Source organism: Limanda limanda, chromosome 1, assembly GCF_963576545.1.
Source record: "Limanda limanda chromosome 1, fLimLim1.1, whole genome shotgun sequence".
In the NCBI taxonomy this organism is placed as follows: domain Eukaryota; kingdom Metazoa; phylum Chordata; class Actinopteri; order Pleuronectiformes; family Pleuronectidae; genus Limanda; species Limanda limanda.
The window spans coordinates 30,056,606-30,198,262 of NC_083636.1; the positions used below are offsets into that span (position 1 = coordinate 30,056,606).

At 42.7% G+C, this 141,657-nt stretch overlaps 9 protein-coding genes across 14 annotated transcripts; 2 read left to right on the forward strand and 7 right to left on the reverse strand.

Annotated features, from left to right (window-relative positions):
• Positions 1-1,136: 1,136 nt before the first annotated feature.
• LOC133003891 (lipoxygenase homology domain-containing protein 1-like) lies at positions 1,137-25,558 on the forward strand. The gene is made up of 43 exons (XM_061073754.1): positions 1,137-1,608; positions 1,738-1,866; positions 4,511-4,625; positions 6,431-6,511; positions 7,499-7,683; positions 8,369-8,467; positions 8,752-8,900; positions 8,986-9,109; positions 9,230-9,480; positions 9,555-9,690; positions 9,879-10,039; positions 10,161-10,247; positions 10,489-10,624; positions 10,736-10,890; positions 10,980-11,140; positions 11,803-11,879; positions 11,981-12,177; positions 12,275-12,467; positions 12,608-12,768; positions 12,853-13,014; positions 13,132-13,186; positions 13,296-13,447; positions 13,658-13,791; positions 14,118-14,266; positions 14,413-14,517; positions 14,597-14,722; positions 14,808-14,975; positions 15,074-15,255; positions 15,382-15,498; positions 16,312-16,474; positions 16,756-16,910; positions 17,032-17,241; positions 17,669-17,795; positions 17,929-18,137; positions 18,264-18,449; positions 19,263-19,390; positions 19,490-19,607; positions 20,981-21,158; positions 23,386-23,571; positions 23,734-23,904; positions 24,359-24,497; positions 24,657-24,812; positions 25,078-25,558. Exons 1-43 carry the CDS (start codon positions 1,137-1,139, stop codon positions 25,556-25,558), a joined length of 7,026 nt encoding a protein of 2,341 aa, XP_060929737.1.
• Positions 25,559-29,781: 4,223 nt separating this feature from the next.
• Positions 29,782-41,459, reverse strand: ark2ca (arkadia (RNF111) C-terminal like ring finger ubiquitin ligase 2Ca). Its single transcript, XM_061075728.1, has 8 exons — positions 41,354-41,459; positions 33,496-33,796; positions 33,284-33,409; positions 33,021-33,150; positions 32,289-32,393; positions 31,615-31,710; positions 31,413-31,513; positions 29,782-30,414 (listed from the first exon to the last, which is right to left on the reverse strand). Exons 1-8 carry the CDS (start codon positions 41,412-41,414, stop codon positions 30,297-30,299), a joined length of 1,038 nt encoding a protein of 345 aa, XP_060931711.1. The 5' UTR covers positions 41,415-41,459; the 3' UTR covers positions 29,782-30,296.
• Positions 41,460-44,730: 3,271 nt separating this feature from the next.
• ark2n (arkadia (rnf111) N-terminal like PKA signaling regulator 2n) lies at positions 44,731-54,981 on the reverse strand. Of its 4 annotated transcripts, none has more exons than XM_061071360.1 (5): positions 54,791-54,981; positions 52,863-53,765; positions 48,160-48,330; positions 47,625-47,733; positions 44,731-47,366 (listed from the first exon to the last, which is right to left on the reverse strand). In XM_061071360.1, exons 2-5 carry the CDS (start codon positions 53,698-53,700, stop codon positions 47,177-47,179), a joined length of 1,308 nt encoding a protein of 435 aa, XP_060927343.1. In that variant the 5' UTR covers positions 53,701-53,765; positions 54,791-54,981; the 3' UTR covers positions 44,731-47,176. The 4 variants fall into 4 exon arrangements, with proteins under 4 accessions (XP_060927343.1, XP_060927335.1, XP_060927361.1 ...); XM_061071352.1 differs by having other exon boundaries at positions 52,863-53,768; XM_061071378.1 differs by lacking the exon at positions 48,160-48,330 and having other exon boundaries at positions 52,863-53,768.
• Positions 54,982-55,931: 950 nt separating this feature from the next.
• On the forward strand, positions 55,932-60,609 carry atp5fa1 (ATP synthase F1 subunit alpha). The gene is made up of 11 exons (XM_061081525.1): positions 55,932-56,053; positions 57,254-57,329; positions 57,474-57,643; positions 57,833-58,006; positions 58,377-58,543; positions 59,029-59,329; positions 59,420-59,644; positions 59,722-59,829; positions 59,915-60,059; positions 60,154-60,304; positions 60,381-60,609. Exons 1-11 carry the CDS (start codon positions 55,994-55,996, stop codon positions 60,457-60,459), a joined length of 1,656 nt encoding a protein of 551 aa, XP_060937508.1. The 5' UTR covers positions 55,932-55,993; the 3' UTR covers positions 60,460-60,609.
• Positions 60,610-61,701: 1,092 nt separating this feature from the next.
• hwa (huluwa) lies at positions 61,702-63,805 on the reverse strand. The gene is made up of 3 exons (XM_061081089.1): positions 63,209-63,805; positions 62,093-62,291; positions 61,702-61,868 (listed from the first exon to the last, which is right to left on the reverse strand). The coding sequence occupies exons 1-3, from the start codon at positions 63,803-63,805 to the stop codon at positions 61,702-61,704; spliced, it is 963 nt and encodes a 320-aa protein (XP_060937072.1).
• A 1,589-nt stretch (positions 63,806-65,394) lies between these two features.
• Positions 65,395-68,413, reverse strand: zgc:122979 (uncharacterized protein LOC641576 homolog). 3 transcript variants are annotated; one of them, XM_061078155.1, is made up of 4 exons: positions 68,309-68,413; positions 67,426-67,684; positions 66,573-67,111; positions 65,395-65,628 (listed from the first exon to the last, which is right to left on the reverse strand). In XM_061078155.1, the coding sequence occupies exons 1-4, from the start codon at positions 68,411-68,413 to the stop codon at positions 65,395-65,397; spliced, it is 1,137 nt and encodes a 378-aa protein (XP_060934138.1). The 3 variants fall into 3 exon arrangements, with proteins under 3 accessions (XP_060934138.1, XP_060934146.1, XP_060934131.1); XM_061078163.1 differs by having other exon boundaries at positions 67,426-67,666; positions 68,306-68,413; XM_061078148.1 differs by having other exon boundaries at positions 68,306-68,413.
• Positions 68,414-74,919: 6,506 nt separating this feature from the next.
• LOC133003984 (urea transporter 2-like) lies at positions 74,920-78,325 on the reverse strand. The gene is made up of 8 exons (XM_061073871.1): positions 78,274-78,325; positions 77,189-77,378; positions 76,884-77,012; positions 76,191-76,350; positions 75,783-75,954; positions 75,434-75,568; positions 75,302-75,351; positions 74,920-75,192 (listed from the first exon to the last, which is right to left on the reverse strand). Exons 1-8 carry the CDS (start codon positions 78,323-78,325, stop codon positions 74,920-74,922), a joined length of 1,161 nt encoding a protein of 386 aa, XP_060929854.1.
• Positions 78,326-81,258: 2,933 nt separating this feature from the next.
• On the reverse strand, positions 81,259-97,921 carry thbs4b (thrombospondin 4b). The gene is made up of 22 exons (XM_061073234.1): positions 97,843-97,921; positions 93,473-93,670; positions 92,712-92,962; positions 92,505-92,607; positions 92,282-92,364; positions 92,121-92,172; positions 91,840-91,991; positions 90,839-90,976; positions 89,153-89,230; positions 88,909-89,061; positions 88,692-88,796; positions 88,496-88,603; positions 87,793-87,952; positions 86,427-86,545; positions 85,993-86,045; positions 85,592-85,785; positions 84,202-84,380; positions 83,371-83,419; positions 83,061-83,257; positions 82,752-82,924; positions 82,026-82,165; positions 81,259-81,317 (listed from the first exon to the last, which is right to left on the reverse strand). The coding sequence occupies exons 1-22, from the start codon at positions 97,919-97,921 to the stop codon at positions 81,259-81,261; spliced, it is 2,823 nt and encodes a 940-aa protein (XP_060929217.1).
• An 8,839-nt stretch (positions 97,922-106,760) lies between these two features.
• Positions 106,761-113,697, reverse strand: zgc:73226 (uncharacterized protein LOC402792 homolog). The gene is made up of 6 exons (XM_061081448.1): positions 113,655-113,697; positions 110,438-110,588; positions 110,220-110,301; positions 109,310-109,383; positions 108,485-108,631; positions 106,761-106,809 (listed from the first exon to the last, which is right to left on the reverse strand). The coding sequence occupies exons 1-6, from the start codon at positions 113,695-113,697 to the stop codon at positions 106,761-106,763; spliced, it is 546 nt and encodes a 181-aa protein (XP_060937431.1).
• Between the last annotated feature and the right edge of the window lie 27,960 nt (positions 113,698-141,657).

Genomic DNA, 141,657 nt, shown 5'->3' on the forward strand with positions numbered 1-141,657 from the left:
GCCAGGTGCAGATGTGTACAACTGTGAACTAGAAAAGGCCAGAGGAGTACAGAGCATATTTGTATACAGGTTTTTATGGAAAACACAGACTTGCCAAAGACAGAATTCACACAAGAATTTAAAAAAGAAATGATGTTGATGAAATGTATTAAATATAATTTTACACACTGATGATTCTCACATTTAAATCTACAGTGTGAAGGGAAAATCCTTGATCATGGTGAATACCTGAAATTTGAAGAAAAAGGTATTAACATGTTGTATTTTATTTACTTAATGCTTAGTAAGTACAATAACAAGTTGTGGTTTTATGGATTATACAAACAAATTAGGTTTTGATGTAGATTTGCCTTTATATGCCTTTGTGCTTAGAAATCCGATTACAGATATAATAGTGGTATCAATCATCTCATCTTAACTTTGAAAAGAAAGCTAATAAACGTATTTCCTAAAATATGAACCTATTACCTTCACTGATATCTAATAAAGAAAACAAATCAAACATGTATATATCTTCTCTTTCAGGACTTGTAATAGAGACGTTTTTTTTGGTTAATAAGACTCAGAAGAAGAGTTGTAGTAACTGGGAGTTTGTGTGTGTGTGTGTGTGTGTGTGTGTGTGTGTGTGTGTGTGTGTGTGTGTGTGTGTGTGTGTGTGTGCGTGTGCGTGTGCGTGTGCGTGTGTGTGTGTCTCTCTGTCTGTCTGTCTGTCTGTCTTCCTCTATGTACGTGTGACTGCAGGTCAAAGCGAGACGTCCCGGGCCCGTAAAGCGATCCTGACACCATGAATAATGGAGCGTGCCGTGGCAGAGAGGATAAGTTCTCTAAGCAAGGCTCCTTTTTCACAGGGCTTTCTCCCATGGGTCACGTGCATGCTGAGGTGACAGTCATTTTTCATGAGTTGTGTGTGTTGGTTGTATGGCCATTTACTGCCCAGGCTGGAGACGTCCATGCAGCCATCCGTCCATTTGCGTGTCCTGAGTTGGTTTACCTACCACCGCTAACACCCAGGCTGCTCTGAACCCCACGATCCCAGAGGCGCCCCACAGCCGAGGATCAAATGAATTGTCTTACAACATTAGAAACTCAAGGCAGCACTTACGAAACTAATAGCCAGGGAAGTGGATGAATTAAAGATGCCATCGAAACAGAAACAATCCACAGCTTCAGAAGAAACTGAAGAAGTCGATGACGAAGTGGAGGAGACAGAGCCAAAGTTAAAGGAGAGGAGCAAAGCAGTGACCCGTGGGAACTCCACAAAAGGAGAGAAGAGTCGGAGGAAACACAAGAGCGCAGAGAGCTCTGAGACTCAGGAGGCCTCAGAGAAAGTGACGAGAAAAGAGGGTGAACACGTAAAGGAGAAAAAGAGGAAAAAGAAAGCAAAGGATGACTCTGAGGATGGTGCTGTGATTGAAAATGAGGATGAAGACGATGAGCAGAACAATAATGACCTCACGAGCAATTCCAAAAAGGAGAAATCAGAGAAGCTCAAAGAGGATGTGACTGAGGGGGTCAAGGAAGAAAAGAAGAAAAAGAAAAAGAAACCCTCTGCTGAAAATCCACAGGGAGACGAGGAGATGGGCTCCAAGGATAAAAAGTCCAAAGACGGCAAGAAGAAAAAGAAATCTCACAACAAGGATGACGAGGAGCCCTTGATTGAGGAGCAGGAAGAAGAGGAGGACTCCAAGAAGAAGAAAAAGAAGAAGGCAAAGAAAGGATCTGCTGACAGCGATGAAGATAAAAAGAAAAAGGGGAAAAAGTCAAAAAATAAACAGGTGGACTATGCAGTGATCTACCAGAACGAGCTGCTGAACTACCACACGGACTCATCGGATGGATACGAGGATGAGTACTACAAAAAGAAAGGTCAGTATTTGGCACTGCAGCACCAACATGGGAAACCGCACATGCTGCTCTTCAGGTGAGTCTAAGATGTAAGAACCTGCTGGAGGGAATCCACTGGTCAAACACTGACTACAGATTTCCTCTTGTTCCCCGCGGCTCTGAACAGGGCTCACAATGGAATCCCTCTGTGATTGTTCTTGGGTGAACGCTCAGTTATGTTCCACATGATTGGTACTAAATAGAGGCTCTGGGGCAGACAGGTGCTGGGTGCCATCCCAGTCGCAGGAGCTGGGAGCGACACCGGGGCCAGAGGCAGGGCTGGCAGCCAAAAGAGTTTTCTTTAAGCCGATGAAAGGTTCGCGAATAGGAGGCACAAGATTGCTTTGTGCTTTTGTTTAGCGGGGGGAATGAAACAAGCCTATTTTTTTGTGACACAAATGTAAATACAGGACACATTTCTTTAGATTACTACGTATTTATTTCTTAAACTATTCTCAGAAGCTCAGATACAATAACCTGAAGAAGCATCTCGCCATTGTGATGGCTGGTAAAATCTAAATAGTTTTTCTGTAACAAGTGTATCTCAGCCTTTCATGGTACAATGATAAGTCTTCGATAAGAAGAACAGGTCAGCTCATAATGCAATAAGAGAGATGAAACTCTGTGAATGAATTAATCTGACTATATGAATCATGATCTCACACCAATGGCTTATTAATACCTTTTATTGACCTGTTTCTTTTTGCCGTTATTAGGACCAGTAAGAGGCCAAGTAGGTCTTTTAAATAATTAATTTTGATTTATCTCTCTAACTATTCCTACCCAGGTAAACAATATTTCAAATTGTCTGAAACTTTTTTCAATGCTTTTAATTTCACACTGTATTCAAGTTATATAATAACAAAAGATGTTGCACAATCAAGAGAGAGAGAGAGGAGTCATATATACAATAAGGCACCCGGACTATATTACCACTGTATAGGCAACAGTATTGAGTCACAGGTAATAGCCACACTCTGACTAATCCCCTGATGAAGATTTAATGTTGAAACTGTCACTCAAACAAAGGCAGATGCTCAGGTGTGTCAAATTCCAATAATACAAAGAGTCTTTATTATCAGTAGTATTATTCATGGCAACACGATCAAAAACAAGACTTGCAAGTGGAAGGAGATGCATGTTTGGAAGAGAGTAAATATGACCAAGCAAATTGGACCTGAGGGACCTGAGAGTCAAGCCCCTGTGCTTCCAAATAAAGCCATTGTAAACTGCTGAATAAAAGCTTCCATAAATGAAAGCTAGTAGAGTTTGAGCTCTTGTTCGCCATACAGATTACATGAGGAGCAGAACCTAAGCGTTTTTGTTTAGCCGTCTTTAATTCTCTGACACTCCACAGAGTTTATCATGGCTCAGTTGTACCAGGCCACGGCCTGTCTGATTGTATCAGGTGTATCTCTTTCTCCTTAATCTGCTCTTAATAGCCCTGCTCACTGTTAATTAGGTATCAACGTCTCTTTCTTATCGACTCTGGTCAAATGGCTCTTCAGGGCTTTTCCTCCTCTCATGGATATTTTAAGGTTATCTGCTTGTTTTCTTTTCTCTGTGCTTAGCCTTCCTGAGCATTTGTCTTTACCTGACTTTGTTCTCTACTCTCTGTTCTTGGATGGTGTTTGGCCGAATCTACAATTATTCTATGAATTATTATTATTCAGTCCACCATGATTTTTTTTAACATTCACCCAAAATAATGGATACCCGACATAGAACCACCTTGACCAGGCTTTACAAAATGTCTACGACCATACATACTGCACAAAATATATAATTATTTTCCATTAGGTCTGTTAGTAGAATCTTTTTCAATATCTTTAAGGCCACATGCTACACAATAACAAAATATGCTGCATAACCAAGAGAGAGAGAGAGAGAGAGAGAGAGAGAGAGAGAGAGAGAGAGGAGTTCATATACACAGTAAGGCAGCCGGACTATAGAATTACCACTGTATACTGTTACTCAAACAGGGGGCAGATGCTCAGGTGTGTCAAATTCCAATAATCTAAAGAGACATTATTATCATTAGTTTCCTGGAAACAAAATCACTTATGCAAGAGGAAGGAGATGCATGTTTGGAAGAGAGCAAATATGAACAGGCATATGGGACCTGAGGGACCTGAGAGCAAAGCCCCTGTGCTTCCAAATAAAGCTAGTGTAAACTGTTTCAGTAGGACCCAACTTTATTAAGATCCATTCAATAGTAGTTAAAATGCCAAATAGCCAGTGCCCTCTCTTAGATATAAACACCTTCAAACTGAGGCAGCTGTTTTACAAAGTGCTGAGCTGTCTTACTTTTTACCTTCTCATCAACTCGGTGGCTTGGTCGGACGATGAGACACTTTTGTGAAATGTGAGAGAGGCTTAGCTGATGAATCACACCAGACATGGATTCGCTGCAGATTCGCCGCATTGAATTCCCTGGCAACCGTGTATGGAAAGAAACATAATGCTCCCTAATGTTTATAGATTATTGGACACTGTGTGATGTGACTTTGGGCTTGTGACTTTTGTTTTTTAGCTTTTAATCCCCTGTCGTTTATTCAAAAACTGGACAATAACGCAAAAGTTGAATTCTCCCTCATCTTTCTAATCTCCATCTCCTCTTTTTCAGTGTATGAGGTGGTCACAGTCACTGGTGATGTAAAAGGAGCGGGGACTGACGCCAATGTGTTTGTTACCCTTTTTGGAGAATTTGGCGTCACGCCCAAGGTTCACCTGGCAAGCAAGTGAGTTATTCAAAGGGGTTTATGTTGATGTCACATAATTATAGTTTACTTTGGTACATTCTGTAAATTGTCTTTAAGATTCTAAACCAGGTCTCAGTGAGTCACTCTGCTTGGATTTGTTTGCACAGACTCTGGCTTATTGTGTAAGACTGTTAACCTTGAGTCAGAGGGAGTTCATAACTGATATACAAAATAAGTTTAGCTAGTTTGTAACCTTTCAATGTCTACTGTTAACTTTTAACCTTTTCTATTCTTCTCTGATCCTTCAGCACAGAAAAGAGGTATTTTTGAATCCGTCTGCTAAAGGATGATCATGATTCTGTCCTTGTGTTGAGTTGTATTGTGCATGTGACACTGTATGAGGGAGCATTCCTGTTTAACATTGACCTGATGTCTGTGAAGCCAAAACCTTTTCCACCGGGAAACTAGGAACACTCTGATATCAGAGAAGCAGAGCGTGTTTACAACAACAAGTTTTGTTGTGATGCAGGAATCTCTCCTCTATACAGTCAAATAAAATGTCGGACACAGAATATCTGGAGTAAGGAGGAACTATGTGACATGGCCGGTCTTCTTTTTCATTTGAGATGCAAATGAAAGAAGACCACGATGTCATTTCTGTGGATGATCAAATGACTCTCAGGGGGCCTTATCAGCATCAGGCTCTTTATCTCTTCACACATTGATTGACAGATAGGGTTACCTGTGCAGGCTGTGCAGCCTATAGGATATACCAACTTATTGTGAGCCACTCTGGACCGTGCCACACACACCTTGTGGCGGTCTCATTCATCTGTTTCAGACGGCACCAACATGCCATGCATTCAGTATCTCCATGCTGTGCAACTGCAGTGTTGCTCAGCTGATGATATACCCTGCATGGATGTTGATTGAGTCACTTTGGTCATATTATAAACATATTGTATAGTAAGGAGTTTCGCCTTACTCCGGTATATATATTAGGCCCTGCCTGTATTGTGTAATGATGGATTAAAACATTATAACATGATACAGGTAAGGGAGGGTTGCTATGATCGAACGATCAAGGCCGACTAAACTTGCAACTCTTTGGAAATTCACTGTGATTATTATTCCTATAAATTGCATGAATTCCAAAGTTTGCATTGGGTTGGTTTTTGTCAATACCAGTGTCTCTCCATCATTCTCCCACAGGTGTGACAGAACAAGGTCATGTATTCATGTGTGCTGTACAGTATTTCATTCTTGGCAGTTGATTTATAGCATACGACACCGTGCACCTTAATTATTCGAGCCTTGGCATTGTGCACAGGTTGAATATTGCAGGGAGAGGGAAGCAGATGGAGGTGTGGGTCAGACAAAGTGAGGCTTTCTTTGTTAATGAAAAAGAGGGTGTCTGATTCACTGCGGTTGGCAGAGGGGCTGCGCTGGGTGTATAGGCCCAGTTTCTTCTCTTTGAGGGGTATAAATGTACATGTGGAAAAGAAGGAGGGAGCGATGAAGGGGCAGAGCCTGAAAAGGTCTCAGATTATACCACTGCCATGAGACCACCAGCGTATACCTTAATCTGGATCAGTCAGGAGATGTAATTTAACTTTCTATTCACCTGTCTGGCGGAGCTGTATCTCTTTACCCACTTTCTTGCAATTAAATAGAGTCTCTCTCTCTCTCTCTCTCTCTCTCTCTCTCTCTCTCTCTCTCTCTCTCTCTCTCTCTCTCTCTCTCTCATACACACACACTCACTCACACACACACACAAACTTTCTCTCAGATAACTTGTTGTGTTTACCAGCTTCTGACATTTTCATCATTTCTTCATTCTGCAGAAGCAGAACTGCATTTGAAAAGAACAAGACTGACGTTTTCCGCGTAAAAACACACAACGTGGGGCCTCTGAAGAAGCTGAGGTAAAATCCACCATGCTGAAAGTGACCTGACATTTATAAACCAACATGTGTTATACAATGGTGTTTGGTGTCGCAGATATATAATCTTCTTCTAAGTCCACAGAATGCACAGCTACAGTTGACTGACACATCACAGTTGAGGCTTCACAGTTAGGATAACAGCGGCTTACAGACCAGATCCCACAGGGACATTTCTCACTTATTTTACAGCTCTGCCATCGGCCATCAAAGGATTTCATCCAGCTTTAGAGGGTTAAGCCCCATCTGTTGTTGGGAGTCAATAATTTCTTACTCCAGAGGAGGCTTAGTTACTATGGCTCAAGTCATTTTTACCCATGAAAGTGCAACTTTTTGTATTGTTATACAATTTTTAACAGAACAAGCACAACAATTTAGCCACATTGCTCATCATGGATATTTAGCTCTGGAAATAGCTAGTAAGTGGACCTGTTCTTAGTTTTCTAAAACATAATTTTTCCAAGGTCAAAAATGACCTTTTCTGCTTGTTGTAAACATTGTCATGTGCTGTGATTTCATGTTATACTTTATCCAATATGGACTCAACCACTCAAATTCTATTCAACTTGATTTGAAAAGCAGACACTTGGGCTTTGCCTTCCCCAAATGCATTCCAGATTAATAACCTAGAAATTAATTGGACAGGACAGACGTTTCTACTTTTTTAAAACTGTAGTGGATGATTCTTAAACAACTCTACCAGAAGTTCTTGAGTTTGTTGGAGCCTTTAGAAATGTACACATGATCAGGCACATAATCTTGAATTGGGTTTATTATTTTTCATGACATTATAGTCATTGAGGCCTTATGACATTTTCGATATGTCTGAAACAGTCTCTGTTTATTTATGACTGCAGAAATACACTGAACACACTGAAAAACAAAGGCACTGGTGAATCCGATGTGATAGTGTCTCCATACCTGTACAGTGAGTTCACATCACACCATGACTGTTAATTGTTTCTCTAGGATCGAGCACGACAATACAGGGATGAACGGCAGCTGGTTCTTGGACAGGGTGGTGGTGACCGACATGAACCGGCCCCATCTGCGCTTCTATTTCGCCTGCAACAACTGGCTGAGTCGGGAGGAGGCCGACAACCTGTTTGTCAGGGACCTGCTGGGCAGCCTCAACCCCATGGACGTTCCTAAATGTAGGTCACTCTGAGGCAAAATACAAAGGCTCAGGGAGGTCGAAACTAATTAACAATTGATGGAAATTACAAATACCCCAAGAGAAACTAATTGGTTTGAAAATAGCACCAGAAAGACTGCAATATATACTATTAATTAATGTGTTGAAAATAAAAGAGTATAAAAGATAGATATTTAAAAAAGTGTCCACTAGAAATTATGCTTGATAATATCAGTACAATGTGCCTCACCAGTTATATAGTTAAAGTCGCCCGGTGGGCTTACACACCTTCCTACTGTTTCAGGTTGTAATTGAATTCCATCAGAGTGCAGCCCATGTGTCCTCTGTTGCAATGTGAGCTAACATGCAGTCAGTCAAGCAGAGCGTCAGGAACCTGAGACTCAGATAAACACAGGAGACAGTGTGAGGGAGTGGTCGGAGCAATATGGACACATACACGCAAACACACATGCAGACGCACACAATGTTATGAATATTTAACCAAGAAATCATCTCAGTGTGGATTGGCATAGAACCCGCCTCATGACAATAAATTAGTCTAATTATACTTATTAATTTTACATAATGCTATTAATGCAGAACTTGTGTAGATATTTGTTAAGAACCTGATCATTCGCATTTTCTACACTTTTAGCATTTCAGTTTGACAAATTACTGTTTTCTGTGTTGTATTCCATCTGCAGTGAATAAATACATAGTGAGTGTGTTCACTCCTGATATAAAGGGAAGTGGAACGGATGCTGATGTCTTCCTGAATATTTTTGGAGAGATCGGTGACACAGGTAGACCTTCACATTATTTTTTCATTGATTAATTGATTACCACATAATGAAAATATGCTTATCACAATATCTCTAAACCACAAGGTGATATCTTGAATTTGCTTATCATGTCTGATATAGGGACAGCAAATAGATTAAATACAAAATTATATTAACAGAGAAAAGTGGTCAGTCCTCACATTTGAGAGGCTGAAAAGAATTTTATGTTTGGTGATATCATGCCTTGAACAATCAAATAAATAAACATCCTCATTGGGATTCCTAAACTTTGTTTATTTTGAAAGGAGAGAGACGGCTGGACAGTGACAAAGACAACTTTGAACGCGGCTCAGAGGACAAGTTCACGATAGAGGCTCCAAACCTGGGAAAGCTGAGGAAAATCACCATCGGACACAACAACAGAGGTTCTTCTGCTGGATGGTTTCTAGATAAGGCATGAACAACCTGCACATGCATACATATTTGTTGTGTACACATGCAATACATAGAAAACATGATAGCGCTTAATGCCTCTGCAGGTGGTAATCGACGACATGGGGAATAAAGAAGTGTATGAGTTCCCTGTAAATCGCTGGTTCGCCTTAGATGAAGGTGATGGCAAAATACAGAAAGATGTGTTGGTTGGATCAATGCAACCAATGGGTGAGAACATCACAAATCATTTTTCAGTATATCTAATATATAGATGTGGACAATAGCCATATATCATTTATGAATTCAAGAAAATTCGATTTTTTTTGTGCCTTTTCTTACATCGTATAGGAATCGTGTATAATGTACAAGTGATGACTGGAAATGTGAGGGGTGCAGGCACCAACTCTAAGATCCACATGGTTATGCACGGCTCCAAGGGCTCAAAGAACAGTGGCAAAATCTTCCTGGAGGGGGGGGCTTTCGAGCGCGGCCTCATCGACATTTTCAACGTGGAGATTTGTGAACTAATCAGCCCGCTCAGCAGGGTCTCCATTGGGCACGACAACGGGGCTGTTGGTGCCGGGTGGTACTGTGAAAAGGTACCTGACATATTTCATCGGTTACACATTTGCAAAGTGCTTTACACTCACCGAGTATCCATTTTTCCCCACAGGTTGTCATATACTGTCCTTTCACCGGTATAGAGCAGACATTTGCGTGCGGGATGTGGTTGGACGAGGACGAGGGGGACGGACTGATTGAAAGGGAGCTGTATGAGATGGTCTCTCTCAGGCAGAAGAAACAGAAGAGTAGGTCTCCTCATTCTACTCACAGATATCTACTCAGAAAACAAAACGTAAATCACACATTTTCTATTTTCAGAACAACATTTAAAGTTACATTTTCCCGATTGATGTTTGGTATTGAAAATGAACGTGTTCCAATTAGGAGTCTTTCGAATTTTTTGATATATAATGTCAAATTAAATCTTCCCCAGAGTTCCCATGGTCCCTTTGGATTTGGACCTCAGATGTGAAAGGGGCAGGGACAGATGCTCAGGTGTTTCTGCAGATCTACGGAGAGAAGGGAAAGTCCGATGAGATCAAACTGGAAAACAAATCGGACAGTTTTGAGCAGGCCCAGCTTGATAAGTTCATTGTAAGCCCTGGCTCCATCTGCTGAGCACATCGCAGTTCTTTTTCACACTGTGAGGCTTTCCACTGACATGTTTTATTTCATGTGTCGCCTGTTGTTACACTGTCTTTTAAAATGTCTGTAGGTCGAAATGCCAGACACAGGACGGCTGCTGAAATTGCGCATCTGGCACGAAAAGAGACATCCATTTTCTGGCTGGCATTTAGCAAAGGTGAGATCCATTACTCTGTCAGCTTGAGCTGTCAGTGTAAGCTGTTAAAACTGTTGTACGCTGTAACTTCTAAGCACTGAGTCAGACACTGGATTAGAGTTTATTTTCCCCCTGAAATGAGATTTATGTGCAAATCAGGATGTAATGGAAGTGGCTTCCAGACAAGTGCAGTCCATTAAAAACATTTTCTGATAAAGACCTACTACAGTATTATGATCCTTGACGCTGTTTTTTTTTCCAGATCACTTTGCTTAAGACTCTGACGATGGAAAAATATTCTTTTGAGTGTGGCCGCTGGTTGGACGTCAACGAAGACGACAATGAGATCGTCAGAGAGCTTCCGGCCACAGGAGCTCTCATCAACGAGCCTCTGCCCTGTGAGAGACGCACACTTACAAATGTTTCCAGATCATCCTAAATAATCACAACCTCCATGTACGTACAGTAGGTGCTTATTATGATGTGATTGCGCTCTTGTTTACCTCCAGTGATTAAATATCGCGTCACCATCTGCACTGGCAACGTCGGCGGCAGCGGCACAGATGCCAGCGTCTTCCTCAATATTATCGGGGACCAGGGTGACACAGGGGAGCGGCTCATGATTATGAGTAAAAACAATGTCAACAAATTTGAAAAGGGAAACGTGAGTGTGTTATTAATTAGACGATGAACACAGAAGATGCGTGGATATAATTTGCATTTTGAATCTGTTTTCTCCCTGACTCCTCTCAGCACGACGAGTTCCTCATTGAGTCGGTGATCTTGGGTCGAGTGCACAGGGTGCGTGTGGGACATGATGGCCGAGGAGGAGGCTGTGGTTGGTTCCTTGATAAAGTCATGGTTAGGGAGGAGGGCCAGCCGGAGACTATGGCCATTGTATTCCCTTGTTTCAGGCAAGGCAACAATACTTTTCACATGAATTAAAGAAATGTTTCAACATTTTGAGATTCTCAGCAGGAATGGCAGAATGGTTATTTTCCAAAATATCCAAAATATTAAATAAATATTCATACTGTTGTGACTGTAACAGTAACTGTTTCATATGTATTACAATTACATATAATTTTTATGTTGAATTTCTCTCAATGTTTAAGTCAACCACCAACAAACCAACCAAAATTGTCTCTCAGAGCCTCTGAGAATTGGCCATGTTTATGTTTCCTAGTTCTCCGGTGGTGTGCGTTTACGTCGTTAGGCAGCTGATGGATGAGTTTGACCTAACAAATGGACACTAAATGCATGTGGCTGGACAGCTCTCTCCTTTAGTAACTGGAGCCAGACCACAAGGCTGAGGTGCAGTGTTACTTCTGGAAAGAGACTCTTCCCGTTTGTTTGTCCTGTTTAAAGAGACAGAGTCTGAAAACAATGTAAAGCACACATATATTCTGACATTTAATCTCTATTCTGCAAGAGTAAAAGTTATAATTAATACCTAACATTATATTCTTCATATATTTCGAGTTTTAGGGAAGTTTCAAAGGCAGTTTGTTCTCATCCTGTGTTTGCTGTTACTTTTATATATATGTTTGTCTGTTTTCTTTGTGTTTCCCTTCAGGTGGTTGGACCGTAATGAGGATGATGGACAAATTGTCCGTGAATTAGTTCCAGATGGAGATGGCCTGCGTCTCTTCAGTGAGTGTTAAAAGAGAGGTTAAGTAAAAAAAAAAAAAAGGTCAGCATTCGATTAATGCTTTGATACATTTCATCCATGCCCCCAATTTCTCCTTCATCAGATGTCAGCTACCATATTGCAATCAAGACAGGAAATGTGAATGGAGCCAGCTCTGACTCCAGGGTGTTTGTGAAGCTTTACGGGGAGAAGGGGGACACTAACAAGATGACACTGGCGGTTTCTGACAATGACCTCAGGAACTACTTTGAGACAGGGCGCACTGACATCTTCACCATTGAAACCTTTGACATTGGACAGGCAAGTTCTTCTGACACAAATGGATGTGATTCAGACATTTATTTTCTGTTTCCTTATTCTGTTATATTCTTTTTGTTCATGTCCTCTCTCCTCACAGATCAACCGGCTCCTGATCGGTCACACCAACGAGGGCCTGCGGGCCGGATGGTTCCTGGACAGCGTGCAGATCTCAGTGCAAGTTCACGGGAAGCAGTACATGTTCCCGAGCGACCGCTGGCTGTGCAAAGATGAGGCTGATGGGAAAGTGGAGGTTGAGATCTATCCCAGCGAGATCCTGGAGATCGAACAATGTAAATAACAGGAACTTAAAACATAATATGCAGTCAGAATTCATCATTTTAATCAATAACAGTGATTATGAGTTGAAGCATATTGCTCTTCTCTACATAGTCTTTCTACTGGTCATAATATTTTACCCCCCCATTGACAGTGATCAACTATGAAGTGACAGTGGTCACAGGGGACGTGCGTGCAGGTGGCACCAACGCCAATGTTTTCTGTCAGATCTATGGAGATGAGGGAAAAACTGAAGTCCTCACTCTCAAGAGCCGCTCAAACAACTTTGAACGTAACACTACTGAAATCTTTAAGGTCTGTGTTGCACCTATGTGGCATCATGTCAATGTCTCATGGAGATTTAAGGTCCTGGTTTGATCACCGTCTCATCCAACCCAGATTGAGGCTCATGATGTTGGCAAGATCTACAAGATTCGCATCTACCACGATGGGAAAGGTATCGGCGATGGTTGGTTCCTGGAGAAGGTGGACATAAAGCAGCTGACGATGGCTATGGTGCAGGTTGAGGTGAAGAAGGAGGAGCCCAAGAAAGACAAGAAGAAGGACAAGAAAAAGAAGAAGAAAGAAGAGGAGGAGGAGGTGGAGATGGTTGAGCAGCTGCAGGAAGTAGTGGACACATTTTCTTTCCCCTGTGGCCGCTGGCTGGCCAGGGATGAGGAGGATGGAGAGATTGTGGTTGAGCTGCTAACAGAGGACAATGAAGACCTGGAGAGTGAGTAGAGCATGAATGTGATGTGTTGACCCACTGGTAGCAGTTTACAGCAGATATGTATTGTTTTGAATGAGATTGTTGTTGCTTTGATTAATGCTTTTCCTCTCAGTGAACTCATATGACGTTCACGTGTTCACTGGGGCCATGTTTGGGGCGGGGACTGATTCCAACGTTTACATCAACATCTACGGAGAGACTGGTGACACTGGGGAGCGACGGCTCAGGAAGTCCAACAACCTGAACAAATTCGAGAAAGACCAGGTAAGACCAAACAACTTCTGTCATGTTCACTCAGAAAGCCTCAAGCATTGAACACAAAGCTATCATCAATCCAAGCTGATCCAAAAAATATTGGATCTCTGGAGCCTTGCAGGTTAAATAAAGATCAAATAATTAAACAATGAGGTTCTCTTGCACCGCTATCCTAAGACCTTTGACCCTTTGTCCTTGTTTTCTGCATGTGTGACGCAGGAGGACTATTTTGACATCTCAGCGGTCGACCTGGGAGTCCTGAAGAAGCTGAGAATCCGGCACGACAACAGCCAGGCCAGCGCCGGCTGGTTTCTGGATAGAGTGGAAATTGTAGACAACAAAGATGACACCACGTATGTCATGATGATTTTAAGAGCGCAGCACTGCACCATCACTTTACAGCGTCTTCAACATGTAGCAGACATAACCTTTGCACATAAAATATCTTAGAGCGCCACTGTTAGGTGTAAAATGGTACAACATACTGTGTCGGTAGTAAATATTCTGGATAAAGAACAACTTCTCCGATTAAGTTTAAGTTTTTCTCAGTTTAAAGTTCTTTCAGTTTGGGTATTTTTGGACACAGGAACATTTAACAGTCTTCAGTTGGGGCCCTGGTTGTGGTTTAATCACTATGTATACTGGGCACTTATAATAAATTAGAAATTCTGTGTTTTAGGTACTTTTTTCCTTGTAAGCGTTGGCTGGCTACCGATGAAGATGATGGACAGCTCGCCCGGGAGCTCGTTCCTGTGGACGAGGCCTTCATGAGGAAGGGCGATGATGATGAGGAAGACTCTGAAGCCACACTCGGTCTGGAACAGAAAGGTCAGGGCAACACTCTAGCACAGAGAATCTGACCTCTGGAAAGGGGGGGGGGGGGCTTTTTTAATTGAAATGAATAAGGATGGTAATCAACACAGTTGATCAATGATTGTTCAATGACTCATCATTCTTATTTTCTTTTATGACAGCCATGTCAACCACATACACAATACGAATAAAAACTGGTGACAAGAAATACGCTGGAACAGACGCAAATGTCTTCATGATCCTGTACGGCAACAAGGACGACACAGGTAATACTTTATGCTATGATAGTAAATCATATCTGTGTACTTAAATAACTAAAATACTTTGTGATTGGATAATCCACAGGGATAATAAACCTAAAGGCATCAAAGACCCATAAGAATAAATTTGAACGGGGTATGATTGATGAGTTCACCGTGGAAGCCGTGGACATCGGACAGCTGAAGAAGCTGCGTATAGGACACGACAACCGTGGTACAGTAGGACCGACTCTCTGCCTGTGCAGTGAAACATGAGCACAAAATGATGAATATACTAACTCGTGTCACGGTTTAAGGAGGAGGATCAGCAGGTTGGTTCCTTGACTGGGTGGAGATCGACGCCCCGTCTCTGGGACAGAAACTACGGTTCCCCTGTGGTCGTTGGCTTGATAAAGGGGAGGATGACGGTGCCATTATCAGGGACCTCTTCCCCAATAACCTTCAGACAGAGCTTTACACACCTTGTAAATCACAGAAGTCTATATCACAATTTTAAATATTTAAAAAATGTGTGATTTGATGCACATAATGGGTTATGATATTACTTTCTTTTTTTTTGTAGTTGTTCCTTATGAGATCAAAACCTCCACGAGTGACGTGTTTGGAGCTGGCACAGATGCAGACGTCTTCATCGTCCTCTACGGGAGAAATGCAGTGTGCACACAGCAGAAGTGTCTCTGTGTCAACAAGAGGGAGAGGAGGATGTACTTTGAGAGAGGAGCCGAGGAAATGTTTATTGTAGAGGTATCAGTACATATTTTCATGAGCAAGTTGAATCGGTGCACTCCAAGGTCATAAGTGCAGGTTTTATATTTACTCTCGTAAATTCCACACTGAATACTTCAGTAGTGTTTTCTGGTATTTGTGCAGCTAGAAGACGTGGGGGACGTAATGGAGAAGATTCGTATCGGTCATGACAACCGTGGGGTTAACCCAGGCTGGCACCTGGACCGGGTGGAGATCAGACGTCTGCTCAGAAAGGGAAAGGTACCGTCCACAGAGCAGGGAGCACTCAGCGCTTTTACTTTACGGAAAAGAACCATACTGCAAAATAGAAATGCTCTATTGCATTAATAGTTCTGTAAAATTGAAGTATGTGAACATTCAGAAATTTTGCCTCAGAGATCTTATACTATTATTTAACATATGGTATCATTTAACACTAATATAATAATACATATTGTATTCACTGAGACATTAATGTGTAAACAGTTTTTTGCATTTTTGGAGTAAATCAAGGTGGAGCGAATGTTAATAACTTTATATACTTTTGATAATGCACCTTTTTAAAGATCTTATTAAATCTTAAACCTTAAAGCAACCAACGCTGTGAAATTTAATTTAGAGAAGAATACATCATATTTGCCTATGGACTGTTGTGAATTTTAGGAATAAATTAGCTCTAAATACAAATGAAAAAAGTACAAGTACCTTAAAATTGCACCTATATATACAAATGTATATAAAGATCAGTTTATCCCAAAAGCTCCAGGCCCTGATTTGTCTCAATACTTGCAACCTAACTCAAAATGAACATTAAGTATTTGATGTGAATGATTTATATTTGTCTTTGTCAGCATCTTCCTCTTTACATCTGTTGGTAACAGGCTCTACTTTTGGTCAGTAGGTGGAGATGTTCTCCTCACAGATAGATGAGGATAATCCAGCACTCATACTCTCATACACTCACCAAGGCCTCAGTTAAAAACACGACACTGTTCACAGATTTCCCTCTTAGCCACAAACACACAAATGAAATTGGTAGTTGAGTTTTAAGCCTGTCGCTCTGTTTGACTTTAGGGTTCAGAGACTACCATCTTCCCATGTGAGCGCTGGCTCGCCAAGTCGGAGGATGATGGAGAGACGGTGAGAGAGCTGGTGCCCTCTGACATCATTACTGAGAAGCTTTCACGAGACGGGAGCCTGAAAGTCACTGAAGTCGAGGTGGAAGAACCTCTAGAGAGTATGTGAACAAGCTGGCATGCCGGAAAACAATCATATTCAACTTGATTTATTCATAACAAATATACAATGATGTGTTTTTCTGTTGTCCCATCTCAACCTTTCCAGTTAGAAAAACTAAAGACAAACTTCCTTTCAGGTCCTGTCTATCCTGAAATGAGTTTCTTTCATGACGATGGCATAAAACATCAATGGGAAACAACTTTCTTTCTGGTTTACTTTCGAAAGTTTCCTCAAACGTTTCCCCTGTGTTCTTGTCTCGGCTCATTGTTTCCACTACAGCTCACACATACAACGTGTCAGTGATGACAGGCGATGTGTACGGAGCCGGCACCGACGCCGACGTCTTCCTCACAATTTACGGGGACCTGGGCGACACCGGGGAGAGGAAGCTCAGCAAGTCTGAGACAAACAGCAACAAGTTTGAGCGAGGATGTGTAAGAAAGACCCACAACCTCTCTGTATTACTTATAACATTTAAATAATTCTATCAAACTCCTTAGCTACAAACAACTTAATGATGTGCATGCTATTCCACCGACTGTTTCCCCTCCTCAGGTGGATAAGTTTACTATTGAGGCAGTTGACCTTGGACAGGTTTTCAAGATAAAAATTCGCCACGACAACAGCATGATGAGCGCTGACTGGTACTTGGACCAGGTGGAGATTGTTGACGTGGACTCGGAGGAGGTCTTCCTCTTCCTGTGTGAGCGATGGCTGTCTCGGAAGAGGGAGGACAGACGCATCAAGAGAGTCTTCTACGTCAAGGTAACATGAATGAAATGAAATGACTGCATGTAGGAGGTGCCTTTATAAACACATATATATGTAGAAATGGTAAAGAAGATATTAAAACGTAATACTAGAATGCAAAATGAGAAGAGGAAGGTCATGTATATTACATTTATTACCTCAACCAAGGAAGTTAGGTTTTCGTCTGTGTTCGATTGTGAGTTAGCAGGATTACTCCAAAACTAGCCGATGGATTACCATGAAACTTAGTGGCAGGATATGGTATGGGTCAGGGAAAAAGCTTTCCAATTTTACAACTCAAACTAAGCATAACAATCTACATTAAGCTTATTTTATAAGTTTATATCTATACATTTATATATATGTGCTTGTGTGTGTATATGTATATGTGTGTGTTTTTGCATTTGTCTGTATCATTTTTTGTGTGTTATGTATCTTTTAGGGTTTTGAAGGAGTAAGAGAGAGCATCAACAGTAAGAAGAAGAACTCTGCTCTGACAGTGAAGAGTGTCGACAGTAACATGAACAAAAAGAACAAGAAGAAGAAGGAGGAGGAGATTGAGCTCCCAAGTAAGAAAGATCCAGAATCTACAGCTTTGCATGTCTGCTTCATCTGTTCTGTAAAATGCCTGTTATTAATAATCAGGCACAGACATCTTTACATAATTTCCTGATCTCGTGAATGTGTCTATTTCCTGTGCAGTCATACCGTACCACATCACCATCTGTACGGGACTGGAGCGGGATGCCAGCACCACCAGCCGGGCTTATGTGATCATCGTCGGGGCCAATCACGCCCAGACAGAGAGGTTGTGGCTGGACCTGGCAGATGGGAGGAAGGGCTTTGAGGCCGGCTCTCTGGAGAACCTTGAGTCCCACGGTTTAGACGTGGGCGAGATCAAAAAGGTTGAGGTGAGGAGGGGGGTTCGCTAGAGGAGATTCACTGAAGATCATGTGTCCACACACTCAAACAAACACTAAGACACAGCAAAATGCACCCATGTTGCTCGACGTGATTGTTTCTCTTCCTCCCTGCAGCTCGGCCATGATGGGGCCACTCCGGAGAGCTGCTGGCTGGTGGATGAGCTGGCCGTTGCCGTACCAACCAAAGGGGTCAAATACATCTTTGCTTGCAAGTGCTGGCTGGCCAAAGATAGGGGGGATGGGTTGACTGCTAGAATATTCAACGTGTTGGATGCAGAGGCCATTTCCATCTCCCAGAAGGTATGTAAGCATAAACTGAACTCAGTTCCTGTCTCTATTGAAACCTCTGGGACAATTTACATGAATCCAAGTGATGTACTAACATTCAACTTCCATCCAAAGTCTCACCCCTTTGAAACATGTAACGTAGCATTGTAAATCAATAATTTTGAATTTGGTGATATTATTCAAATAGGATTAAGATCGAGGCAATGTACCTCATCTTTCTGACTGTTAAGATTAAATAATTACTTGTATTACCTGCCTGTATCTAAATATATTTTGTATTTTACTCAAAATGATGTTTCATAATATTATTGATATGTAAGGTGACTAATGTATTGAGGGTCAAGTTAACGATCATGATTTTTTTAGATCTGTAGGAAAGAAGTTATTCTAATGAAAATTAAAATTTCCCTATAGCTTACCTTTGTGTCTTATATTGATAAATCTGTTAATGGAATTCTATCATATTTCATATAAGACAGTCACCACATCACAATCTTATTGGTTTTCACCTTTGGCTATTTATAAATGATCCCTCTCCACATTGATGGATTACTAAATGGGCCTTATAACTACAAACAGATAAAAAAATAGCAATGAAGAGATGTGTCATTGTTACAGTAAAAGAAAATGTTTCTATATATTGTCCATTATTATTTTATGTATGTTTGTTGCCATCAACAGTATAATTCCTTAAATACAAACAGATTTTTATATGAGTATTCATCCCCCGCAAAATAAATCTTTCACTCTCTGGTGTTCCAAAGGTAATATTGCTTGTGGGAGACGGATGTTTGAGAAAATAACGTTTTTACATTGTCACATCAGATTATTTATGAGGTGACGGTGGTGACGGGGGACGTGCAGAACGCAGGGTCCGACACACAGATCTTCATGTCTGTGTTTGGGGCCAACGGGAGCACCGAGGAGATGCTGCTACAGAAGCACGAGGACAGGTGACCAAAAACTGGACTTCATCAGAAACAATATCAATGAAAAGACAATATTCTTTTATCAAGGATGATCAACTGTGTAATGTCTGTGCTGTGCAACAGGTTTGAGCGTGGTCAGGACGACACTTTCAACATGGAGATCGAAGACATTGCCCCGCTGAAGAAGATGAGGCTTCGTATCGATGGCTCCGGCAGTCGACCTGACTGGTTCGTGGACAAGGTCAGCTCACCTGAACCAACCTGCTACAGAGGCAGACAGACATATATGTGTTCAGGAGATGTTTACATGATATAAAGTGTCAAGTATTACAGCAAACTGATCTCTTCTATAAAACATAAAACATGGAGCATAAAGGGCTCAACAGTAACTTCCTCCAGATCCCTGGTTGAAATCATTCGCAGGTTTTGTGTTTGTGTCCTGACGCTGTAGTTCACAGGATCATTTTAGTTATGTCACACCGGCAAATACACATCTCTCCATGCCTGCAGGAGAATGGTCAATAATTCAACCACCCACAAAGACACAGTGACACACACAGACATACACTGCAGGGCCCAGTGTTCCTGGAGTGATCATATTGACTCATTCTATTTTTTTTACCATGCTGTTGTTGCTGGCATCACAGACACCCACACGTCTACAATACACACAAACAGACTTGGTAAAGAGCACTGTGCTTTCAGGAGAGGGGAGATTTTAGTGTGAAATGATGTGTGATAGCGCAAATATCACAATTTGTTTATGTGTAGTCCTGAAATATCCAAAACGGTGTCCCCTATGAGCTTCCCGGTGCATCACCTGCTCACCTCCAAATTCAGTCCGATGTCCCAAGTGAACCGCTCTGATGAAACAGAGCATATTTCCTATGCAAATGTCCTCTCTGGTAAAGGCAGGATGCCTGCAGAGCTGCAGAGCAGTCAGGAACAATACCTAGCCCTGTCTGTCCGTGCCTGGGACTCAGCGGCTGCGAACATCTCCTTGACTTGACCCTGGGCAGAGCCATGTGTGTCCAGCATCACAAGCAGATGTGCTGTCTTTATGGATTTCTGGGTCTGTGTATTGAAATTGACACAACAGTGCACCAGGCGAACTGCCAGCATACTAATCTGCCCAAATAAGTATGCAGTGCAGAGTAGCAGTGCCTGAGCCCAGTCTATATTAATGAACGCTTCCCAGAATAAGTGGTGACACATCTTAAGAGAAACAAGGATTTGTGTGCATGTCAAAATGTGACACTAACACTTTTTAATATACTCAGAGGAGATTGTTTATTTTGCCATACAAGTGATTTTGACCAGTTGTCACTTGGACTCAAAGAAGAACTGATAAGATTTCTGTGGTCAAAGGTCAAATACCTCACATTGTTGTTAATGCAATATGTCTGGAATAGGGACGGAAACTGCACTGCAGAGGCAATAATCTAATCTTTGCAATACAATATAGTTACAAACTAATATTGTTAAACCTATTAGTTGACCTTCGATGCCACACTTGCTACGAGATTTAGTTTGACCAACATCAATGACAGGATTCTGACTGATATTTAAAATAAGTGTAATATTATATTTACACAACTGTCTCTGTTCATTCAGGTGATCATGCGTAACCTGACCACAGAGGAGGTGTCTGTGTTCACATATGAGGATTGGCTGTCCAGGACACATGGGCCAAAGAGGACGATGATCTGCGAGATGGGCGCTGTGGTGGACGAGGAGATGATGGTGGAGCTCACCACCTACATCATCCAGGTCAAGACCAGTGACGTTGCAGGTAATATGTTGTTGGCTGCTGGTTTACAAACAGAGATGTCCCATCGAAAACACATTTTCACGTCTGTTCCAAACAAACTGTGAGTGAACAAAAGTGCAGTAGCAAAGAAAACAAAAGATGCCAGCTCTAAGAAAAATACAGACACAATCTATTCATCCTTCCGTCTCTGGGTCAGTGTCAGGTACAGGGATGTGGAGAACAGGAGTTCTTTCTCATCAGTATCATCCTCCAGCTCTTCCTGGGGGATCCTCAATGACCTCAACAGCAACATGTCATCTGTGTTTAGTTTCCTGGCTGCACCTTTCCTTCACCTCCGAGCTGTTTGTTTTTGAATCACTTTCAAAGGGATGTACCTGAGGGCATCCTGCAGGTGCTCATCTCTCCAATGTGAACTATGTACCTATGTAACAACAAATAAGGTCCACTCTGTAGAGAGGCTGTAATATCATTATTTCACTCTCCACGTTAGACGGTTATTACATATTGATGCTCATCCTCTCTCGACTTGTCCTCGTGCAGAGGCTTGTGTTTCCCATGAGGAGAGAGAGTGGAATCATTTCTGTTTGAGTCCAACATGGTAAAGGAAGAGCTCCTCTTCAGAGACCTTCCATGCAGCTTTGCTCCCTCTGTTCCTCCTACAGGATTTTCTATAGCTCAGTCGAGCTGCTGATCAACACGATGGCAAGACGAGAAGTCTGAGCCGACTTCAAAGGGGCCGCTCTCTGGAGGCTGAGATGGAGCTCTGCACCACTGCTCAGACTCTGTGAAGAATAATGAGCCAGGCTGACAGACACACATACACATCAGACAGGCAGACATGCATTACATAGGTGGAGCTGTGCAAACGCTAATGGCCTCCTCAGGGATCTTTAAGGAGTGATCTATCTGTATGTGTAGGGTTGTAGTCAACCAAAGAAAATGTTAAGCGATTCAAATTGTACCTGCCCTTGTGTTAGTGGTGAAGAAAACAAATCTGATCGTTATGTCAGCCACTTGTACTCTCTCTGTGTTAGTGTAATTAACCGCTATCAGGGGTATTCACTTAAAACAAGCCTACTTTTCTGTTTTTTCAGCACGCAGCAGTTTCGGTCTTTTCGCTGACTCACTTCTGACTGTCCATTCTCTCTTCTCTTGTCTGTTCACGGTGTGTTGGATTGGCGGAGTGGCATCTCAGGAGATGATTTAAAATGCATGCAATTGCTTTTAAAGGTACCTGGGCCACTAAACCAGTCAAAATGTGACAATCCTCATACAGGTCTAGTTCTGGAAAGGCTGGCATCTGGGTCTGGATCTGAGCTGCGGTCAACCTATCAGTGATCTCTGCTCTAAATGAAATGTTAACAAACATGAAACTATTATTTGCAGAATATTAAACAATTTTAACCTTATTATTAAACCAAGCAAAATTACATTCTATGTTCACAATCGAAGCCTCAAGATAATCACAAAGTTCATGGAGCATATTGCGCAGACAGGTAAGGTCACTTTCTTTAGATGATTTAGCATGTTGGTTGCTAAAATGATGTGCAAACTTCTGTTTGGAAAGTTCACGCATGACTTATTGGTCTGATTTAACACAGCCACACCTATGAGAACTTGGTCGATGAAATAGCATTGTCCAGTTAAATGGAAAACTGCAGCCAGAGTGGTGTGAAGAGCCACTGAATGTCAAGTATGTAAGGTTGTTAAAGTATTGGCTTTATATCATGGTGCACAGACACCAGGACTCAGAAAAGATTTTGCAAAATGAGTTGTAATGAAATAATTTAACACAGAGGGATCATACATGTGCTCTCTGAGTCCAGTTCTCTCCACTCCTTATTTTTCTTGTCACATTGTGTGGTTGATTGTTAGCTTATTAGTTTCCTTGGGGCTTATCAGAATTTCAACAAAAATCTGAGAAAGCTGAGATGCCCTGTGGTTCAAGACGATCTGCAACAAGAAGCAGGCTTTTGTCAATTTATTATCACCTCACTATAATCACAGAGCAGAGGTCGAGTCCATTCAATGAGGTTTCTATTTTCATCAATCTAAAGTACTCAGTCATACAAAGAATAGAAGTAGGTACTTATTTGATGATTGTGCTAATGTAGAGATTTGGAAACTGTAATTATAGACTAGAATCTAAGGCACAGTTAAGCTCATCCTTCCAGTCACATTGTCAAAACAATAGGACAGAATTTCAGAGTATTTTTTCTAAGTGGACAACTCTCATCTGTCTTTTCAGGAGCGGGCACTGATGCAAAAGTGTGGGTCATAATTTTTGGAGAGAACGGAGACACGGGGACGCTGGCGCTGAAAGAATGCAGCAAGTCCAACAAGTTCGAGCGCAAACAGATGGACACGTTTTGCTTCTCAGAAATCCTCAGCCTGGGAGAGCTCTCCAAAGTGCGGGTGTGGCACGACAACGCAGGTCAGCAACTTAAACAAAATCACCCCCCCAGTCCACAAATGTCTGATTGTCGTCTGTTTTGAAGCGCGGAGGAGTGACACAGCTTTTAACTGATTCCTGCATTGCTCTTGGTTTACCTTGGTAATAACGACATATTTTGTGTGCTGGTGTCACTTCACCCAGGTCCGGCTCCAGGATGGCATTTGGAGTACATCGATGTGAAGGATGAGATCATGGACAAAACCTTTCGTTTCCCTTGTGACCGCTGGCTCGCCAAGAACGACGACGATGGACAGATAATGAGAGAACTGGCTTGTGCTAACAACGACTACTTAGACCTCAATGAGAAGACCAGTAAGGATAGTGCCTGCAATAACACATTATATTATATAGCTATTAAACTAATTTGTCAGAAATACAACAGAGAAGCAAGTGGTCTATCAGTTTACGGAGCAGCCAAACAATCACAGTGTTGTAGTCAAGTAGTTGCACAAACGTAAAGCAGCTCTGATTCAATGTAAAGAGAGAGAGAGAGCTGTGAGCAAAGAGGCAAACATGAATGAGACAAAATTACACACTGCATCGTTTCCAGTGATTGAAACTCACTAATAATGGAAATTAATACATTAAATGGCAAACAAATTGGCGCTGATTTCATGAAAATCAAATAGATTGTAACTTAAAATAGTGTTCATATAGCCTTAATCCTGTTTATTTCTGTGCATCTTAATGTAACTTTATATTTTGTGTGGAAATGATACCATGTCTGAAACAATTGACTGTAACTGTGTTCATGTTTTCTCTAAAGAATATGAAATTGTTGTAACGACTGGAGACACAGCTGAGGCTGAAACCAAAGAAAATGCCTGGATCATTCTCGAGGGGAGGAAGGGTCGATCCAAAGAGATGGTCATGGAGAACTCGTCAAAGAAGAAGAGGTTCTTGCGGTAAGTTCTTGCTGCAAGAGGAACTCAGTGAGCTGTAACTGTTGCATGAAATTACTCAGAGCGGCACTTTCTCTCCCTGCAATTGTCCCACCTATGCAAATCCAATGTAAGACACCAGATGCTCATTGAACCAACCTGCTCATGTTCTTCACTTTTTAGGGGAAATGTCGACAGATTTGAGTTTTCGTCCAAGAACCTCGGTGATATCGCAGGAATCTGCCTGGGCCACTCACCCAAGGACGGAAAGAAAGTAAAGGGGGAATTTCACTGGCATGCGATGGCTGTCGTCGTCACTGAAAGAGAACTGGGAAACAAGTAAGACATCTAAGCATCCACTGTCTTCATTTATACCAAAGTCATACATTTTACCTCCAACAGGGAGGTTATATTTCCCCCCCTGTGTGAATAAGGTATATTGAGAGGACTAATGTCTCCAAGTGTGTAAAATTTAGAGCAGCTTGATTAGGACTGTTGGGCCTTGGTGCAGGTATGTGCTCTACTGAGTGCAATTCAAGTTATTACTTATACAGTTTGGTGGTATCAGATAATATTCTATTTCTTTCTATCTCCTCACCTTCAGGTACATCTTCAATTGCAAAGCCCTCATCCCTCTCTCGGCAAAAAGGGATGATTTCTTGACCTTTGAGTGCTCAAAGACAATGGAGAGCTTCGCCAGTAAAGCTCGAAGCCTGGTCCCAGTCAAGTACGAGATCATCGTCATTACAGGTGACGAGAAAGGAGCAGGTACAGATGCCAACGTTTTCATCACCGTCTACGGCTCCAATGGAGATTCAGGCTGCCGGCAGCTGAGGCAGAAGTTTCGCAATCTTTTCGAACGAGGGCAAACGGATCGTTTCCTGTTGGAAATGTTGGACATGGGAGAGCTGCAGAAAGTGCGGGTGGTGCACGACAACTCTGGTTTGAGCCCCGGCTGGCAGCTGGACCGCGTGGAGGTCACCAACACGGCCAACGGTGTCACCACCATCTTCCTCTGTGGGAAGTGGCTGGACACGAAGAGGGCCGATGGGAAAATCACTAGAGTGATCTACCCGAAATATTAAAACAATTTATCATTTGCAAAAGCTCCCACAACAGAGAGAGCGACACTCATGTTTAAATTTAAGGACTTATAGAGATTTTTCTCTGGAAAGTTTTATATCTCAGGAAGTGAGACAGATTTTTAAGTCCACACTTTTTTATGGTCAGATGTTTAATACATGGAAATATAGCCTTTGGTCAGAAAAGTGAATGTGCCATTCTTTAGAAATCCAGGGATGGTTTGCTTAGCTGCGTTGTCATAATATAGATATTTTATAACTCTTTTGTAATAATAACATGTGTCCACATTCTTTTAACAGTGTAAATGCAAATCCGTCCTGGGCCACATGTGAAGGACTCAGCTGACGTCCTCTGAGCAACTGCAGTTTCACTACTAATCCAATGTATATTTTCCCCTCTCGTTGATTTGTTTGTTTCCACCGCCACAATATGAACCACATAATGAGCAACACTTTCCTTGAATTGGTCAAATCTTTCTTCACAGCTGCAGGAGTCATTCAGATTCTCCTGACTCGTCTCTCTCGCTCGCTCGTACGGATACACACACACACACACACAAACACACACAGTGACATCGGACACATCTGTAAACTCAAACTGGCCCAAAACAGTATTGTTTGGTCTTAACTAACACAAATGACGTACTATTTAATTTGCATATAGATCTAAATCAGATGTGTTAAAACAGATGTGTAAAAACGTACTTCGAAAGATGTATAAATTGATGCCCGTTTACAATAGTAATGTAAAAGTCATAAATTTTGCATTCAGCTTTTTTCTCACCAATCAATCAGCAGCCTCTTTGGTATCAAAGGCTCCCATTACATCCACATCTTAGGGGGAAGTTGAGACAATTACAAAAGAGTCGAAAACAAGTCCATTTTATCCAATTTATTACAAAAAGAGCACATACAAAAGGATAATATACAAGCCATGAAATTAAATTCAAATAAAAAAAACTGAACAGTTTGGGTTTAGCAATGCAACTTTTGAAATCATCACCGTTATTATTATTATTAGTAATAATAAATAAAGTACAAAATTCCACCAAATGTGAATCTAACATTTACCCATAATATGCTCATCCATTTCTTCATTAACACACTCATCACCATTAATGCGCTATTGCTTTAATATTAATGATAAATAGTTCTATTTTCAGATAAAATATCCTATATTGAAAAACATTGCGCAGTCACAGCTAAACAGCAGATTTTCATACGAGGATGGCGGCAGCCCTTTCACTGGCACTTTTTGGGATTTTTCTCTTCAGTTTTGTTTTTCAGATTCAAGCAGCAACAAAATTAATAGTTTTTTTTTCTGTTATATTCTTTGTATATATTTTCACCATATACTATTAAACCATTGAGACTATATTGAAACCTGAGAAAACATGCATTTTTAGAAAAAGGTTGTGCTTTAAAATCCTTGCCTTCCTTTTTAGACTGGGAAAGGAAACAGAGGATAGATCCAGAGAGGAGGGATGGACGGTGAAATCAAAAAAAAGAAATGGAGAGAATAGGAGATGGGAGATAGGGAGAAGGGTGAAATGAAGGAACGAAAGATGAGTGGAGTATTTGTAAAGCCCACAGTGAAAGATGCCTCTTTAAAACTATTTCCCCGCAGCTATTTTGGACATTTTGACTGGAAGTTTTTGAGGAAAATGGCTTTTGTAGACACCTGTCAAATGTTGTCGTAGCTCCTTCGTGACCCATTCTTTCAATTAACCGGGCGACCAATAAGGCATGGTGGCTTCGTGGATTGATTGTTAATGGTTTCAGTCATATGGAAATATCTCCTAACACTTAGAGCGAGGCACTTGTTATGCGTAAGTCTACAAACTAGTCTGGAAAAAACGAACTGAAGAGAAACACCAGAGAAATTCAAATGAAAAGAGATCGACACAAAAGAGTTAAAGCGAAGGAACATGCTTCACAGATGATCATCATTAAGACCCATAGTGCATTGTGAGAAGCAGAGCATTAAAATGAAAATTGAAAAAAAAAAAAAAAAAGCCAGAGTTCTTAGTGATAATTTGAAATTATCTCAACTACCTTTTTGCCAGTGAGAGGGTTCCCATATTTAAACAAGCGAGTGCAAAAGAAAAGAAAAGAGAAGTCACAAACTAAAACCAATTCACTTCATTGCAGTTTGTCCACTACATCACAGCATGGGGGATCTGAGAAATTGCATTGAATGGAATGTAACCAAGATCCACAGCACCACATGAGAGAGAGAACGAGAGAGCGAGAGAGAGTGAGAGTGAGAGTGAGAGTGAGAGTGAGAGTGAGAGTGAGAGTGAGAGTGAGAGTGAGAGTGAGAGTGAGAGAGAGAGAGAGAGAGAGAGAGAGAGAGAGAGAGAGAGAGAGCGGGCTCAGTAGCTCAGCCTTGGACAGTAAACATCGCGCAGCCAGCTTGTGGAGGTCAAACAGCAGGTGAATCGTTTTTTTGTTGTTTTCGTTTCAGTGTTCCAAAAAGTACAACTGCATGCAAAGCATTCCTATTCAAAACAATGCAAAAATGAGGTAATTGTTTTTTTTTCATAGCATTTTTTGTGTTATTTCTAAATAAATAAATTATGATCGCCCCCCCCAGAAAAAAAACTATACAAAATTAAATACATACCCACAATATCTACAGTTAGTAATAAATTATGATTGTTAAATACTTAAGGCATCTCAACTGACAACACCCTGTGTAAACTATGAAAACTTCATCACGGATGACTCCACTACAGGAGGAGGCAGTGTCGACACTGGCAGTGCACAAGACAGGGAGAAGTGGATCCTGTTTTGATTGGTCCTTGGCCTGAAAGAGACTCTGGGCCAAGACTCTTATTCTTAATTATCACAGTGCGTAGGACGGCGAGGGTCCTAAAAGCAGCAATTAACACGCAGGGACCTGTGAACCGAAGTGAAAGCAGGCGAGACTGGATCGAACAGCCTGAATGTTCCCCTGCTGCCGTGTCGTCTCATGTCTCTGTGCACTGTGAGAGGGAGGCTGCCTCCGTCACACCACGTTCTACATGTTCTAGCAATACAGCATTTAAACCAGCATAGCAACCACGAGGGGAGGTCTGTCACACAAATACACGAGATCAATACACAAGCTCTTCTCTCTGCTGAAAACACTGCATGAATCTATACCTAAATATGAACCAAATGCAATACCAAGTAAAAAGAACTACTTGTCACCGTAACTACTGTCACATGTGCTTGTTCTTTAGGCCAAAAGGTTTCACATCAAAAGAGGACCCCGATGTTTTGCCGCCCAAAAGGGGGACGAGATGCACGCACGCTACAAGTCAGGGGATCTGACGCCGTGCCTGTTTTTTTTTGTTTCTTCGTTAGTGTCGAGAAGTAATCGCTAAGTCATGCACAGCCGTCTCTGCACCTTTGTTAAAATGGAGTAACACTTGCAAAGCTCACAGCCCGACTCCACGATGAAACATGCACTTTTCAGCTCACGACGTTCTGCCACTGGCCCGGCGCCAAGATGAAGGTGCAGGTACAAAGGCGGCTAAATCTTCCTCCCACCTCTCTCTGCAGTGCACGATACTTTCTTTTATTCATCCCCCTGTTTGTTTTTTTGGGCTCCGTGTTGTATAAGCACTCCAGTGGCCATTAACCTACAGTGAGTCTACCTGTTGCCTGAAACCCTTAAACTCACACACTCACATTTTTCCAACACCCACACTTTTAGTTTGCCACATCCACACACTCACAGCAGGGCCGAGCACAGACGTGTGGTCAGGTTGAAGCTACACTGTGAAAACAAAAAAATTATTTTGGTAAAATACTCTACCTATTTTTTCTTTTTTTTTTAAATGTTAAAAACACACACAACGACTCAAGTCACCGGGCTGGGTTTTATGCGGCAGTGACAGAGAGACCTACTCACACGACACCATCTCACATGACACCAACCCAAGGTAAATGTACAACTGTATTGCAAAAATGTCAAAGCTGCATGATAGAAGTAAAACCCTCAGCTAGTCTGGCGCTCGCCCACCAGGAGGGCGTCTGTGCACCAGATATCACTTGTTGGTTACTGCTACTCTACTACGACCACAAATGATCTTTAGGTAAACATGGCATCAGAGCATTTAGTTTCTGGTAAGCTTTCTTGTGTGGCAGAATATTCATGTTGAAGTGTGTGTGAAAAGAGAGAAATATATACATATATATATATATAAATGTGTGTGTATTATACATATATATGCATATGTATAATACACTCTCTCATAATACATGTATGAGAGAGGGAGAAAGTAGCCAGCTCACTGTGGGGTTATGATTCCACTCTCGGGACATTCAGTCATGGCTTTAAGGACATGCTACACAGCCCGGGGCTACCTACAGTACAACACTACCACAGCAACAACACCCAACTGACAAGCAGCAAGCTACAAGTAAACCCTGTGTACATGACTGTGTGTGTGTGTGTGAGTGTGAGTGTGAGTGTGTGTGTGTTTGCATGTCTTTTGCTTCCAGAAGGATGTGCTTCTATATAAAAGAGACTCTGTCGCGGCCTCTCGTGCAGTTAGTTATCCTGGCTTGGCTCAGTAAAGCATGAGTCAGAAGGGAGGGTGGTGATGTCACATGACGTCTGGAGACATTTGGCAAAGCACCCGACAGTTGGGTGTGGTGGGGGATGGGGTGGAAGAAAGCGTGGAACCACACAACGGTGATTGACAAGTGTGTGGAGGGGTGGGTGTGTGCGTGCGTGGGTTGAATCTCATCAGCTGTCAGGGCTCAGCTGTGTTTCGATGTCAACGCGGCAGATTGGACACTTCCTGCTGGTGGCCAGCCATTGGTCCACGCAGCCCTGGTGGAAGAGGTGCATGCAGGGCAGTCTCCTGCAGGACGGAGAAGAGAAAGACACAGGGTCAACGTTGATTCACAGGGACAAGCATGAGTCTCACCGGTGCAGACAACTGTGTGCTTCTGCAACAGAACTTCTGAAACCTGCAGGGAGTTAATTTAGTTCCTTCAGGCATGCAGAGAGGACTTCTGTCCGGCCTGAGTCCCACACGCCTCGAGGACAGCTGAGACTCCGTATGTTGTAAACCGACTCTCTCCTCGTCCCACAGCACTTTTCACTATCCCCTAAATTCACTCACCCCAGCTCGGGTTTAACTGCCTGTGAAAATCCATGTGCTCAAGTCAGTGCTTGTAAAAAAGGGCCATCATTTGGAGGTGACTTATGCTACATTCATACCACTGCGATTACGTATGAAAACTGTTTATTTGGACTGAAACGACCTCTGTCCACACGGGCGTTTGAAGTCTCGTCTCCTACACATAGCAGCGGTTATTTCATCGTAAATCGCTGAATTTAACTGCACAACAGCTGATAGCTGTTAAAGACAACAGGGTCAGCAGTGCTGGTAGTATACTTTGTCTAGTCTACACAGGTATCTGAGGCCAATGCTGGTTGTTTGCTTCAGGACGGGGGTCGTGTGAGTGGAGCCTGACAAATCAGTGAAGGTTAAATTGTGATCGAAAAAGACCAAATCAGTTTAGAGCCAAGACTGGAGAAACTAGCCTGGCTCTGTAAAAATGCCCACTAGCACCGTTAGAGCTCATCGATTTAAATGTGTGTTTGTTTAATCCATAGAAAGACGGAAGTGTAAATGTACTGGAGGGAGTTTATTTGTGTGAGACTATTTCTTGGCTGCAACATAGACTGGTTGCCTGACAACAGCTCAGAAATAAGAAATAGTCTCCAAATATAATCCCCTGATAATTTAGATTTGTACACTTTGGCTTTAACATCCCAAGTATCAATCTGTAATCTTTCTCTGCACGACAAAAGACAAGTATTATTTTAAGTTTGAAAGAAAACGTTTCTGACCTGACGTCCTCTGCGTCCTCCAGCATAGACAAACAGATCGTACACTTCTCATCCACATCGGTTTCCTCCTCCTCTCCGATCTTCAGATGCAGTGGCTTTCTCTGTTATCAGGTCACATTATAGAGAGAAACAGTCAATGAGAGCCATTCAATCCAATGAGAAAACATTGAGTGGTGTTAATGTCTGTTATTATCTGACCAACCTTCTTGTATTTGTGTGGAAAGGTGAATCTCTCGATGGTCGTCTGAACAGCTCCTCTGCTTACACTCCCCAGCCGGTCTTCAAGCTGCAACAGCTCCTGGGGGAAAACATGACAATCATAAGACCGATTCTAAATGGAGCGTTTTTTTGTCAACACCCCTAAAAGTGCTTAAAAACACTAGAAATTAGTTAGACTTCATTTTGTAAGGGAACATAAAGGGAGATTACTCATCAGAAGGAGTAAAACAGCATGGAGCGATGAATTCCTCTATAATCATTTATTATTATTGATAATAATAACTTTATTTATATAGCACCTTTAAAAGCAGGGTTAACAAAGTGCTTTGACAGACAAAGCAGACACACAAACTCAATCGCAAAAATGCGTTCACATAAAAGTAATAAAAAGACAGCATCAAGTGAAGGCAGACAACACAAATAAAAGGAATAGAACAGTAAAAAGAAATGGATGACACTACATAAGAGCAAATAAATACACGTAACAAAAGCAATACAACAAAAAGATAAAAAGATACTAATCTCTAACAGACTAAATAAAAATGCAAATCAGCTGGCTTCGAGAGTTTCAAAGTTTGTTTTCAAGTTACAAGGATGTTCTGGTTTGGATCGACGGAGGGAGGAAAGTGTACGGAGCGCATTCAGGGATAAATTTACCTCGTAACTCTCTCGCACAGCAGTGGCGTGCCTCGAAGGATTCAGACTTTGCAGGGCCAACAGGTGCAGCTGGGGGTACGGGTAGTTTCTGATTTCATGCACGACCTGGCAAAAGAGATCTCCTCGTCATTTAACAGCACTGATAATCCTGCAGAGGAAAACGACTCCTCTCTGTTCTTTGAATGCATCTGCCTCGGTTTGGAGAATGCAAAGTGGGACACAAGCACCAAACATGTCTCTGTTTGTAAAACCCTGAAAAATAAGAAACTGCTGCAAGGTGCTGTAAATGCGACGCGACCCTAAATGACCTTCATCAACTGAGCAAGGTCAAGATTTAAAGGAAGGCCCGAACAATCTTAAACATTTCATATTGAGTTTTTAATCTTCCATCTGGCCTTAGATTCAATCGGCCAAGATGCAGAACTAACAGATTTAAAAGGTAATTTATCCCTGCGTCCATCAGCCTTTCAAATGTCTCACTGTGATGTACTTGTATTTTTGATGTAATTCTTGTTATTATACGCTTTGAAGTTAATGGTTAATGTTGGCTGAACATTTAACTGCCCCTCAGGGATAATAAAGATACCTCGAACCTTCTCGTGATTGACAAGACCCTTAAAGCTCTACAGTTCATTTACCATCCTTGTTTGAAAGCATCAGCTCAATGGAGAAAGCTCTAGCTAACAGATGAAAAATTTGAAATAAATTACAGCAGGGCAGATTACCACCTACCACTTGTGCGGAGGATGTGTTCCTGGGGAAGTGGTGCATGCGAGGGGAGGCCAGGTAATGCTGATAGTGCTGAGGGAGCTGCTGGAGCTGGTACTGGTGGTGAGGGATGCCCGCGTCCACACTCAGGTCCCTGCAGGGCAAACAGACAGGAAGATAAATCAACACTGCCACCCATGCTAGGGTGATGTGACAGACAGACAGAAGGGTGCCGAGACGAGAGCATCAAGATAATTCACACTCGTTTATCTCCAGCGGGGACTCACCAGTCGGTGCCTTCGGCCAGGTACCGCGGCTGCTGTGTCATCGGCTGTGGAACATGGAGGGGGGGGGAGAACTCGTAGCCTGAGCGCAGTCGGTGAGGGTTCAGGGGAATACGCTCCTGGGTTCTTCTAGAATAACACAGATATGTTAGACTTGGTTCTATGAGTAGACAGAATGTGTGAGCGTGTGTTATTTTCCTGTAGACTAGTTTTACCTGGAGTGCGGGAGGATCCTGCGGTGCTGCGCTTCAAGAAGCTGCTGCTGGATGAGGTATTGCTGGTGTAAGGCCTGAGGTAGGAATGGAGGCCCCGGCACATCCTGGAACTGGGGGGGTGCGGGCAGGGCAGTGAGGGGCGGATGGTGCGCCGGGGGCAGGTGGGTGGCCAGGCCTGTCTGAGGGGGCTGGCTGGTGTGTCCCAGAGGGAACTCGGCTGAGATGGGCGCCTGGGGAGCGCCCAGGTGAAAGTGTCGGCAGGAGGTAGCATGGCTATTGTGATGCCTGGTGAAGTGTGCTCCTGTGGGAAATAGATCCGAGTGATGAGAATTGAGCCTGAGATTACTCCCAACCACACAGACAACACACAGAGATGCAGACGAACAAATGAAGAACACATAAATACATGCACACTCACTTGATTTCTGGCTCTCTCACACACACACGCACACACACACACACAAATACATTTAACAACATACAACAACTTATCCCACAGAGAGAACATACAAATAGGACACAGGAAGAGACAAAGCAGACAAACCAACAGATGGATGACACACACGCACACACAGACACACACACACACATGCACACACACACTAAGACCCCTGTGGAGCACCATCTAAACCCACGGACAGATTGCACCCAGTGGCCTGTCTGTCCGCTCCCCATGATTCAGCCAGCAGGGAGGAGGGATCTTCACTAAGGGCCCGGGCTGGAGATCTACGGCAACGAAGGGGTCGTCTGCAGCATGTGAACTCCAGTCACTTTAATACATGTAGTTTCTATATTAATATCTGCTGTTTGGTGGATCATAGATTAAATTGTCTCGTTCTGATTGAAACCCTCGCTGAGTCTGATAACCACAACAACCGAGGTGGGCTCAAGAGATTATCTTGCCTCCGGTTTCACCCTCCCCCATCAAGCCTCCTCTCAGAGGTGGAGGCGACGTGAGACTGTGCAGCACGGTCCAAACTGAGTCTCCTCCTGCACAGAACAATCGATGCAAATTACTCCGAGTTCGGGGAGAGGAGGGTTGGGAGGAGGGTGCGTCGGGGACAAACAGTTCATACTTCAACTTCCAATTACTGGCTTTCTGAAGCAGGACTCCGACCACAGGGTGTGGAGGATGGACAGTGCAGAGTGGATGTTACAATACCACAGTGTTGTGCCTTTTCAAAGGCCTGGAAATAGATCCAATCACTTTAATTTGAATATTTTGGAGGAAATCTACTATATGTTGTTGCTGTTTTAAGCTGAGTAGACCTTTATTATGGTGGCCATTTTGAATATAGCAGGCAAACACAGGTCATTATATTAATCAAGGTTTTGTATGAATACAATAAAACATTACGTTAGGTGTTATAGGCAGATTTTGCACAAATAAACTATTTCCCCTTGTTTCCAGTCTTTTTGCTAAGCTAAGCTAATCAGCTTCTGAATGTAGTCTTCTGTCCAACATTAGAGTCGTATCAATCTACTCATCAAGCGCCCTGCCAGAAAGCAAACAAAAGCATCGGCCAAAACGGCGAACTTTCCCTTTATATTAATTAGATAAATATGTAGGATTTTGTGTTGACATCTTAAAAAGACGATTTTTATGACAGATGGTCATTTTTGTGTTGTGCAGAGAGTTTCATTTCACCAGTTCTGGCATTGCTGTTCCGTCTGAATGTGGGAAAAAATGGATACTGGAAACAAAGAGAGTTGTTTACGCTTGTTTAGAGCGAATAAATGAATCATAAAAACATCTGTATTATCTAAAACGAGCCTGTGAGGTGTAACATTTGACAAGTTTTCATTAATAGCTTGTTTAGAGCTGATTGAAGAATTCGATAGAATTAATACACCTCATGAACATACAATCTGTTCAGGTTGAGCCTAATTTAATTTGACACCTGCGTTTACCTGCTATTTCAAGTCAAGATGGCTGCTGTGAAAAAGGTCTGTTAGACGTGGACTTTCTAACAGTCAAACTAATGACACTGTGTCTAATATGAGTAAGTGGGAGGATTCAGCTATAAGTTAATGGTTTGTGATAAATTAAGCACTTGCTGACAAATGTCATTAACTAAAGCTAGTTCACAGGCTTCCGATCACATTTGCAAATTACCATCTGTAATCATTATAATTGTTATTCAACACGAAATCCCTCATCTCTTACATACATGTGATTATCTTTTTATTTATTTTTGTTTATTGAAAGGAATAGTTTGCCATTTTAGACAATATATTCATTCGCTTTCTGTCAGGGAGCGATATCAGAACATTGATACCACTCTTATGTTTAATATAAATATATATATAATAAAGAGCTTAGCCTAGATCACAAACTGGAAACAGGGGTAAACAGAAAGCCTGGTTCTCTACAGGGTAGCACTATAAAGTTTGTTTTATTTAATTCATACAAAATCCAAAGTGACAACTCTAACAGTTCGTTGTTTTATAGGGATTATGTAGTGCTCTGTTTCTCACCAAAGAAATAGCTGTGTACTCCAGGGTTTGTATAAATCAAACAAAGACAATATAATAATACATATAATTTTGTGAGCTTTTTTGTGAGCTCGGTGAGCTGTTTCCTCCGGGCTCCAGTATTTGTGATAAGCTGTTTTAAGTAGCCTCTGGTTGCAGCTTCATATTTAACATTGGATCGTCCAAATGTTCTCTTGTTCTCCTACAAATAGAAAAAAAGCCAATTTTCCCAAATGTCTCGCTATTCATTGATTCTGCAGTTATTCCTAATATGGCATACTGTATATGCATTATTGTTGTTTTGCTTCGTTGACATTTCGCCTCAGGACATGAGAAGCCAATGAAGCTTGAGAGCCACTGGCAGACTGAAAACATTTGGCTGAGGAAGTAGAGCAGAAATGGCAGACTGCTGGTTTGATTTGGGGAAAAGGCTGTGCGTCACTATTGTATGAAACCTGTGACCTGGTAACACTGGACTCTGTGTGGAGCTGAAAGTAAATGTCAAATTATTTGTCTGTGGGCTCCTCTGCAGAATCAGCCGCTGACATTAGTGTTTGACATATTGCAGAGCTCCCAGCAGCACTGGTGCTCTTACTCTTTCAACGTCCCTGCTTTCACTTTGACGGACAGACACAAAATGCCTGGTTGGTGCAGGACGGACCCCCACCCATTGCACACAGACACACACATGCTCTCATCCACCTCTCCTCACCCCTGAGCTGCTGCACAGGCAGCCCCTCCCCCACGGTGTGGCTGCAGCATGGCGTCCCCTGTGTGAGTGACAGCCCGGAAGCACCGCCCACCAGCGACTGCAGCAGTCTGACATTAAACCTGTCTCCCTCCCTCCCTCCCTCTCTCCCTCCTGCTGCCATCACTGCAGCACACCTCCTTTTCTAAACATAATCCTGTCTTCTTCCTAGTCTGATTGTCCTCCATGATGGAATGCTCTGAGCTATGTGCTAGCTGTTTTTCATTGAAACCCATCCCCACACCTGCTGATATCACGGATCCACACACAAACCATTACAGTGTGGGACTAAAAGGAAAAGGAATCGGCCTGTGCGATGTACATCTGGACTGAAAACATGCACATATATCGGCTAATGTCTGCACTCGCTGACCTTGATTCTACAGTACATGGGTCACATAAGGACATGGTGGGAGGAAGACAAAAGATCTGATGCTAACGAGGTCTGTAGCCGTGCAGCTACTGTGGATAAACATATGTATTACAGCTGCTGGGTTATTTTAAAAGTCCGTTGCTGCAGTCGCTGGCAAAAAGTTGCAGAGCAACATATGGCTACTTCTCAGCCACACCTTGTGTCTGCAGACTCTGCACTTAAATAACTCTGGACTATTTCAGACATTGTGAACAGATGTATGGCTCATGTGGCTGGAGAGGGGCAGTAAGGAGTCCCCTGCTTCGAAACACCTCAAAGTGCTGAGTCTCAAATTTAAAATGGGAAGTGAAATAGTCCTAATGAATGACACCCAAGCCTGTGCTGCACGTACTGCCCAGACTTTGTTTACAGTGAGAGCAAACCCCTTAACCCAAGACATAAAACGTAACATTTATCTCTTGGGTTATATAGAACTTATATACTGAATCATTTTGTGGCTAGTATTAAAATTTGGTACTTGTGTAATTTAAGACTCTTCGTAAAAATGTTTACAGCACATTAATCCTACTGTAAACACTATGTTGACACTTTCAGTTAACTCCCTGGGATAAATAATCAGGTCTTATCTAGGTCTTATCTGCACTTGTAATCTAATACGAGCCCCATTAGGTTTTTGTTGTCACCAGGTACAGACACACCACAGTTTTGACTATAGGAATTTAATCTCACATTATCAACCTGGCTGCTTCTTTCGGTGATTTAAGATTGTGTGTTAATGTGTATGTTGTGGGACATGAACGAGAAAGGAAGTGGATGAAACAGACCAGTTTACACAGATATAAAGCTTCACATACGAACGACTTGCAATGTGCCGATTGAACCGAGCGGATTTTTCATTACGCAACACATTTGAAGATTCTGGAAGGAAAAGTTGGACATTTTGGGGGAAATTTGCTTATTTGCTTTCAGATGTCAGATGAGAAAGGTTGTCGGTTGTGATGTCTGTCAGATAAATATAAGTAAAGAAAGAGCTGGTCTGGCTCTTTCAAACTAACTAAATCCACCTATTTGCATCACCAAAGCTCAGCAATAAAACTGTTATCTCTTTTCTATGGACACATGACTTATTTAGTTGTTTAAGCTAAGCTAATGGACTGTATCGCTTCTCATTTACAGTAGAGATTCAAGAGAAGTATCAACCGTTTCATCTCTTTGCTAGAAAGCAAATAAGCAAAGTTCCCAAAATGTAGAACTATTCCTTTAATAACACATAAACAAAGAACTGCACAAGCTACAGAAGAATGTAGCCTGGTGTTAACGGTAGACAGACTTCCAAGGTTGTTTGAATCCAGCTATTAATCAGTCAGTACCTCGAAATGTTGATATATACCTTGAGACGACTCATTCGCCAAGCTATTTATATACCGTGGCTTATAAACCTTTAACATCTTTGGTTTAATATTCCATTTAGGCAATGTTATAAATCACAAAGCTGCGTATTCAACATGTTAACCTTGATTTTTTTTCTTATTTAGATATCAGACATTACTCTAAGATTGTTTCTCCATTACTTTTACAGAAAACTGACAATAGTAAATAATATAATATAATATGAGTTATATCTTACCCAATATAAGATTACCATGTTGAAGAAGGTTATCCATTTTGCCCAAAGTGGTTCCAATGTTAACTCAACACCAATAAACACCAATGAGTGGATGTGAGGGAGGCTTTGTTGAGTTTTATAAATAATAGTGTATGGAATAAGAGGGAATGACAGCGTGTAACATTAAAGATCAATGCCGATGTGTTTTTGTATAAACATGCTTTTCTTTTTTTGTTGTTGAATGGATAGAAAATTTGGTTGCCCCAACTCCAAAGTAAGCAGAGCAGCGAATTGAAGAAACTCTGTCAAAGACAGCTGAGAGAATGAGAGCACATAGAGAGTGAGGGGACTGTCTCAGTGACAGCACGGTGTGGAAGGAGGAAGGGAGGAACACATGGAAATCAGCAAAAAGCACACTGAAGGTTAGGAAGAAAACTACAGTCTTTATTGGAAAATATTAGTATGTGTGGCACTGTGTGATAATAGTAATAATAAGAGTAATATAACCAGAATAATATCATGCAAATAAAGACCAAAGGCAAGGCCCGACCATGCTCTCTGTAGGGTTAACAGAACAGAAGCAGCATCCAATGAGTAGATGTGTATGCTTACAGCACATTTCAGTACAGCAGGGGCATCTCTACACAAAGATTACATTGGAATCTGCTGTTCAATGTGGAAAAACAAAAAGTATAAAATGACCATGCATTAGGATCTAATACAAGAACATAAGGTAGAAAGAACCACAACCAAAGAATAAAAAGACATTTTGATTCTAAAAGGAGTTCTACAGAAGTGCAGGATATACACATCCCTGTAAAATGGATAGCATTCTGGAAGTGTCTGAGGAGAAGACTTAATAGGGGGGCCGTGAATGATAGTGGTGGTGGTGGGGGGGGGGAGATTTTCAAAATGGCAAGATGAGTTAGACCTGAGTCTCGCCAATTTGTTGTGACTGACAGAATCAATTCAGCTCGCATGAACAAAGGCTTTCACACATGGATAGGATTGTGACCAGCCGTTTGGACGCTTTGCACTACAGCAGGTGCACTGGACCATCACAGGTGAAAATAACACCACACAAATCACTGTAATTTCAGCGCTGCGAGTACAAGCCAATTGGTGAATGTTAGAAAAAAAAGCGGGATTATCGCTAAAACTGGTTTAGAGTAGGCGATCATACGAGCAATTTTGTTGATGACAAAAGCCGGTACTTGGCAAAACAGGGGATGGACACAAATATCCAAAGAGTTCGATTCAAGCCTGGCTGTAATCGAATCGGGGATGGGGGGGCGGGGGGAATCAAAATGTATCCACTTTACAGAAATTTACAGCAGAATGTAGTCTATCCACACTGAATGGGAGAATCACAATGACAGTCTGTAGTAAAAAAGGTCTAAACGCTACAATGGGTTATTCACTAAAGAGCAACATGACAGTTTAAATAAAGACAAACTGCTTTTACTACAGGAGGTGTTATTCTTTAGTCGGTTACACAGAAGGATACGGGATGAGTGGGAACTCGGTTTGGTTTGTTTTTAATGCCAATGTCGTCTTCAGATGGAAAAGAGGAAATGAGGAAGAAGGGGGTTCACAATACAGCTAGATGCAGAGAACAGGCAGAGGCTACGGCAGACAGCAGCAGATGATCGTTAGCTACACAATGGAGGGGGACAAAGGTCTGAGAAATGCGGAATGTAGAGCCAGCCTCGATACTATGGAACAGGAAAAAAGAACACAAATAAAAGCACAATGAAATCATTGGTGCTACTGCATGTAGTTTTTAACAATCAGTCTATTCTTGATCTTACTGCTATTGCTATTATTGCATAATCAACACAGATAGCCTAGTGCTGCGATGGAGGATGATATTAATGCTGTTATGTCCAATTGAACGACTGTGGTTGTTCTAGCGTTGTGCTGTTTCTCGCTGCTGCAGCGGTTTTTCTTTTTTATCATTGTGTATTTTTAGGATCGGAGGCAAACTGCCACCATTTTATAACCTGTCTCTATATTAAACCCGAGGCACACTGCGACACTAACCTGGAGTAAGAAGGATGAGTTAATAGAAAAGAGAATCATGTTAAATCGGGTTAACATGAGCACTACGAGGAGAGGAGGAGAGGCGGGGGGGAACAACACACTGGATGCCACACAAAGGGGCAGACAACCCTTGTCATGTTGTCAGCGGCGTGCACGGCCAGATTACACACAAATACACACGGTCGCATTAGCTAAATGAAGCGGTGCTTAGTCAATGTGGTGGAGTCGAGCTCCGGGTGTCGTCCCGAATAAACACACGAACCCGAAGCCTAAGGGGGGGGGGGGACCGAGCTGGCGGCGGAGGGTTACAGAAAAACGGAGCAAGCGGGGGGGGGCTGCCGTTTGACAGCTGCGGTCATTCGGTGCCAGAAAACAGGCCCCGAGACACCGAGACACACCGGGAGTCACGGTCCAGACAAGATGTCCGAGCGGTTTAAAAGCGGCTACGCCACCGTTAGCATCGTTAGCATCGCGGCTAATGCTGCTCGTCGCTCGTCGCTAGCAGGTGTCCGCTGTGTTTACATCGTGAGGACATTGAGAAAGAGAAGAAGAAGAGACACGCGGCGGGGGTTTAAACGGGGGTTAGGACGTGAAGAAGAAAAGCTCGTCATACCTCTATTTCTAACTGAGCCGAAGACGGGGAGAACCAGGTATCCGACGTGTACTAACACCATCCTGGGTCCTTCTTCTTTGTTGTGCAGCGGCCGCAGCGAGACAGATGGTCAGTGGTAGTGATCCCCTCCGGTGCTCGGCGCGTTCAAACGCACAGGGCTGCGCTGGCTGCACACGCACACCCCGCGCAGCCAATCAGCGGAGCCCCCCGAGCAGGAGCCCGCAGGCGGTGACAGGCGGCTCCGCCAATGGGAGCCGTGCGGGGGCGGGGACTGTCCAGCCCCTCCCTCCCTCCGTCCACACTGGAGCCTGCAGCCCGGAGGAGGTGCTGCTGCCTCCTCAAGTAAACATGGCCCCTCGTTAGCTTTCATTCACACTGATTATTCAGCCACTCTGCCACGATTATGTCACAGACAGGATTGGTCTCATGGAGGAATTAAAATGAAAATATGCAACAGATGATTCTGCAGGGACACAGACTGGAGGTTATACCATTCAATTTGCTTAGAATCTGGTACTATGCAATATCAGGGGTAGGATTACAGATAATCAATCCAAATATTGATCCTTTCAGTGATTAAATCAGCTAAAGTACTATAATTTAAAGAAGAAAAACATGTTATGATTATAACGTAAAATAATTATTGATTGGCTATTTTTGTTACGTTATTGCAGGTATTGCAATACAAGCATTCAGACTCAAGATGTTAATCATCCATGTATAAAATGTTGTTTAGATTTTAGTACATTCCTAAAAAGTGTCTAACCAAATTGAAAACACAAGTGGTTGTATACACATTGTATATATTTACAAACAAAACAACAAAACAAAAGGAAAGGGGTGTATCTTCCTGGTACTCTCTTTATTATTTACTATTTCTTGGACCCATTTACTCCAGTTCCTTTCAAATTCCTCTTCTCTGTTTCTCAATTTAAAAGTGATTCTCTCAACTTCTTTAATCTCTTGAACTGGTAATTTAAAACACAAAGCTTTGTTTTTTTATTTTGACAATTTTAAAACACAAGACAATTTTTAAATGGTAAGACAACAATCTATTGTGTGATTTCTCTGAATTAAAGAGATCACCGGGGACACCTGAGCGCAGTTACCTGTTCTTTTCCCCCTACAGCTAAGCAATATGTCTGTGCTGTGAAAAAAAGGCTATAAGATTTATAAAGTTGTATCTTGTACTGCAGCAAAGACAAGAAGACAGTCAAGAGAAAATTAGTACAAACACTTGTCGGGGCAGGCTATCGCAGGGTCTTTGAACTAACCAACAAGTCATGATGAGTAATACAGATGCATTGAAATTCTGGACATTTGGACTATAATAGTCCACTAAAATTGTGTAAACTCTGATTATTCCCCATCATGAATACTCGTTATACTTGTACTTATTTGGATACTTAAAGAGGTACATTTTGCTTTTAGTACTTATGTAGAATTTTATATGGATGGATTTAACATCATGGTGTGTAAACCTTTACTTATATAAAATGTTGTAGTCTTCAGTGGAGCTCTGTCCTTATTACTTTTTACTTTAGTGAAGGGTTAGGGCTAAAATGAAGATGTGTGACTCCTCCTGAGTTGTAACTAATGAGAAGACTCCATAGCCTGTTTGTAATAAGAATCTTTGATTTGTTTTAAGGACAAGAAAATCTGGTTAAGTTTGCCTTTCTTCATTGTGGGACCCAGTGGATGATTTGTCCCATCTGTCTCTGTGTGGAAGGAATCAAATCACAGTCATTAGGGCTGCCTGCAGGACTGTAGGCAGATTACAGCTCATTAAGTAATATTCAGTTCTCATCCTCATTCATTTAAAACAACGATGACATCCTGAGCATATGTTGCACCTTTTTTCTGGCCACCAGATATCCTGAAAACGGTCCTGAATCCAGGAAACCTCTCTGTGTTCAGTGTTGAGCCTGAGGGGTGAAGGAACAGATGGGCCTTGAGGCTGGGGGGGTGGTCACAAAACTCTTAGTCCCATATGTCCTCGTCTTCCAGTTCCCACCATCTAATACTTTAAGCCTGCTGTGCCACACAAAGAGCCTTTCATAATAGTTAACTATCAGCACAGGTCAAACTACTGCAATCAGTGCCCTTTATCCCCAAATGACAGGCGTCGGATCTTTAATTCTGTCAAACCATCACTTTTTTCTTCATTTATACGATAAAGCAGTGTCAAGCTGCAGTGGTAGATTAGATCGAACAAATTTTCAAATGCAACATGTCAAAAAGCAGTAAGAAGGAATCTTTTGAAAAATGTTAAGTCTTATTTTGTTTGATATAAAGTGCCAAAAGATGTCCAATTTGCAAAACAGATGACAAAGAAATAAATAGTAAAAGAAAGAAAGACAAAGACAAAGACAAAGACAAAGAAAATGAAAAGACAAAGACAAAGAAAAAGAAAAGAAAAAACAAGGAAACAGAAAAGACATGAAAAAGAAAATAAGCTCATCCTGGCACATCAGAAGTTGGAGCATATGCTGTGACCATCGTTTGATAGAATCAGCTCTTTAATTTGTAATACGTTGAGCTGAGCCTGAAAGTAACATTTCATGTTGTGCTCCATGTTAAATAAAGTAGTCCCATACATTTATATTTTGCCCTCTGGTGGTGGTTGGAGCAGCCATTCTCTGAATAAACCTTTATAGAACAGCAGACTGAGTGTAAACCTGCACACTGAGAGACATCTGCAGGAGGAAGAACTGGCACATTCACTGCTCTGTGAGGCCACCGCTGCCCTGTAAAAAAAAAATTTGCATACAGCTGATGTCCTGCCCCCGGGGGTGAAAGGAGTAGGCTGAAGGGCTTCTTTGGGTTTTTAGGAGACAGGCCCCGCAGGCTGCATTGCTCCACTCCCTCATTGTCCTCCTTATGTGAACTCCATATGTCCCTCTAGCGGCAGGTGTTGCGGTGTGACCTCTGACCCGACATGCAACTTTGGCGGGTGAGGGTGAAGTTGCATTGTTAACAGAGTCTCATAGTCTAGACTGTTTAGCCGCAGAAAAAGAGAACACAATGAGATGTCTGATAAAGTATTGAACCTATGATGGAAATTGTTCTCACTCGTACAGACAAAAACACTTGTCTCATACCAAACACTTTTTAATAGACTGTCATAATAATTATAATAGAAAATTTGAATTCAAGTGTTTTGTTTGCTAGAGTTGTGTTTAAGCATGTCGAAAATGCCAATTCAGTCCCAATTAGACGAGGTTTGACAGGTCGAACAATTCATTTATCAGAAAGATCCTCTCAGCTACATTTTCCTTCTCTAAGCTGGACGCCTGACATTGGACATCCAAACAGTCACAGACACATGAGCTTCATCTTCAAAGCTTAGAAACAAACAAAATAACTGTACACGAAAGTCATTAAATAATGCTCTATTTATTTAGTTTTAAAATAGTTTCTTTTTGTTCTACAGACATATTTTCAAGGAAGCCAAGGACCTGCTGAAGCAACAAAATAAACAACCCTTTTTTGTTAATTTAAAATACTGAGCGTAAAACAAAACAAAAATCAACAGAAGAGCGAGGCTAAATTACTGGTAATGAGGGAAATATCAGACTTGAGGTTAAAATATGTGACCAAACATGCAATTTGCAACCACAGTTGAGCATCACTGCCCTTTATTTTCTATACCAAACCTCTAAAGACATGAGCAACGTCTCACTAACATCTCATATTAATCCTATAAGGAACAAGAGCAACATGGGTTTTGCAAGCAGAAGTGGTCTGTAAAATAATCAACACTACAGTAGTAGCCTCATATAGTGGAAAAACAAAGCAACTGGCCTATGGAACAAAATATCAAACTGTATTTTGAACAAATTGCACCGACTTCAAAGTTAAAATAAAACTCTAAATTTAACCTGAATAAACTAGAGGCAATTTTCAAATTGGCAAACTGACAAAGTGAAAACATATTCCATTTAGACTTTGGTTTAGTTCCTTAAAATGAGGATTGTCCCTTTTCTGTGACCAGCGAACGTTAAAATAATGACTATAGTTCTCAAGCATCACTTATAAGAATGTAGATGTGCAATAAAACAAATCTCAAGTGTTAAAACAGTGTATGAAGTTGGACTTTTGATCAAAAAAAATTCCTAATTTACCAGTATGGCGGCAGTACTGCATGAAGACAAAAATAAGACCACAGGGAAAAGAGAGCAAGCAGGCCCTGAGCATCAGGGTAAGAACAGTTCATACACTAAAATGTCTCTTCTATAAACGCTCGACACACGTGGGCACAAACTCAACACCACCTCTACTGTTTTTTTTTTTATACGTGTGCTATATTCACATCTATTATTAAAATATTTATTGTTGAGATAGCAAAAAAATCCACTGCTTTATATTAGGTAAAAGAATAAGCTTTATACCATTCTAGAAAGAAAATAGTGCACATTTCAAGGCATTCAGGCCATCTTGCTTTGCAGTATTCCATGGAAGATACATTTTCCTCAGTTGTTATAAAGGGGTCCCCAGAGGTTTAAAGGTGTTTGCATTCACTCAGAGTGGGCATGCAAACAGTGAAGTGCATCCAGTCAGCCCTGCAGAAACATACAATCACTGAGAGCTAAACGTCGCTCTGCAGCAGAGACGTGGCGTCCAACATAAAAATCTATCTCGGACCAAAACATACACACGTTCTATTGACAAACACACACCATCGCCACATATTGTGCTGCTGCTGTGGAAATGAGTCCTACCTTGTAGTGTGTCTGTGACAAATGTGCTTGTGTTGTGTTTCCCCATAGTGTGACCAGTGGTTTGATTTGTTATCACGAAGAAGGAAAAGTGAACTCTCACAGTAACGCAAATGAAAACTGTGAATTTAAAGCAAGAAACATTGAGTAATCTAATTATTAGCTTTTTGGTGGAGGGTTCACACTAGATGAGAAAATCTTCATAACGGCCCTGTCTATTAAAAACGAAGCTACAGCTAGCAGCGAGTTATCTTAGCTTAGCATAGACCAGTGAACCTGTGATGGTTGCTACCTTCGGACACAGCCGAGCTGTTCCCTGTGTTTCCAGTCTTAAGCTAAGCTAACCAGCTAGTGGCTGTATATTTCTCAAAAAGATATTTATTTTACTCATTTAAATTCTTGGCAAGAAAATGAATGGAAATCATAATTTCCCAAAATGTCCAACCACTTCAACACAAAGCAAAACTTAACACTACTGGACAGATCAGAGTACAGGCTGTGTGATGCTGGGCACTGTATAATAAAGCAAAGACATCAATGCAGATCTAAATATGAAACCAGTGGTGAGACTTCTGAAAACAAAAATGTACAACAGAAAGTGTACAAGCTGCCATTTTGTCTTGACCGCAGGTGACTGCAGATAAAAATGCAGAATCGTGATACTGACCCGCTTTCAAGCAGCAAGTTGAAGTTTTCTCTGTACAGCCTGCAAGCACACAACACAAAATGACTACCTACATATGTTATGAAGGGGTAACTGAGGTATCAAATGAAGGGAGGATATTGCTATCATTAACAAATATATCACTCTTAACGTGTGTTTCCACCTGCACTGAAAAAGCTGTGCCATTTTATTAGAACTAATTTCATAGATGACAAGCCAGGCCGGGGAATTACGTCAGCAGAATGGCTTTGATACATATGATTGTTCAACAGTAAGTTAAAAAACAAACAAACAGTGCCCTGGAGCTGATAGAGTTCACAAGCGGTTACAGGCGAGGCTGCAACGCTAGGAAGGATTTCAGCCGTAACATGGAGGCGAGGTGAGACGGGTGAGGATCGGGAGTGAGAGGAAGAAACAAGGAGTCTTCAGTGTACAAGTCGTCTAAAGAAGGTATTTGTGTCCGGTGTCCTCGTCGAGCGTGAGGTCCACCACTTCAGGAGGGGACACCCAGTTAGGCTGAGGGGAAACAGTAGTCCAGAGCTGGGGTTGATTTGTGCTGTTTAACTGCTCCACTGAATTCTCCTTCCAGGAGGACAGACTCTTAATCACACCTCCACACGGGTGGGCGCATCTGGAGGGATAAAAATGAATTATTTTTATAAACTGGCAGGGAAATATTGGATTTTCTACAATTGAGTATTAGGGCCATATGTCATAATAAATTATAATTTTCATGCCGGCGACAGTTTGATCTTCAAATATTCCCCTGCAATATTTCACTTTGTTCTCAAAATCTCAAGATTTCTCCCAATGTAAGTGGCCCTAATACTCTGTTGTTATATTTAGTCTATAAAATAATAACATTACTTTTCCCCCTTCAAGTCTTTACCTTGGTTTCTCTTGTACGCCGACTATTTCCACCTCGCTGTCAGAGGAAGCAATGTTAATCTGGCTCTTGCGTTGAGAACTCTTGTGCGACAGCTCTGCCTCCACGTGGCCTGAAACAAACAAAGAGGAACAGTCACACATTGTGGGGAGGGTTGGCAGCAGTAGGGAGCTTCAGGCCCTGCTGACACATGAAGACTGCAGCTGCCTTGACAGACAAGGATGAATCTGACACTTGTGTTTTGAGACGCTGACCGGATAGCATGGAGTGACTGACAAAACAGAAAATTGTGGACATTACATTCATGTTTCGAAAATGCCAGCTAGACCGGCATTAAAAGGTCAATTCTTTTTGTCTTTTAATAGCCCCAAAATGCAAGCAATCAGTGTGGGAGGCAGATTGGCACGTTCAATGACGTCTTGTTGACATTAATAAGAAAGGTTCCCCACTTCTGCGTGACACCTATGCCTCTAAAAGTCCTGTCTTCACTGAGAGGAGTGGAAAGGATCAGTTGAGATATACTGGGTTTGTAACTGACCTGAGATTGAGCTCAGAGCTCTTACACACCCAGAGTAAGCTGCCATATCCTGGCCTCTGTGTGTTTTTAGCTCATGCTTTATCACCGTAGGCCGGTCTGTCTCCACACTCATACTCTCCTGGTTAGAATCAGTGTCTGAAATATCATAGTGACCCACTACTGGAGGCCCGTCTGCGGGAAACAAAGAGAACACTTCATTATTCAAATCGTCCCTGGAAATAGTGGGAGTCTGGATCGGACACTGTACGCCCATAGTCCTGCTTACTGCAGCATCAGATGTGTTTGTAAACAAGAAAACAGCCTGTTTTACCAGATGCTAAGGTAAACCAGTAGAAAGATAACAGCCCTCGATTGGCTGCAAAACACAAACAATTACATCTATGATAATCTCGTCAAGCCATGTGAGTGAGGCTTTTATAAGAGTGGATGTGTTTGCGGTGCATCATTAACCCCTTTGCAGCAGCATAGTCTTTTCTCTCCATTTATTGCTTTTAAAAGGAACAGCCATTCACATGAAACACCAGAATACAGTCATTACAAAACACTTTCAACATAAATCTTACTCGGTGAGAGACACGTTGTGGGATAACAAAAGCCGACGAACAGAATAGAGAGGAACTGTGGAAGAGCAGGAACACAAATCTTTGTTCTACCCTGTCATAGGAGTCCCTGGGAGACACACACACACAGCTACCCAGACTCGTGTGTGTGTGTGAGAGAGAGGCTATGAGAACGCTGCCTATGAATAGCTGATTGGTAGCAGGGTTACCAGAGAAAAAAAGCACATGGTAAAAGGTCATGTATTAAGGATAGAAAAAGGACTAATGTAAACCAGGATAGTCTCTTTGGTAAACAATGGACTGTCCTTAGTGTTGTTTATAATGCACACAGCTTGTGATTGTATGCACAAGGCTCTCGTTACCGTGTTGATTTAAAGGTTATTTCAGTTTGAATAAATGCGAGACGGCAGTTGTTGGATCCATTTAAACGCAAAAGTATGAAACAAAAAACACCGATATCCACACCATTTGAAACAAAACCATTCGGCCAAGAGAAAACAACTAAGTAGATAAAAATGTTCTGTCAGTAACTGTTTATCAGCATAAGCAAAGTTGCACACATGCTGCTGACGAAAACTAATTTGGCCTTGCACATTCTGTATACTAATATAGTCACATGCAAACAGGTGGGGAAACGATGCTGTAGGGTCTGTAAAATTGACAGTCAAGGGGCTACATATACACACATACAGAAAACACTGTAACATCCTAACTATAAATATGATTAGGCCAAAGAGTCCATCAATGTCTGTGATGCTTCGATAGTGTTAGCTGTGTTAAGAACGCTATGGTCGTCAGTGAAAGTAGTTTGAGACGACTATTGAGAAGGAGTAACTCCGCCTCAAACACCACGGGATCTGAACCGGAGAAGGCCACTTAATCACCCAGATCTTTTTTTTTTAGTCAAACCAGTAAACATTGCCATGCACCACACTGCAGCTGTACTACTGCTGTGTTTCTGTAAGTTTGATGCCTGGGCTTTTAGTTTTTAGGTCACAGTCGAGCTGTGGAACATGAGGTGCCTTGTGGAGACACAGGCCAAGCTGGCAGACCAGTGCAAAATTAAAACAAAAAAAATTAACTTGGCAAATATAATGCATGAAAACTTGAGGCTCTTGTCATTGCAGCTAACAGCTACAACAAAAGGAATCCCATTCCTTGTCTGATGCCCATAAACTACACATAGGCTACTAAAAATAGCTGGGAATCATTCCTCCCTCACTAGTTTCCTGTTACTGCACACAGGCAGCGATAGCAGCAAATGTAACAGAAAGGCAAATATAAAAAAATGTAAACACGTCTAATCTAATTACATAATCTTAGAAAGCAAGAAATTGTGTGGGTAAGTATATTGCATTTATATTTATAGGCATATCTATGTGTAAATGTTTTGATGTTAATAAAGCTATGCCACCAAAGTAAAGGGTGTCATTAGATTTCTAAATTCCTGAAACATTTATGAGCAAAGTGCTTACATAATTCAGGAAAAACAATGCTAATGTAGGGTGCTGAACCTGATTTCTATAGAAATTGTACTATGACGCTTAATCTATCTTTCCCAGCACAAGTTCAGAATGACAAGGCACATGCTATTAAGCAGCAGCACCCTAACTTGCAATGTCATGATGGCCGCCCCGGTGCTGTAATGCACAATCCTGTATGGATGACGTATTGAGCTACTGTGTGTGTTTATGTGTGTACAGCTTTTAAACTAAAATCAAACAAGCTATACAATAAGCAAAACAGTAAGAGCCCTGACTCGACAGTTCATCGAGATTTGCCCCGTGTCCATGTCACCGATGCTGCAGAAATCAAACAGGTGAGTTGAAGGATTGAATGAAAGTCAAATCTCACAGTGATTCAGTGCCAGCAGACACACTTGGGCCTCAGGTCTGCACAGTCAGCTTCAAATAAGCAGCTCCAGCCGCCGATGAACGTGTATCTGTTGTTCGGTGACCTTGCATCATTTACCCATTGCCATGCTTTCTGTATGAACTAATTCTACACTTAGTAAGATCGTAGTGTGAAACTGCAAAGAGTGAAGAAGTGAAATCTAAATATTCAAGAGACCTGGGTCTGGAACAACTAGATTTCCATTCTGAGTGACCACTTCCGGTATGATGTTGTTGTTGTTTATAGGGGTTGGGGGGAGACTGTTGTCTCGTGCCGACATGTAGGCGGCCATAGTCTCTGCAGACTCAGACGATGGCAAAAAGGAACTTGGAGGGGACGGGCGTCCCCTCTGGGAGTGATGTTGCGGCCCCTCGTGGGCGTCACTTGAGCGTTTGGACGAGTCCGCGTCTGAGTCGAGGTGTGCAAGCTTTTCCATCCAGATGCGGAAGCGCTCCTCGGTCTGACGCTGCATCACGGCAAAGCGCGTCATGGCCTCCTCCAGCACGCTGCCGATGCCGTTCCTGTCCCACGAGCTGCTGTCCAGCAGCCCATGAATCTGGGCGCCCACTCTGGATCTCTCCGATGCACGTCTGAAGCCAGCTTTAAAGACATTGAGGCCAAGCCATAAGAAAATACAGTAGCACTTTCATGCTTCGGAGGTGGACTTTTGTATTAAAAAGAGAAAATGACAGTTTGTTTTTGGTTACGTGCAGATCGACTCGGTCATGCTGATGGACTACATCATGCAGTTGTAGCACTCAAATCTGTGTGCGGGATGTAAAAATGGTTGAAAACGTTTTATGTACAACGGAGCCCTACAGTAAGGAACTGGATGTCTCAGGAGACATATTCAGGGACTGCGGTTTGAAAAGTGTGTTAACTGATGAGACTGAGGCAAACACACCCACTTAAGATAAATTAATTACAAAGACTATTATGTCAAAAACTAGTGATCTAAATAATCATTCATTAAACAAACCACTAACAAACACTTCAATCCTGAATTTAAAGGAACAGAAAAGCTGACAACTTGAACCAACCCCAAAGGTTTATGTTTTAAGGAAAACAGGAAAAGTTCAGCCTGAAGTAGGCATAGTGACTTCTTCCACAACAGCAGCAAACTTTAACCAAGCAGTAGTTAATTACAGAGAACTCACGTCCACAAGTGTCAGGAAACATTAGATTCACTGAGGGAACAAACACAGGACTGATGTGCAGGCAGACAATACTGTCAGCGGTTAATCCTATTACACACTTCTGTGACTGAGTTCAGTTTGCAGAACAACCATTTACTCTAAAAGCTGTATATGCATTAATATGTTAGAGTCGCTGACACAAGGGCTAGACAAATTCTCAAAGGTGCTATGGAACTCAAAAGAAAGAGCCACCTGTTTACAAAAAGCTTTGTCGCCCCCTGTGAAGGCAGAGCGGAGTGTACGACAGACCTGAGGAATAGTTTAAAGCCACAGGCAGAGAGAGAGGGAGAAAAATAATAATACTAAATGCCAAGCAGCCTTGAGGTGACACAGACATTCACTGTACCTCCCTTAATAGAAAAAAATATTTTAATATTTTTAAATGGTCTTTACACATGCTCTTAAAATGGCTGATGTCTAAACTTTCTGGTATGAGGTAACATTTCTAAAGCGAATAGAGTCCTAACAGTCGCTGCAGAGTTTCGCAACTCCGACCAACACAGTGAGATCATTCACCAGCGTCTATTGACAGCAAAGGCTGCAGATAAAAATGGCTCACTTGTTGAATTGCAGAACCCACAATACAGATTCGAGTAACACAGCTCTGTTTTTATTATTCTATGGAGTTGAAAAATGACCACTAGTTTACCAAAGCATGCCAACGATGAGACAAAGTTCCAAACTAAACACATGTTGTACTACTACGAGTGACTGGGCATGGGCCCTTCTAGGGTGAATGAAGACAGATGAGTGAGAAAATAACAAAAAAGACAATAAAACAAACAGACAAAGCATTGCTAACACTGATCTGATATCATGAAGTATGAACTATATGTGACTAGTCAGTTTGATTTGGGGTGCCTGAAGTTTTATGTTACAGTCTGTATTTGACTGATGGCAAATGATCTGTGATTGTTATACAGGGTTAGTCTGTGTGTCTTTTCATTACCATGTGAGTGTGTTTTACACAAGATATCTAAGTGACTGCTGCTACTGTTATTCTAGAAAATGATACTGTGATAATGTGCTGTGTGTTGTGAACCCTGGATGTTACCTGGAATATCTGTCTTGATTGTCTTGCTACCTCCTGAAGTGTCATCATCCTCATCGTCAGAGGTGCTGGTGCTGGAGTCGCACGTGAGCTCGCTGTCACTCGTACTGCTGTCCTGCAGCAGGTTATACTTCTTCCGTGCTGCCGCCTCTCGTTTTTGCCTCAGCAAACGCATGCGCTCTTTGTGTTTCTGGCTCCGATGACCTTTCACTTTCCCCAGCTTCCCGTTGGTTTGTTTTTCATGTCCTCCTGCTGCTACCACATTGGACTGGCAACGATTCTTCTTTGCGGCCATGGCATTGGGAGGCATCTCGCTCTCGGAACGCGACCGCCGAGACTTCCTCCCCCCCGCCGTCGTGGCAGATGCTTGCTTTCTTCCTGGCTGCCCAGAATCATTTACAGCTTCCATGTTGCCCTCTTCATCTTCGCCTGCAGGAGCAGCAGCCCCTTCTTCCCCCGAGGAGAGTGTATCCGAGTCAGCAAGGTGGCCGCTGGATGAGGGGGAGAGCATGCAGGGGTTTGAGGAGTCACTCTCATAGATATGATGGGAAGCGGGCTTGTCGCTTTCTGTAGAGGCGTTCTGGGACTCTGGGGAGTCTCTGCGGAGCTCTTTCATCAGGCATGGCATGGAGAGGAGGCTCTGCTCCCCCTCTGTATTCAAGGGGCTGTCTCCCTCTTTTTCCCCTGGTGGTGAGCTTGTACTGGTGGTGGTCTCCGTTTTCAGATGTTCGTCCTGGTCGTCCTGAACAGAAGCCGTGGCTGATTGTGCTTCATCAAGGCACTCCGAGGGGCACTCGGCATCCACAAATTCCTCTGCCTTTTCTGAATCAGCCATCTTCATCCTAGTTGAGACCAGAGCCCAAAGGTCCGACAAACATGGACCAATGTGCCTGGATAGGAGCTCACCTGCTGGAAGAAAAAAATAATTCAGAGTGAAAAACAGTGCATCTTGATGCATGTCAGGAAATGGAGCATAACTTAGTGCATATTGTATTACAAGTTAGACTTTCAGTAAATAATTGTGAGTCAAACTGGACTGTCACCGTGGCTGTCTGCATTTGAACGACTACTTCAAACATGTGTGGGATAAACGCTGTGAACGTGAGGTCAAATATAAGATATTGGCCATTGCTTTCCATATTTAGAGGGCAGTATTTACTAATGCATTGTTAAAATTATTAAGTCATACATGTTCATATTGTCATCATCATAAACAATAGAAGGCCACAGAAATGTATATTTGGATCTAAATGATGAGATCTCCAATTCAACTAAGTAGGCATCAGTGCACAGGTTTTCTTCGCCATTGAAAATCGTTCATAACCACTGACTTTCCCCCTATTTGTACATTTTGTATTAAGTTCACAAGTTGCAAAACTGTTGACTTTTCCTAAGCAGAACCAACAAATACTCGCTTTAAATATGAGGTAATAATCTGGCCAGAAATTCCCATTTATCGATGTAGCTGGTGAACACTGACATTAGCTAATATGAAGACTAGATTCTACTCTTACTTTAAATTTCAATCTATTTAACGTCTCACTCAGTTAGAAAATGTGTTCACTAACATCTGTTAAACCTCCTCAGTCACATCAAACTACGTGTGTGTACACTAAGAAGCATTTTAGTGCCTGGAGGAATGTCTTTGGTTACTTGTGTCTGAGGCTAGCTGAGGCTAACACAGGATCTGTTCTACTACTTTTAGCTGCGTAGTGAAGCTAACCTCGGCCATAACCTCACACTCGCCAACTAGGCGAGGAGAAGACGGGTCATTGAAACATATTCGGGTTGCGGGACAGCTGCCTAGCCGGGTCCTATAAATGGAAGCGGTATCTATCCAGCCCGAGGTGTACCAGGCAGGATCATGTCAGCGGCTAACGTTATCCGAAGCAACTTAGCATCTGACATCGGCTGCGCTAGTAGAAACTTACCGCGGCGTTACTTCTATTCTTCTTCTCCCCGCGTCAGACTTTTCCACATCTTTGGTAATTTGTGGCCTCTTGGATTTTCACTGCATAAACGCCCCCGTGCAGAATGCGCTTCACTTCGGGGAACTTGGAGGAATTTGAAGGTGTTTTGGCGCAGTGCGCTCGCAGCTTTGCGAGCCCTGTTAGCGGCTAGCTGTGTGTTTATTTTAAAATGTCTCCATCGGCCGTTCACAAAGATACATGCGCCACTTCCGGCCTGCTGCTCGGGGCCGAGCGCCCCCTACGGTCAGAGAATAATACTACAGACTGGGAAAATACTGCAGCACCGGTTTTGGTAAAACTTTGTTCGTCACAAAAAATCCACAGGGATGGTCATTTCAATGCGGTGGTACATTTTATCAGGGATCAGAAAAAAAAATACTTTCACAGAAATTACTGCTGAATACAAGCAGACTTATGTTAAGGGGTTTACTTATATATCAGAAATGTCTCCATTGATTTATAAAGACAACCAATATAACACTTTTGAAGGAGTTAATGCAACAGAGATAGAAAATAAACTCCGGAGACAATTTTCTGGATAATATATCAGTAATCAGAACAGATCTGATTTTTTTGTTGATGTTAAATGAAAAGATACAAATTTTACAGTATGCACTGATGCTTTATAAAAGGTACTCTGACCCAAAGGTAATTTTGGAAGAAATTAACCGATTCGATCAGAAATAATTATATTCATTAATTTAGTTGATGATCACTATCATTCCTTATAAAACAGAATACATGTGATTTAGAGGTTATGAAGGGACTTGGTACTGTGAAGTTCTAACTGGGATTTTCCTGACAGATTAATTTCAGCCACTGCCTTCTATTTCAACTTAAAATGTCAACAAACTATATATTATTTTTAGGGCTGCCATCAACAGCTAAATTGCACTATCAATTTTCAATACAATGTCAACAAGTTTCGGGGGAATCATCACTCCTTTTCAGAGCCTTTTAATATCATATTTTGAATTTAAGTGCAAGAGCCCAAAACATATTAATTTATATTATATTAAAAATGGAATATAAGATAAAAATAAGTAGAGGCGCTTTATTTTTAGAAGTACTTCCGGGTCACTGTGACCTTTCTTCGGATCTACTTCCGTGTCCGCCATCCTTCTCTCTCGGCTCCGGGGGCAGCTCAGACTTCAGGACTCAGCCATGTTGTCAGTTCGCGTCGCAGCGGCTCTCGCCCGCGCTTTACCTCGACGAGCTGGATTTGTAAGCACCTCTAACTTCTTTATTCTTACATTTGTGTTGACCTTATCCAGAAAAACTTGCATTTATCCGCATTTAGCGTCATGGCGGTGCGGTGTCTTTGCAGCGGAGGGCACCGGGCCCTTCACCACAGGGTTCAAGTTAGTAGATGACGGGCAGCAGCAGCAACGACCCTCCTTACAGACAGTGAAGTGCATCATTAATATGAACTAGACGTTGAAATTAATGTCTGGTTCTTGTATTGAGCCTGTGAGACATTGTCAGTGAGTAGGACGAGGCCGAAGTACAGTAGTGAAGGTCAGGTTGAGCTCAGATCAGACGCCAGCTTCACTGCTAATGCGTTTCACAGGCTAAGTCTTGGCAACTACATATTTAACTCGAAGTCAGTTTTATAGACACTGGTAGCTAATTTAGCTTTTATTTTCTACAAGTAATCTACAATTAAATGTATTTGGAAACTGCTCACCTCTACTCAATCAATGCGTACCACTGTTCTGAATGGGGCGAGGTAATGAATTATTGAAAAGTAATAACAAAATTTAGAAATCTACCTTATTTCAAATGTTGATTTTGTTACATATTTTATAAACTAGAATGGTACTCAATAGAGTGCATATCCTCTCCAAGGCCCACCAGTCTCCTTCAATTCAATCCAGCTGCTCCAAATTTATCTTACTGATAGTTATAAGTCTCCCAAATATGCCAGATTGTTTTCATCAATATCTCTATAATTATTTTTTATGAAATTCCCAAAAATGTCAATGTCAAAACGTCCTATCCTGCAATGTTAAGAAAGTGGGAGGGGGGGAATCTGCCATACCAGAATTGAATGGGTTCTTCTCTGACGCAATATAAAATGCAAATGAAAACATTACATCCTTGTTAGAGTAAATCAACCAAAGAAGGGTTTGTTCTGGGCGCCATCGATAGTTGTTTAAATGTATGCATTTTTAACAGTTGTCTTTTTTTTGTAACAACTAACAGAATAATGTTTTTTCATATTTCATACCTGTATGAAAAATACAAAATAGTATCAGTTTTTCCTAATTTATTAGTTGACCCCATCGGTTGAATTTATTTTTTTGGAATATGATATACCCAATAAATTGTATGTGTTGGAGTTGGATTCAGTTAGCTTTAAAATGTTGAAGTTATTTTGACTTAATAAAATCTTTTCCTTTACTTCTTCCCATTGGCACGCAGGTATCCAAGAACATCGCTGCAGTATGTGTAGGCGCCAAGAGTCTACACACTACCAGCCCATGGCTGGTGAAAACAGGTATTTAAAAGAATTGTCTAAAAAGCTTATTTAAAAATTATTTAATTTGATTATATATTAGCCAGCAAGCTTTACAAATATCAAGGGCTAGACTCATCTGTATCATGTGGAGTTTTCCAAGCTAATGCTGAACATTCCTTATAGGAACTGCCGAGGTCTCATCCATTCTTGAGGAGAAGATACTGGGAGCTGACCACAGCTCTGATTTGGAAGAGACTGGTCGCGTGCTGTCCATCGGTGATGGTATTGCCAGAGTGTACGGTCTCAGGAATGTACAGGCTGAGGAGATGGTGGAGTTCTCCTCTGGTCTCAAGGTAACATTGGTGTTATTCTTAGATACTGACCTCTGTACAGAATGTTTAAATATACTTCACATAAGTATGTCACTTATTTATAAAACTCTGTACATTTTGAGTATCAAATACAACCGACATGTAATCAGTAATTTAGCCATGTAAATGCAGGGGAGATTGATAATAACTGTTGTTTCTTCTGTTCTTCAGGGCATGTCTCTGAACTTGGAGCCCGACAACGTTGGTGTTGTGGTGTTCGGTAACGACAAACTGATCAAGGAGGGCGACGTTGTCAAGAGAACCGGCGCTATTGTAGATGTCCCTGTTGGTGTAGAGCTCCTGGGCCGTGTGGTCGATGCTCTGGGAAACGCCATCGATGGAAAGGTAACGACAGAATTCATTTTCAAGATGGGTCGTCTTCCGGTGTTCCTTATGTTCATAAATTTCGAGTAATTATATTGGCATGAGGCAGACAGACCCATTGCAGTTTAGCTACAACGTTTCAGAATTAGATGACAACCTCTGATTACTCTTTTCTAAAGACCAACGTTTCAAATATCAGTTTGAGAAACAAAGAAAAATTATAAATCCTCAAATTTGTGGATTCGTTGATGATAGTTTACTTTTTAGTTTATCACTTTGTCAGGTAACTATTGATTTCAATTCTAAAGAGCAGGGAAATTTTGCCATATATTTTATATTTGAAATTTGTTGATCCCATTAAAATGTTCGTCTTTCACTTTTTTCTTCAAAGGGCCCCCTGGGCTCTAATGAGCGTAGGCGTGTAGGTCTGAAGGCCCCTGGTATCATCCCCCGTATCTCTGTGAGGGAGCCCATGCAGACCGGCATCAAAGCCGTGGACAGTCTGGTGCCCATCGGTCGTGGACAGCGTGAACTCATCATTGGAGACAGGCAGACTGGGTAAGAGGATCTTTGCTCATAGTGAATAATGCAGCAATCTGAAAAACATAACTTAGTTCTTTCCACATCAATAACCTTTTAAAGGAACTGCTGCGTGACATTTAATGTGAATCATAGTAATTCGGGGTCATTCAGCTTTGTAGAGCAAGAATCAAGACAAGATTCTTGATGCACTTATAGACGTAGTGCTTTGAAATGGAAATTATAATAGGTTTGTCAAGACAAAAGGCAAACATTGAGGAAAGTTTGAGTTTGTTTCAACTGGGGAAATAGGAAATAGAGGCCTCTCTCTATGATAAGCCTGTCCCAAAATAAAGGCCTGGTTCTTTTTGTCCCTGATATAAATAAAAGCCAATGTAACTGTTAGAGAATTTATACGGAGAATATCGGGCCCCTAAAAAACACAATTAAAAAGCACCACTGTACAACATGGATGTGTTTGTTTGGCGTTTCCACGGTGCTTAGTCTCTTAATCTGTGCTACAGCAAAACCGCCATCGCCATCGACACAATCATCAACCAGAAGCGTTTCAACGATGGAACTGATGAGAAGAAGAAGCTGTATTGCATCTACGTCGCCATTGGCCAGAAGAGATCCACAGTGGCTCAGCTGGTGAAGAGGCTCACAGACGCCAAGGCCATGGAGTACACCATCGTGGTGTCTGCCACCGCCTCCGATGCCGCCCCACTGCAGTACCTGGCTCCTTACTCCGGCTGCTCCATGGGAGAGTACTTCAGGGACAACGGCAAGCACGCCCTGATCATCTATGACGATCTGTCCAAGCAGGTGATTGTTTGAAGGGATTTTTAGCACATAAAATCATTTTCTGAAGGTTCAGGTTAGAGCTAAACTCAACCTTGTTCTATCTTCCTTCAGGCCGTCGCCTACCGTCAGATGTCTCTGCTGCTCCGTCGTCCCCCCGGTCGTGAGGCCTACCCAGGAGATGTCTTCTACCTGCATTCCCGTCTGCTGGAGAGAGCTGCCAAGATGAACGACAACTTTGGCGGCGGCTCCCTCACAGCCCTCCCCGTTATCGAGACACAGGCTGGAGACGTGTCAGCCTACATTCCAACCAATGTCATCTCTATCACAGACGGACAGGTGAGCGTGTGATTCATTGTCACACTTCATCAAAAGGAAGTCCTGAGCAGGTATTTAAACATTGTTTATTCTCTCAGATCTTCTTGGAGACTGAGCTGTTCTACAAGGGTATCCGCCCAGCCATCAACGTCGGTCTGTCTGTGTCGCGTGTCGGGTCTGCTGCCCAGACCAAGGCCATGAAGCAGGTCAGACTCTCTTTCACTCCCTCGTCTCCCAGCTGAGATCAGTTAATCTCCTTGATTCTGACTTGTTGATTCTGTCCATCGCCAGGTGGCCGGCACCATGAAGCTGGAGCTTGCCCAGTACCGTGAGGTGGCCGCCTTCGCTCAGTTCGGCTCTGACTTGGACGCTGCCACTCAGCAGCTTCTGAGCCGTGGTGTTCGTCTGACAGAGCTCCTGAAACAGGGGCAGTACTGTGAGTATTCACTGTTCTTTTCACGACTGAAAATGAAGAATGTATACAGCCTAGAGTTGTCGTTAACCGTATCGGTTTACCTTTTGTTTTTCAGGTCCCATGGCCATTGAAGAACAGGTCACGGTCATTTATGCTGGTGTGAGAGGATACCTGGACAAAATGGAGCCAAGCAAGATCACCAGGTTCGAGAGTACCTTCCTGCAGCACGTTCTGAGCCAGCACAAAGACCTGCTGTCAGCTATTAGGTAAGTTAAGACCTTTTGAAAGAGAAGCATGTGTGGGATTTTTGCATTACTGTAACTAATCTCCTCTTCGTTGCAGGACTGATGGCATGATCTCTGAGGCATCTGATGCCACGCTCAAGAAGGTTGTCCTGAGCTTCCTCGCCAGCTTTGAGTAAAGTGACGCTCTAATGCTCTGGTTGTTTTCATGTTTGCCTAGTGCTGTGTCAGTAATGGTTTCTATGAACTTGAACTATGGAAAAAAAAAAGTGGCACTTGATCTTAAATGTACAGATATCTCCTAACAGAGAATAAAGTATTCCAACTAATGATTTTATCGCCTCTTAATGATTGGTTGACTGTTGTTGGGTTACATATCTTCAGACCACAATTTGAAAGTCTTGCTGATCATAAAATAACACAGTAAAAATATGGAACATTGCTGGGATACAGTGCACAGCTCCGTCTCTGAACTATGTTTCTTTTGAACAAAACAATTAAAAAGCAGATGATGATGCCCTGGTATTTTACCTGCTGTGTCTTCCCGGCAAACTTAAAAAACAACACTGAAAACTTCCCACACGTCTTTCAAAAGCCAGCATGTTGACGCAGCACACTAGAACATTACTTTCATTATAATGTCCAAAGCTGAATAATTAACCAGTTTAAAACACGACAGTAAGTCTGTCATTTCTTGAAACTTCACAGATGACACTATTCTCCTTCTGCCATTAAGTGGTGAACAAAATCTCACAGTTCAGCACAACCCCGCTGTAGATTCTCAGCATCCTGAGTTATCTACGAGATTATTCAGTGTATAACCCACAAACTAAATTACAACGCCCCCCTCTGGTTATATCAGGTAATAATCCTCAAGTACTTAAAAACATGTTTGAGAGAAGAGGCAGTGATAAACCGAGAATTATGGGCTGAACCTCATTTCCGTGGCTTGTAGTATAAATTCTTTCTGCAAACCTTATTGTACAAGAAACGTTTCATGAAGTAAAAAAATGAATGGGCCAATAAATTAGAATATAAATTTGTATTTATTAGTGAAAACATCAAACAATAATAGTGACTATAAACATGTGAGTGATAATATAATCTGGAGGTGACCGAACAGTTGTCTTACAAAATAGTGACGATAATTAACAATCGCTGAACTGAAAAGTGCACAGTAAACGTTTCACAGTAATTTAAGGAACGGTGCATAGAACATGATTCACAATTGATCAACTTTAGTGGCAGAGTGTACTCGATAAATAAATAAAAAAAGTGAACTGGTGTAACATCAGTGATTAGTGACAAACTAAATACAAATAAATTAAATACAAATACATTAGATGTGTCTTTCCACAAAAATATGTAAATAAATTATTTAAATAAAATTAAATAAAATAAACTTTAAAACCATGATGGTATCAGACCCAGTACTGTTTGGTGTGAACTGCCGGCCTGTGGTGCTTATGTTTGGGCACACTATTCTGTTTGACGTAGCAGGGGTCATAATAATCCCAATCCAAGGCTGAACCCTGCACACCGTTGGACAGACCGTCACTGTCTGCTGACAAGATCCGCAGGGAGACACCTGAACACAAATCATGAGTCAGATAAAGCAGTTGTTTCAGTAGAGAGGTTACAGTTACTGATTTAAAACCTGTGATTCCCCATGTGTCCCCTGTGGAGATCCTGTGCCGCCTCTCGTAAACCTTCTACTCAAACAATGAAGATGGAATCATCCGGCACCCCTGCTCTACTTGCTTTGTCCAGTTTGACGCAGCATTGGTTACATAGAGTCTTATTGCAACGTACCTGCACTTGCACCAAAGTCGCTGTCGAGTCCAGGACCCACTGCAGATGTGTTGAGGCAGGACGTCTCAGAGGGACGGCTGTTGTACTCGCACTCCATGTCTACTTTGTCAAACACGTACACTGCGGCAGCTGGATTCACATCTGTCAGCATCTCATAGGCACTGCTCCGATAAATAAAACCCACATGTTCCGTCTCCTGCTGTGAATGAAGCAGGGAAAAAAACTAAGAAAGTTGAATTCAAGAGCTGGAGCTCATAGGAAATTTATTTTATATTGTCGTCAGTTTAATTAGACCTCAGGGTTTACATCCTGCTGACTATTCTCTAGCGTTGGTCAACAACATTTGTTGTCGAGTTTTTAGATCCTGTGGAAAGTCATTTTCTATTTGTCTATTTATAAACCAGACGACTCGTATAAATGGTGACAATCCAAGCTTCATAAAGGCTTATTGGACAGATTTGACAAAACACTAAGGGGAGTTGTTGCACCAAAGAGGAGAGAGACTTAGACTTTTAAAGATATTGGATCATTATTACTAGAAATCAATTGATGGCATCAAATATCGGACACTTACGATTGGGACCTGTGCAAATAAAGTAACATGTAACATTTATATCAAAACAAGCATGCTCACCTATCAATTGTTTGACAAATGAAAATGTAAATGGTCAAACATGAGATATATCGTAGAAAGCATTTAAATACATTATATTTTCCTATATCTCACATAAACTGGTCCAGATATGTCATATATATATGTGTGTGTGGATAACCAAATGTACACAAATCAATTTTGTGTTCACCTATAGCTCAGCTGGATAACTGTCCTTGGGCCCCAGATCTCCATCCTTAAGGGGCCCCCAAAAGAGCCCAACTGACAGGAATAGGGTCTAAAGAAGGGTCCTTAGGCAAAATCCAACACCTTTACTGCTTCACTTGTTTATATTTGCTCGGTGCAGATGTCTAAATTTGTGTTTAAACCAATCACAACTACAAGAGGTTACCAGGGGCCCTGCAGCTCATTTCTACTCATGCAGAAATGTTAATGACTGAAATGTAAACCTGCCTGTGTCACATTGGCCCTGCACTGGTTCTCTATAGATACTGACCACTCACCATGGGAGAGTTTGGCGGAACCAGGTTGACTCTGGTTTCAGCCTCCGAGTCGCTGGACTGCGGTAGAAGCGGTGCGCTCCTGCACCAGCGGGCTTTGCCAACGCCGTGTGTCCGCGATCCGCAGGCCAGATCCAGCCTGGGGCTGAACCCTCCCGCGGGGGAAGTGGCCCTGATGGTGCTCGGGGCCCTCAGGGACCCCGAGCCGGTGGCGCCGTCCGGCCTCAGGAGCCGGATCCTCTGCTCCACCCCGGCCCTCTCCCCGGACGAGGCCCTGGAGGAGGTGACGGGGTGCGGCAGGATGGGCTCCGACACGGACACGTAGACTCTCCTCCCGTCCTGCAGCGGGGGAAAGGCCGAGTCGGACGCCCTCCCGACCCTGTGCAGGCCGGACTGCAGGAGCATCTCCTCCGCGTCCTCCCGCTGCGGTCTGCCGCTGCTGCCCTTCGACAGGATGAGGAACTTGTAGCCCAGGAACAGGCAGTTGAGCAGCAGCAGGATGACCACGCAGGGGATGAGCAGAAGGACCACCAAAGTCAGGTTTGTCACCGGGTAACCTTCTGTCAGATTGGGTGACGAGGTCGGACTAATGCGCGACATTTCATCCCAGGGGACATAGGGGGCTGGGTTTTAGAGACACCCTGATCTCAGCTGAGGTTTCTGCTGGTCTCTCAATGCACAGGTGGATCGATGGGTCAATCAATGTGGACGACTTTGACTTTGACAGTATGTTCCATGTGACACCAGCCATGGACTCTGTCTCCAGATGTGACTTTGATCTTTTAGCCCCTTCTTCCTCATCATCATGGACTGATGCTGTCTGGGTTTACAAAACAAAGGTCTCGATCTGACACTGTAGCAGCATGAGTTCAGATGGTAGCCACGTAAATTACACATCAACAGGTGTGTCCTATTATCGGCTGTGTGATGTTGTCGTGGCACCGAGTGAGCACTAGGTGGCAGCAGGGTCCCCAGCATCACTGCATCCGAGAGCTCTGCAGTGATGCCTCAGAGATCTCCATGCTCTTACTTGTGCTTTTTATGGGCTGCAACGTATAACAGTTGATTGTGGACTTTAAAGTGCAAAGGGGGCAACTGTGGCTCAGGGGGTGGAGCGGGTTATCAACTATCCAGATGGTGGATCCCAGTCTCCTTGGGCAACAGACAGTGATATAGGAGTGATGCACAGTAAAAAATGTGTGTGAAAATCGTTTTGAGTGATCATCAAGACTAGGGTTGCAAAGGGGCAGAAAGTTTCCGGAAACTTTCCTGGAAACTTTCCATGGGAAGTTAAGCTCGGGAATTTTGAAATAAAAAAAATACGGATATTAAATGCTGACCCATAAAAACTAGGGTTGCAAAGGGGCCGAAAGTTTCTGGTAAGTTTTTGGTAAATTTCCAGAAACTTTCCGCCCCTTTGCAACCCTAATCAAGAAAACTATAAAATGCTGTATAAATTCAGTCCATTCACCACACTTAAGAACATTTCATAAAGTAAGAGTCGGAAACAGAAGTCAAATTCTTGTTTTTATTGATTTTTCATGCTTTCAACATATCCGGTAATAATACATCGTCAGCCGTCTCCTTGCAGAATATATACAAACATTTTCAAATAATTCAATAGAACATTTGACAGAGGAATCTCTCTTAGAGACAATGTATTTGCAATTTGCACACAAAGTAGATCTTTGCACACAAGTACATGTTGCTAATATAAGAAATCACTGCAAAAGATCAGTCATATGAACACCATATAACTATGATAAAAGTTGTTCTTTTCTTTTTCTCTGCACGTGTTTCTACCCCTCAGGTTTAAGGAAGTCTATACAGACTTGAATAGCACACTGATATCCTGCGATAGCTTTTGCAGGTATAACAATAAAGAGAAGCTTTTCACTTCAAGAGAAAGGCTGTATTGAGTCAGTACGTCCTCAGATACCAAAGACCCGGTTCATCACTTGTGAACTCGCTGCTCATGTGGCCTCATATAGCTGTTGTGCATGAAGCCTAATACCTGCAGAGTCCTGTCTGAACTCACTTCATTGCCGCTTACCATGTCCAAACACAATAAGAGGTTGTGGTTGGTTGAGATATTTAGCACCTTGGGCAAGGCTGTGTTTGTGAATTGATAACAACATACACACGCGGTGAAGCTGCGTCAATCCCCCATTTGTTTGATACAAAGCAGGCTAGCACTGGGCCAGGCTGTGCTTGATGATCTCGCGGGACTGGGGTGGGATCCGGTCGGGGAAGAGCACCTGGAACTCCACCACCAGGTCGCCGCGCTGGGAGGGGCTCTTGGGCATGGGGAGACCCTCGCCCCTCAGCCGCCGGACGGCACCGGGTTTGATGACGTCGCTGCACGGCAGAGGCATCATCCGCTTGTCCAGCGTGGGGACGTTGACTGTGCAGCCGCAGAGAGCCTGGACACACAAAAGGAAGGAATCCAAAAGTTAGCCATGTAGAGCAGGTAAATTTAGAGCAAGTTTCATAACGCTGTCTGAGTGGCCTGGTTATGACTGGAATGAAGTGGGCTGCACTCACACACACAAAAAAAATCAATTAAATGCCTGATCTTTAAAGGTGTCAAGTTGCATAACCGATAAATATAGAGAGAGTCTGTCTTTGTGAAAGCAAACCATTATTCTGTGTTACCCAACAGACCGGTGCTACAGATGTTATAATCGCTGCTCTATTTACCGGCTGTGTGTGGGAGTTAAGTGCTTTGGTGACTGAGTGGAGCCACAGGAAGATGGAGGAGCTCTTTTGAAATGCCAGTCGATGTGACTGCTCCCCCGCTAATCTGTGTGTGGGTTGGAAGAAGTGAGCGCCAGAGAGGGAACGAGCCAAAAAAAAAAGAAAAGAAAGCAAACTGCCTCTCTGCCTGCTAGTACAGGGAGAGGAGTCTGCAGCACACACACACACACACACAGTGGCTGAGAGGGAGTGTGAAGTGTGATTCGTGGGGGCAGTGAGCGCTGAGGCTAAATTTAGCTCTTTGCTCTCACTCTCTCCATAGGGGCTTATGAGGTAACGGAGGCGGTGGCAGCCTACTGCTGCTGTTCAGTTAGTGGGGGTCTGTAAGTCCCACTGCAGGCTCGGGGCTCGGATGCCCATAAGAGAATATATGTTATGTATTGAGTCCATATCTCAAACGACGCGTATTTGGCAGAGATGGTCTGATTGACGTTATTACGTTACATGAACATAAAGTTACATAAAGACAAGAAGTGATGGATGGATTTTAGCTTATCTCTGAGTAGGTGTAAGTGGTGGAAAAATTACTTGTCATATCTTCTTAATGTATTGGCCACTGTGGGTGTCAAACTCTACACCCTGATGTCGGATGTAAATGCAGGAAGCTCACCTCTTTGAGTGTGATCTTGGCCGTGTAGACGATGTTGGAGCCCTGCCTCTTGTACTGCGGGTGCTCCTTGTCCCTGAGAATGAAGGTGATGTCGGCGGGTGTGTTGTTTGGCGTCTCGTCTCCCTCCCTGGGGAAGGTGATCTTGGTTCCCGCCTTCCAGCCCTTCTTCACCACCACGTTCAGCACCTTGTCCTCGGACCGCAGGCTGCGGCCGTCTGGGTTGAGGCGGCGGCGGGTGATCTTCACGTGCTTCGTGCAGCCTTGCATCACGTCGTCCAGGGTCACCTGCAGGTCGTGCGTCACCGCGTCGCCCTGCAGGCGCCGCTGGCCTCTTCGCAGGCCGCCCTCAAAGCCACCGACGTGGCTGAAGGGGAACCGTCTGAACGGGTTGAAGAGGTCGTCTTCGCCGTCCATGTCTTTGCTGAAGAAGATGTCGAAGTGGTCTGATCCGTGGAAGTTGGCGTGGGAATCGCCGTGGAAATTATTACGGAACACGTTGGTTTGGCCTGCCATGGACACTGACATTCCATTTTTAAGACCTGAAAACACAGGGAACACACAGTTAAATTTCTGTCTTTACATTTATCAGATGCTTCATTCTGATGCTGCTTTTATGCAAATTCTGACTGGATATTCAGGAAAACTCTTTGGTCCCTGAATAATTTACCAGCCCCAAAGCTGTTGATGCTGCACATGTTTAGCTGGTTTAATTGGGGTGGGAGTGTTTCAGCCATCCCACTGTATGTCACTATTTAGCCTTGATGATGGCAGCAGCATATGCTACAGTAATTAGCCAGATGGCGGTCATGCTTTAACCTATTTAACTCCAAACAGGGTCACATCTCACTCTCACCTTCTTCTCCAAACTGGTCGTATATGCTCCTCTTCTTGGGGTCAGTCAGGATCTCGTAGGCCTCTGCGATCTCTTTGAACCTGTCCTCTGCGTCGGCCTCGCTGTTCTTGTCCGGGTGGAACTTGAGGGCCATCTTCCTGTAGGCCTTCCTGATCTCGTCGTCATTGGATTCAGGGGTGGCGCCCAGGATCTTGTAGAAGTCCTTGCCCATGGGTTTGATGGACAGGCAGGGTGTGTCCTGCTCAGACTTGGTGCCTTCCTGCAGAAACAAGACCAGTCACACATGAGCCAATTCATAGAAGCTGGTCTGAGAATTGTGCACAAATACTAAAATCTCACATTTGGCAACCATGCATGGTCGTCTCAAGTGAGCAACTAATGAGCATGTAAATGAAAATATTCATGCCCTACAATACAGCACAGAATGGCTGCACATCCTCCACATCACCTGCTGTGCAGCATTTATTAATATGCAGCGAAATCCTTTTCCCCTCTGCACAGACTCTTTCCGGGAGAACACCACCATATATGGGCTGTATAAATATATTCGCCTGCGCTGCTTTATGCAAGTGCAGAAAATCCCATTCACAGGCTGGTGCAAACCAAAACGTGACTAAAGGGGGTATAAGTCGCGTGAGGGGCAAAAGACTTCCCCCAACGACAGAGATTCTCTGCAGCGATTGGCAGAGCTGGAATCAGCGACTGTTGAATTTGAATGAACCCACACGGCAACAGAAGGATGCTGCTGCTCCACCAGCGTATCAACTCATGTAATATACCCAGAGTTAAGCTTAAACATCCTTAAAAATATCTATAAAAATTCAACAGGCTTTAAGAATGACGAAAAAAGTCGAGTAAAAACTTAAAGAAATGTACTCACCGCTGATGATGATGATCCTGAGCTGTCCCCCCTGTGCATGACTCGCACTTTGCACTTGACATTGACATTCTTGTTCTTCACGCCGAACTGAGTCCAGATGAGAACCATGATGTCTTTTAGTTTGGATTGGTTTGGTTTGGTTTGGATCGGATTGGTTTAGGTTTGACTGTTTGTCGCTGTCCACTGGCTCCGGTGCTGAAGTCTCTGCGCGCTCTTGCCTCTGCTCGGCTCTGTGATGAAGCTCGGCCGCGGCAGCTCCTTTTACTCTCCTCTCACACGCCCACGCACCGCGGACGAGCTTTCCCCGGGCCCGCCCATTTAGCACACACGCACGACATGGGATGCCGGTGTCCTCGCAGCCATTGGGCGCTGCCGGTGATGATCGAGCGGATGTTGCAGCCTCCTCTCTCCATGTGGAGAGTTAGCTTCCGGAGTTCTTGGAGGCAGAGAGCCAAGCCGACAGTCACGACTCAGACGGAGGAGAACAGAACGACCAGACACGCAGAGAAAAAAAAAAAAAAAATCTAACATGCTGCTGCCCAGACAACCTCCAGTCTGTCCCCTGCAGAGAACTGATGGAGCCCCTGCTTCTTATGTACTTTCCTGTGGGTGAGAGAACAGCCTGTCTCCTGTTGTAGTTATTTAAAGTCACTTATAACTTAAAAGTGACATCTCTGTGTCAAGCAAACTCCATGTAAATAAGTAATGCACAACTTGGATGAGATGAATATGTCTTTTTTGATACAATACCATCAAGACTTAATGCATTTAAATGAAATGTAATCGTAAAAAAATATTTAGTGCCTATATGCACATTAAAGAACAAGTATAATGTGTTTGAGAAGTAAAAGTCCTACATTCAAACCCCTCCCCAATGGGTAGATCGAAAAAACTTTACTGTAAAACTCTTTGTGTGGTCATCAAGACTAGAAAACTGCTAAACTCGCCCTGGGTCTCCCTCCCTAAACATATCAGAGACTGACTATTGGTTCAATGTTTTTCACCTATGTTAAGTGTCTTTGAGCTCTGTTAAAAGCACAATATAAATGTATAATTATCCATACATGCTTTATCTAAAGCTTATCCTGTGAGGGTTGCAGGGGGAGCTGGAGCCAATCCCAGATGACATCGGGCGAGAGGCGGGTAAACTCTGGACAGGCTGCTACCGTATCAAAGGTTCGCCAGACAAAGATAAGCAAGCATTCAGGTTCACATTCATACATAAGGTCAACTTACAGTCTCCGTTTAACATTACCCATGACAACATGCAACAGAAAAGCTGGGAACCTTCTTGCTCTGTGGCAGTAATCATAACCACTGAACCACCATGTATTTGCAGAAAAATGCACTTTAAGTATCAAAAGTACCCCTGCAGAAAAAAGACCCATGTGACTTAGTCTGAGAATTTACCAGAAATATTTATATGTAGTGCAATGCATAATATTCCCCTCTGAAATATAATGGAGTGGAAGTATGAAGTAGTTCAATTGTCAGGGCTGTTATTTGCTGTTTTCTATCAGTTCCCCATACACATAGAATCTGCCCTAAAGTTTCCATCGATAACTATTTTAAATGTGTGCAGGTTTATTTCACACAGCTGAGATTAACAGTTCTGTTGTTTGTGTTTCCCTGAAAAGGTCGGAGTACTTTACAGAGAGATTATTTACTGAACGGCTCTTGTAGCCATTAGATTGTGCAGGTGTTCGTATAAATGCCTCCGCCCCCGTAGCTCTGCAGAAATAAAGAGCAACACAAACACTGAATGCAAATCAATGCAAATGAGGCATCATAACAGACAGCCCGATAACAGCAGCGGAAGGAACAGGCTTCATGTTATGTAACCGGATGTGTTGTTCATGAATCTTCTGCATTTAAATCAAGATGTCAGCTCATAAACATTTTGATAATCTGCAGGATGATGAACACTTCATCCCTCTAGTTTACTCTATGCATGAGATCTTGATAAGTTTCGATTAAATCTGAAGATCCATATCAACTGTTTATCACCACATACACTAGGGTTCTACAAGTCCAGTATAGTTACGTTTGTTTTTCTCTTTCTTTTTGACAAAATACATCTTTATTTTCAACAGAAAAACACAGTATGGGACTATTCCGACCTTCCCCTGCTCTTCCAAACAATCAGACACAGAAACATGGTCCTATTCAGTCCCAAGCCTATACTTTGTAAGGATAAAAGTTACAACTGGAGAAAATGTGTGTGCCATGGCTTATGTGATATTCGGGTTAAATAAAACATTTAAAAGAAACTTCTCAAAATATCCCACAGACCCACATTCTCCTGTCGACTTTAAAGCCATCACGAAAAACCAAAATGCAGCGATTCATCTACTTGAATGACAATCCCATTGAAGAAGAGTCTATTTTGAGATAACACTACATATACTACGAGATTACGACACAGATCCGACTGTGCAGCCGGCAGCGCAGCCATGGATATGGTAATCGGTGTCACGGGGAGTGTACATACATGGCAGTGCTTCCTCCCGGTGATGCTTCCTGCATCCAATGGGGGATGGAGTTTCCAGTGGATTCTCCTTTCGTCTTACAGGAACTGGGAGACAAATTTGGTGTTAACATGTCGAGCCCGGAGCGTCATGCTCCACATAGCAGCTGCTGCATATACTATTCACAGATTGCACAGGACGGAGTGAATCAGAATCAGCCTCGTTCTTGGCGTTGACTCTTCTCCCTGCCCACGGCAACAGTCTGACTGTGTGTTCGGCCTGTTTCCTCCACACAGCCACACTCTCTCTCTCTCATCGAAACCCATACAACCTGTCAGTCTCACAGAGAATCGTGCTGATTAAAGCAGTAAACTGCACAGACACTGTTCTCGTCAGGCGGTGAGAAGGAGGACAGCTCACGTTCAGCCTCTCGTTATTATACTGTTCAGAGAAACTACTTTCTGCTAATTTGTTTGTCACTTACCAACGTCATGGTAACATGCTTTATCTTTTTACCAATTAAATGTGTCATATAATCTCATTTATGAGTCGGTTGTTTGTTTTAATATGTTGTCTATCACAGTGATTGTGTATATGACTCATTACACATGATGACCATTAATTCAACAGCGAGCGTGTCCCAGCTGTGTTCATCACCTTTCAGTGTCCCCTGGAAACACTTCCATTGTCATCTCTGCAATTTTAGAGTGTGTTTGTGTACTTGATTGGGTTGTGTTGTGAGAATTAGGTTGTGTTGTGAGTATTTGGTTGTGTTGTGAGTATTCGGTTGTGTTGTGAGTATTTGGTTGTGTTGTGAGTATTTGGTTGTGTTGTGAGTATTTGGTTGTGTTGTGAGTATTCGGTTGTGTTGTGAGTATTTGGTTGTGTTGTGAGTATTTGGTTGTGTTGTGAGTGTTAGGTTGTGTTGTGAGTATGTGGTTGTGTTGTGAGTACTCGGTTGTGTTGTGAATGTTTGGTTGTGTTGTGAGTAATTGGTTGTGTTTTGAGTATTTGGTTGTGTTGTGAGTATTCGGTTGTGTTGTGAGTGTTTGGTTGTGTTGTAGGTGTTCTGTTTTGTAGTAATTGTTGGGTTGCGTTTGGTTTTGAGTACTTGGTTGTGTTATGAGTATTCGGTTGTGTTGTGAGTATTTGGTTGTGTTGTGAGTATTTGGTTGTGTTGTATTTTGTGTGTTATTGCATTTGCAGCACATTTTCTATTTGCTGAAGTTGTTTTCCTCATTTGCATGTGTTTGGCCATTTGCACGTGTTTTCTTAGGTTGTAATATGTTGAGCTCTCAGTACAACGGTACGTAGGTAAAATAAATAAGTTCAGGTCTCATCATCTCTTCCCATTTTCTAAACGTGTGGATTTTTAGCCAAGTTAGCAGCTTGTCTCTGAATAAAAGTGTTACTCTGTTGGTCACTTGATACACTACAGAAATATTCAAGATTCAAGAGTTTATTATCAAATGCACAACAATAACATTAAGCAGTAGCTGGCAATGAAATGCTTGAGTCACAGGCTCTCTTCTAGGAATGCTCATGTAATTACAGCCAAAAACATAGTATAAAATAGAATACCAAAATTTAAAATAGAAAATAAAATATATACATATATCTAAATATACAGCTGAAGAAAACACAATAGTGCAATTATGTGCAATAGTGCAAATATGCCACAGTGCTGGTTTACTGACACTGAATCCTACTTACTGTAATAGCTCCCCAACCTTTCATCTAATATCTCAGGGACTACTTAATGGATAATCATGGGATTTGGTAGAAATTAATGACGTGATAAGTTTGGTGATCCCCTGATTCTCTCCACCATCCTCATACCTTGTTGTTTAGTTGCTGAGCAAATACTATTTTTCAAATATTCCATTCAGCTTCGGTGTTGCTTTGTATTTATGCTAAATGTCCCATATAGCTTTTTAACACAAAGATGGTTTACATTATGTAAGCACTGTCATGTGGAAATGCTAGCATTAGCATTTAGCTCAAAGCACCACTCTGAGTAAATGCAGCCATTAATGTTTAATTTATTCAGTTCATTGTTCAGTTATGTTTTCTGTCATTTCCCAACATGAAGGTTTCAATGTTGTTTCAAAGCTTTTTCTTACACTATGGGAAATAACATTCTTGTGAATACGTAATCCTTTATTTACGTATTTTGGAGTAAAACTAGTCACGATTCTGAGTCTGACACCACTGAAAATATCCCAGTGAGAACTCACTGTAAGTTGTCAGAGGGTTGAAGAGACAAGTTGGCAGGTTGTCTCAGAGGCAACACCAGATGGGTGCTGAGAGAGTACAAATCTCCATCAAGGCAAATTTTCTCTCTCGCCATCTAAAGAAAGTGATAAAAAAAACAGATCCATCTCAATCCACCTGTTATTGGTTCTTCTTTGTGTTAAGCCTCAACCCTTCATAAAATGTCAGAAAAAAACAAACTGTTTGTATTACCGTTTTTCATAAATGCATTGTCGTCACTGGTAAGGGGATTATACACAGTATAATAAGATTTCCTATACAATATGTTTATAGGCAATAGATCTACTTCACATGTTCTTGTCTCCCTGCTGCTGCCGTTATCTTCCTTCCCTTGAACCTCTTAATCCATAGTTATATAATTCTTTAGCCACTGTCTTATGAGATTAGCTGTTCCTTTCAACAGGCACATGAGTGGACAAACAGAGGAACAAGCCAATGTTTAGTTTTCTCTCTGTATTTACACAAGTGTGTAGGACTGTGTGTTGAGGTTTATCCCTCACAGTTTCAGCCCCTTCTCTCTCTCTCTCCTCTGTTGTGTTCAGTAGGAGCTGTGCTCGCTGCCTTCAGGGGACTCTGGAAGGTGAATCACACAGTTTAGAGCACTCAGCACCGGCACAGGGGATATGACACCAACCTCATCTCACTTCCAACACCTTCCAAGGTCAACGGCTGAAGCAACGCTGTGTAACAGGCCACACTGACTGATGTCAGCTTAACCTACCGAAGAGTTAAGGAAACTTTCCCTCTGTAGCTGAATATCAAATACAAAAACTGTTGGATATGAGTAGGTGCTGGGCTGAAATGAAGGGCAGGAAGAAATGCACATTAGATGTTTAAGAAAAAAAACAAAACCTGTCATGACAAGTCATATTTTATCGCCGGAGAAGAAAATGAGATGTTCTCATTTTTGTTCGCGTCCCCTCGTCTAGCGCCCTCCCCTCCGATGTACCAAATCTCCCACACATGTCTGGGAGTGTGACTATCTCTTATCTGTTATATTGGCTAGACTTGTGTCGTGACGGCCACATACACAGACAGGCAGATGGCACTAGAGACATGGAGATGTACTCATAAATGTAAATATACATTAGGTCTAGACTCAGACTATAGACAGACCTCAGTGTGTTTAATCAGATGGCATCTCAGGAGTTTTGGAGAGCTTAGAAAATCTCCTTGTGTGAGGGGAATAGGGACAAAGGGTGTCCTTAAAAACGAGAAATGAGGAAAGGTAGATGACCACAAAGGGATTTAAATAAAAAGATGTTTAATTTTGCAACAGAGACATCGAAAATGTAAAAGAGACATGAAGAGGAGCGATAGGGGGAAAACAGCAGAACAGATTACAGTACAGAAAGCAGAGGTGTGTTATGCCAGGCAGAGAAGAGGATGTTATTCTGCTAAGGGGAGCACATTATGAAATCTCCCCCCACAGCTCGCTGTCGGCACTGATGAAGAGCCCTGCTGCATTTTAAATCATCTCCCAGCAATCACCACAATCCTGCTGTGGAGGAAGGAAACACTGTTTACTGCTTTTACCTACTAATGTTTGCGTTATAGCTGCCGTAATTGAAAAACTCACATTATATATGTTATTTCTAACAAAGATAGTAATACATGCATTTGGTTTAATCTGCTCAGTGCTTAGTAGATTTTCTCTGTATGCACTTTGGTTTCTGGCTTTCCTTGGAAAATGCTGCCCTCTGCTGTGTAGAAAAGATAAAAATCCATGCCAGAAAAGAAATCATCAGCCATTTTATATAACAACTGTTGTGTAAGGAAGAGAAGAAATGCCAAAAATGTACATCAACATAATACCTCAACAATTAAATCTTTATAGAGGAGCAAGTCAGGCAAAAATAGCGCCTCCTCTAATTACACAGATTCTCTCTCCTCTACCGCCTGGTTATCTGTCCCTCTGTTCTCCTTCTGCAGGGCCTTCTCCTCCTCCTCTTCTTCTTGGCCGTTGCCCTGCCGACTGCGCCGAACTCCCTCCGAGGCCTTCAGTCGTCTCCAGTTGCGCAGATTCTCCTCCGGGTAGGAGACCACAGACAGAGGCAGCCTGCAGATGGCCGGGATCTCGGAGGAAACGAGGAAGAAGATGAGAGTGGACAGGCAGAAAGGCCACGTGCAGGCGGGTAATGCGAGCTGAGAGGGTAGGATTTCGAGGGAGAGCAGAGTGTGACACACCTTATGAGAGACATCTGGATTTTCAGATGATGCTTATAGACTCATGGGAACAAAGTTTCTTACGTACCACGGACATCAGTCTTGAGCTCGCCGAGGTCATGTATGCCGAGAAAAGTGCTGGAAAGAACAATTTCACAGTTTTTGTGGGAAGCATTTTGTGTGAGGCCTATGAAGACAGGGATCGTTTTGTTAATCTCACCACATATCACAGCCAGTAAATGGGTTTGCCACGTTATAACATAGAAGACGCCTCCAACAGCGATACAGGACAGAGTGCTGTTATATCCCCACAGCCCCGAGTAAATCTCCCAGAGAGGAGCAGCCAGAGCAAGGCCTGCAACACACATCAGAGGAGAACAATGTTTCATTCAACAGCAAACAACTGCTCAAAGCAAATTGTGTCAACCGAGACAAAGTGTGAAGCATTATTCGTAAGTACATGGCATGGTTCATTCACCATAATTCAATGGTGCCCTTTCAAGAGCCGCAGCTCCCACTGCAGCCTCAGAAGACATGATGCATATTTATATGCAAATGAGTCTTTTTACCCGTCAACACGCCAGCAGCCGAGCCCAACATGGCATGAAGACAGATAGTCGGTGAGGAGAGCAGCAGGCCCAGCAGGATGACACCTCCTGTCCAGGGACTGTCGCAGCCGTACACCTGGCCGACGCCAACTGGCACCGACAGGAATAGCTGCGAATGGAAAGCTTCAGTTTTCTGACATTTCAAAACAATTAGAACAGGTTGGTAATTGAGATGACATATGCGGGGGATAATAGGCACCGCAGTAATTTAGATTTGAAGAGCTAGAGGTGTGATTCCTGCTAAACCTGAAAGATGTTGAGGCTTTCAGTGGAGTCATTACGAGGCTGCTGATGGTTATGTGGCTGTATATCCACCTAGAATAAAGAGGGAAAGAAGATTTAATTTGCATCCAAACAATGTAAATGTACATTCTTGTGTGTAGCAGGGCTGGAATATACCTGTGGGAAGTAGGGATGGTTGGCTCCTGTAGCTGCCATATGTAGACACACCAAAATATTAAAGGGCAGAGTGAATATTGGGAGGTCCCATTTGCTGGCAACTGAGGACAAGGCACTGGTGACCACTGGGCTATGGACAGAGACCAGTACATATGTTATTGGTGGGAGGAGACTGTTATTTTTCAGATTTACATTAAGTGCAGAGCTCTATGGAACATTTTGAACTGAAATTGCAACCGGAGAGCACTTACCTCCGGCCCAACATTCACCTCAGGAAACTACATTTGAATTCATTAAAACCAATTTTTTATTTGGATGTGCACCAAATTGCACACACTCAGAAATATCTGCTCCCTAAATATGGGGGTGAAGTGGGGATCATACTGTGGTGAGTAGATAATTAGTGAATTGTCATTTTGGGGGTGAACTATCCCTATTAGGGAGATATTGTCAGTCTTGTTTAAAAATAATTCCAAGTGGTAAGTCTGCCTATTTGCACATTTGCCATATGGAATAATAAAGACTCAGAGGTCAGTCAGGGATTTGAATCAGGCTCCTGGCCCTCAGCAAGCCGCTGCTTTTGTATCTTTCCTGTCTTGATTGTGCAAATGTCAAGTGTGTGCAATCAAAAGAATCAGATCATCTTTAGAAGAGAAGTCTCACCACAACATGGACATGAACATGTTTGGCAGTAGAAGCCACCAGTAGCAGTTTCCTCTGGCAGAGAAAACAGCCATCAGCATGCCGACCAAAGCTCCATTGTATCCGTACAAACCGGCTGATATGGCCTCACTGAGGAGAGAGCGACAGATGTACCCGACGTAAGTGCAAAAACACACTTTAATTAGAAACACACTGTGAAAGCTAAAGAAAGCGTCGCCTCGGGGAAAGAGGTGTCATGCTGGGAAGAAAATTATCTCTTTTTTTTTGCCCTGGTATGAAGTCAAGTAAGGATAAGGAGATGACACCTGTTCTGTCCCAGCAAGATGGCAGACACGGTGGAGACGAGGGTCCCCAGCAGACTGTTCAGAGCCCACCAGGGGTTCTGCAGGAAGAGGCCGGCCGTGATGAGGAGACCGCTCAGAGGGTTGTTGACAAACATGACCTGGGCCATGCCTCGTAAAATCCAGTCCAGCAGCTGGATCATCACATTCTGTCCTGTGGTGGAAGATAGTGATGTCTTTTCAATCAGATGAGCTCAAATGTCAGATTTGACAAATATTTGTATATTCTAATATTTCAACTGGACTAGCTTTAGTAAACTTGGGAGCAGGGCAATGCTTCAACCACATCTCTAACCACCTGTTAAGTCTAAATAGATCCACCCATTATGTTCCGCTTGTGTCTTTTCCTTCCCTTCATCCATTCACCCTTCTACCTCACCCATCTCTCTGCTCATCCTTATCCACATCTCTTCATCCTTTTTCCTACTTTCTTCATCCTCATTAACCGACAACCCTTCGTCTTTTCCCCCTCACGTCCCTTTTTCATTTCCCTCCTTCTCTTGGCTCAAATCCTTTCATCCATTTCCCCCTCCCTCCCTCCCTCTCTCTTCCATTCGGTGTTCAATTTGGTGTACGCCTGTCATATTCATCATCTTCTAGGTACAGGATGTGGATGCCCGTAATAAGCTGAGGTGGAATGATCCCTGAGACAGAGCTCCGTACATTGAGTCTCCAGTGTGTCTTCAGTCACATCAACCCTTCCCGCCACATCCCATTTATCATATGTTGAGAAGATTGGACACCTACTTGACACCCATTTTCTGCACATGCGCATGTCCCCTGTGAAAAGTCCCACAGTTCTGTAGAGAGAGAAGTTTCCTGGAGCTTCTTCACATGACGGCTGGTTGCTGTCGTCCATACCTGCTGTCATTACAGTTGATTGAAGTTGTCATTCTGCGATATGAAGTATAAGGTTGAGGAAAAACAATTGACTTACAATCATTTCAGTTTCAGTTGAAACTAAAGTGCATATTTGGCCGTGGAAATTGACGAATCCACAGAGGTCTCCCCCACAGCTGTCAGAGATGAACCACTCAACAGACACCAACTGCACTGATTACTCCCTGGTACAGGTGGAGGTTCTGTCTGAGCCGTGCCCATGTTGGCCTTTTCATTTTGAGCCACTGTGGCTCAGGAAGTGTAAATGTCATTTTTTGCGTCCAGTATTCTGGCTCAAACTGGAATGTCTCAACTTTTAGATTGAAGATGTCAGTTGAAAATCCCAAAGAAAATTTAAAACATGTATCTTACACTCAGTAGTGATACTTTCAGGTAAAAAGCATGTTGAATGATCATTTTTAAATATAGAAATAAACGTGTGTTTCCGCACTTTGTGCTGTGATGTTCTGCTCTGCTTCTATTTACATTTGCTACCGGTGGGGCTGTTCCTGTTACCCTTGCTCGTCTCATCTCTACGCCGCTTTGCAATGCATGATGGTACATATTGCTTGGCTAGTGACCATCGGTTGTGCACTGCTTTTCACGATGCATTGTGGGAAACAATGAGTGCACTATATAGGTTATAAAAACGCGTTATAGTGATTTTGGACACAGCCACAGTCCCAGTCCCACTTGTTATTGTTTGATGCTTAACTAAGTTACAAAGCTTCATCTGTGTGATATTAATCAACATTTGTCCACATGTTCATTAACTAAGTTTCTCTAATCTCTATAAGTTAGACCCAGATATTATCAGATATTCTCTTCTTATGCCGCTAGCAAATTCGACAAGTTGATTTGCTCCATGCACACAAACTAAATCAACATGAACATGAACGTCTTTGTTCCCCGAGGAGGGAACAGCTCCAACAGAGAAGCGTGAGTTCAAATCCAAACCTTGCTGCCAATTTGCCCCATAGTTTTTTTTAATGCATTTTATTTTTACATTTTCTGAAGAAGTGATCAAAGCAGATTTGCAGAAAAGCTTCCCGCTGCTACCGTCAACATCCTCAGTCGCAGCTCTCTGCACGATAGCCTGAGTGTGTTTATGTTGTTCATTGAGCAGAGGAGCTCTTGATCTTTCTGCTCGGCTGGTGGCTTCTTTTCTTCTGTGCTACAATGCTTCTTATGAGAGTCAACAAATATGGAAGCATCAGAAAGTTTTTTAGATAAAGTTAAGATACCAAATGATCAGTTACATCTCTTGTAAACTGTGATCCTTGTTACAAATCTTAATTTCTTCATGATTGCTTTGTGTTGTGTGGATTACTTTCCTTTTGTGTGAGTGTTTTGATGATGCCAGGGCAAGTTCCTTTTTTTTCCCTCACAGCTCTGCAGATTACTGCTTTTGTTTAAAAAATTAGGTCACACTTTTACATTCCAGGTCCATGCTCATGCATTAATGTCAGAACCAGGGTGGCTTGTCGAGTCGCATGCAAATTAAATTCACCCAAACTCTTTGTTCAACAGTGAAAACAGCAGTTCACTCTGATTCAATTGATCAATCAACAGATAAACAGGGGCTCTGCATCAAGACTGAGCACAGACAATATTTCAAATAATTTAAGTCTAAGAAATCTGCTTATTTGCTATATCTGCTCATTTGCTACTTCTAATTTGTGAATAATTACAATTTATAATTAGGTAATACAGACTGGGAGAATATATAATAGTAATAAATATTGTATTGAGTTATTTTATTAACAAACTCCTCGTTATTATTTCTGACTAATATAAAGCACTTTGACCTAAATGAAGCCACACTGCATGTCTCTGCTTATTTAGATTCATGTAACTTATATCATGTAATAACAATTGAAGACAGAGGTTTTTCTTACCTCTTTGAGATGAAAATAAATCACAGATGTTATCCACTAGCTACTTGTTAAGTTAAAGACGGCATAAACACATACTTAATTTTTTTTAAAAGTCCACTGCATGACAGAACGTAGCCTATTCTTCCCGATATTAAAGACATAAAAAAGATCTTCCTTCCTGTCTCTTTTCTGTGGGACGCCTGCCTGGAGCGAAGTCCGAACCCTCTCGCTTCATCTCAGCAGCTAATCAGGAGAAAGAATGTTCCAATGGGGTCTAATGGGGACAGAGGCTTTTTGGCTGCAGCAGAACACAGGCTTTTGTTTCTAGAGGATAACAGTGAAAAGAGGAGTGCTCCAGTTTCGAGTGTGGGATGGTGACGAGTGGTCATTTTCATGCATTTACATGTACGCATGTTCCTTGGTCTATTGAAGTAGACAGTGGATTTATAATATATATAAAAAATTAGAAAAATATACAAAAATCACACAAATACTGATAATATCCCCCTTAAAATGAATAGAATTCAACATGCATTTTAATATATTAAACAGCCCTTTATTGTGACCAGGTTTCATAACTATACAGGTATGAAATGAACAAGCCAAATCCAGGTCACACGGAGCTTTAAGTTAGTCACACAGTTAGAAAGACGAGGCAGAATCTGGAATCTGACTGATACAAAACTTGGTCTGTTCCTCCTCAGGACAGAAAGAGTAAAGCTGATAGTTAAACTGAGAGCTCGCTGACGGCGCAGTACATCCCCAATGTGATCACTATAAAGGAAACACCATTATGAGGCCAATCCAAAACACGTTCTTTTCCTGGTGATTACAAAACTACTCATGAGCTAAAATATTCCCAGTAACTACAGTGTGGATGTAAACATTATTTTTTTAATGACGCCCAATTAAGTATGCAAAAAAACATAGAAAGATAAAGCAAATATATGGGAATCTGGGGGCCACGAGGGGCCTGGTGTGCTTTTACAATCTGCAGTGATGGTACTGAAAGTCAGAAAAACCTGTTAAGATTTATTATAACTTAGAATATTTACCATAACAAGCTCAGCTTGAGTCTTGAAGAGATGATTAAACAGGAGGATGGGAACAGACGTTATAAAATGCACATACAGTACAAACTTGTGGTCATAAATGCACAGAAACTGTACACATCAATACACAGATAGACAGACACACACCCACACACACTCCCACGCACTCTCACTCACGCACACACACTTTCTATTGGAGTTCTGGTGTCATATGTTCGTGATGACTTTAGAGTGAGTCAGTGCCGTGCTGAGTGCTGAACTCCTGGAAGTCCTCGGGGATGGTGTCTGTGGAAATGAAACGTTGGGTATCATGAGACGAGCTCAATATCAAACAGCACAGAGAGGCCAAACTAATTTCACTTCACAGTTTCAGTCGTGCTCATGCAACATGATAAAATATAATACAGACGCTTCCCAGAAACAAGTCATAGAGGTCAATATGGGAAATAACATTATGCGTTATTGTCAAGACTACTGCAGCCCGGCTTGACGCTCCGTGAGGGTCTATATTTACATGGTGCCTGGAACTGAATGCTAATATCAGCAGGATAATATGCTCAAAAGCAATGCTAGCATTCTGGTGTTTAGCACAGAGGTTCAGCTTATTAGTTTATCATAATAGAATGCTTACATATACTGATTAGCACAGCAGTGGCCGATTGAACCCTTATTCATTTTGTGGGTGAACTTTTTGACAAATTGAAAGTTTGACCAGATGATGGCGCTAGATGAAAAATTAAAAGATCACCACAATAATTACGACACATCCTGTGGGGAAGATGAATGTTTAAGACAAACCATCTGCTAGATGCTATTTTAGTCAGGATGAAAGTTATGGACTGGCAAACATTACTTTGTAGTACCCTGTAGTGACGCCTCAAAAGAGAACAGAAAACTGCCTTGAAATCCGCAAAAATTATAAGATAAGCTTGGAAGAGAATGGGAGAGACATAACGACAGATATAATGTATGGGTTTGATGAAGCGCTCTCACCATTGCAGCGGTATTTCAGATTGGACCAGATGATGTTTTCTTGAGAGAAGCAGAACACGCCAAGCCGTCCTCCTCTCATGGTCGTGTCAATCGTCACTCCAGAGTCAGCGACCAGCTCAGTTCCCTCATAAAAACGAGCTCTGAACAAAAAAAACAGAGGATCTTTTATTTTTACGTCTGTTGTTCACTTATTGAATGGTTTTATGCCTTTTAGGTCAACCATCAAGGGCCAGGACTCAAAAGGAGAGCAGCTGTATTGACCATTCACTGTTAATAAAGATGACAGAACGAAAGCTCCCTCTAAAGTGAAGCCAAATCGTTTCCCCCTGGTGGCTGGCTGCAGTAGATTTCATAAATCCTGCCTCCTGCCACCAAATTAATACGATATAGACACAAGGGGTATAGAAAAAGGTTTCTCATGCTCCAAATAAGAGGGAGGAGTACGGTCTATAACAGAAAGGTATCAAGGACATACAAGGTTTATGCCATGAGCACCACAAGTCAACAGAGTTTGTGTTATTACCCTCACTGCCACAAGAGGGAGGCAAAAGCTTCATACTGCAGGTTGAACCAACTTCATAAAGTAAGTTCATTTGAGCTTCACATGTGATGGTATTGTCTTAACTTTAAATGGAGCATTGTTTCCAGTCTTCATGCAAAGCTAAGCTAATTGGCTGCTGCAGCTTCAAGCTGAACAAATAGATATGTGAGCGCTGTTTGTCCTACCTGATGTATCCGACCTGTGGGCGGTGCTGCAGGTACCAGCGGTAGGACACCTTGTCCTTCCAGCCGACATTTCTCGGGTCCTTCCACAGCAGACGCACCTGGTCATTTGTGTCTCCCGTGTGCCAGAGCGAGTTCCTTAAGTGCTCCCCGGGGCCCGATCTAGACTTCACCGCCTGACGCACAGACACATAGAGGTGAGGAGGGATGCGGAGGCAGACAGATGAGATAGAAAGGCAGGAGTGGAGAAAGTATGGATAAAAATAGTGGGAGCTGGGGGAGTTGTGACTTTTTTTGGCTGTGTGCTTTCACCTTGAGTTGGATGCCGGGCTCGGCTACAGCTCTGAAGGGTGTCGCCTGCCAGTAGGTTTGCTCGGTCTGCTTCCACATCACCACGTAGAAGGAGGAGGAATCCTGGTAGCCAAAGATGAAGCCGGCGTAGTCATCGTCAGTCACTGTATTCACATGGAACGTCCCCTCAAAGTCCACTCCACTGAAAGCAGTGTAGCCTGATAACAGAGGGAATGATTATCACATTATGTATAGTCAGACTGGGATAAGTTTTGGAAACATTATGTGAATTAATGATTGATAATAAACTCAAACAGGAAATACATCTTACCAACAGCAAGTCCTGGATCACTATTCATGGTCTGAACTATTTCCATTCCCTGGGGGACAAAGATGGACGCTGTTAAGAAGGAATCTTGCACTTTGATGCCATATCTTGCTGAAATAATTATAAGTTATATAGTAGATCTATCAAAATGAGATGTACATGCGCTTAACATTTCGTTTTTAGCTCAGGGTTTTGACCACTGGGGGGCAGCACGCTCAATCAATCCTCAGTCGGTCTCTGCCGTCAATGATGATGCTTCTCCAACGTTTTTATGACATCAAATATAATAACAAATTAAATAGTTATTCAAATATTGTCTTCCTGGAAGGCTGTCATGTCACCCATCTTTGTATAGAGTCTTTGTGGTGACTCAGTAACTGGCACTTATTTACACATCGATCAGTTTAATATCAACATTATAATTACTCTCTTTTGTTTTTATTCTCTTCTCACATCCTGAGATAAATATTTGTCTCTTTAGCAGCTAAATGCTCCACTATGTTCACCAGGTAGACAGTAACTGTGTCATTCTGCTGTTTGGTGCTGAGCAGATAGTCTAACAATGGGATTTTAAGGCTGATTTCCTGAAAACAGCTGCTTGATGTGGCTGGAAATGACACTGTAAGTGGTGTGAATGAAAAAAAAAACAGTAAAGTTGTGGGATGCACATTGAAACAATGAGCTGACACTTGTTTTAAAAGTCTATTACCCTCACATTACACATTGCCTATATTGATTATAGCTCCTTTAACTTTAAGATAATCCAGTTGTGATTTCACCTTATATGACCTATAAATTAATTTTAAATAAAGTTTTAACACTGAGTAATCTCACCTGGTTCAAAACGACCCAGTTGGGATCGATCTGGGCGTCACCCTCTGGGTCCAGCACCACTGTCTGATAGGCCCTGAAGTCAGTCAAGGTGACCTCAGCGTTCTCGGGGCAGTTGTCAATCCTGTCGATCACTTTGTCCTGGTCAAAGTCGGACTCACATATGTCTCCAACTCCGTCATCTGAGGCACAAGACGGGGACATTAAACCTCTGAAGCTCTGAGGAAAATGAGACAGTCATTATTTCATGATTGAGGCACAAGAACAGATATTAGATTAGCGCCTTCTGTTCAATTTCAAGCAAGATCCTTTTCCACATGGAAAGATGAACAGATTTCAGACCAACTTGAGCAAAAATGTCACGGCGGCCTTCTCCAGGGGAACTCGGTGTCCTTGCCCAGAAGCTTCAGAACTGCAAGGGCTGAATATAAAACGTCCCAGAGAAAACTTCTGAATGTCTTTTTCTAAAATGAATATTTAAAATGTGACCATAGAAGTTTTTTTACTGTGTGTTGCAAGTGTTCCAGTTTTGATGGACTTTGTATTGAAGCTCACTCTGCTCTGTACCCTGCTGTGAGTGTGTGTTCAGAATTAGAAACTGCTCTGCTGCATTCGCCCATGGTGGAATGTGCTGTGATGGAGTCTCTCCGGCCCATTAGGTGGTGTTATGCCAACCTGTTTTTATCTTGTACTATATTATGTAGGGCTCTAAAGCTAGTTGATGGAGTGGATTAGTAAATAGTAGTATTGCAGTCCTAATGGACTTTTAAGACACAATGTTCTATTGATATATTCCGGCACATGAAAAAAGCATACGAATGGATGTCTTACCCAACATGTGGGAGTCTGAATACATTTGTCTAAGCTCCAAAACATTCAAACAAATATTTTGTATTTTTGTCCAAGCCAAAAACAACATCTCTTCATCATGTTTAGAGGCACAGAGTGAGAGGAACTGTATATCCTTGGGACACAGCTGGTCATACAGACCTCCTCTTCTTCCTCTCCACATCACAGAGCTGCCTGATTACCAACCAGACCTCCCCCTGCAACACTTGATTTCAGTGGGCACTTCTCTATCGCTTGCTTCACAGCCCATTTTCCCAACATTAAATGTCACAGTATTGCCAGGTGGGTGCTGGGGCAAAAAATAAGTGCTTTTTTTTCCACATTGAAATTGCCACTTGATCTGCCCCTAAGGTTGCTTTTGCTTGGGTGTGAAATTGGGGCCAGAAACTGTATGTATGGGTCCATCAGGAGCACTTCAGGGAGAATATGGATGCTGAGATGTAAAAAAAGAACATTACCTCTGAGCAATAAAAGCTGCGTTTCAGTTGATCTGAATGTTGTGTCATTTTGAGGCGTTTGGACGTGCTGTGTGTTTGAGACTCACTGTTGTCGTCAGTCTGGTCAGGGTTTGGTACCAGCCGACAGTTGTCCGGTCCCGGTGGAATCATGTCCGGGATGCCGTCGTTGTCATCGTCGTCGTCACACTCGTCTCCCAGGCCGTCTTTGTCTGTGTCCAGCTGAGAGCTATTGATCACGAACGGGCAGTTATCCTTGGTGTCCTGGTGACCGTCGCCATCACTACAGGGGGAGGGACATGATCACAGAATGTGAATGAAAGCTGGAGTATCAGGAGTAGTGGAGGAAAAAAAATCTGATATATGTAAGTTCGATAATGTAGAGACTGTGTGTGTGTGTGTGTGTGTGTGTGTGTGTGTGTGTGTGTGTGTGTGTGTGTGTGTGTGTGTGTGTGTGAGTGTGAGTGTGAGTGTGAGTGTGTGTGTGTACCTGTCTTGGTTTGTGTCGCAGGAATCTCCGACCAGGTCATTATCAACATCAGACTGAAGAAGAGCAGAGAGTTCATCTTACCAACCAACCAAACATCCAACCTTTATCTATCTATCTATCTATCTATCTATCGATCTATCGATCTATCGATCTATCTATCTATCTATCTATCTATCTATCTATCTATCTATCTATCTATCTATCTATCTATCTATCTATCTATCTATCTCTCTATCTCTCTATCTATCTATCTATCTATCTATCTATCTATCTATCTATCTATCTATCTATCTATCTATCTATCTATCTATCTATCTATCTATCTATCTATCTATCTATCTATCTATCTATCTATCTATCTATCTATCTATCTATCTATCTATCTATCTATCAATCTGTCTCTCTATCTCTCTCTATCTGTCCATCCCTCTGACCTGGTTTGGGTTGTAGATGTCAGGGCAGCTGTCACAGGCGTCCCCCACTCCGTCTCCGTCTCGGTCCCGCTGGTCTCTGTTCTGGAGTCTCTGGCAGTTGTCCAGCATGTTTTTCAGGCCTGATTGATACAGTTACTGTCATTTTGCATCAAGTCACGTCCGGTCCCTTTTACAGCAGTGGATAAAGATTGTTGTCATGCAACTGTAGCATAAAACCAACTGACATTATTGTAATTTATTCTGTAGCTCTCGCAATGGAAACAGAGCGAATGCTTACAAAGTGTTTTCTTTCCAACCCTAGGATAATTTATTGAAGGACATAATATTAATCATTTTTGATAGTTAATCTTTTGAGTAAATGTTCCCACCAGAAATGCCAAGCATTTGCTGATTTACATTTTCCAGCTGTGGATTTCTTTCTCTTATTTCCCTGTCAACTAAATATTTCTTTTCACTAGGTGGTGGCATTTTATAGACAAATAATCAATTAATCAGGAAAAGAATTGACATATTAAATGACAATGCAAAAATTCCTTTCAGACAGCGCTACAAACAAACCATATGTTTAGGTGTTGCCAAATATGAAATCACCCCATGACTGATACAGACTGATACAGTCATGGGGTGTTTACTTAATTAATATCGATATTAAGTCTGATAAGTTTGATCACTAAAATCAATCTGTCTATGTATTAATACCGATGTTCTGTGTGATTCTTATTCAAGTAACTTGTAAATATTCATCAGTTCAGTGATTAAATCTATATTTGATCAGTGAACGCATGGAAACACTTGAGACATTATACTACCATACTAAGCCCTGACACCCGATTCATTTCACAGCATGTTGTTTGTAAGTCCACCACTAGGCCGCGCTGTTGCACTTGCTATGCGGCTGAGCACCAGTTTGAGTTTAGCAGCAGTTTTCTGTTGATCGCAGGGAGGCAGCAGCAGCACCACGAAGGCGTAAAGGTCAGGCAGGAGCGATAGGACAGAGGAAAACCTATCTTCTCTCCTGCGGAGGTTTTTCAGGTGTAATCATACTGGTGAATGATCAAAGCTTTGTGTTCGCTCTAGGGTCACACTGGGCCTGGCTTTGATTTCTTTTTCTATTTTCTTTTTGCACTGCTGTTTCTCACGGCTCAGATGGCTTATGAGAGCATCCACACCACTACACAGGGATATATTTATACCATAGGATTTAGGAAGATGTGAATTTCTATGAAACATCTGTCTGCATCAGTGCCTTGAACCAAGGAGCAGGGTGTAGACGAGAAGGAGAGAACAGAGTAATACGTTGTAACACTGAGGGCCTTCATAGATGCTGGTTATATAACTGTGTTAGTGATGCAATTTCTCCACATACCATCTCCGTCCATGTCTTCATCGCAGGCGTCCCCTTTGCCGTCGCTGTCTGTGTCCCTCTGGTCGGGGTTCTCCATCAGGCGACAGTTGTCACATGCGTCCCCGTGGCTGTCCTTATCGCTGTTCCTCTGGTCCACGTTGGGCTTCAACCAGCAGTTGTCCTGAGATGGACAGAGACACACAACTGTCTCATTCTCACCATCACAGAATGTGTCAGTGAATAATTGTTGTGTCATCTATGGAAATTTGTGTCCCGGAAAAAGAATGGTTCCTCTTGCGTTTTGGGGCAGTTTGTGTATTATGGTGTAAAGCATGTCCCTTGACCAGAGGGAAATAGTATTTACTGGTTGTCAGACAAATCAAGCAATCTGAATGATTTGCATTTGCCGTAGTATCTCACTTTTTATAGACTAAAATATTGATCAGTTAATAGAGAAGTAAATATCAATAGCTGCAGTGAATGTGTGCTCCAGTGGCCGTAAGGGGGCCACAATGTACACAGAGGGGCCAATTATCCGTCCAACCTCTATGCAGAACTGCTTACACAGTATGTTTAAGTAATTCCATGTTTACTGTTATCTCTAGAGCTTAAATTCAAAACCACACATCATTAAATATAATTAGAAATTTCAGCTGGGGCCAGAACCCCCCCCCCCCCTGGCTCCGCCCTGATGTGCTCCCATGAGTTTTACATTTCCACCAACCTGTTCGTTTGGAATACCATCACCATCTGCATCATCATCACAGGCGTCTCCATGGCTGTCCCTGTCAGCGTCTTCTTGACCAGAGTTAGGGATGTACATACAGTTATCCTATGGAGAGACATTACAGGGAGAGAATGAAAAGAAGACCCTCAGTCGTGACTAAGATGTATTTGCTGAAAATCTGCTCTGCATTTACCTTTCTGCAGCTTGAATCCTTGCATTTGAGTTTCTCATCTGGGTATCCATCAATGTCAGTGTCCTTCCCGCACAGGTACCCGTTACCTGCCCAGCCAATTCCACACTGACAAGACAAATGAAACTCCTCAGGAAATCAGGCAGCAGCATATGTATATATCGAGTGTAGCTGTGTACAGGAAGTACATCAGAGTGTGTGAGCGGGTGTGAAATCCTACCAGACAAGAGATGGACCCGTCCCTTTCTACGCTGCACTGGGCGTTGACGTCGCAGGGGTTGGTCAGGCTGTTGCCGCAGCTGACCTCCGGCTTGCAGCCTTTCTGCTGGTCTCCGGTGAAGCCCGTCTTGCAGGTGCCGCACTGGTAGGAGCCCTGTGTGGGGATGAGCACAGTTATGTACGAGCTCCTTTAAGAAAAGTCACACAAATGAAACAATCGACCCAGCGTGTTGCAGAAGTCTTACCACAGAGTTGGAACAGACTGAGTTTGCGGTGCAGCCTCCGTTGTTCGGTCCTTTGCATTCATCAATGTCGTCACACATCTGAATTATGCAATATGAGAAGAATGTCACATCCAAAGGTTTGTTTATGTGACAATTTATGTAATAGTTATATCATAAAATACACAAAAGAGTCCATATTACCCTAAAAGCTTTAATAGCAGAGCTCAGACCTGTTGTAGCTGTTCTGAAACATTAAATATTTTGTATATATGGGGCCTTATCAACGTAGATTTAAGATCCACCTAGAAATACATTGCACTTTACTTTTTAAACTACCTGGCTCATAATAATTAATTAGCCAACACATTACAGCCCCCATACCTACTTTGCAGTTATTTTAACAAGGAATCACTTTATTTAACATCCCATAAACCCCAGATTTACATTGTGATGAGGTTCCCCCCACATTGTCAGTGCTTTGTTCTGATAATGGTGCACTATGGAGGCCATGTCTTCAGACGGTAAACTTTGAAAGAAAAGTTGGTAAAACATCTAGAAAGCTGACGTGACATCTCGTTGGGTTAATGCATTGCCCACCATGCTATTTTTTATATAATTGGTTTAGAAATCTAGTATAAAACATATTTTTTGCCTTTATAGTTTATTAAATATTTTAAAGCTATACATTTATACCAGTATTCCAGGCTTAACGTAATGGTTTCTTCCTCAGCAGCAATGCAATATATTTAAGTCCCCTTTCCTCTCAAAAATACGATTTGCTCATTGTCACTTCATTTGGATGTTTGACCTTCACTGAAGGATAATGTATGTGCACCGTTTGACGCCAGACGACAGTTCTCACATTAATCTGCTGAGAGGAGACGATTCTCTGTGAACAACTACTTTGAATCCTCCACTGCACAAACACTGACATTGGACTTTTCAGTAACATTGGAAAATGTTTATGGAAATGTAGAAAGTATTTGCATTTGTCACAGATTCTTGATTTTTCAATGAGGGTGCAGGAGAAGATTTATTCATAAGATTTTAACAAGTAAATGGTACATTTCTGGGAAACAAGTATTTTTAATATCTTAAAATATGTCTGGAGGGTGTCTTTAATAATAAGTGTCTGCTCATAAGAAGATCATACTTTAGAAACACAGTAAATTATACCATAACTAATATAATTGTAATATCCTCATTGTCTTGCTTTGGCCATGTTTCCCAGTAACATTTTATTACACCCCATAATTATTTTAACAGCTACTTGTTAATAAAAAAACAGGACCTAATGTGGTTTATAACACTCTTAAACACAAAGTGTGACTACACTCACATATTTTAACCGGTAAACGTGGAATACAGTTTCCATTTTTGAGGTATGTAGGTGCACCTTATGAAGTAAGTCATTATTTTTTACAGTATTTTGTTAATATTACATATATTCTTATTAATCATTTTAAATAATTACACAATAACCCTAACCCTGTATTCTCTCTACAATAAGCCTTGGTGTTCTATGTTCTCTTTGATGCATACTGTCATTTGCATACATGTTTTTTTCATTCTGTTCTGATTGTGTGTGTGTGTGTGTGTGTGTGTGTGTGTGTGTGTGTGTGTGTGTGTGTGTGTGTGTGTGTGTGTGTGTGTGTGTGTGTGTGTGTGTGTGTGTGTTTGTCCTCCAAACTCTATTCACTCCTTTACCTGTTTGTTGGTCTGAGCGTACAGAACCCCCACACCCTCCACAGCCAGGCCGGTGAAGCCCAGCGGACAGGCGTCGCAGCGGAAGCCCGGGGCGGTGTTGACGCACTTCACGTCGGGATAGCAGGGGTTAAACTGGCACTGTGGGAAGGAGGACATGAGCTCTGTTGAAGCTGCAAAATGTATGTGGCTCCCACAGGGCTTCTCCCCCCAAAAGCTTTTAAGTCTGATGACACTTTTACACATGCAAAAAAGGGAATGCTGAAGAGGCCGGCCCCTAGAAAAGAGGTCAGCGCAAACACGAAAAGACAGACAGGCAAACACATGCACATACTTGGAGTATTACATCCTTATGAGGACCTACGTCTGCAGGAGTAATTCCTTAACTTTCACAAAGTTACCAAACTTTTACCTTCACCTGCAGCTGAGGTCTCCAAAACCCATGACACCGTATTAACATCTGCCTCTAGATCTTGCTTGACAGTTGCATGATCTCATTGCCACATTCTTTGCCTAACTCCCCCAAAAAGTAGCAAAATTACTTCGTAAACTTTATCATAGACTTCTTGAAACCTGGAAAATCTCAGTTCTGAATTATTCAAATCATCTAGACCCTAGACCCCAATTTGGAGGCTCATAGTTCCATGGAGTAGCACCAGATAATGCCCTGTCGTACACACTAAGACCATCTATAATGGGGCAACATGTTGACCTGCAGATGCATGTTACCATATATTGGGATCGCAGTTCCCAGTTCAAATCCAGTGTTGAATCTTATTCCACCTCTCTACTGTCTCATTTACTATCGCCTCTCTCTTGGGACGTTTTTGGATAAAAGTCTGAAAAAATACTAACATGACCTGAAGGCCCAGTTTCTTGCTTTGGTTCTTAGTTTCTACTTCAACATTTTGTCAACACTGCAATATCTCATAGCTCACAGCTGCCTCGTGGCAGTTGATGCTGAATTTTACATTTAAAGAGAAGAAACAAACACTGAGTTTTACCTCGTTCACATCGTCACAGTTGTAACCGTCCCCGGTGTAACCATCGGGACAGGGTCCGCACTCCACACCTTCCGCTGTCTCTATACACATATCGTCACGGAAACAGACACCTGGGACACACCTTGGTTTCACCACCTCAGTTCCACCCAAGCCTTTGAATCGACAGAGGACATTATTTTGTATTACTGTCTGCAGTTCCAGTTTGTTGACTATCCAGAAGTAGCCATTAAGCATTATATTAACTGGTGAGAGACATGTTGGGTTTTCGGAGATGAACTTACCACAGGCCTGACACTCTGAGATGGTGTTTCTGAGAAATGAGGTTTCCTTGACCTACAAAAGTTCAGCCATAAACACACGTTTATATGCAGCTGTCAGAGAGGTCAGAGGTGAGGTAGCAGGAATTAAGTGGGACCCATAGGAACTGTAAAAGGATATTTACCTGCTGAATGAGGACGTCTTTCAGCTCACTTACCACCTTGGTCAGCTCCAGCATTTGATTTGACAGCTGCTTCGTGTTGACCCCTAAAAGAAAGGGACTGTTATTTTGTCTGACTGGAGCAGAGGAGCCTGTTCTCAACTGGCTGTTCTGTTCCTACCACTGTGATCGTTTTCCGGGGATCATTAGTCCCTGTGGAAGTTTACCTCCACACACAGACTCTTACCCAGAGTTTGAACCGAGTCCCTTTGTTGGAAATGGCAGTCTTGTAATGAAGCGACATTCTCAAAAGTGTCTCCAACCACCAGCTTGAGCTCGTCTACGCTCTCCTGTTTGAATAAAACAAGTAAAAGTGGACGATTCAGCCATTTGAAAACCTGCCGATTCAATACTGAAACGTTGTTGTGTGGAAATACTCGATGTGATGGGTCACCTGGTCTCGGGTTTGCATGGTCTTTAGCTCCACCGTACCATAGCCTGCTGGCAAACCCTGGAAGGCAGCGGGGAGATCCCTGATTGTCTCCACCAGCCTGCAGTCCAGATGCAGCTCCACCCCTCCTGGCCCCTGCTGCTGCATCCCCTTCAGGTGGAACAACAGTCGGTGTTGTTGGCCGTCCGCCAGCACCAGGTTGTTGAAGGTGACTGAGCTCATCCTTTTGTCGGTCCGCAGGTAGCGTAACACAGCTATGACGGGACAAAGCAGGGGGAGTGGAGAAGAGATAAAAAGGAGAATGAGTTGAGGCTGCATTTAAAGGGTAATTCATTTAAATTACAACAATCTTCAGATGTTAACAGCTCTAACTTCCTAGGGGATCTAGTGGAAAGTCAGGAGTTTTTAAAAAATCTTTTGAACATTGTTTTATTGGTGGTGTCAAATGTGGCCACCTCAAAAAAAAAATCAAAGAATAATATTCTCTTTCCTTTTATCTCTGTTTTGGTCTCCTCCCTATAATGAGGGAAATATTACTTGGTCTCCTGGGAGTTTTTTTTTTTTTTAGAAACAAGGCTGATGATCCCGGTGAGAGTGAACCAAAACAGAAACGTTGAAACACCCTGCAGATCTATAGGTGAACTGTGGAACCTTCTTATATTCTCTGTGGGTTCATCACTACATGACCCCATTCACATAAGCCAACCCCCAGTGCAGCTTTAAAAGTCGTAGTTGCAGCTTTAGCCTCTTTGATTCTCTCCTACCTCTGTTGAGCTTCCCCATCACGGTGAACTCAAAGTACTTGCTGTTGTCCCTTGGGTTGTACAGGCCGAACACGGTGGTGCCGGTCTTGGGCTGCAGCTTGAAGGTGGCCAGGATGAAAGCCTCGTTCACACCTTGCTCGGCCAGACCCCCCTGCAGCAGGTCTGGCAGGCAATCAGGCGAGGTGAGCAGATCATAGACTGTTGATGGGGATGGGGAAGGAGACAAGCGGTAAAGCACATGAGTAATGGATGATGAGATATGAATATTTACAACCTGCATCCGCAAAGTAAACACATCCTGAGTCAACAAGAAGATGATGATGTTGATCCAGTGTTTGTTGCTCTTATGAGCCGCAGTGGCAATCAGTCAGAGCAAACTTGGCAGACGGAGCTCAAAGAAATCACAGGGAGGAGGACTTTTGAGGAAATCTAAGCTATGTAGTATGACTTTTAGTTGTATGGTTTCTTTACTTCTCTTGTATTTTCATGGTCATACAAATAAATGTGAATCTTCTTCCACTATTCATTCATTGTGCTCACTGAAAGAGGTATGACGGATTTCAGACATATCCACTGACAGGCTACTTAGCAGGAGTGAAATGACAGAGAAATGCTGTACACTTGCGCTCATGTTTATAGGCCTCCTTTAATAAAGTAGCATGGGAGCTGGGCAGGCCATGAGAGGATGTGCAGTGAATCGTTAGTCCCACCATCTGCACACATCATGAATACACAAGTACCCGGAAAAGCAGTCTGAGAGGCCCTCTGTCGCGAGGGAACAAAATTGCTCCCAAATGCTCCTGCAGATTGGCCGTTGTCAGCCAAGATCGTGAAGCATGATCTGCAGATGAGATCCCTTCTTCCTTCTTCTACCTCCTTTTCTCTCTCTCTCTTAAACCAAGGTCCCTTGTGTGTTTCGGTGTATTTCACCACAACACGGGGGTTTTAAAAATGCGTGCAGTAAAATGTGACTAAGCTAGCGAAAATTCCCTCTCGCACGACCCTGTCAACATTGCGTTCGCCAAAAATTGGATGAGTGTTTTTTGTATTCACAACAGCCAAGATCACCTGGTAAGTACTGCACAAACAGATGGATCTGTTTTTCACTCAATGAAACATATTGCTCCATTAAATTGGCTTCGGTCCATAAGTGAACAAAACAAGGGAACAAATGAAAATCATTCCACTCGTCATGTTAAAAGAGTAAAGCCTGGTTGATACTCCTGCGTGGGATTGACAAACAGGCTGCACTACTGCTAATCAGCATGGGGTGACTGGAGTTGATGTCTTTATCACCACTGCCGATAAAAATCGACCTGACGTGTCCCAGGTCATACGTTTTATTTACGTTCGGCAGCAAACAGCAATGAATAATCCCTGATTCATTACGAGCAACCAATACAAACAGTGGAAGGGAAAAAACTGCAGACTGGGAAACTGGCTAGCAGTGTGTTTTCCCCTCTTGTGCTTTGTTTGTGGACAAAACCACGAGTAAAGTATTTGATGCAATTAAAAGCCGAACAAAATGGAACGTCCTTCACCTTGAATAAAATTGGCGATTTTTCTGGGATTTTTCTTTTTTTTCTGGGAACACTGTGGGAAACCTTTTGGATAGTTCCACAAGTTCCACAAGTCAACAAAATATAAAACACAGGTCTGGTCGTGTTTAGACATTTTAATGAAAAACTGTTACATATTTAACATCTGATCTAGTTCAGCAACCATCTCTGCGGGTTTCGGATAAATGCTGGCTTTGTTAACTATTTTTGCGAGCTCACTCCAATCCCCAACGTTTCCATACAAGCATTTGATGGTGTTAAGAGTCAACGCCAAACCATTAGTCACTCTGTGTGTGTGCTTCAAATTGTGGTGAATGAGCGGATCATGCTGGAGTTGGAGCTAATAAATGGTGAACAACAGTTACTTTTATGGAAACGAATTGTATGTAACCATCGAACCACCCAGAGATGGATGACTCTTCTGTGCTTGTCTGGCCACTGGACGAGACGTGCTGCCAAGCTGACCAATCACAGTTGTCGCAAGCTGTGTTGCCATAACATGTATTGTAGAGTGTAGTGTGTAGGGTGCATGTTAAGCTACGGCATAGTGTATACCAGCTACACCCTCCGAACAGTTAATTCCTTAGATTGTATATGACAAGACAGCTTTCTAAAAGTGAGGTATCTTGATCGCCCCCTAGTGGCTGGTTTCAGTACAGGTCATAAACCCTGCGTTCCCCATAGTAGCAGGTCATCCTTTTCATTTTAGGTAGTTCTTATCATTATTTTGTGTATGGGATATTTTGGCTTCATTTCTATAGTGGGGCATAAGTGGAGACATGTCGTCCGTCTTCAAATACAGTCTATGGTAAATTCAATGACAATTTATAAATTCACCTACTTTAACATTGGCTCAAGAGGAGCAGCGGGTCTGGGACTAGAGCCCAGATTCTCTAGTCTTCATATCCAAAGTGTCTAAACCATAGACTGTATGGTCTGAACCCAAAATTGCTCCTGATGTTGCCCCTGATCTCCCATGGGTGTTTGAGTGAGTGTGTGTAAGAATGTAGTGTAGTCAATGACATTACAAAGACACACACACTTTAATATAAAACACACAGTCCTGCAGTCTTCTGGACAGAGGCCTTTGTGGGAGTCGGGGGTTGTTTTACACCACAGATCCTGAGAGAGTGCCTCATTTTCACCCCCTGATTAACCTCCGATTTCAAGCTTCATAAAACGAACTGCTGGAAGCCATAAAGTAATCCAGTCTTGCCCTCTCCTTAACACCAGCAGTATAAATCAGTTACGGTTACAGATTACTCCAAAGTGTGCAAATGGTTGGAATTTTTCATCGTTTCATCCTATAACAGAGGGTTTGTATGTGGAACACACTGATTTATCGCAGGTTCCTGTTTGGAGAGATACCGTGTCGGCCATTACCGGTGTTGAGGGAATGACATAATCAACATCAGCAAGTAGTTAACATAAACAGTGAAGTCACGTTTTTCGCAATAGCCATGTGTAAACTAGCTGAAAGGAAAAGGGATCCAATTTGTTTCTTGATGAGAAATAATGTAATAATAATCATGTTGTGCTCTCAGATGCATTGTTTGAGTCACGTCTTTGGAAGACTGGAAGTTCAATATTAACTCTTTAGCTGCTAAATGCCGGAAAATGAAAACTGCTGCAACAACACTGTGAGTGCTGTGAGATCCAAAACAGTAAAGTTGCAGCTAAAGAACGAGATACAACTCGCTGTAAAGCCAAAGAAAGCTGTGGATTCACGGGATAATCCTCTGTTGCTCCACCAAGTGATCCCTCTCGTATTGTCACATTGTGTTTACGTTGTTATTTGATATCATGAAAACATAAATGATGGGCTCTTTAAAGACACACTCTGTCCCTGTCTCTGTGCCCGGCTTCCCCCGCAGCTTTAAATTGGCTTCACTCCACGGCGAATTCCAGTCATGCAGACAAGAAGTAATTTGCCAGGGAAATTGATAGATGATGAACGCCATTAATCCGGACCTGCTTCACGCAAAACATCAGGTAGCTATTGCTGAAAAGATCGTCGGGATTAATGGTGCACGAGAGGCACGCCATTAGTCAGGGGGGTGGAGGGGTTAGAGAGCAGCTGATAAACTATAAACACCAAGATTTCCAACAGTCTGCTGCAGCTCCACTTTGTGTGTGTGTGTGTGACCTTGAACAAGTTTCTGTGCAGATGTGGGTGTGTGTCAGAGAGAGAGAGAGAGAGAGAGACTGTGTGACTTAAAGTTCAATATTTTACCCAGATCATCTCTGATTATTCCCATGTGTGTGACCCAGCTGAGGACTTTGAATTGGATTAATACAAAGCAGAGAGCCGAACCTCCTGAGCTGCAGGAATCAAGCAGCTGCATAGATGTAAAAAAAAGCAGAGTGACATTCCTTCAGCAGAATGACGGTGGCTTTAAAACTCTTTAGTCTTGTAAAAGAAAAGGAAAAAGTCTTTTATTTTATTTGTACCCCTGAGACTGTCCCGCACCGGGGCTAATCCTTTGTGTTTTCTGGATCTGCGTTTCATATTCTCTTTCACAGCGTCTGCTTTATCCATTATGCATTTCGAGTGGTAAAATACACAGTGCTGCTGCCATTAAATCTCTTTTGACACACACTGAAAAGGAAGGATTGCATCACAGAGAGGATTGAACCAAAATCCTGAGAGTAAAAAAAGAAGAAAACCATAAGAAAAAAAAGAAAATATGATTTGTATTTCTTCCTCTGCATCACTTAACCACAATCAATCTGACACAATTTGTAAGAGTTTTCATCATATTTACATAACTTATATGAAAAGTAAATGAAAGCACTTTAAACATCACTTACCTAGAGCCTGGGCTTCCACATGTGAGCCCAGTTGGAGCAACAGCTGTGAGGCCAGAACCAGGGCCGCCAACAAGCCCATTTTGTCCCTTCAACTGGTCCCAGATCTGCAGCTCCCCTCCAGTGACTTATCTGAACGTGACCCACTGACAGTTTCCTGTATGTCTGCGTCCGCCCCGAGTGGTGCGCTTGTGTCCCTTCTTTTTGAATTAGCAGCAAGGCGAGACTGTCATGTTAAGCTTAGAGGCTGCTGACAGTTTGTGTGTGTGTGTTGTGTGTGCATATGTGTCTGAATTGAGTGTGTGGATGTGGAGAGAGGACTGCAGGAGTCTTACTGAGGGAGGAGCATCAGGGCCAGAACCTGCTTTTAAAACCTTCCTCAGATGGCCCCATGTGGAGAAGGAGTGACCTGGGGGAAACTCTACTGCATTGGCTCCTACCGGCTGCTGCCAGTTCCCACAGGCTCTTACACAAATGTGCTGCACACGAGCAGCTTCTGATCCTCTGGCCGATGAAATCATGTTTCGACCCAAACTGGAAACATTTTTGTCTCATGAGTTCAGGCTTCAGGGGCTGCATTTCTGGACATGTCTCACTCACCTCCAGCAATTAGACTGCTTGTTTTTTCTTTTTCACACTGTGCGAGACACTTGCACTTTCCTTCCCAGGCATCAAAAGCAACACCTTTCCCATATGCCCTTGCGTACTCCTTCCTTCCCAGGGCAAAGTCAGGAAATGAGCCTACGCCTTAACAAGCGGCGTTAACCAGCCAGCCGAGCCTCAGACAGGCGGCTGGCTCGCACGGCCTCCAGGTCGTCAGCATGTCTGGCACCACGCACCTCGACACATTTGGTTGGGTTTGCCTAGGTCTTAATGATGTTTGTTTTTCCTTCTTTCTTTGCCTGTTGCATCTTACTTTCGGAGCCAAGCGAGCTATTTTCTGTGGGCGAGTTACTTTGAAAAAAAAAACATCGGTATTTAAGATGTTTCCTAGTTAGAAAAGTAAACAAAGCTGTATAGAAACAAGAAGCACATGAGTCATAGTTTCCAAACAGCTACCACAGGTGTTCCTTGCGGTTAGTCTGTACAACACTGCTCCGTTCATACGCCGTGCACTGATAAGGTCTCCCAGAGTTTTATCTGCCATCTGATTTTTTTTCAGACTGATCCTTCGCAGGCGTTTTTTCTGGTTCTGAAGCCCGGCGAGTCCCACAGACCTCCGTGCGTGGTCAGCAGCTGCGGCAGAGAGCTCATAGCACCACATCAGCCGGTTGGATCGTAGACCTGGGCGGAATCACATCACGGTGCGGTCGATGAGGTCAGACAGTGAGCGCTGCAGCTGGCTCGGAGATAAAAACCAAATCCCCAAATGGGTCTGACACCATCTCCCGACTATTTTTATTCAACGATACTGATACGACCGAATCCTGTGCCTCTGATACTCACATGGTTAGCTGGGAGCAGTCAACAACGATTATAGCATTGCTGTCGCCCCAACAACAACTAAATGTACTGCGTTACCAGGTTACACACAGCCGACCTGACAATCAGGCTTTATGCTTCGAATAATAACAGAGAGTTGAGGTTAATGCTATTCAAAACCTTTGTGCCGAAAATGAAAACAAGGCATACTGAGAGATAAGAGGTACATAATAGGAAACATGTGGCGCATTAATAACAACACAAAGATTATTGTAATCCAAGAAAGAAAAAAACATACCCACAAATATTTTATAAACGGTGTTTATTCTCATCAAATCCCCCTACAGAGGAGATTCATTCATTAATATGTTTGGCTTTTTTTGTGAATCCACCTCCTTCAACTAAACTCAACATTTGAAATTGATTAGAAACACATTGGTGGGTTATTGTGAGATCATTTTATCGTGGTCATTGGATTTATCTGTCAGTGACGTGGTGTGCAGAAATGTTTTACACGCTTTGCCATAAAGAGTATGTCATGGTTTGGAGTTGGCATGTTCTCCCTGTGTCTGTGTGGGCTTCCTCCCACAGTAAATGCTGTCTGTAGAGCTTCTGTAGTCTTGATGACCTCTCACACACACATTCATACAGTGCATCAATGTGCAGTATTTTCTCATAATTTCGTCAGGAGCAATTTGGGACTCTTGCCCAAGGACACTTTGGCATGCAGACTTGGGAGACTGGGATTTAACCGAACCTTCTGCTTAGTGGACGACCTGTCTACCTCCAGAGCCAAATTCCAAAAACATGCAGATTGGGGTTACTGTAAGTTCATTGGGAAATAGGTGTGAGTGTGAATGGTTGTTTGTTTCTGTATGTAGGTCCTGTGACACCTTGGTGACCGCCTCCAGCCCAATGTCAACTGGGATTGGTTCTCATCATAAGCGATGGCTGAATAATAGTGTTACTCAATAGTTTAATTCATTATGATAATAATATTTATATATATATATTAATTATGTTATGTCAATCGTTCGCATTCTATACCACCTTTGAGTCTTTGTACACAAATAGCACACATTTTGTCATTCATTTAATATTTTCTGGCAAAATTCATCATCTTCCTGATGATGAATGTGTGGGTAAATGTTTCATGTCAAACGAACTGCAGCTTCTCCGAATCAGAGAAGATTACAGTTGAATTCACCGCATAAGATGTTCTTTCATAAAATGACTTACATCAGTCGCATAGTATTTGAGGAATGGACACAGACTTATAAAACCACAGCTGGAGGTGAGCATACGTCTCTCTGCTCCTGCCCGGACTGCCTCATTACTCTGTGGGATGCGATGTGTTACAAGCTCTGCGCCATTTTACCTGTTGAAGTTACATAACAGCAGCCAGTCAGCAAGTCAGAGGGGTCTACTCCAACACCTCGTAAAATCTGCAGCATTTATCAAATACCTCGCCCCAGTCTGGCACCGAGAAGTCACTCCAAACCCAAAATAACACTATTAAATTGCCTGAATTTCTGGTATTAGACAGACTGTATAACTTTGAACTAGAGGCAGGCGCTTAATAAATGAACCCACATCCTGCAGCATATTTAGACTGAAAACTCTCCTGCCAAATTGGGGTGTCATGGTGGATAAAGCTGTCGACTTCCCTGGAAATGACACAGCGTAGAAGGCTTGAATACAAATTATACATTAAATGTTATAGATACAAAATGAATCAGAACATTGACTCTGAAGTTAATGCAGAAAATAACGTTTTTGTTTTAGAAATGCAAATTTGAGGTGAATGTCATTAGTCTGGGTTGTGTGTTTTTCTAATCCTTTGAAACCATCTTTGGAAAATTACAGGAAACAGATTTTTTTTCAGTTTCATTTACCATACTGAATTACTTGCCTTCATATCTCTCTGTAAAATCACTCAGACCTGTCTCAGTTGTGGGAGCAGTAATATGAACCTGAGCTCCCTTCTTGGAAAAACATGACCATTACACGAGAAGATTGATGAAAGATGCATAAAGGTATTCCCAGAATAGCTTCACTGCGATGGGACGTATCATTTCTAAAAACAACAAAGCGGTTTGAGGCTGACTAAATTTCACAGTAGTTTGCAAGTTTACGTAATGCAGGCCCCCGTTGGAAGCCAGGTCTGATGGTTTAGTCATGTATAAACTGTGAGTTCACAGTCAGACCATTTGAATCTGTCCAGCTGTTCCTTGAGTCACTCACACCAACGCTTTCCTAATGCATGTTTCACCAACACCTCATACTGATCACCATAAACCATCACTTTGGCTGGACATCGCATTTTTTCTGTTTTTCACACCAACACCCCCGACGAAACCTTTCCCATAATGTGACTTTTCTCTCTTTCCTCTTACTTTGTTTAAGCCAGCATGGCTTTAGCTTCAGGCCACCACATTAGTCCAGATTGAAATATCTCAACACCTACGCAATGGACTGTGTAGGTGTTGAGATATCTAGATTCATGATCTGCAGAGGACGACCACCAATGGCTTAAGTTTGATTTAGCCCTGAGCATTCCTTGAGCACCACTATAATGTTTCATGTAAAGGTTCTTTTCAACAACTGGCTGGATTTCGAATAAATTTGAACTAGTTGCTCGACCAATCCCGACTCAGTCTTAGCTGTCAACCTTAGCTGTCAAATAACTAATATAAAATCTTACATACCGGAATTCAGATATTTGGGATTTCAGTAACCTGAAAAACTAACTTTCCATCAGCTTCAACTGTACTGGGCAAATTAGCAAATGTTAGCCTGTTAAAATGCTAAACTGGCTAACTTTACCTGTTACATAGGCACGTTAGCATTGCAGCCTGACAGAGCTCCTAGCATGGCTTTAGACACATAGCCCTGTTTTTCACAATGTGCTCTCCAACCACTGTGGAAAAACAAAATGTCCTCATAGTTGTCCCGAAGGACCACATTTAAAGCTGGAGTGAAAAGCTGGCTGACTCACACACTGACGGGGGAAGGCGCTTGATGATCGTTAAATGTCTGATAATGTCGCATATTTTTAGAAAATGTGTGAGGAGTGAATAAACACGGCTTGAGCGAGAGATTCCACCTCCGGCTCCTTTCTCACCTCTGTGCCGTGAATCAATCACAGCTTGAAGTTGGTGTGAAAAATTGTGGGAAAGCTGCAGCAGTTATTGGACACAATCAGCTGCTGAACTTCAGAAAGGTGGGGAAGGAGGAGGCCACTGACACTATTCAACATTCCCACAGACTTTAGATCGCTTTCCTTTGCTCAGCAACTATTATGAAACCCCACACACTTCTCTAGAAGTTGAATATATCCCATTTCTTTCATTTGTACAACTTGTTCGTAAAGGATTCTTTGTAACAAAACATGAATCCGACCATCTTCGGCAAGTGTGGACAGAGCTCGCCTACACAATGGTGAGCGGCCTGTGCGGGAGGAACAGAGCTGCATTGTGCTTCATTGAGTCGTATTCCAGGTGCTCTCATTAATCCTTCATACTTCTGGCACTTTGAGACCGCGAGCACGTCTGGGCCGGAGAGGTCCGACGTATGCGGTGGGAAACGGCACATGGAGTGTGAGAGCAAACTGGGTCATTTGTTCAGACGCAGTGCAAATTCACATCCGTGTCTGCGCCACGCTCCGCCAGCATGACTGGATGCACCGAGAGGAGTGTGCACAAGAGGAGGAGAGAGAGAGGACGGCACATGGAAGCAATTAATGCCTCTTCCTGGTTCTGTAATGCGGCCCAGCAGATACAGGATGACATGCACGTGTTTGAGCGCATAACAAGAAAACAAAGACTCCCCACTCTTACACACACGGGAGGTAGTTTCTCTCCGTCTCACCTCCGCACCTTGTCAGATATGAGGCTCATTATCGAATTTGCCGCGGCGTTCTTAAGAGTGACAGAGTATGAAAGATGCAAGGATCTGCCAGGAGAGTGTTTCCGGCGGGATGTTTGTCTTGCAGCGAATGTCAAATCACATCAGAGGAGACACCGTGGTCTCCCCCTGAAAGCTCTATTTATTGAAGCTGATATAAATATTAACAATCAATCTTCCTAAGATGCAATAAGTTTTTCGCACATACGACTGCTTCTGCACTCAATTACGTAACTTATTCTTTGCATGTCATCCCGAAATGTGAAATTTTAGCCTTCTGTCGTAATGATAGGTGGTTCATGGGGGGGGGGAGTGGGCCACATGTGGTAAAGTGAGGTTACTTGAGACGGAGGCCCAAAGAAGTGACCCTGTTTCTGAGTGTTACGCCACAGACGCCGTGCCAGGTTCACTGAATTCCTTTGTTACATTCAACCTCTTTGAAACTGGACTCTCTCTTTCCTGTCTCGCACTATAGGAGCAGGGAGATAATGCATTTCCCAGAGCGGCAGATGTCCGATCTCCAAAGTGCAGGCCAAGAAATGGATAGATTTCTTCCACAGTCGGTCATTGCCTTCAACTGTTACAAGGGACGAGGCATGAGGTTTTTTCATATCTTTTTTTCTTTTCTTTCGTAGCACCAAATGCCCAGAATCAGGCTTATCACCCTGTTTCCACCCGTATCTGAAAGGTCTGTGGAAAATCACACATGTCGTTAAAGACTGTAACTGTCCTTGTTTCGGGGAGGATATAACAGATGAGAGGATCTTCACACAGTCCGCTGCTATGAAGAATTCACCAAGGTTCACAGCAGCGGGGGGGTAACACTCTGTGAGAGCGGGGTGATTTACAACAGCCTCTCCCACCTGTGACTGCCTGTTTGCCCCAAGCTGAGGGTTGATGGTTGGGAGGGGGACGTGAGGAATGGGGGTTGAATCGGGGTAAAGCCACAGCCAAAATGCAATGTTTGTGAGATAATTCAAGTTAATGAAAACTCTGATTTTCTATTGATCATGGTTAAAATTTACCTCACTTTAGTATTTGCTGAGATGTGGTAAAAGCAGTTATGCGACAAGGTCATCCAACAAGGTGAGGGACAGTTTGGCAGGTTTTAATCTGTTAACTTCTCATTCCAAGAACAAGCAGTGTTGGCTAATTTTACAGCTAGAGACAAAAAGTTACTGAAATAAAAGACAATGGAAGTTGTAATGGAAGTGAACATGTCAAGCAGCTAAATCCGCTTTTGAGAAAAATTTTAGTTGGATGAGGACAATCAGGATCATATCACAGGATTTTAGTGGTGAATGCAGGTTGTTGAATAAGACAGCATTCACATTTTAACTGGCTTATTTCCTTCTGTTGTACCGATGAGCATTTCATCATAGTTTTTGTTTTCAAATGTTTCCTTACCTCCGCCAAAGAGCTAATGTTTTCACCCATATCCATTTGTTTATCGGTTGGTTTGTTCGTTTGCTTGTAACCAAAGTTACTCAGAAAGAACTTCAAAGATTAACACAAAACTTGGTGGAAGGGTGCGGTAATAGTCGCTTCGGAACAAAATAAATTTTGGTGCAGCTCAAGATCAGGCGGCTGATCCAGGGATTTTTTGGCACTTTCTTTAGCATTGCGAGATAATGTTTTTTTTTGTTGATTTGAGAATAATTCAAGGATTTTGAAGTCTAAGCTGAACCAGTGAAGCAATGTGTCAACCTTGATGGATGTATACACACAACAGTTTGGTTCATTCATTGCCCATGCTTGTTTTTTGTTTAAAGTTTGCTGAGCTAAATGTTTATATCACCAAAATAGTGGTCAAAAGTCTAAAAATAAAGGATATGTTGGAAATCAACCATTTCAGCGAGACTTAAATTGCAACGTTGGGAAACAAAAATAGATCAAACATCGTTCAGAGATGATGAACGCACATTTCCTAATCACGTGAAATCATTTGTCATTACATCGCCCTGAAAGACTGTTGCCAAATTATGTACGAGCCATATGGTTGCATGCATGCGAGCGTGTAACATGTGGTCGTCTGTGAATGGAAACCAGGTGGTTTTGTGCTGTGCCAAGGCGGCCTTGTTGTTGCATCGTCAGCTCTGTGTTGTCTAGGAGTAGCTTAACAAGCTCAGCAGGACCCCTCACATCAAACACCCTGCTAATGGCCGATAAACTCATTGGGCTCGGCCAGGCCGGACGACAAATGGGACGCGCTCACATCCGAAGCTGCAAAGCATTTAAAAAAAACTCGGTGTGCTTCTCAGACCCGCCGCTCCAAGTGCAGGCCAGCTATTTTCATGAGATGTTAAGAGGAAACGGGTTTTCTGGTTTTACGGGAAAGCCATAAAATGTCAAAATCCTTGAGTGGTCTAGGCAGCAGCTAGTTTAAAAAAAAAGTGAGAAAAGGAAGACACGTGTGAGGTGAGGAATGACAAAGACAGATGGAAAGAGACAGGGTGCTGTGATGTCATAGCATGTCTGCAAGACCTCAGTTAGACAAGAGGGCGAGCCATCACTGGTGGAGATAAAAAACACACACCACGGAAAGACCTTTATTATTATTTACTTCATCTGGAAATGGAATTAATTCTAAACAGATGCTTTGTTTCATGCGTATGTTGTTAACAACATGTTAGATGGTTAAGATATTTCCCTTTCTGTTTCCTATGACTACCTACAACCATGCCCAGACAACCAGAGCCCGAAAGGGAGAATATACAGTCCACATACAGTATGAATTACTGGGCCGAGCTTACTTCAGCAAATCTTTGTGCTTTGCTGGCTGAAAACGCTTCACTTTCCCCGCATTTATCAAACGAGGTGAACATGTGTGCGACAAACACCGCCAGGAGGAGAGAGAATAAAAGACCCCGAGAGGCACAATAAGGTTTTGAGGAGTGAAGTTTAATGGGATCATGATTGTCTTTGTCGGAGGTCAAATATTTAATTGCTTTATGGGACGGAAAGCACAACCAGAGCTTCTCCTACTGTACATTCACTCGGCCAACTAAAACTCTCTACATTAGATAAACCATCGCGGCACAGAACCACTCTCAGCGGCTCAGTCTCACAGAGGGTCATTACTTTTGACAAATTACAGACATTTTGCTCTTTCAAAGGTTGAAAGAAAAGGCTACCACATATTATCTTTCTCATTTTGTCGGCACACATTGCACACTGCTCCCAACTAACTGTTTTCATCTCCGCCTATCAAAGGGATTTATTGATCTAGCCGGATGAAACGCTCCTTCTCTTTTCTTGTATCAGGGCAATCTCTTCTCTGTGATGACACTTTGGCTAGTTGAGATCAGCGTTACTCTGTGGGAGAGTAAAAGTGACCTCAGACTGACTCTTTGGTGGACATCCATCCGCTCCTCGGGCCCTACGACCCTACGACACGCATATACTGACAGAGAGGCCGACAGAACAACAGACCCGCAGAGTGCTGCTGGGAAGACACATGTACATTTGAACAGAGACAGAGGTACAGACAGACAGGGTCCTATGGTTGCCCCTTGACGAAGAAGGAAGGAGGCAAATTAGTGCGGTAGAGAGGGCGGACTGTGACCTTATTGGCCAGAGTGTTACAGGTGACATCACAGCGTGCTAGTTGTGGAAGCAGCCAGTCGCTTTCCTATGTAGATCCTAAAAAGAGAAAAGAAAACAATTGTAAAATAGGCACCGTGCACAGAGGGGCTAGCATGCATGGGAATTCTCTGATAACAAAGTGTAAAAAAAATTACTTCATCAATGGATTTCTTTCTGCTATAGCGTAACACAATCATTAGCATGGTCGGCTAACTACCTAGAAACAGATGTTGATGTTTTAAAGGTATGGACAAGGCGCTGCCATTCAGTCTTGCTAGTTAAGTCTCCCGGTGGCCAATGATGGCATTGCAACCATTACGGCTCTAAATAATTTCAACCATAGACTAGCATTACGTGAATCATAAATCAGCTAACAAAACTAAATTATTCTCTTTATTATACATTTTCAATCCAATGAGGTTTATTTTGTTTACATTTTTTCTGAAGCTCTTAAAAGTAACTGATACCATAGACTTTATATGAAGATGAAGATGAATGACAAACGTGAAGCCAAAGCATGTCGATTGCCAACTAGTGGCTGGTAGCAGAACAGGTCATTTGTGAGCAGGTGGGGCATGGACCAAAGAACAAATCTTTCTCATAGATGGTTTATTTAAGTGAAACATCGTGATCGGTAGCTGAGTCTGACTTGTGATTGGTGATTGGCGAGCGCGTGTGTATCGACAGGGCCTTGCTACTGTGGCTCCATCCCCCAAGCGCTACTGTGCAGACTCTATATCCAAATGATGTCATTGGTGCAAGATGGCAGCGTTCCTACCCTGGATATTTTGACTTAATATCTGGATAGCGTAAGTGCAGACATGTAATCAACCTTAATATATACAGGATATTATGTAAGCACTATAGGCTGAGCAGAAACATGCATGATGAGGGCAACACTAATGTGCACGTGAGGTGGGACTCCCAATGCAGAAGAAAACCTGGAAGCTACAATCATTTCTTAAACAACATGCCAGATGAGGAATTTTCAGCCAAATCCATCGTTAAGTCCATTATCCGCTTCCTGTGATACATCCATGGTAACAGAGAAGTACTTCCAAGGCCAGGAAACACCTCATTAATCGCTAACTAACTTCATTATATATGTTCCGTTTATGACTAATTCATCCAGTTCTTCACTGGTTCTCAGTGTGTGGGAGACGGTCAGGGACGCAATTAGAGCTTAAACTAATTTTAGAATCGCTGTAGTTTACCCTCCAGCAAAGCCAGCAAATACATTAGCCAAGATTCAGGTACGTTAAAACAAAGCAAACAAGCAGTAAAGCAGACCATTTTTATTATAGGACCACCTAGCTCTACTGCATACTGCAATACAAGAACATCTGCTCGACACCGGACCATAAACTGGTGACGTCGCCTGGATGTTTTGAACTTTTTGCCTCTAAAATGTAGCTTTAGGGTCAGGTCCATTTTGGTTGGACTCTGTCTTTTCTCATGAGTGTTGTAAATTATGTTATCTTGCCGAATTACGTTACATACGGCATCTATAACAGTGTCTATCCTTGGAAAGGGTTAAGGGCAGAGGATGTAATAAGTCCCATGAGGCAAATTGTGATTTGTGAATATGAGCTATTACAAAGATTTTATTGATTGCTTGAATCACATTTAAATTAATTCAAATAGAGCAAACTCTACCAGCTGTAATGAATTTGCTTCGGATAATGTTTTAATGAACGCAACACGAGTCTATCTTTGTGTTAACATGTCTCACCCGACTCCAAGTGTGAGCAGGTGTGAAGCCAGCAGCGAAGGAACAAGGATGAGGAGAACATCGGAGGAGAAGAGTCCTCTCTTCATCACTTCTGTCTTCCTAACGCTGAGGGAGCTCGGCTGCTTCGGGTGCTGAAACACAAACTCTCTGAAGAGAGAAAGAGAGAGAGAGAGAAAGGAGAGAGAGGACGACAAGGAGCCACAGATAAGAGGTGCGGGGAAAGGGAAGATAGAAAGAGGAGAAAAAAATAAACAGAGATAATGAGAACACAAGAGAGAGGAGTAGGAATGTGAGAGAGGGAGCAGAGTTCTCGGAGCCGAGGATCATTAAGAAGCACTACCTGTCAAACAGATTAAAAGATCTAGTGTGGCAGAGTAAATAAAAAGGAGGATGATTCATGTGTTTCTCAAAACTCAAAGGTAGAATCCACAAGACAGAAACCACATTGGAATGTGCTGTCAAACTGATCAATGAATTCACAGTTTTTTATGTTTTGTAAATAAAACAGACCGGATTTTTCAACGAACTTTCTGACAAATGATACATACTATCACAGCATGTTAATTTGTGGGTTCCAGAGGTGCTATGTGGATTTTGAATCCTGGACAGAGCCATGCTAAACCCCTTCCCTCTTCTTTTTTTATGCAAAGCTAAGCAAATTCTTTCTGGCTCAAAACCACGGGAGTTTTATTGATCTTGTCGTTTAACTCTTGAGACATTTTCCTTTTAAACCATTACACATCTTTGAAAGCACTCTTACAATGTATGGAACATCGTGAATACAAAACAAAATGTAATTATTGACTTTGACGGAGCTGGTCTTACTTTGGTGGCATATTTTCAGGTCTACTGGACCAATCCCACACCCAGTCTGTGTCCGATCGCCGCTCAACTTCCTCCTGCAACACATGGAAAGGATCAAATGATGTGCAAGAGAAGAAATAGAGTGATAAAAATAAAGATGGAGACTTTTAACAGATGGATGACATGGCAGCTCTCAAAATTGAAGCCAAATCATCTTGATCAAGTATAGTTCATAAACCCTGTCTCCTCCGAGTTAGTGGATGGGACATGTATACTAAAAAAGTAAAAGTACACAAAGATTGTTTTTAGTTAGTTCTTATCAAACTGACTTGTCACATTTTTCTGCAGGGTTTGGTTAAACTTATTTGATACTATAAAAACGGGGTGAAACGTCATGATTGACAGCTGAGATTGAATTGTGACTGGTCAAGCGTGTGTATCAATCTTTAAATACAGTCTATTTGTTGAGTACCGGAGTTCATCTGCATGACTGATGCTTTCATTTACTTTCATCTTGAGATTGAACATATGTCGCATAAACCTTTAGGGGAAATCTCTAAATACCATTTAGCAAGAAGCATCTGAGCAAACACAGTTACAACACAGTTATAAGAAGGGAAAACAGCTTGTTAGACTGTCCCTAAGATGTGAGTGGACACTTGAAGGCATCACCTATGAGTCTTTAATTTTCTGTTGAATACATACATCACTTCATGAATTCAAATAAATGTTTCATAATATAGATTATAGATTTCGAGCAAGCATTATGTCTCTGCAGGTTGATTTTTAACTGTGCTGTAATAAATAGTACGAATTGGTTGGGTGTGAAGCAGGAAAACTGAATAAAAACAATCAGTAATACTGTGCAGGAATAATTTGTAGTTTACAAAAAGGATGCTGGTGTGGGGATGAAGTGTGAGAAGAAGAATACCTGTATGGTGACACAGTCGCTGTCCTGATCACTGCTGGGTCTCGGGGAACCAGTGGACCGTGGAGTCCCCACCTGCGGAGGACTGTGGAACAAACAGGCCTTTACAATCTGGACACGCACTGCAACCGAATGAGTCTACATTACTATCACAGCAAACAAAAACAGGGAAAATAAACACCACCCCCCCCCATAACCAAACACAAAGCATCCACACCAACCTGTCTTTACTCCTCTCACACTCCAGCTGCGCCTCCAGGAGGATCCTCTCCAGCTCCCCGTGCAGGGCGGAGGAGATGCTGTCCTGCGGCCCTGTCAGACTCTCCCTGCTGCTCACGGCTGCGATCAGCTCCTCCAGCTCGACCCAGGAGCCTGATGAGCAAACGACACGAGCAGCAGAGTTCGTGATGACACAACAAGCAGGGGGAGGCAGGAGCCAGCGGGACTCCGTACACATACATTCAACTGTAGCGGGCCAGAGACCAGCTGCGATTGTGTGAGGGAAGTAAACATATTTATGCATTTTAAACAAGTGTATTTACATTTTGATTGAGCGTGCGATATTTTGTTTGTTCTAATCACAGTACACACTGCTGAGAGGAGAGCTGTCACTGCAAACACATTATCACAAAATGCTTTAAAAAATCCAATCTGCTGAAGAAATAAAACGACATTAATATCTTAGAAAATACTAATAATCCCTTTCAGATTGGAATAAAATGTAACTTTTTTTATGAAGTCAAGTGTGATAAACCTAGCATAGTTTTTTACTTGACAAATATTCTTATTGATGATCCGACCTGCAATAAATTGTCTGTGCATGAAATGATTGTCGTATCCTGTATTTTTAGTTCATATTCATAAAAACAAAGAAATCATGAGAACTATTTAAAAAATTGCAGTTTCCCTTGCCAAATTAAGAAATAATCCTTCTTATAAATGTTCTGTCGTCGTTGTGGAGTAGACAGGTTTGTGTTGTGCGCTGACATATGGTGAGTCATAGGTCAAGCAGCACCACCAGCGATGTCCTGACGTGACACCAGGCCGGGGACATGTTGAATTCCTGGATGGAAATGCAGCTGGACAGTGACACACACACACACACACACACACACACACACACACACACACACACACACACACACACACACACACACACACACACACACACACACACACACACACACAAACACACACGTATAAAAACATGCGTATGTAACATACAGAGAAGAGACAGGAACCAAGTGTCTGTTTCCTCTCTTATCGATGACTCCTGAAAACCCAGACAGCAAATGAACGAATGGACACATGAATGGAGGGTCATTGGGTGCATGGGCAGGAAGAGACTTACACAAACACATACATGCATGCTGGTGTGTGTATGGCGTGCCCACACTCAGCAGCCAAACACTGGAGCAGGGCTAACTCGGGCTGACAGCATGCCTGCTTATGTAAGATGTTATTTCGGTTAAGAGATTAGCCATTCACCCTCTGCTTTGCTCCCCTTGTTTCTCCCTCGTCATGCCGCCTGTATCCCTATCTGACACATTTACAAAAACATCAACACCTCATCTGTATCTCCTTCCCCTCTCGTCTGATCTCTCTAATCTTCACGTCATAACTGGGTATAGGACACACCGTGCGAGCGTCACCAACAGTTTGCAGAGGACGTGGAATCCATGGGGACGGGGATGGAGAGAAGAGGGGACGAAGGGTGAGGAGGGGAGGTTGGTTGAGGCAGATTTGGGGGGGGGACTCTGCCATTGCCCTAGTTGTGTTCCCACAGAGGGGAGGTATGACATAACAACTGCCTCGCTGCCTGACTTATCTAGCTGGCAAACGCTCTGCGGCACTAAATCAGTTTCTGTGCGGTGCAATCCCCCCCGACGCACATTCATCTGTGCCACGCTGCCAAATCAGCTTTATATAATGTGGACAAGAGCTGGATGTTAAAAGACTCAATGAGCTGCGGCAGCTACAGATTAATGTTTGTTATGAATGCCAGTTCCCAGTTTAGAGACTGCACACAAGTGATCGGGCTGTGAGGGGGAGGCAGAGAAGGTGGTGGTGGTGGGGGGGGGGGTTGTTGTGTTTTTTCTTCATGTTGAAGGGAGGGAAGGAAGAGACGACAGGAGGGTCGTTCGATTTTTACCACCTCATATTTTTATATGTTCTTTTTCTTTGTCTTTCGAGACATAACGTAAAAAAAACATCAAACGACATCAAAATAGAAATGTCTTCTGTGTTCACCATGCACCATAAAGAGGAGTTTATTCTGCACGTGGTAAAGTTGAATGTATCCTAAACAATTTAAGTACCGCAGGAGAAATATGTTATAAATCATGTACATTATACATCCAATATACATGATAAAGTGCATGCTCAATACAAACCAACATGTTCTGCTGTCTGAAGCAATAATATGATGGTGCCTTGATCCGTTTTAATGCACATTTTGCAATTTCCACTTTCAAAAAACATGAGGTGGAAAAGATGTGTATGGACCAATGATAAAATCTGACTTAATAATAGAGAAGCAAACGACAAACGATTTCCATATTCTTTTCCTGGAATTAAATTCAAATTTGTACTTCATTTCGATGGAAACCTGAGTTTTGGTCATAAGGTCATTCAGAGGCCTGCTAGACAACTGTGAAAATTACCCACATTCCTTATATTTTTTGTAATTGCCAGTAATGTGCAATTTGGGCTGTTCAAAAAATGATGGTTCCATTAATATATTCAACCTGAAACTGGGCTGAGGCAATTATAGGGACGAGTTTTAAAATATTGAAATACTCCAGTATAGGTAGAGCTGTAATTGATAACCCTGTGCTGATTGGTAAAACTCTGAATTCTAACCCCCTCCCCCACCTCAGTAACTTTACCACAGTTCCCCCCCCTCACATTGCTCCACATGTTGGGCCCAGCATCCTCTGTGCACACACATGCACGTCGGAGCTATAAGCTTCAGGAAATCTCCACACAGCCTAATTGGTTTATAGAGATACAAACAGGTGAGTCAGGGAATCCGTTTACACAATGACGGTGTCAGTGGCAACAACGATGACAAAAAGAAAACTGCCTCTTCCCTCTTCTTCTTCCTCTTCTTCTTCCTCATCTCTCTCTCAGTACCATCCTGTCACACTTTCCTCTCAGCCTCAAACTGGGAGAAGTGTGCGTGCAGCTGCGGGTGAACGTCTTCCCATCACACCTGGAAACAGGCTGATCCAAGGGGTCAAAGCTGCCGTTGTTTGTTGACATTTGCTCTCTGAAATTAGACAGTGAATCTGTGTGCGCTCACACAACCCGGCAGCTTTAACCATCCTCCCTGTTCCCTACACCCGAGGTTACCCTGCGTCCTAACGCGACCTAATAACCGAATAAACAGCAAAACAAAGAGCCGGTCCGTGTCCCACCACCACCACCACCACTCACCGTAGAGTCCGTCCTCTGGTGTCTGTGAGCCGGACAGAGACATGCTGGATGGCTGGAGGCGGAGAGATGCTGACACGGACCGAGGAGGACGAGCAGGTGCTGGACGAGGTTTCTGTGCCAGTGAGCTGAGCTTTTTCTCTCTCAATCACTTCCCTGGGTTTGTTGTGGAGCCTAAAACCGGACACCGACGCTGCGTTAATCCACCCCCCCCCTCCCCCTCCCTCCCTCCATCCATCCATTCATCCATCCATCCATCCATCCTCACCCCCCGCCTCTCTCCCGCGTGTCAGCAGCAGGGAGGAGGTAAACAACACGAGCTCAGCAGGTGAGACCGAAGCGAACTTGTTTCCCAAAAAGTTTCCCCTGTTCTTTACCAATAGAATTCAAAAAATATTGGTTAAAAACTTTTTAAAATGTATTTTGTACAGTATTATTATCGTAAAATATTTCAATTTTGTAACTGTACAATTTGCAACATTTATTTACAATACGGTCATTTACAATGTTCACATATTGCAACGAAGTCTTTGCACAGTATTGTAATTTACAACATTAACATATTGTTAATCGAAATATCTATAATTTTATAATTAGTTTCTGACATAAGCTTTACGAATAACTTTTGGCCAATCGGAAGTGTTTTATTACAATTCTTAGTACAGTCTTATAATATGCATTAAACAAGAGGCCACACAAACACCACAAGACAACATCTTCTCACCTCACTGTTGATGTTACATTATTTATTTCAGAGTTTAAGTTAGTTAGTTACAAATGACGTGCCGTGATACAAACAGACCAACACCTTTACCAGTACGCATCATTAGACAATAAGAACAGGAACAGTAACAATTAAGGACATGTCATGAACATGAAACACTGACTGACAGTGGAGAGCTGGATTAGTGCTGGCATGTCTTATATAGTGCTGCTCTGGCTGCAAGTACCAGGCTATTTCTGATGCGGGCAGCTGTTGCACCTTACTGACCTGTATCAGTGTCCTGATGGCATTATGTTTAAGTGAGTGAGGGATGTCTTGGGCCATTTGAGGTTCTAATGCGGGTAATGGCCTTGGAATTGAGTTCATAGAGTTTGGATGGGGAGAGACTTATTATCTTGGCAGCGGAACAAGTTATGCGTGTTTGTTTTGTCCAGTTTGTAAGATCGTGTTGAAGAAACATGCGGAGTGGAAAGACAGGATGGGCTGGATGATAATGCGATAGATCCGTTGTGTTTGCAGATGACGGTCAGAGATGTTGAGTCTTTGTTATCGTGTGGTGCTCATGGTCTTCTGGAGGAAGACAGAAACACCACTCAGAAGCCATTAGCATCCGAGGACACAAATCAAATAACTTCCCTTTCCTCGTTTACAACACTGCCCCTGAACATATCACACTGTTGATGTGTTATAATATATCACGCAATCGCAGATCACATGTTCAAATATGGACTCCTTTTGCAGCGGGAAACTTTGATCATATGTTTAGATGGAGTTTACCATCACAGTCACACAATTAAAAAAGCTCTGATTAACATTTTATATCAGATTATATGGTGTGTAAAAAATGACTTATTTTGTATGTTTACTATGGGAAAAGCACACATTGGTGTAGAACCGAATATACAAGAACGTTTTTGAAGTTCATACCATAAATGTCCTCAGTTTTAATGTATGTATATTTGCAATAATACTCAAATATATTATTTTCTATCTTTAAATTATTATTATTATTATTAATTATATGTATCTTTAATGACACCTATAAAGTCTGATACCCTGACAGCCTCCAAATTTGCTTCAGTTTTAATAACAGCAGTTGGTTGAAACCAAACATAATAATTATATTGTAATTATATGTATCTCCTCTAATCCTACACACAGTCAGTGTGCTAATTAAATTTCATAACAACCTGCCAGTTAGATTACATTTTTCTTCTGTAATATTCTGAACGGCTGAACTAAAGGAGAGGTTGGATTAATGTCTTCGCTGTGTGCCTGTGACCACAGCTAATTTCACAGGGGACCATTTATCTTTTAACTTGAAGTATCATATCTCAAATTGTTGGTCAAGGGTTATTTTGACCTGATAGTGTTATCTCAGGAAAGGTCAAGTGTCATAAACACCCCCACAAAATGTATCCAGATGATGAATGTCCACATAATAATAACCATATTATAAACTGCAGAACCGGTGGTGAATGGAAAGAACAGTTGAGCAACCAAACAGTATCACCGTCCAAAGGCCCAAACCACACTGAGTATCCTCTGTTGTCTGCAGCAGCTTCAACACTGGGATGTTATAGGTGAAAGTGCCATGACAACGATAGATCGACAGAAGGGTTTAATGATGTGACTTTATACATGTACACATATTTCATGCTTAGACATATCAGGTTGCATAGTAACCTATAATGATAGGGTTAGTAGTGTCAGAAGGAAATATTGTTTTGCTTGGTGGAAGGAGGCCAGTGACAGATTCCCTGGCTCTGGGAACAAGTACGACAAATACCAGAGCTATACACTCAGTGCACACATTTATTTGATCAGATTGATGGATTATGAGACGATGGCAGAGATCATTTAAAGGCCACTCCTTTCTTCCCACACACTTTGTGCAGCTGTTTTGTGTCACGTTCAGCAACATCGTGCAGAACAAGTGGTTGAAAAGTACACTTGAATGTCAGCGGTCTGTTACAGATAATAAGAACAAATTCACAGTCTCATTTTGACATAAAAGAAAATCCATGTACTTTGCTTTTGACAGAGCTCTTTGACTTTCAAACGACTGATGTTCGTAATATATACTTAAATGAAAAACAACTTCAATGTTTGTTTATCGCTGGAGAAGTCCCCATTGTTTTTAGATGTTGGAGATGTGTGCTGATTTTTAAAGCTGTTTTTCACCTTGATTGCGTTCAACGGATTTTGAGCGTTAGAGAAGATCAATACCACTCAAAAGTTCATCCGTTTCATAAGAGATTCGTCTTTGAGGCTGGTTAGCTCAGCTTCACATATAGAAAGTAAAGAGAAAAACAACTTACATGGCTCCATCCAAAGCTTATAATAACCTATGAAGAACCTCTATGTGAATCTTGCATCTTGAACCCTTTAGTGTCTTATTTACAGATATGTAAGTAATTTTCTCATCTTATCCACCAAGACAGTGAATAGATGTATTCCAGAACAAAGCTCTGAATCAGTTGATTGACAGCAAAAACATGGATTTCATTTCATTTCAATTCCAGCAGAAGAAGGTCACCTTGGTATTATTTTAAGCACTTGATACATCCATTCCTTCGTGTGCATTATCATGTGTTTTATTTTCTTTGCTCATTTGTAGCAAATAACATCTTCATGGCACCAGACAGTCATTTTGAATGATTTCATGACCATTAGGTTTTAATCATCACTATAATCAATCAGATAAACATGTCTACTAAAACCTTTGCCCTTAAATCAAATCATCTTCATGATGTTCCTGAACGTAACTCTGCAAACAGAAATTGTCATCACACTGGATTACAAACAGACTATACGTTAATGATTTCAATCTTTCCTCATAGATAAGAAAGAATGTGTGACAACCATTACACATGTGACACTGTAACCTCGTTTGAAAAATATGAAATTAATGAAAAATATGTATATGTTTAGGATTTCACATTTGTAGTCCAGAGATGGACATGCAGAACGTCCATTCTTAGGTTTTTTTGGCAACCTGCTGTTCGGGTGCGTGCCTGTTCTAAAGCCAAATAATTAAGCGGCCATCTGTTGTACCATTACCAGCCATGTTTACAATATGGATATTATAGCTGTATATTGTAATCAGGGTATGCTTAGGTTGGGGTTTAACTCAGTTAACTCTGGAGAGTATCAGCAAGGATCTACCTTTTTAATCTGTGCCAGGCTGGATATAGGCTGCAGAGCACCGTTTGATGTGTGCCTTAAAAACATCAAATGAAATGGACCAGAGCAGATCAGGATTTGACATGGTTGCTTCCTCATCACCTTATCGTCAGCATATACCTGCAGAACATGGGGGACCTCAGTGTTATCATTTAACTCTTTTTTTTATTAAAACTAGTGAGAATGTGTTTTAGAGTTCAGTGTTTGCATCTGTATTGGATGAGCCCTGTGGCCGATGATTCATTCATTTCTGTGGCTTCACTTGAAGACATCAGTGCACGGACTCGGTGCTGCATTTCACTCATGTAGCCGAGAGCAAAGGGAGACTCTGGAGGATGCACACGCTACACTCTCATGCAAATACAGTGCTCGCCATGAGGCGTATACACCTAATTGACCCTGCAACTTAGTAATAATTATCATTTTAGTGAACCTCAAATCACTCAGGGACAAATGAGCTTAACATTTTAAGTGGAAACAGATTTTCTTGTCTTTGCTGAATCGTTTTTGGAGTGTTTTGTCATGCAACACTTCAAGAGCAACATCGCCACCTAGTGGAGAGAGCTACCACAATGCTGCATGTCCAGAGGCAGGTTTATTTACAGGCGACAGAATTAGAACTGTCACATCTTCATGCTGATAAAAATACAACTGGTTTAGAGGCTCTTAACTTTTTCTGTAAATCACTTTGTCAAACTTACTTGAAGTAGACAAGCAGATCAAGCATTAAGGATTGATGCAAAGTACTGTGAGTGCCTTCTGGTGCACGGCAGCGGCCACAAACCTCTCTACCTTCACAGCCCATCTTCTCAGCCATTTATTATGTTGCCAGGCAGCGTTTCTCTCCTGACCCCCAGCCTTGTTTCTAGACAAGAGGGCAGACACCGAAAGTCACCGCTGGGTCGAGAAACAAAGCGGCAAAAGTTCTCTCATCCATCAAAGCAACTTATAATCTTTGACAATGTCCCGGGCCCGGCTCAGATCAGAGAGGGAGATGCCAGCTACGCTCAGGTCCGGCAAATGACTGCCCACCTCGTTCATCCATCATGGTTGAAAGCGAGATAGCAAAAAAATAACAAAAAGAAAGCCTTTTCAGGTAATGACCACGGTAGATCTCAGCATTTGACATGGCCACTCTCCTACAACCTTGTTTCAGGCTATGATTGATCACTTGATCGGAGTGTACATTAAAGGATCTGCTTAAAATTCACCAGCCCGGTCAGACATGGAGGCTGATTAATGAGAGCCGGTGAAACTCGGTGGTGTTCTCCCGGTTACTGTGCGGCCACATGACCTGATGGGCTGTTTGCAGAGAGCCTTCAGATTACAGTTGTGATTACAGCTTCTGAGAGGACGGTGACAGAGTTACAGTATGTGGACAACACAAAGCCAGAAACAGAGAAAAAGAGATTGAGGGAAACAGATTTAATACTTTATACACTTTGCTACGACATGTTGTTGATCCATAGGATAATTATTGCACAGCCATGCTATCGACTTGGGGAGACTCTACTTGGAACAGTGGTGCCGACATGTTCACGTTGACTATGACAGCATGTCAATGGTTCATTTAATTACTGAAGGTTAGTTTAGGTAATTTAGTTGGCTAATCTACTTTAGATAGTTATTTTAAATTTTTTGCATTATCATTTATCTTTTGGTGTTGCTCATTATTATTTTACCTTTTACTATCTTAGTTTAATTTATTGGATGTGGTCATTTGTGTTTTTATTTTACTTTTAGATATCCATTAACTTTCTTTTTATTGATGTCTTCTCTGCTATATGCATTAGTCTCTAAATCTGAATGTTTACGTACATTCGTAATAAATTGATCCTATATTGTCAATCACCTTATAAAGCACTTTGAGTTTATTATTTTGAAAGGTGTTATATAAAGTGAAGTTTGTTTGACTGGTCACCAAATTAGTTTTAACATTTGCTAATTCGTATTAAGCAATTATAACTGAGGCTGATGGAAATCAGATTTTCAAATCTTCCTGAGGGGGACATGAGTGTGTTTACTAAATTTACCAATTTCAATAGCTGCCAAAACATTTCAATCAAAACCCACATTGTCAGCCTCATGGTAGCACTAAAGAAATGGTCAGGTGATCGCAGAAATCCTCTGGAGACTATGAATGTCTGCACATTTCAGGGTGATCTATCTAACAAATGTTTAGATGATTAAATATTGACTCAAAGTAGGGGACTGACAAACTGGAATTAGCATCCATACACTCATGTTGCTAGCATGGTTACATATATTAACGCATATTATCCATGTTAGTATCTTCTAGAGCCCAAATGTACACAAACACTGACTCCAGTGATGTGTCAGTTTCAATGACGATGCCATCAGCGTCGTATTCAGCCTATTCATTATATCAGTAAATACAGTGGATTTATTTCCAAAACTAATATTCTTTAAAGCGTCATTACAGTAAGCAGTTTTTGAATTCTGCGTGGCAAATACATCAGCATCAGCAGTGTGTCTATTATGGCCTATTAGTATTCTTGTTTCTGTGTCGTTCCACAAAGCGGTGTGCACACAGCTGCTGTGTCTGTGCCTGTGAGGCTCTAAAACTAAAAAGGACTTCTTTTCAGCTCTCTCAAGACACCTTGACCCTCGCATAACTCCCCTGTAATCACCAGAGGGACGGTTCAGATGGTGATGAGCTTCGCACGTTGTCAAAGTATAATGTGCAATAAACTAAACGCCACCTGTAAACACTGCCAGCAGAAGCTCTTTGTCGTCTGTAAACTCAAGGTCCTCTCTGTAGCCGGCAGACCGAGCTGCCTGTTTGGAGTCTGTCCTCCTTTCATTTTCCCTCCACTGCTCCATCTGCCGCAGCGCCGTGCTGACAGTCTCCAACAGACACAAACATGCACTGATTCCAACAGCGCCGGTCTCGCAACTCGTCAACGTCGCTGCAGTCGTGTACAACAAAGCTCTCAGTGCAGCGCATGAACCCCGAACATCCCTGTAACCGCAGCGTCACTGCATCAATGCGACTGCCGATGCAGAACCTGGGGCCTGTTTCTGAGTTAGACAGAGAGAAAATATAATAATGTAAGTTTCAAAGTAGTTAACTTTAAGAATAAATCATATTATTCTTAGGCGGGATTTCTGCAGGCAAGTATTACACATTTCGCACCAAATCCGCAATGTTCTTTCATTAATTGAAAACGTTGCGAGCACACCATTGGAGAACAACCTTTTAATTTGATATTGTGAACTTAATTATCACACAATTACTTACTCATCGTTCATTTGTAGTCTTGCCACCTGATGAATATGCATCCAAGATTCACACTTTTTGCTTTGGTTTTGGTCTCTACCAACTCCAGAGAGACTAAATTGGCCCCTTAGCTGTTAAATGCTCCACAACTTTTACCAGCTAGTTGCTCACTTTGCATGTCTGCTTTCTGGAGCTGAGCAGACAGGAGACAAGCTGGTGAACATTCAACAAGATGAACTCTCAGTCCCCTGAGATAATTACAGTACGGATCCAGCAACATTGCACAAAACTGTTAATGGATCTGAAGGAAATGTGTATCTGTGCACATGTGGGGGCAGTGAAGGTCCCAGAAAAATGTCTTTAATGAGTTTTTTTAGTGAATAAATGATTAATCTTACAAATTGTGTATTGATTGATTGACAATAAAAATAATTGTTAATTGCAATCCTGAATCAAATACCATGTTTCTTATATAAAGTCTACTTTTAGCATGCCTATTATGTTCATTTCTTCTTTCTTTTAACATTTTCATAAACGTCTTGAATCAGCCTCTCTTGCAAATGAATATGTAGGACAAAACAATTGAAACGGATCTCAATATGATGTATTACATCATTTAACTATGATCTTAATTATAAAATAGAATAGATTTAACATTAACAATATTAAAAAAAAGCAATATTCACATTGTAAATGAAGAATTTATGGGAAAGCTATTAAAGTGCGTTGCAGATTTTTAAAAAAGTGGCTACAGAGTGGTAATACAAAGTTGTGCATGTACTGGAATACTTATTAATAGCTTAAAGGCTTGACTCCATGTTCAAATGCATATTCCATCTCTTCCATGACTACACTATATTCCATTAGGGCAGCTGAGGACCTGTCTCATTCATCTCCAATCCCGTGGAGGTAATTGTGCTCTTTCCATGAAACTGTATCTGAAATCCACTGAAACGACGATTCCTAGAATCTGGGTCTAAGGGTGTATCCGATCTGAGAGATGTAAGAAAAACAGATTCAGTGAGATTTTAATGTAGGTCTTATAGAAAGAGAGAGAGAGAGAGAGAGAGAGAGAGAGAGAGAGAGAGAGAGGGGCGATAGGACAAGATAACCGATCAGAGCTGATAAAATGGAATGAGATGTCTCGGCCCTGAAGGCATCTCGCTGTAGACTTTATCGCTCCATCTCCGCTGTATTGTGGTTTTTCTACTATTCAGCCTCAGGTGACAGCAGCCAGTGCAGTGATGGCGGGGGTAGATGTGCAACTACAATAATACCAAAAAAAAAGGAAAACATTTCAATTTATTTTTTTCATCATACATATAAAACATAATTCAGATGATTTGTTCGCCCATTAATGTGCATGCTTACAACACTTACTCATGTTAATCAAGAGAGGCTCGAAAACACTGGAGTGGTTTAACCTTCGCTGGCTGTGGATCCGCCTCTGCTTCAGAGGGCCATTGTCCATGTGTCTCTATTATGGTGCTGGTCACGGTTACCCGGCTCGGCCCCCCCGCTCGTATGGGAGATATCTGAAGAATAATTCCACCTGTCTGTTCCTATCTCCTTCTCCCTCCTTCTTCCTCCCCTCTCTTCCTCCCTCTCTCCATGCATGACCTTTCTGCATTCCTCTCCACCTGACCTTGGTGTCCTTTCCTTTTCCCCCACCTCACACTACTAGCAGGCTCTAACACCCCCCTTAAACCACCTCGTGCCCCCTCATTTCCAGCCCCCCCCCCCCAACTCACTGCTCCCTCTCGGTTCCGCCCACTGGATCATTCTGCTCCCCTCTCTCCTCCCCTCTCCTTCTCTCGCCGTCTCCCTCTTTGCTCTCTGCAGCTGTACATACTCTGCTTTTTAATTAGACCGACTCATTGGCTCCTCCTCCCTCTGCCTCCTACTCTCCTTCTCACACCCCCTCTTCCCCCAATCCCCCCTTTCCATCCCTCCCACCCCTTTGCTTACAAGGATACAGGGGGCTTGCATGGCGACACGGAGGGGAGGTCATGATGGAGAGACGCAGAGAGAGAGAGGAGGAGAGAGGGACGAGGAACAGGACAGGCAGAACTGAGAGGAGCATCTGAGAGGATAACTGCCTGTTTGCTCACTCTTGTCTCCTTGCTCCCCCTCCTGTCCATTCACTTCCACTCACAGCTCAAACGCTCAGGCAGCTATAGGTAGGCACAGCGGATCGCAGAGCTCTGAGGGATGGATAAAAAGGTTCCCACGTGAAAGGCATGAATCCACGGAAGAGGAGGAGGGCGAGATAGGAGAGAGAGAGAGAGAGAGAGAGAAAAAACAGACACAACCAGAGGAGAGGAGAAGAGGAAGGGGTGAGGAGGAGAGCAAGGGGGAGACCAGAGAGGACCAGATGGACTCCACACAGAGGAGAGGAAACGGTGTAGCAGTGACAGAGAGGTGGGAATAAGAGCACACGTGAACGTCAGAGGGATGGAATAATGGGAGGAAGAGACGTGAAAGAGCAGCGAAGAAGAGGAGCGAGCGTTTGTGGGAGAAAGAGACAACACAGAGAGGAAACAGGAAGAGAGAGAGATGTGGTATGTGTGACTCAGTTTTGTGTCCTGATGGAAGATAGTACAGCAATCTCCCCATCAGTCTCCTCTCAGCATCACCATAGAGATAACCAAGTGAGAGAGCTCAGAGCTGATTTGAAAGCGTCTTACAAGTATGTGTTTTGGTTTTGTGCAGCTCAGCAGCTTCTACTTAAGGTTTTGTTTGGGCTGCTTTTTACATTTTGCTGAATCGTTCAACGAGGAGAGAGGCAGTGTGTGTCCTTGCATGCGTACACACACGTGCCTGCATACATTTTGTTTACGTTTATTGGCAGCTGTCTGTGTGTGTGTGCACATATTTATCAATAGAGGTGTGTTGATGTGCTCCTAGTGTGTCTGTGTTTGTGAAATGGGACTGTATAGATATAAAAACAAGCGTGTGTGTGTCTCTGTGTGTATGTGCGTGTGTGTGTGTTTGGGAACTGGGATTTGCTTTACTGCAGGTGTGGGAGTTATTTTCCAAGATTGTGCAGCTTTATGAGAAGCTTTTAAGAGTGAGGAGCTTAGCTTCGTCTGTCAGTGATGTAGCTTTGCAGATTCCAGCAGCGTGCTTTCAATGCATATTTGTCACGAGCATGTGCGTGTGTGTGCGTGTGTGTGCATGCGTTTGGTGAGGGGGGTATACACCGAAAGTTTGTGGAGGAGGAGGTGGAGGCACTGAGTGAGGGAATTCCATTTGTATGGATCTTTGTGTGCGTGCGTGTGTGTGTGTGTGCGTGTGTGTGCCTGCAAGAAAGGTCCATTGCATACTACTCTGGCTACATGACCGTTTAACTTTGCAGATTCTCAGTGGTGTGTAAAACCGTTATTGTGAGTCATAAACTATAATAATATTATGTACAAATATGCTTTTATGCAATTGTTATACATTTACGAGCACTACAGCTGTTGTGGTCTGCACATTCTTAATGTTTCTCAGTTAACTCATCTCCAACTAAGTGTGTAACCGACATGCAAGATACAAATGTAATTGCACATGCACTCTCACATGCATGCACAGGTGCACATTAGTGCACGCACATTTGCTGTGTGAAGAAACCCCTGCGCTGTTAATCCTGTCTGTCGTTGCACGAACTCTTTTCACTTGTTCTCTCACTCCCTCTGCTCTGCGCTTCAGTATCTTTCCCTTTTATCTTATCTTATCAGCGTGTCTTTTAAGGGGTCAGCCATCTCCGTCTCCCAGCTTCCTCTTAATCGTTTTCTCACGTTGCTTATCAGTCTGTCGTCTGTCTCCACCACTTAATTTTCTGTCTTCACCTCGCGGAAGTGAATAAACTCCTGTCTTATTCCTTAACTTTAATTTCCGTTTTCCACGCTCTGATAATCTGTCTTTCCGCGGGCCAGGTGTCGCCGGACTGACAGTGATTTGGCATCATGGGTTAAACGCAATTAGCTTTTACACCAACATTAGCACATACTTGCAGTTTTCTTTTTAAATATGAGTAAACCCGCTCAAAAAGGACTTTTCTCGGAGAGGACTTTGTGTTTCTGTCCAGGCTGCTGCCAGCTGCCATGCACAGTGACAATATAGATCTATCACATCTCATTCGTGCTCCTGTCTTTGTTGCAGCCTCACTTTTAGGCACTTTATTTGTGGTAATGTGTGTTTTCAAAACTTATTTCTGAGCTACACCCAAATCACAACTCTCTCTCAGTTGGCCTGTGAAGCCAAAGCCTGTTGATCGCCACCTGGTGGTTGGCTGCAGTATTGGTCATAATTTCCGCCTCATCCATGTTTATGGATAGGACATGGACCAAATTAAGTCAAAGTATAGTCAATAAATCTTTCCCAAAGATGGTTTGTCATTTTAGGTTGTTCTTATAACGCTGATGTTTGTTTAAGAGCTAGTTTTGCAAGTTAGTTTGGTTCTGCTTAGTAATTTGAAGTCTTCAAATGGGGTGAAATGTCATGAATAACAACTGACACTGACGATTGGTTGAGCATGGGCATGGGGGGGCCATACCCCAATCGCTACTGCACAGACTCTGGCTCCCAATGATATCTGGAATATTTTGACTTCCCTTCTGGATAGTGGGAAAAAGTGGAAATGTGTCATCGGCCTTCATATAATGTCTATGTTTTAGACAAGAATATTACAGCATGACAAACTGACAGAAAGGAACCCCCAGGGCAGGAACCAGGCACTGTGTAAATACTGGACATGTAGCGTGCTCTTTACTTGACATGTCGGTCATGCCACCTGTTCTGTTTGGTAGCTGATAATTCCCACAGAGCAGTTTGGAGCATTTAACCTCTGTGGCAGAGAGAAGGGGAGAGCTGGAGCACAAAAGAACCAACCAGCCACAGAAACAAGACAATTAGAGCTGCAGAGCCAGTGCAAGGAAGAAAACAACGTTTACTTTGACAGATAGACAAACATCCTCGAATTTGCTCACAGTTGGCTAAGTATGCTTATCGCAATCCAATGGCTTGCATATAGGGATTTCATATTCGGCAGAGGATTTTGGTCAAAAGAGGACAGATGGAACAAATCACTTCTGGCACTCTCACTCCAAAAGTTAGAAGTAATCCGGCCATCCTTCAAGGAAACGGGAGCAAGTCGGGTGGCCGCACTGTCCTCTTTAGTAATGAGCTATCCAGTGACTCGGCAAGCTAATGTTTGTGTACTTGTGTGACAGTGAAAGTGATGTTTAACCTTGAATTATTTGCATCCTGTGCTGTTACATAAGCGAGGGAGCCTTAGTATCTCTTTAAAGTTCTGCAGCAAAATTCATGCTGATAAAACATTGAATTGTTGGATAAACACTTTAGGCCAATTCATGCTTCTACCCGGAAGCCACGCTGTAGCAGACTCAACGCCATCTTGGAATTGAGTTGAAAGAATGAACACGGATGACTTCTTTCTTTTCTTCATTGCTGTTTTTTTTTTCGGCGGTGTAAATTCAGCGTGACTCACACTGAAACACACCTAACGCAACTATGAATGCTCTGCCCCATGCGTAAGCTACATCGTACCTAGGGGTACCTGGGGTCCTTTTAGGGTGGGGGTAGATTTGCAAGTAATGAGAAAGAACCACAACTGAAAGTCTTTGCTTTGCTGTTCGCTTTTCTTGAAGCTATGTCCCCTGCATACTTTTATTTTGTCACATGTAAAGGCTGCTCCTCTGCACTTCCATATTTCATATGCTTCCTTGCTCAGCGATGGTGGTTACCTCTTGGGTGATGGCTTTATTTTGATGACAAGAAATAAAATCCCCAGAGAATTGTGAGCACTCCTTTTGTGGAGGTTTATTATGTAAAACTTCTGCTGCAGCTGGTGCCTGGTGAAATATGGCTATTGCTGTGACGGCTGACTGTAACTGGCCAAATTGGATGCCTGTACATAGTCATAAACAAACAAACTAGCATTTGCATCGAGCTGCTATTACACAAGCATCTGACATGAATAACAATACTTGCGTTCCCCCTGCGTTGCCTAGGATGTATAATGAATTAAGAATCATAATTTAATTTGTGTTTGTTTGTGTAATTTCATTTGCTGTTAAGCATGATCAGGCTTAAGTTTTCATTAGCCAGAGGCAGCGACATCAGTAACAAGCTCTTACAATGGAGATTTTTCTTTTCTCCTCAAGATCAAATCCTAGACCAAAGAAAATGATGCCTTTACTTACTTTACGCACTTCTCTGACAATTAGCATCATTTTAGATTGTATTTGGCTTCTGCTTTGCTTTGCCTGTGTACGCATGTATATGTGTTTACATACAAATATATGTGCCCATAAAGTCATTTATGGGCTTACATCTGGATTTTTTTAATGTGCTTGTTCATTTTATTGTACCGAATAAAAACAAACCACCCCCTTGTTTGAGTTGTGCTGTGCTGCACATGGTGCTTACCTAACAAGGTTTTCATCTACAGGCAACTCTCGCTTGAATTCGAGATCTCTTTGGACACGAAAGGAAACACCACAAAGGCGTATGCACTTTGCATCTGTTCTGTTAGATGACTAAATTCCTTTGACAACATGCAGGTATAACTCTTACCTTCCCTTGTGCTCACAGGACCAATAACTGATCATATAGCTTTGCTTAGTTCCTCTCCAGTTCCCCCTTAAATGCCCTGACACGCTGATGCTCCTGATTTACCACTTCACTGAACCCTAACCGTGACATTTCCTCTGCTGCCAGGGGTTGTTCCCTCCTGCTTTGCTCCCCGTCCCCCTACCTCTGCCTCTGCCTGTCTGTCGCCAACCGCCTCGTCTCCCTCCTACTTATTCAGATTCCTACTCCTCTCAGTTTGCTATGTGTCTCATAGCATCTCTAAATATAACCCAGTATGTCTGCCTCCTCTTCCTCCCTGTGCCTCCTCTTCATCTCAGCCCTGTCTGACAAATTTCAGCGTGCCTAGACGATCCGATCTGACATGCCTTTACATAACAATTCAATCCACGGCACCTTCCACCTCAGCACAGTGAGACCCAAAGGTGTGTTATTGGCATGGATGCAATTTTCAGCATCCCTGAAAGACTCAAGCACAGAATATTATTAGATCTGCGCAACCGGGGCCTTGGCTTCTTGAATCTTGAATGCATCAGATATGTTTCTCAGAGTCAGCACGGCTTAGTCCAGGGAGATCAGATGTGACCTTAGTATTATCATGACACACACACGTACACAGCCATAAAAGACACACACACAGGAAGGAGGACAGAAGCCTATATTCACAGTAAAGCCTTCTCGGAGAGGTAGGCAGTTAGCAAGGAGTCAGTAGTATATCTTAAATAATAACCGTAAAGAGTTATGACCCTTGCTGACATTATGCCGTGGCACACCTTCCTCCTCCTGCCTGGTGATTTATCTCTGGTTTGCCAATAAAGCTCAACATGAAAATGTCACATGTAGGAAAAGGCTGGCCTCACCCACAGGAGTGAGCCCATGCAGCATTAAGAGGGACCGGATTCATTAAACTGTCAGCGTAAATTTTGATGCGAGGGTAGTTTGAAGATCGAGAGGGAGGAAGGGGGATGGGAGACAACATGACTAGGTCAAAACTAAGTATATAGCAGGACAGTGCACAGTCAATGTGCGGCACTGAGGACGTAGTTAAAAAACTTTTTCGGAGCAGCCATTTCACGGAGTGTCATCCTAGTTCTGTTTCTGTTCTCAAACATCAGAAGAAGTATGAAATAGCCACTGAAGGGCAGCTCACTAAAACTACATGTTAACAGTAGTTTAAGTGAGTAAGCCATTCCCCGAGCTGCTGCTCTGCACGGCTAGAATCCAAATTTTATAACCACATCACTGTCTGCCAAAATCATTGTAGACATAAGTTAAAGCACAACGGCTGTGCTGTGATCCCGGCCATATTAACTTGTAAAAATGATCACTCAGACAAAAAGTAAGAAGCTCATCCAAGTCTACGTCAGCCACTGTACATGCGGTCTATTGAATGAGAGGCATAGAGAGTGGAGCGGTGTGCTTGCAGGGGGAATTAAAGCCCAACCACGTACTCATAGTGCAGTACCGACATTTCTCTTCAACGGAAAGTTGCGAAAGGTTTGTCTCAAAAGTGGCTAGATTTGTAACTATATCTGAAAAGTAAAAAATCAAGCGACAAAGGCAACATAGCCTGTAAATGCCACTTCATGCTGAAATATAAACTATTTCAAATAATAGCATCCAATAAGGAAACTCAAATACTCAGCTGACCACTATCACTGGAGTCAGTCCGCCACGGACATTTGAATTCTTCCTGGGGCTTGCCTCGCGTTTCCGTTCCGAAAGGGGCAGCGACGGAGATTGGAGTGGTGGTAGTGGAGGAGGGAAGGAAGAGAGAAATGAGGGATGGAAAGAAAACGGCAAATGGACCAGATGGAAGAAAGATTGAAAGAAGGCAGGATCAGGATGACACCCCAGAGGATGAATAAGGGCTATGGTGCTGCGGCGGGTAGATGAAACTCAGAGGTAAATCTATCCAAGAGTGTTTCATGAAGTGCTTTTAAAAAAGAAAAAATCAGGAGAGCAAACGTGATTGCATCCAGGGACAGTTGAGAAGGATAATCACAATCAAGGTCAAATGGACAACGTAGCTCGAAGCAGGTCAATAATGTCCTATAGATTAGCCTCTGCTTTTGTTTGCTTGCCTGTGTAGCTTGAGTGAATGTGCACCTACTATTAGCCACAGCGAATAGGTCGCCTGTGTGAATCATAGTTTAACAGCTTGTCTGTATTACATGTTTGCAGTAAGTAAAACAAGAAGGAATCCTGTGGTCTGTTTCTAAATCCATTAATATATCTTAATACAGTATATAGCCTGTATAGTTGATATTTACCCCCAAGGCTCTGTCTGCTGTGACTTTGATCGTTATTAATCCTAATAAACGTGGTTTGAAAGGGAGGGGGGGTTGACGGTGGGGGTGCAGTTGTGACAAAGATCCTCCTCTTCAGAGCTGGAGAGAGAAACAGAGAAAACAGTGGACGTAAATAAAAGTGGCAGCCCCTCGGGTTTCTCTCTCCCTAAATAACCTGGGAGCTGTGAAGGAGTCACTAATTACCCCTCCCACTGAATAGAGAGGGGGGGGGGGGGGGGGCAGCAGAGTAACGGCCAGTCACACTCCCGCGCAGAATTAGCCCGAGCCTGTCAGTGTCAGAGGCTATCACAAGGAGATAACAAGGCACAGATCCATAGATCGTGTAAGGCAAATGACAGCATCATGCCTGACTGCCAGACTGACTGTCCGTGCCAGACAGGAAATGGAAGTGATATATGTACGTATTAAGGCCATAGTTTGTCAAAAACAGGGCGCAGAATCGGAGTGACGAGAACATACTACTAACTACAGCATGGCGGACAGGCTGTCACACAGTGACCAGATGAATCAGAATGGATGTCATCATGGCAGATCATCAAGGACTCATAACAGGGCCGCAGACTGTTAAACATGGAGGAAAAGGAAATTCAGTGAGACAAACACATATGAGGAATAAAATACGAGTCACACTGTGTGTCCATGAGCGGGAATAAAACTGAAAACCACCGGTGCTGCTGCCTCTGCTGCTACTACAGTACAGCTACTTTTAATAATAGTGTCGGTAATACCCACTTGAAAATAACTTGAGTATCGCCTTCAACCAGAGTGAATGGGTCTTAATTACAATCTCTTTGCTTTTGTTTTGGATGGATATTTCTGTGCCGCTGATGATATACCTACTCTTTTTCTTATTCGCTGTTTTTCTTTTACCACCGTCTTCCTTTCATTAATCCTTTCCAAATTGATGTCTTCATTTTCAAACCCGTGTTGACCTTTCTTGCAGCTAACTATCTTATATCTTCTTCATTATAAATAAATTATATATATTATTGTGCCTTACTCCTCTTTATTTCTTTCTTTCTTTCAGCCGTCTTCAGGAGCTCACTGTGTCTTCAGTCATGATAGAATGAATCACTGACAGAAGACTTCCGAAAGAAAGAAACAGAAGGAAAGTGATAAAATCTAAAGGAACGGAAGGAGGGCAAAAAAAAAGGTACAATAGACAGGCCACTATGGGGAATCAGGCAGCCCCATCACAAACTTTGGCCATCCAATCTCCTGAGGGCCCAAGAGACAAAGCAAGAAGACAAGGAAGGTCCACCAATTAGACAAGCTGATGTGATGGACACAGAAAGGATGGACAGGTTGCGTTCCTTGTCTCCATGCTTATTTGCCAGTAACTTCTTTGGCCTCGTTAAGGGTTCACCTCCCTGCAAAGTTCAAGAAAAATGGGAATAAGAAGTGCGCGGCTTCAGAGGACATGGAACACTATGGACACTTCTTATGTGCTGATTTGAATGAATATTTGATGCTGCATATATTTATTTTTGGATGAGTTGAAGAGCAAAGGCCTTTACAGGTCTTTGCGTTATCATTTATCACAGAGATCTATACTCATTTTTTACTTGATATTACTACAATGTGAACTGTGAATAAGGATATCCATCCTTTCTCGAGGACAATCTGAGTTGCAAAATAAGGTTTGGTGTAAACCTGAGCAGCTGCATACAGGCTTATTAAGAGACAGCTGTATTACCAGTCTGCTCCGTGATGGAACTGAAACTCAGTCAATCAATTGTACAGATCTCTCAATGTTATAATAAACACATATTAAAGGAGAGGTCACTTTTCTTGTTGATGCACTACCACAGCTAGGTTTTCACAAAATCAAACAACCTGCAGAGCCTGTGGATGTTGAGAAATGGTGAGCAAAGAGCCAAACCACCTGCTTAGAGCCCAAACCAACGGCAAGAGCACCTTGGCTGACAAGCTGCCTGGGACGATGACTGTGCGTTCTGTACTGCTCAATCGAGACTCCCCGGATATTGAGAGCCGCCTGAAGCGGCGTCGCAACCGTACCCACCAGGTCCGCTTCAAGGACCTGGAGGATGGCAGCAGCAGCAGCGGCAACAGTGGAACAGGAGAAAACAACAGCCATCCGAAACCTACCGCAGACTGTGCGAGCCCACATCCTCTTCGTAAACACAGCAGCAGATCCCCGCAGCCATGGACCGACAGGGACGGGCCACGGACCGGTGGCCTACTTGGCCAAACCACTGTGGTTGGGGCCGTGCGTGGGGACATGGCAAGTACTATAGAAGTGGTGGCTGCTTTTTTAGCCAGGGCCCCTCCTCATCCACTGACGCCAGGTCCTACACGTCGATGTTGGGCTCCACCACAGACTAACTCATTAACCTTGCCAATGACTCGCAAGCCCAGTACGAGCACCAGCACAGCCATCCAGACCTCCCCATGCCTGAAAAAGCCACAGTCCCTCTCTTCCACCACCACACGTAGCCACAGCCTCGGGGACTCGGTTGGCGTAGATGGGGATGACGAACATGACTCTCAAGATGAGTATCTTTCGCAAAACCATGTGCCTGGGTCCAGGGACCTGAATGGTCCTCCTGGGCCTGGTGATCAAACTGTTGTGGAACGGAGGTCGAAAGCCTCCAGGATCGACATTAAATCAGCTGTTAGTGTGGTTAAAAACTCAAGGCACAGCTGTCCCCCTTCAGTCCTTCACAGCATTGAGCCATGTCACTGTTCCTCTGTGTCCCTCCGCGATGGCCCCAAGCGGCAAGGAAGCAACACTCCTTCAGTGGTCAGGAGGAGAAAGCGGCTTAATAGGACAACAAGTGATCCTGGAAAGGAGGTGCACTACTGCACCATTCCTACTCAGACTGAAAGCCCTAGACGATCTCCGTCGCTTTCTAATACCAAACTCTGCACCACTCAAGTTCAAACTGAGAGCCCTCCCTCACCTCAAAAATCAAAGTATTCCACCGCCCAAAGTCAAACTGAGAGTCAGCATAAGTCTCCACCTTTGAGTGACAAACAATGCACAAACCAAAATCAAATTAGTAACACTTGTCTGGCCCTACCTCCCAATGTTGAGCTGTGTACCACTCAAATACAAACAGACTCTCCCTGTCACTCTCCTGCAGATAATCAGCCCTCCGCTACCCAGACACAAACTTGCAGCCCTTGTGCTTCCCCTGCTCTGACAGTATCACCCAGCTCGGTGCAATTTCAATCTGTGAGTCCTGTATCCCCAACTGTGACTCAAGACCCTCCCAAAACCCAAATAACTACTGTGCCTTACTCTACCTCTCCCCTACCTACAAGTGCACCAACACAGACTCCTGAACACCAGGCCATGGCACCATGCTCCTCTCCAGCCAAGCCAGTTTGCACGACCCCATCTCTGCCCATAGCACTTTCCATTCCTCACTCCACTTCCACCCCGGCTATTATCCAAAATCCAATCCCCTATCATACAGTCGTGTCAACATCAACAACCCCTAGCACTGCTAATGTAGGCTCCAGTCCTTCCTCGACTGCTCCACCATGCCTCACGCAAAAGTGCACCTCTCCGGTCCCAATAGTATCAGATGCTCCCTTAAATTGTTCCACCCCTACCCCAACTGCAACCCCGAACATAACTCCCTTTGACCCTACCAGACAACTAACCATTCCTCCAAACGTAACACATCAAGCACCACTGAAGTCATCAAACACAACAACCCCTACTAATCTAACACCCTGTACATTTGTAACCCAAACTGCTATGTCTTGCACCTCCATATCATATTACACTACCACACATCCAGGTGGTCCCCATGCCCCTCGCCCAAATTCTACATCCCCTTCTTATGCGACTCTCATACAAACTGTATCTCATTGCAAAATACCATGTCAAGCTCTGCAAAATGCCTCCTCCGTCAACACAGGCATAACCCCCTACTCCTCTCCCGTCCCCAACCTTCAATCGTGCACTTCTCCGCCTTCACTTGTAAAAACCTACGCGTCCACTCTTCCAAATGCGCAACCATCTGCAACACCAACTAAAACTGTTCCTCTGTACTCTTCCACATTTCGTGCTGCACCGCCGTACACCCCCCCCTCTCAGGCCCCCAACAATGCTCAGGATAAAAGGGGCATTCGACTTCCCCCTCCTCCCCCACCACCTCCACCCTACACGCCTCGTAAAAAGGGAAATGATCCACCAGGACCTGGAATCCGAACACCCATGCTCAGGGCAGACAGCAAGGCCAATGTGAAAGATAAAGACGGTGGGAAGGAGAAAAAGGAGGAGAAAAAATTTACAGACTCACCCAAGCTCTGCGAGCGAGCCAGCTCTCTGAAGCACAGAGCTCAAACCCCGCCAGTTGCTGCGATGAAGGGAGAGAAGCAGTCCTCCTCATCCTCTCCTGCCAAGGCCTGTTTTAAGCCCAGCTGTCTCAGCTCAGCCCAGGCTCAGCTTGGGGTCCTACACAAAATGCTCTGCTCAGGAGCCAACGTGAGGCCCAACACTCCCAACAGCCAGCACCCTCTCCCTCCAAACCAGCAGGGTTGCTCGGGAGCCCGGGGCTGCTGTGCTTCTGGGGAGCAGTCTACAGCCGGGCCCCTGACCGCCACCCAAGCTGACACACTAAGACAGGTCCAGGAAATTCTGGGAGGGTTGGTGTCTGGGGCTAGGTGCAAACTGGACCCGTCCAAAGTGGCAGAAAAGCTTCTGGGTCCCAATGGACCCCTGCATGATATTCGTAACTTGCAGACCCAGCTCCAAAGCTTGGAGGGGGTCCTGGAGACCAGCCAGAACACCATTAAGATCCTGCTGGATGTAATTCAAGACCTTGAGAAGAAGGAAGCGGAGAGAGATGGGTGAGGCAATATTTCATTTCGGTACGACAGTTAACTTTGTTAGAATGAAAAAGTGACGCCTGCACACTGTCTCCAAATCACAGATCTGTTTTAGTGCACAATGATTTGAGCTTTGATTGGAAGGTTAAACATGTGACTCAGAATTCTTTTTACACTTGCTTTTTATGAAACCTGGGCTACCTAAACTCTAACTCACTAGAAATACTAGCTTAGTCTGTATCACATTAAGGTCATGTTTCTACATACAACAATACTGCTTGAAAAACTCAGTCATCTGAATGAGGTCACTCTGCTGACACAGTTGAGACAAAGACGGCTCCAGCAAAAAAACATAGTCATATCTTGCAAAGTGCTTGAGAGAACATACAACCACTACTGTTTAACTAACACTGTGTTACTAACTAACACCTTCTAGAAATGCAAAACAGTGCATCTTAGTTCTCTCTGTATTTTGTCTCTGATTTGTTTTCAAACTCACTGCTCTACTACTAAAACGCATCAGTAGATGAAAAATAAGCCAAAGCAGGCTGTCAGGCTGTTGAATGCAGGGAAGCTTTCAGAGCAGTTAAGCAGCGACACTTCAAAAAATCCCAGCCCAAAGTTTGTGTCTTGGAGGGCTCACTGCACACAATTTAGATTCAAAGTGACCATGTGACACCCTTTTGATTGGACAATGAAAGAGCTTTCCTCACTGACATGATGTGAGGACCATTAACCTCAATCTGCACAAAATTAATTGAATTGAATAAATTTCCGTACTAACCCTGCTCTGGAGCGCGTTGCAGAATTGTTGACATTTGTTTTGACTATTCCATGGGATAATTTAAATCCACTTTACTTTTGAAAGGTTAGAAGTTTACCCCAAGTGTGCAATTTTAGATTTTCACATAGAAGATGACCCAGGATCACAGTATTGTTCTTTGCACCGCACGTGTCCAAGGTGTTGCTCGAAGGTAGTGTTAACAGCAGTGTGAAATATTGCACAGCCTCGGGTTGAATCAGGGGTTTTGAAAGGGGTTTGCCAGAGTTTAAAGGTAGTGTGAAAGCCCTCGGCCAAAAAAGTAGCAATCCCATATTTGAGGTTGCAAATGTGAAATGACTCGAAGCCTTAGGCGAATGGACCTGTAAACCCAGGACTAGCAGAGGCCTCTGAGAACAGGGCAGAGTAATGAAAACCATCTGGTAATAGGTTGGTCTTTTGGATGGAAGGAGGGATGGATGGATAGATAGATAGATAAAACAAAACAGTGGGAGTACGTAAATCAGGAGCGCCTGGTATTTCCAGTCCTGGAAAGTAAATGTCAGCGTGTAGCCCTATAAGCCTGCTGTTTTATTACCAGACAGTTAATTTCTTGAGTAAGATTCAGACTCTCCCCACACAAAAACAAATTAAGGGCAGACATGTTAATGCAGCCATAGCTTTGCATTAGAAGACTGTCTCTTTCCTGGAACAGAGCAGACAAGTGGGTCGATGTTTAGTCAAATTATTGTTCCCCCAAAAAGGGAATATCCACAACCCGGCAGTAGCAACGTCCCTGCATCATGTGATTATTACAAATACAAGGTTGTTGTGATGCAGCTTCTCTATTTATAGCCTATCCCACCGTTGTTAGCATTGTAAATACTGTGGGGACAAAGCCGTGTGGACAGGACACAATTTGGTCAAAACAAAACCCACTGAGAAGGGAGAAGAGATGGAAGCGGCCGAAACAGCCGGGAGAAAGAGCAAAAGAAACTGAAAGTGAGACAGATGGCATGCGGTAGTTATTTTTTATGAAGTCTCATGTCAGTCATGCGAGTCCCAACTTTCGATGTAATAAAGAATTTATGTCTTGTCAGACCACTGGGAGATTTTTGAGAGGCTGCTTGCACCTACTTTGCAGCAGGTCTCCTCTCGTGCACCGTGCACGTACACGCAGCAGCAGGGCGGGTGGAGATAGAAATCAGGGTTTGGCTGTCGACGTGTTGGTGGATTCAGATGCTCCACGCCTCTTAGTGTAAACCCTTTACCATTCTCATCAAGTCTTTAATCAATCTGCTTCCTACGTTGTAAGCTGCTTAGTCATTTCTCCCGCCTCATCATACCAAAATAGTACATGATGTGGGGGACAAGAAAAAACTCCTGGATGGAGAAAAAAACGACACACTCGGATGGATGTGTTTCTATGAATCCATGGAAAGGCTTGACTGAAATTTGAGCAGCTTAATCCAAATCACGCTAACGCTAACACTAATACCAACACTATACCTCTTCGACATTTGAACATGTGACTCCACCGTCTTGTGTCTCATAAATTGACATCTTGCGTGTTCCGGTGTAAGAAGACAGCGCTGGGACGCTGTGTAACGCGTGCCGACTCAAACCTTTACCTCATAAGCATTTATTTTATGCCTGAAGTGATGTGGTGACTCATGTCTTTTACATAACAGCCGAGCCTGTTGGAAGGGGTATCGTTCATTAAAAAATTATCAGGGGTGATTTCAGAGAGAAGATTGGTTTATTTGCCGCGGATGAGTGTGTGTGTGTGAGTGCATGTGTGTGTGTGTGTGCCAGCAATTCTGGTTCAACGAGGGAGAGGATAACCTAAATATGTCTCTGTGGGCTCACACACAGCACACACACACACACACACACACACACACACACACACACACACACACACACACACACACACACACACACACGCACAACATCACTCCTTTACCCCTGATATGTCATCTCTGTGCTTTTCAACAGAAGACATTCCTACAGGACCGGACAGGACATTGAGAACTGTGGGACCTGCAGGGACTGTGCCTGCATCATCTACAGGTACTTTGGGATGGATGCATTGTGTGAACTGTTTGCATATTTATTGCTTGTTTTACATGAGAGCAGTGAGAGTGCAGTGCGTGTCTCGCTGCAGAATTATGTGCATCACGCTGTCATTTTGCATCACGTCAGTTTGGGGAGTTCAGTTTTATGACTTGGTAGGATTGTCGTTCTGCTCTGTGTGACAGCACAGCCGGATGCAGCAACTTTAGAGTGTATGGCCACGCATTGCGCAAACACACACCAGTGCAGGCCTGATCACTGAACACAGTTATGAGAGATTTATTGAGACTTATCACGCACATACACACACACACACACACACTCACACACACCCTCATGCTGTCTCTCTCAAATTTAACGAGGTGACTTAAATCGTGCACCCGTGTGTGTGTTCCCCTCTTAGATTCTTCTCATTTCTCTACACTCCATATCTCTCCTTTTACACACAGATGCACAGATGACACAGTGTCAAACACACACACACACATACACACACACACAAACGCGCACACACGCACAGTTACTGCATAATCATTCCGCTCTGAGATTTGAATTGAAATCAGTCAATTAACAAACAGGATTTCACACTTTACAGGAGGGTGAAGCAAAGCAAAAAAGAAAAAGTGTGGCTTGCTATGAAATTGAAATTCCTGTCTCTCAGTTGTAAATGTCAAAACTGCAACAAAAAAAAAGTGGGGATATTAGAAGACGGCAAATCTTGTAGAGGGAGAGGTGGAAGCAAACAGTTCAGCGGGCGGAGGGACGGTGTTCGGAGTGCTCACATGCACAAATGTAATTTGATTAAAGCAGGATTATGGGAGTACCGTGATTATTAAAAACTTGCATGTAAACACCTTACAGGGGTTATGTTCATCAAATTATGTTGTAAATCTGACACGGCATAACCCAATTACCAAACCGAGCTTCATCATCAGTCTTTTTAATTGTAGACTGGAGCTGTGAGACATGGCGTGTGTGTGTGTAGACCGCGGACTGATTACCTTCAGTGATTTGATTCTGCACACTCACCTACTCACTCATTTATTATTTATTATTTTCCCGGCGCTAATAAGGTGTTTCCTGTAGCCACACAACACATCCTCTATGCTAAACCTGATCATCAAACAAATCCTATTATCGCTGAAGTCGAGTTACTGTAAACCGCATAAATGATTGAATCAAACTGTTATCCCTAACCTGGTTATTCCTCCGCATATTATTTATTTATACTGTGTACGCAAAGCTCCCCCAATAAGGGACCGGAAGAAGAAGTCAGACGGTTGGGGGGGAGGCCGAGAAGAAAGACAGTGGAGGATAAGAGAGTGGAAAGCAAAAAGCAAAAAAAAGATCTGAGAGAAAAGATCTGAGATTTAGAAATGGAACAAGAGAGAAGAAGAGAGAGCGGAGGGAGAAGAGGCCCGTAAAGAAAATGATTCATTCAGAAACTAAATACAGCTTCATCTTGAAAGAGAAGAATATTACGGTGAGGGTTCCCCGCTCAGGATTGTCAGCACAAAGCGGCCATACTTCCTCAACTTGAAGACAGAGAATAATAAATAGAAGCGACTGCTGTGAGAGAGGGGAAACGTGACAGTAGATACTTTATCTTCCTGGTATGTTGTACCGTATCATCATGTGTTCATCACGGAGGTGCCTGGAAATCTCAAGCCACTGTTTTATGGTCAGATGAGGACTTATCACTCAATCGCCTGTCAGGTCGACATGCTTTTTTTGTGTGACAAGAGGATTTTCCTGCTTTGAAAGGGGAGGAGATTTCCCTCTACTTTGAGGCTCAAGTTGAGCCGGGTCTAAAAAGAGAATTTGGCAGCGACGGAGAAAAAAAAAGGTGTTTGGGGGCGAAGAGAAAAGATAAAGTGAAGCCTGAAAAGGAGTGAGTGATGGAAAAGCCATAAAATCTGACAGGACAGATTCCATCAATTAAAGAGCTTCTTGAAGAAGTCTGAGCCCTCAAAGAAAAAGGCACAGCTCAGCGCAGCACAAACTATCAATCTACTTGAAATGATTAGACAGGAATTTGTTTAGAAGAATGGAAATAATAGCAGATTGGACGGCAAGAACATTTGTTCTCACACAATAAGCTGCTGATACATTTGACCTGAGTGAACCTAAAGCTATGGAGTTTTTTATTTTAATCAGTATATTAACAATAGATCAAATGATGAGAGTGTGAAAGGGATCGTCTGTGGGGATGAGCTCACAGAGAAATATAACTGCACTTGAACATTTACCCTCAGCTCTAGGCAGCACTTTAGCATATTTCAGCAAATCTTTTTGGTTTTATGTTCAGTCTCGCCATTTTCATTGCGTAGATTTTGGCAACAGCAACTTGCAGACTGTATGTAAAGATGGACCTCTGCACTTCCTCCCACTATAAAGTAATGAGTGTGAAATGTACAGAATACAAATCTAGAAGCAGCGCAGAAATGATCAGAGGATGGAGCAACAGAAGTGACCACGAGTTAGTCTCACCCATCAATAACGACGAAACTTACCAAAAAAGGGAGAACTTTAAATCCTACATAAGTGTAACAATAAAATTACAAAAGCTGTATATAAAATATGTATCTGAAATTGTAGTTTGACGTTTTAGATGGACCCATGTCCCATCCACTAACATGATGAGGGCATGGTTTACAATACTGCAGTCAGCAACCAGGGGGCCATCAAGCTGCTTTGGAGTCACATTTAGACAGCTGTCCGTCAATGATATAAACAGATAACAGATATGAAAATCATTCAAATATATGGCTATATTTGTATTTTTATTCTGGGCTTTATTCCATATCTTCTAAAAAGAAAATCAAGCAGCAGTTCTGATGAATAATGTAACTTTTCGAATACCTCCTGCTCTATTTCCCCACTGTTAGTTAAGCAGAATTAATTGTAAATGTGCAGTATAAGCCTCAATTGACTTTGAATAAAAACATGAATGTACATATAATCGCAAGATAAACATATAGTCAGTTAAAACCTCTTGAAACCCACTACACGCGTCAAAAGACCAACAGACCAATCCATCAACTAGCTGTGAAGCATTGAGCAGCTGAAGAGCCTGAATATTTAACTAACATTCCTTGGGTGACTATAAACACGCTTAATATTGCTCCTTATCTGCTTGGCATAGGCAATGGTTTAATAATAAATTCCCCACTGACTTTATTAGGTTCTGTCAAAGTGGTTTAGTATAAGTTAAGTTAAGTTTTAAAAACTTAAAAATTAAACTGAGATTCGGGAGAATTTGGATTAAATTATGCACAATGAATACGCACTGGGATTATTTCCATTAGTTGTAAAAGACTGGCATTGAAGAAACAAAGCATACCCAGTATGAATGTGTGTGAACATTATGAATCCACCTAAAATACACATGAACTTTTATATCATATTTTTTATATCAATGTGGATTTAAGAGGAAAATCATACATGTTTACTGAGAAAGAGTTAAAAGTAAAAAGTAGTGAAATTGTGAACATTTCTTAATTAGAACAAATTAGTTTGTAACGGGGACAAACTGTGTCTATGTGCGTTTGTGTGTGTGTTTGTGTGTGTGTTTGTTGCACACTCACACAGGACATCTTTCAGGGCAAAGCTTATATAAAAATGCTAATGACACTTAAAGCATGCAAATACGGTTACAGACTTTAACATTTGAACATTTTGTACGGCAGCCATGGACGTCTCATAAATCAGCGCTTCATTTGTTCTGCTTTTCAAGGGTCTTGTATTACGGAAAGGAATAATGCATGATGTATATGTGATGTTATTTATCCAGCAGCAGTGGCACATTATTAACTGCATATTAATACTTGAACAGGATTATGTGGCCGTGCAAGAGTGTTAATTAGTGAGCGGAGTTAAGATGTTTTTTTTTCCCATTGTTTTTCTCTTTGCTAATGGCAAGTGTGCTTTACGGAACAAAGTCGGGAGGTCTAACAAGGAAGTGTTGTGCTTAATCCCCGTGGAGTGCGCGGAGACGGCGGCCTAATCAGATCTGTGCTCTGCTGCTTTATCTCTGCCGCTCCTCAGTCTATTGCTCGATCACGCATTTCACTGGAGGAGCTCGATGGCCTGCTACTCTGAGATGGATTAATGACTCTCTGGACCATACGATTTCAGCTAAACTATGAGCCCACAAAAGAGTTTTTTTTCTTTTTTTTTCTCCAAACACAATCCTTCAACTCCTTCGCTCAACAGCAGATAATTGAGAAGAAGCGCTGCTGAGGAGGCGTTTCCTGCTCTCTCTCTCCTTCCTGCTGGCTGCTTATCTGAGGGGATGCCACTGA

What these genes read in the sequence shown, in the direction of transcription:
- LOC133003891 (XM_061073754.1), top strand. Translation starts at nt 1,137, where the DNA reads ATGCCATCGAAACAGAAACAATCCACAGCTTCAGAAGAAACTGAAGAA. An exon ending in CCCCATGGACGTTCCTAAAT is followed by an intron (nt 7,684 to 8,368) that starts GTAGGTCACTCT and finishes TTCCATCTGCAG; the next exon opens with TGAATAAATACATAGTGAGT. An exon ending in ACAAATTCGAGAAAGACCAG is followed by an intron (nt 13,448 to 13,657) that starts GTAAGACCAAAC and finishes TGTGTGACGCAG; the next exon opens with GAGGACTATTTTGACATCTC.
- ark2ca (XM_061075728.1), bottom strand. Translation starts at nt 41,414, where the DNA reads ATGGTGTTAGTACACGTCGGATACCTGGTTCTCCCCGTCTTCGGCTCA. An exon ending in AGGATCCTCCCGCACTCCAG is followed by an intron (nt 33,410 to 33,495) that starts GTAAAACTAGTC and finishes GTGTTATTCTAG; the next exon opens with AAGAACCCAGGAGCGTATTC. An exon ending in CTGGCCGAAGGCACCGACTG is followed by an intron (nt 33,151 to 33,283) that starts GTGAGTCCCCGC and finishes TTTGCCCTGCAG; the next exon opens with GGACCTGAGTGTGGACGCGG.
- ark2n (XM_061071360.1), bottom strand. Translation starts at nt 53,700, where the DNA reads ATGAAGATGGCTGATTCAGAAAAGGCAGAGGAATTTGTGGATGCCGAG. An exon ending in AGCTCTGAGCTCAATCTCAG is followed by an intron (nt 47,734 to 48,159) that starts GTCAGTTACAAA and finishes TGTTTGTTTCAG; the next exon opens with GCCACGTGGAGGCAGAGCTG. An exon ending in GGCGTACAAGAGAAACCAAG is followed by an intron (nt 47,367 to 47,624) that starts GTAAAGACTTGA and finishes TTATCCCTCCAG; the next exon opens with ATGCGCCCACCCGTGTGGAG.
- atp5fa1 (XM_061081525.1), top strand. Translation starts at nt 55,994, where the DNA reads ATGTTGTCAGTTCGCGTCGCAGCGGCTCTCGCCCGCGCTTTACCTCGA. An exon ending in TACCTCGACGAGCTGGATTT is followed by an intron (nt 56,054 to 57,253) that starts GTAAGCACCTCT and finishes ATTGGCACGCAG; the next exon opens with GTATCCAAGAACATCGCTGC. An exon ending in AGACCAAGGCCATGAAGCAG is followed by an intron (nt 59,830 to 59,914) that starts GTCAGACTCTCT and finishes GTCCATCGCCAG; the next exon opens with GTGGCCGGCACCATGAAGCT.
- hwa (XM_061081089.1), bottom strand. Translation starts at nt 63,805, where the DNA reads ATGTCGCGCATTAGTCCGACCTCGTCACCCAATCTGACAGAAGGTTAC. An exon ending in TTCCGCCAAACTCTCCCATG is followed by an intron (nt 62,292 to 63,208) that starts GTGAGTGGTCAG and finishes CTTCATTCACAG; the next exon opens with CAGGAGACGGAACATGTGGG. An exon ending in CGACTTTGGTGCAAGTGCAG is followed by an intron (nt 61,869 to 62,092) that starts GTACGTTGCAAT and finishes ATTTGTGTTCAG; the next exon opens with GTGTCTCCCTGCGGATCTTG.
- zgc:122979 (XM_061078148.1), bottom strand. Translation starts at nt 68,413, where the DNA reads ATGGTTCTCATCTGGACTCAGTTCGGCGTGAAGAACAAGAATGTCAAT. An exon ending in CGACCAGTTTGGAGAAGAAG is followed by an intron (nt 67,112 to 67,425) that starts GTGAGAGTGAGA and finishes CTGTGTTTTCAG; the next exon opens with GTCTTAAAAATGGAATGTCA. An exon ending in CCAAGATCACACTCAAAGAG is followed by an intron (nt 65,629 to 66,572) that starts GTGAGCTTCCTG and finishes TTGTGTGTCCAG; the next exon opens with GCTCTCTGCGGCTGCACAGT.
- LOC133003984 (XM_061073871.1), bottom strand. Translation starts at nt 78,325, where the DNA reads ATGGGCACGGCTCAGACAGAACCTCCACCTGTACCAGGGAGTAATCAG. An exon ending in ACCAGGGAGTAATCAGTGCA is followed by an intron (nt 77,379 to 78,273) that starts GTTGGTGTCTGT and finishes CTTCCACCACAG; the next exon opens with GACAGAATGTGATGATCCAG. An exon ending in ATCTTGCTGGGACAGAACAG is followed by an intron (nt 77,013 to 77,188) that starts GTGTCATCTCCT and finishes CTCTCTCCTCAG; the next exon opens with TGAGGCCATATCAGCCGGTT.
- thbs4b (XM_061073234.1), bottom strand. Translation starts at nt 97,921, where the DNA reads ATGGGCTTGTTGGCGGCCCTGGTTCTGGCCTCACAGCTGTTGCTCCAA. An exon ending in ACTGGGTCGTTTTGAACCAG is followed by an intron (nt 83,420 to 84,201) that starts GTGAGATTACTC and finishes TTTGTCCCCCAG; the next exon opens with GGAATGGAAATAGTTCAGAC. An exon ending in AGCCCGGCATCCAACTCAAG is followed by an intron (nt 82,925 to 83,060) that starts GTGAAAGCACAC and finishes TCTGTGCGTCAG; the next exon opens with GCGGTGAAGTCTAGATCGGG.
- zgc:73226 (XM_061081448.1), bottom strand. Translation starts at nt 113,697, where the DNA reads ATGTCTCTGTCCGGCTCACAGACACCAGAGGACGGACTCTACG. An exon ending in ACCAGAGGACGGACTCTACG is followed by an intron (nt 110,589 to 113,654) that starts GTGAGTGGTGGT and finishes TTTGCTCATCAG; the next exon opens with GCTCCTGGGTCGAGCTGGAG. An exon ending in CCTGAAAATATGCCACCAAA is followed by an intron (nt 108,632 to 109,309) that starts GTAAGACCAGCT and finishes TTCTCTCTTCAG; the next exon opens with AGAGTTTGTGTTTCAGCACC.